At 34.3% G+C, this 144,179-nt stretch overlaps 9 protein-coding genes, 1 long non-coding RNA gene and 1 pseudogene across 11 annotated transcripts in view; 5 read left to right on the forward strand and 6 right to left on the reverse strand.

The window, feature by feature from the left end:
* LOC117689713 (tripartite motif-containing protein 3-like) overlaps positions 1-1,186 on the reverse strand; it is a 4,759-nt gene extending 3,573 nt beyond the window's left edge. The window contains exon 1 of the mRNA XM_066070329.1: positions 1,053-1,186. The gene's annotated coding sequence lies outside the window, so the exon portion shown is untranslated. The remainder of the gene's footprint in view (positions 1-1,052) is intronic.
* A 12,621-nt stretch (positions 1,187-13,807) lies between these two features.
* LOC136270999 (putative nuclease HARBI1) lies at positions 13,808-14,443 on the forward strand. The gene has a single exon (XM_066070058.1). The coding sequence runs from the start codon at positions 13,808-13,810 to the stop codon at positions 14,441-14,443; it is 636 nt and encodes a 211-aa protein (XP_065926130.1).
* Positions 14,444-17,744: 3,301 nt separating this feature from the next.
* On the forward strand, positions 17,745-19,084 carry LOC136271046 (uncharacterized). The gene is made up of 3 exons (XR_010708840.1): positions 17,745-17,939; positions 18,091-18,140; positions 18,519-19,084. It is a non-coding gene; the product is annotated as an uncharacterized lncRNA (long non-coding RNA).
* Positions 19,085-47,631: 28,547 nt separating this feature from the next.
* Positions 47,632-52,021, forward strand: LOC105327301 (E3 ubiquitin-protein ligase TRIM71-like). Its single transcript, XM_066068711.1, has 3 exons — positions 47,632-47,852; positions 48,128-48,140; positions 49,020-52,021. Exon 3 carries the CDS (start codon positions 49,043-49,045, stop codon positions 50,705-50,707), a length of 1,665 nt encoding a protein of 554 aa, XP_065924783.1. The 5' UTR covers positions 47,632-47,852; positions 48,128-48,140; positions 49,020-49,042; the 3' UTR covers positions 50,708-52,021.
* A 4,008-nt stretch (positions 52,022-56,029) lies between these two features.
* Positions 56,030-56,518, reverse strand: LOC136271000 (uncharacterized). The gene has a single exon (XM_066070059.1). It carries the CDS (start codon positions 56,516-56,518, stop codon positions 56,030-56,032), a length of 489 nt encoding a protein of 162 aa, XP_065926131.1.
* Positions 56,519-64,370: 7,852 nt separating this feature from the next.
* LOC117691707 (uncharacterized) lies at positions 64,371-66,552 on the reverse strand. The gene is made up of 4 exons (XM_066069750.1): positions 65,688-66,552; positions 65,302-65,448; positions 65,023-65,141; positions 64,371-64,789 (listed from the first exon to the last, which is right to left on the reverse strand). Exons 1-4 carry the CDS (start codon positions 66,515-66,517, stop codon positions 64,755-64,757), a joined length of 1,131 nt encoding a protein of 376 aa, XP_065925822.1. The 5' UTR covers positions 66,518-66,552; the 3' UTR covers positions 64,371-64,754.
* Positions 66,553-75,360: 8,808 nt separating this feature from the next.
* Positions 75,361-83,680, reverse strand: LOC105317884 (uncharacterized). The gene is made up of 7 exons (XM_066068866.1): positions 83,572-83,680; positions 82,629-82,814; positions 78,722-78,926; positions 77,988-78,149; positions 77,377-77,477; positions 76,413-76,534; positions 75,361-75,609 (listed from the first exon to the last, which is right to left on the reverse strand). Exons 1-7 carry the CDS (start codon positions 83,678-83,680, stop codon positions 75,499-75,501), a joined length of 996 nt encoding a protein of 331 aa, XP_065924938.1. The 3' UTR covers positions 75,361-75,498.
* On the reverse strand, positions 81,986-90,061 carry LOC117683636 (piggyBac transposable element-derived protein 4). 2 transcript variants are annotated; one of them, XM_066070424.1, is made up of 6 exons: positions 88,756-90,061; positions 88,396-88,513; positions 83,910-84,235; positions 83,572-83,753; positions 82,629-82,792; positions 81,986-82,505 (listed from the first exon to the last, which is right to left on the reverse strand). In XM_066070424.1, exons 1-3 carry the CDS (start codon positions 89,443-89,445, stop codon positions 83,961-83,963), a joined length of 1,083 nt encoding a protein of 360 aa, XP_065926496.1. In that variant the 5' UTR covers positions 89,446-90,061; the 3' UTR covers positions 81,986-82,505; positions 82,629-82,792; positions 83,572-83,753; positions 83,910-83,960. The 2 variants fall into 2 exon arrangements, with proteins under 2 accessions (XP_065926496.1, XP_065926495.1); XM_066070423.1 differs by having other exon boundaries at positions 81,987-82,505; positions 82,629-82,814.
* A 5,261-nt stretch (positions 90,062-95,322) lies between these two features.
* On the forward strand, positions 95,323-98,569 carry LOC136269715 (E3 ubiquitin-protein ligase TRIM71-like). Its single transcript, XM_066070421.1, has 2 exons — positions 95,323-95,765; positions 96,054-98,569. The coding sequence occupies exon 2, from the start codon at positions 96,090-96,092 to the stop codon at positions 97,761-97,763; it is 1,674 nt and encodes a 557-aa protein (XP_065926493.1). The 5' UTR covers positions 95,323-95,765; positions 96,054-96,089; the 3' UTR covers positions 97,764-98,569.
* Positions 98,570-109,095: 10,526 nt separating this feature from the next.
* LOC136271106 (uncharacterized) lies at positions 109,096-118,202 on the reverse strand (annotated as a pseudogene).
* A 6,310-nt stretch (positions 118,203-124,512) lies between these two features.
* LOC105346779 (E3 ubiquitin-protein ligase TRIM71) lies at positions 124,513-127,666 on the forward strand. The gene is made up of 2 exons (XM_066070422.1): positions 124,513-124,714; positions 124,997-127,666. The coding sequence occupies exon 2, from the start codon at positions 125,035-125,037 to the stop codon at positions 126,697-126,699; it is 1,665 nt and encodes a 554-aa protein (XP_065926494.1). The 5' UTR covers positions 124,513-124,714; positions 124,997-125,034; the 3' UTR covers positions 126,700-127,666.
* The last annotated feature ends 16,513 nt before the right edge of the window (positions 127,667-144,179 follow it).

A 144,179-nucleotide genomic window follows, 5' to 3' on the forward strand; every position in this document is an offset into this window, starting at 1 on the left:
AGTGCCACAAAGTTACCTGTTGAGTAAACTACTAAACGATTAAGTATACATCATAACTCAATTTTGAGAGGTTTTTTAAAACCCTGCAACATTGGACAATCCTACATGTACCAACCGCTTTATGGTACTTATTGTACGTTGTTTTACATTGCAGATTACGAGGTAAGTTTAATTTTAGCCACTAGGAGTTAAATCGACTGATACTTGTCCAACGCTACAGTAACATTACCAAGAACAAATAATATTGAGGTCAGAGCTTGTTTTTCAGATTTTGATCAGGAATTTCATTTTTGATCACCGTAAGCGTATTATATTTTAAATGAATAATTGGTTGAAAATGATTTTACTATGAGTTGGCGTGGATTTGAAATAGCTTATATACTCAGCATTTCAGGATAATGATCATATTATCTGGTTGAAAAGTTAAATTAGCACAGTATTTTCATATCCCGATGTAAACGGATTTTATCTTCATATAAAATAAATAGACTGCATCTTGCAAAGCGTAAAACCAAGCGACCTACTCTTTACTGTCTCCTTGCTGCAGCCCAGTTAACAATGTTGCTATGAAAACGTACTATCTGTTTTTTGTAAACGTGAACAAATTAAGATCCATTGCTGATAACTAGAACGGACCAATGTAGAGACTTTTTTATCAGTTTAGAATGATGCAGCTGCCTTATCGGCAATACCTTGCAGAAAATAATCACACTCAAAAATACTTGGTCATCTCTTTTTCATCATTTCAATATAAATTGTTTACATGCAAATATAATGATTACAAAATTGTGCCACAAATCCTTAATTAATATTCATAGATAATTAACAAATCCACTCTATTTGGCAACTATCTAGTAGTTTCGATGCAATACAGCTAAAGTATACTATTTAATTGATTAAATATTTATGATGAACAAAAGTGTATATTATTATAAATGAAAGACTGTAAAATCGTTCTAAATATGAAACTATTTGTCCATAGGTCTGGTTCCCCCTATCATACATCAAGTCTAGGCGACAGAAGTTGGAACATATATTAGGTAAAAACTTACCTCTACAAAAAGGTTCCAATGACAAGATTTGCCTGTTGAGAAATAATTAAATATCAAGTAAAAAGTATATCACTATCTTTCAACAGACTACGCAATTTCGCGATCCAACATGGCGAGTCCAATTTTTTTTCCATTTGAGATCACGTGGTTGTGTTAAATGTCTGGTAATAGAGGGTGACGGTATGCTTTTTATTCAAATGAATGATATCGATATCATCCTGAATGACAAAGCCCTGCTTATCGTCAACTTTCGATACCTGATCATGATAAGTGTTCATTGAACATTCATAATACATTGACTGCAAGTCCATTCTTTGTAGAAACTGTAAAATCTGAGACATTTGATACGTAAACTTTAAATAAACTAGTATGCAGGTTTTTGTGGTATGTTTCGTTAAATCAATAAACGAGGAATGACACGACTGCAACAACTTGCTATACGAATATAAACATTTTCAGTAACTTCGGCTTTTCTGAGTTGAAAAAGTAAACAGTTCCTCAATAACAGGGTTTTTCTAATACAGAGAAAATTCCCGTTTTAGGGACTTGGTTAGAATAGCAGAGTTATTCTTTAACAGATGCTAAGTTTACTAATGATAACACTAAGACGGTCATCAGAGAGATATTTAAAGGTGCACGCTGCGACGTTGAGATTTTTAAACACTATTTTAAACCTTAATCTTTTTTGGTGAGCTTACACCGGGCTGATTATGACAAGACACAGCAAAGAAAGTGACTAACTTTAGCTATTATTCTTGCTGTATTGGCTTAAGATGGTTGGATATTTATGTCAATTTCTGTACTGACGTTCTTGAAAACATAAGAGCTCCATATAAAAAATGAAAATATTTAAATTTTAAAGCAAAAATGTTTTAACCCGTTTTACCAATTTATGATTCATAGTCTTTAAAGTTTAAGATATTTATTTATTATAATCATTTAAAAATCAAACATTGAGTTATAAGCAAGATATAGAGTTTGAAATTTTTTGTTATGTAAACAAAACTCAAGTCTTGCTATTGGTTACATATTTGTTTTATTGGTATAAGTTTTAATCAAATGTGACTTTTTTCTGTTAAAAGTATTAATTATGAACACATTGAATCAGTTTACTTTGTTTGCCATGAGTTATTTGTCAAAGAAATGGTAATTCCACACTTTTATTTATTTGTAAACAAATATAAGACTCGAGCTTTGCTTACAACGAATTCATACCTCTGTATGTCTCTCATAACTTGACTACGAACATTTAAATTTTGATCATCCATTCAAAATGAGCATGTAAACCATTTTAAACATAAAAAATCGAAAAAAAATTTTGTTCTAAAAATTGTGTCTAGGTCCCTTTAATTCCTCGTTTTTTTATGAGTTTCTGTTCGTGTTTTTTTTTAAGCTTAGTTCTCTCTCTCTCTCTCTCTCTCTCTCTCTCTCTCTCTCTCTCTCTCTCTCTCTCTCTCCCAACGTCTGAATAACATTTAATGAAACAAATTAGAAACATTAAAAGATATAGGAATGAACATCACTTATTTACATAATTATATAATGTTTGCAAATTTCGGATAAACGGCTTACAAATTCACAGCGGCAATTTGAAACATACAGGTAGTTATATTTTATGGTTAAAAAATTTATTTCAATGAATTTATTTTCACTTTTATGTAGACAAAATTGATATTAGTTTTGTTTAAATTCCATTTCGCTTCGTTTCGATTTTTGGTTTCGTTTCGATTGGTTTCGTTTCGTTCGATTTCGTATCGTTCCGTTTCGATTTCGTTTCGCACTTTATAGGCGCCCTTATACTGGTATTGCTTCTATAAACCCTTTGGCTAAATTGAGCAAATTTTGCACAAAGCATTAATGATACAAAATTGTTACAATGACAAACAAAACAAGGGTAAAAAGGGCTGATAATCACGTAACAGTGAAAATAGAGTGCGAGTTTTAAATATATTGTTCGGATAATTGCAAAAACTTTTGGTGTAAAAATACACACAGGGCCGTCCTACACAGCGAGATTGTTTACATATGTGCTTGAAAATCAAGCCCAAACTGTGTCATCCTCTCTTTAGAAACATTCATAAAATATCGAATGACTTTGTATTATTACAAAAGTGGGTAAGCCAGACTTCTAATATGCTGTTGTTCATATCATATAACCTCTGTTGCGATCTGTATAAAAATGATATTGTGGAATTTGTTGTTGTTTCAGCCGTCCATATCTGTGAACCGTCGAGAAACATAATTATGACACTGTCAATACAACTCAATTCTTATAACCGCATTTATATATATTGAAAATCATTTTTTCGGTTATGTAACTTATTTAAGAATATTTTATCAAATTTTTGACATTTTAAACAGAAAAATAATATGGATAGAAGTTAGTCTATGTTGTTTTACGAATCAGGGAGACAATAATAAACTTTAATCAACGTAATTGTATTGGGAACAATATGAATTCATTTGTTCATAAGAAAATCGTTTTATTCGTGTTTTAAAATTATAATAATGGCGGATTTTGATTCATTTTTCAATTTTTGTTTCAAGATATTTTGTTTTAAAAGAACGTTAGAATCACAGTTGAAGATAATGATTCTTCTATATTGCTATGAGCTATAAACCTACGCTTCTTATTGTTAATAAGCTTGATTACCCATTAAAACATGTGCATCAATTGTGAATGATATCGTAATGATCATCGTATGACGATTACATGTATATAATTTTGAAAAGTGAAACTATTACACAATTATAAAAAAGTTACAAGTGTTAGCGAATCTATCCACTCTCATAATTCAATGTCTTGCATACATATTTATTTACTCCAAATTAGTTTTTTTTTTCATTTAAGATCATGACAACATGCTTTTATTATAACATGATTTTATCTGGGTTAGATATTATTTATGAGGTTAATTTCAAATTATAAGGAATAAGAATCTTAAATCTGATATGATATATGTCTACATGCAACTTGGTCAATTCAAGAATGTTCCTGTAAATCCTGAGAACATTTTATGGTATATCGTACCGATGTTTAACTCATTTTGAATTTTGACATGGTCTCCTGGTTTGAGCCGAACAATTACTGTCCTGCTAATTTGGATTAGTGGGTTTCCATTGTATCCACTAGAAGACACGTGGAGTTTACCGACTACGTTTTTGTTGACTTTCATATGTACATGTAACCAAATCCCAGGTTGGGATAAAGAGTCGACAACAAACATGTAGGTTCCTGCCACAGGACACGTGAACACTCCCGTTCTGTCGTCATATTCGTTCCCTTCATTTGTGAGTACTTCGTCATATTTCACCGTTTGTCCAGCTCCAAGCTTGAGTTCCTTCGAACTTCAGCTGACAGAAAAGCTGACTCGCCGCAATGTGTTGGAAGAATCTTAAACAAAACACATAATTAGAATCAGCTGAGATTTGATTAACATTTATAGAATGACTTTTTAATTAGATTTAATCTTTGACTTACAGTTATCTGAAGACAGTTGAATCAGTTGTCTTGGGGCTGAAGAATCCAGGGTAACCGTTGCCTTGGCGTTATCGAAAATTAACGACTTCAAAAAAACAACCTTTGTCCGTGTGTCTGTCTTTGACTTGTTTCCGGCGTAAGCTGCACCACGTAAACTGAACGACAACGCTAACAACAAATTCAGCAACATTTTCTTGAATTTCTGAGTAAACAGTAGATACAAGTAAGCTTTCCTCTGTTAATTTATATAAGTACTGATACAACACATGTCACGCCATATTATCATGCAATTACCACATTAACATCTCATACAGTATACCCTAGAACTGAAATAAAAAGGATCACACGCAATTTCAAAGACTTTGAATAGATTTCAAAAAATGACATTTTTAGTTTAATAACAACCATCTCATTTATGTTTAATATCTAATGTATTCAACTAAAATGATCAGATGCACGTCTATCTACAATTTTCATGAGTTTTTATTTGCATGCATCTTATATGGAATTGTTAAATAGATTATATTCAAACTTGTGAAAAAAGTTTTTGAATTATATAGATACAAGTAATATTTCAGTTTCGTTTTGAAGTTAAAATCTTAAACTCTAAGCTATACACGCTATACTTTGCATCAATTATGAATGACGGTGAAAACGCACACGTTTATGTTTACTTATACTCACTTAATGCTGTGAATTACGCTGAATTTGATCGCGTGAACTATTGTTGTAATTAACATTGTCATTTGCTATAATTGTTATAATTTAATAATTTTACACTATTTATTGGCATGTCTTTCTCTTGTAATAAAAATAATATGTCATGTACTTGTCTGTTCTGGACTCTGAATTATAATAAATGATCTGTATCTTTATTATAAGACTGAAATATTGATAAATTTGATAATACTTAATAATAATAATAATAATAATAATATGTTTGTTTTGTTTGAGACAGTTCAATTAGAAAAACATCTCGCCAAAACAAACATCTAATTATTTTAGCCAATTATGGGGCCCTCTAAAGGGGTACAGGTATAGTTTACCTGTGTACACCTGTATTTCTTGATAAATTTTTAAAGCATAAATTCATCAAAATTAAAACATGTTTCTATTAAGTAATTTTTTTCAAAGCACAAACAATTATGCAGTTTTTTTGTTATTTCTTTATTCAAATAACAATGTATAGACATGCATGTCTTCGGGCTTGGGCCGATACCAACCGCTCGGGCTGATACCAGAGCCGAGATCAAAACAACAGTGTGATATTCTATAAGTAACAAAGCACCAATATGTCAATTGTAACAACTTGGTAGCATGCATAATTGATAAATATTTTGAAATTGTATTATTTACACAAAGTACTGCTCTAATTAATAGCACTATCAGTCACCGTCACTAAATCTTTATCCAAAATGTAATAGTTCAGATGTGGTGTCATTAGGTCGATGATGCCGTCTTGATATCTATTTCTAAGCATCTGTAGTTTCCTCTTAAGTGTTGCATATTTCTTGGATAAAGGGCTTACGGTTCCTCCTGCTCTTCTCTAGAATTTTTTGGTGTTCTATGTGTCCTTGAAGATCTTGCTGACTGCGTATATGTTGGGGTGAGCGTGCTGAACCATCCTCTTCCATTTTCCATGCCAACCTTCTAAACTGTTCTTGGTGCGTGGTCCATCGCTGCCAAACTTGTTCTACAAAGGTTTGTCACCATTACCCCACTGCTCTGTCACGTAATATGTGAACGTCTCTGTCAGGTCAGTTTCACCTCCGTCTTCCAGGGCTCAAAACAAGACGTCCTCAATGCTGTCTATGGGAACAAGGGGGAGAACTATAGCTCTTCTTATCAATTTCCTCATGTTATCGTCTTCTTTGAAGAATTCTGCTGTACCTAACTCCATACTGCTTGGGTAAAGTGGAAAAAACATCCTTTGGTTGTGATGCAAGGAAACACTTCTCAGATAGAGTTGTGGACTGTGGTCTCAAAATCTGCTATGGCACTGGACGGTGACAATTGGAGGCTAAGGTCGTTGAATTTGTCGTGTAGGAGTGTGAAGAATCTGATGTAAATCCGTTGACTGTTTCCGGGTATTAGTGCGTATACTACATGTGTCATCGGGTCATCAATCAAAATGAGGACGGTGAAAATCTGATTGAAAAGGCCGGGGATAGAGAGTGCAACATTAACTCTAAATGTAATATTTAACAAAGTAATAAACAAGAAATAATATCAAAACAAATAAAAATGAACAAATAATTTCCATATAAACTCCTTTTCAATTATGGTCTTCTCGCCGCCTTTACTGTAACCTCCTTCAGTCTTGTTTTACAGAAACAATGTGTTGAAATTGTTTCTGTTCTCAAATATAAAAACGTAAACCGTTGCTATACGTTTTATATCTTACCATGTGTTTCTTGCTAAAGCAGCGGTTTATCTGCATTGCCGTTGACATCCAAAATAAGAACATGTTTTGCGGGCGGGTCTCTGCAGTATGCACAAGCTAAATTATCACATTCTTCAAATTCTGTGTAGTCACAAAGAGTACATTTATCATGCTCTCGTCCTTTTCTATCGACCTCCATCAGAGTTGTCTCACTGGATATGAAATATGCAATGTAATTGCGGTTTTTAACGACTATTTTTTTCGGAAATATCTGTGAGTAGCAAAAGCAGTACCCCTAACCTAGATATTGCAACAAAGTTAAACGTACGTATTTTTCTTGCTTTTAGTATAAAAATTTTGAATTCACTTAAAGAAATATTAAACTACAAACTGTTTTCTGACTGCGACTCGAATTTTCTAAGTTGTATGGACATGAAAGAGGCTCACGATGCATCAACAGATTTTGGAGAACCCAAAGAAGAAGAGAAGGATAAAAAATTTAAAACGGACGTTACATTAGAAGAGGTCAATTTAACGGGAGGAAATACGAATTAGGCTTGTTAGAGAACCTGGAAAAAGTTAACCAAAAGAGAAGTACGATATAATGCTTTATCAAAAGTTACACTAACTTAAAAATAAATTTGAATGTTTGCAGTTGAAGGTGAAATGTAATTCCGTGTACCTTTAGATAAGGAAGTCTTCACAGACATGTAGATGATTGACTTCATTCAAAAAGCCATTAAGTTTTCTTAAAATAATTATTTAAAATGTATGAAATTTTCCTTTTTTATTGTTTTTGGGTTTTTTTGATAGAGAGTATGTCAATATGGAAGAATGTCTATCTTATGAGAGAGATAACGTCTGTAGAAAATAATCTCACTTTGTTTCTGATAACTTACAATTATTAAGGCATGTAGCAACAAGGGAGGCGGAACTGAGCACCCATTTTATGCTGATAGGCGACTTTTATTTAAATTCAAATGTTTAAAGATGAATTTGAATGGAACAAACTGAACCCCAACTTTAACCGATAATATCTAGTACTTTGATTTATTGTTACCTCTGTTTATATGGTTATGTAACTCATCCCCAGCATGTGGCCGAGGAGAGCCATCCAGCGTGGATTGGCTACCGAATTGCGGTGATGTAATACACAAGTAGTTATGTCATACAATGTATCGGACTCTAGGAACCACTATGCTTAACTAAACATTTTGTGTTTTATTATGATTTACTTAATATGGTCTTCGATCCGACAGGAACTACAAACGTAGTTAACATTTAACATACAATGGTTACATGTGCAATGATTGGCGGTGGGATTATAAAAGAATTATGGATTCTGTGGTCATTACAAATATAAAAAGTTTAAAAAATAATAAGTTAGTATAATGCTTGTGTAAATGCTATGGCATGATCTTGAACTGAAATATATTTGCATTCGACCGAGTTAAGAGCACATATTGGTTAGTACATGTGTATACCCACCGCATGTTAAAGAAAATTTGCACGTAGACTTTAGACTCAATGAAATCATTGAATGTTTCTGAAGCTTAAAGCAAAATTTATGCATACAGACCCTTGTATCATTATGCAGCGATTATTGGTTTACACATCCAATTTATGGATTTATGCCGAATTTTATTTGTATTTGATAACCCATTCAAAAAACTGAGTGCAGAAAATTGTTCACTACTTTAGTCGCAAATGCAAACCATGCTGATACTTTTGCGAAAAAAATCGGGGAAAAAATCCTAAAATAATTTATGAAATTTATGAAATTCGAATGATAATAAATTTCCGATAGAGATCTTATATATCCTATTAACATTTTTAGATGAACCAAAATAATAATTAGAATCTGACTTAGCTTACTAAAACATGGGTCTTTTAATAACATTTTCTAAACTACATGCAATTTCATAGAACTGATTTACTGCGTATCAGTGTAAAGAATCTGATAGAGCTTGTTTCAGATTAATTAGAGTCGGTTTTTGATGTCAGTCTTGTTTACACTAAACGCTCGTTTAATCAGTCGAACGACGATGCCTTGTCGGCATCAATGTCACTAATACACTTATGCATGCGAATGCACTGAACCATATGCTTAAAGATAAACTTAAAATACTTACGTCCTAAATATTTTAAAAAATATATTATTAATTTGATAAATTTAAACAGGTTAATCCGGTATTGGTCTCTCTTGGCCAAACTATGTACAGTGGTTGTGCAAACATGGCCAATGCAAAAATTTCCATGGAAACTGTATGAAAACCTTTGTCACTTTTACCTGGAAAGATATAACGTCTCCCTCCAAGTCCCCATCTCTCTCTCTCTCTCTCTCTCTCTCTCTCTCTCTCCTAGATTTACTACTTTCAAATACTTTTTCAACAAAAAGACAGAAACCAATACCTCAAAAGTCGGGCACGTGCTCTACTGAAATGGATACGGTGTTTCTAAAATGTAGGATGCTTTAATTAGTTTAATCGGGTATGGGAGGTGAGAGGGGGTACCTGCGAGACCTAATGTATGGCTTAAACTGTTGAAACGTAGCATGAATTTTAATGTTGATAGTTTGCTGATTTAATCATATGAGCTCTTTGATTGTATTAAAATAAACAAACATTTTACACAGATCAAAGTTTGATTAAAAACTGTTAATTAATCATGAACAATTATTAATTGACCTAGTCTATTACCAATTCTCTCTGTCAATTAAAATCTCGTATAATACATAACATTTAAAAAACAGGCATTCGCCAGTCGTTCTTTTTCGCCTCGCAAATGCAACGGAAGACCTTTTCGTTGCTGTGCAACGAGCTTTGCTCTAGTTAATTTTCCAATTCTGTTTTCTTTTTTTTACGTTGAGGCCATGGAAAATAAGATCGGTAAGTTGATACATCTTGGAACTCATAATATATAGAGCTCCAAAAGTATGTTTTACTGATCTATTTATAGATTGCTTATGAATTGTCAAATGTTCGAATGTATGAAATCAATTTTTTTTGGGCGAATTTTATAATATTTTAATAGAGTTTCATATTCTAAATTTTTCAAGGAGAAACATGAATTATTGTTTATGTGTGTTATGTCACCCGTGGTCCTCTTGTCTATACCCTAGTCATAAGCTATACTAAGCAATGTTCAAATCATATATTATAATCAAATCTAAAAGAACAAAGAACCTGTCGGCTGCCCTCAATATAGGACGAAATTTTTGTTTTTTGGTATATTCGCGAGGAAGTTAACATGTCCCCTCTTTATTGTCAACACATGTCAGGCGTAAGAAAAGTTGCGCTTGCGTAAAAAATTTGAGTACTCACTTTACTGCTTCATTGACCATATTTGTATTGGTGTTGATTTTTTATTCACTCAAATCATTCCAGATACAGATGCATAATAAGAACAAATGAAATTATATTTATATATGTATGAAATATATGTGAATTGGTAAAAATAAACTACAGTACATTTGATTATGAAGATTTGATCACAAAATGCATTCAAAACAAGAGGCCCACGGGTTACATCGCTCACCAGAGCAACAATAGGCATGATAAAATCAGCTTATGGAGTCATAATACAAAATATTTGGACAATGTGATATAAAACATATATATCCTATACAAAAAAATATGTTTCCCCCCTGGATATTCTTATATTTATAATTAAGTCCCTTTTCTAACAGGATTTTATAGTCATATCACATTCAGCATTGCAGTTCTCAAAAAGACCCTTAACAATAATTATTGTTATTATACAGGATATAAACCTACATCAAACTCTGAACCCCTTGTGAGGCCAATTAATTGTCCAGGGGCCAAAGTTTAATAAACAATTTTAAAGAATCAGCAATATATAAAAAATTCTTGCATATAAGTAAAAGCATATATAATAATATTTCAGTTTTGTGAATAATTAAAATGTTTTCCTTTGTACAACTGAATCCCCAGTGTGGCCCCATACTACTCCTAAAGATTGTGATTTGAACAGAATTGAATCTACATTATTGGAAGTTGCTTTCACTAAAGTAACATCTTTTGTAGGCAAATTTTTTTTTATTAGAAAAAGATTTAAAGATTTTTAAAAATTTTCTATATTCCTATGTAAAAATTTCCCCCCCCCCCTTGTGACCCCATCCTATCCCCCCCCCCCCCCGAATCATGATTTGAATAAACTTAAAATCTCACTACCTGACTATGCTTCCAAACATGATATTCGACAATGATTCTACACTACCTGAGGATGCTTCTATACACGTTTCAGCTTTCCTGGCCTAATGGTTTTAGGAAAAAGATTTTTTTTTTTAAGATTTTGAGATGTAAAAATTTAAATCCCCCATTGTGGCCCCACTCTACCCCGAAAGGTCATGATTTTCATAACTTTGAATCTACACTACCTGTGGATGCTTCTGTATAAGTTTCAGCTCTCCTGGCCTAATGGTTTTGAGAAAAAGATTTTAAAAGATTAAAAGATTTTAAGATTAAAAAATTTTGAATTTCCCATTGTGGCTTCACCCTACCCTCGGGAGTCATGACTTTCACGACCTTGAATCTACACTACCTGTCAATGCTTCCATATAAGTTTTAGCTTTCCTGGCCAAATGGTTCTTGGGAAGAAGGTCTTTAAATATTCATTCTATATATTCTTATGTAAAAATTTGACCCCCCTATTGTGGCCCCACCCTACCCCCGAGGGTCATGATTTTCACAACCTTGACTTTACGCCAGCTAAGGATGCTTCCACATAAGTTTCAACTTTCCTTGCCAAATGGTTCTTGAGAAGAATATTTTTAAAGATTTACTCTATGTACATTTATTCCTATGTAAAAAGTAACCCCCCCCCCAATGTGGCCCCACCCTATCCCTGAGGGTCGTGATTTTCATAACTTTGAATCTACACTACCTGAGGATGCTTCGACAAAAGTTTCAGATTTCCTAGCCTATAATGGTTCAAGAGAGGAAGATTTTTGAAAATTTCTCAAACATTTTCAATAATTCCTAATTAGCTACCTTTGCAAAAGGGCGTGGCCCTTAATTTTCACAACTGTGAATCCCATTAGCCTAAGGATGCTTTGTGCCAAGTTTGGTTGAAATTGGTTCCGTGGTTCTTGAGAAGATGTTGAAATGTGAAAAGTTTACAGACAGACAGATAGACGGATGACAGACAAAATGTAATCAGAGGCGTGTTCAGCAGAGCGAGCGCTTGCGATTGTTCGCGTGCACCCGCAACTGAACGGTGATGTTCGCCATAGTGCTTGCTAGCGCTCGCGAACTTGCTTGTAACGTAGTTCGCCGAAAATTCCAATATAGACCAATCCACACTTTACAAAATTTATGTCCCTTGGCCGCCATCTTTGGGGAAAAACCCATATATTTCTCACAGTAGCCTTTGTAGTTTAGAGGGTTGTAACTTCGTGATTTGACATTATAAATCGGTTTCCTCTGTGAATTTTGATTGCCCCAAGTTGGGGCAACCCTTACATCGAAGCAATAAATTAAATTCTAAGAGGTTTCTTCACAGGACGCCCATATATTTGGTTGCATAATGAAGGGAAAAGTTTTTTTTTACCTTTTGACCTTTGGGTTAATCTTGCAAAGGGGAACAACTTTTGCAAAGTGTGGATTGGACTATGGCGTCGGGTGTATCGAGATGTACATTTACGATTGTTGGTTTTCTTAAAAAACCTTCTAATGCAAAAACAGTCTATGTTTTATTCCGGAATTTGCACATCCTTTTAGGTTTAGATTTATACATGTTCCTAGGAGTCAGAAAATTTACAAATGGGCATATTTGCTGCAAGGAAATGAGAAGTGACAATTTTTTCTACTTTTTGTGTAATTTTTATAATCATAGATGGGCATAAGTGGTTTGTCTGTCATATCTCTCTCTCTCTCTCTCTCTCTCTCTCTCTCTCTCTCTCTCTCTCTCTCTCTCTCTCTCTCTCTCTCTCTCTCTCTCTCGCCTCCTTCTCTATAAAACAATGGCTTCCAGTGAACACCAAGATCTTGAAGGCTCCAGCTCCAGAATTTCGAAGTAAGATGCAAATGAAAATGAAATGTAAACACTGGTAAACAAAGCAAACAAAAATGAGGATTATACATGTATGTTAAAGAAAAAATATATTTGAAATTGGTTATGTGATGACTATTACAATATTTTAATTTCAATAACACTTCTTTTGCTTGGTGCATGGAGATCCATATAATCCCTATCCATATTTCCTTATCTTAATGCATGTTCCCTTTCATCCTCCTTCCTTTTCCCTATCACAAATCCCTTGTGTGTTGCTTATAACTGTCTTATATGAGAGTCTATGGTTTCAAATCCCATCACTACTTTTGTACATAGATTTTTGCAGTAGTGAATATAATGGACAGATTCACATTTTCTTGCCAACCACCTTACACTCTTGGTTTTTTTCCTCTATGATTTTGTCATTAAACTGGAAGTACCGGTATTTTTTATGTAGGCTATTCCTTGTGAATAGTTGTGTCATTTATATAATATGTAGTACTTTGGGGTGAATATGTATCATTTTTATTTCAAATGCCATAACACAGTACATCTAGTTCTGAATGTATAAGAAAAAGCATTTTGCCAAATTAATTGAACTGGTTTGTTTTTCAGGAGCTCATGAATATCATTGGACCGAAATTTGAATCCATAAGAAGTGTTTCCTTGGAGAGTAGAACTCTAGCTTGTATTTGGTTTCTTGGAAACACGAAAACATTTCGAAGTGTGGCAGACCGCTTTGACATTTTATTTTAGGTCAATTTAAGACTGTATTTAAAGATCATGAGATGCTCAAATCTCTAATATCGTGGCCTACAACTGATGATCAGCGGAACATGTTAGAAGAATCATTTGCAGAGAGGGCAGGGTTCCCTAATGTACCCGGTAGCGGGGGCCATTGATGGGACGTATGTTCCAATCAGCGGACCTTCTGCATTTAGGGAATCCTATATTTGCAGAAAAGGTTTCCAAGCAATGCATTTACAAGCAGTCTGTGGGCCTGATTTAAAGTTTTTGGATGTCTTCTGTGGATACCCTGGATCAGTTCATGATGCCAGGGTATACAGAAACAGTCCTCTTTTTCAAGAGGATCAGGTATTGCCACCTAAATTTCATATTTTAAGTGACTCTGCATACCCCATGTCAATAAACTTGATGACTCCCTATGGTGACAATGATCACCTTACCCTTGAGGAGAAAAAATACAACAGTGCCCACAGCTCCACAAGAGTGGACATAGAGCGGGCCTTTGGTCTTCTTAAGGGTAAGTTTAGGAAGCTCAAGTTTCTTGACATGAGGAATGTAGAGGACATTCCCTGTACAATTGTAACCTGCTGTGCATTACACAACTTTATTTTAATGAATGAGAGTCTCGATGAGAGTGAAGTTGTTTTGGAAGATGTAGATGTAGATGAGAGGATACAGAGTGAAAATGTGCAGTGTGAAAATGAAGCGAGAGTGGTTATTACAGGACAGGAGAAAAGAAGAAGTATCATGCATCTTTTGATGTGAAGTACCTGTAGTTGTTTGTACTTGTAAGTACATGTATAAGTTCAGGAGAATGTTACATGTTATTGTATATTTAATTGAAGAGAAAGACTGGTATGAATAACATACATTAAGTATTTATGTGAAATAATAAAACATCTGAGATGACAAGTTATTTGCATTAATAAAACATGCAGGTGAAAATAATTTATTGACTTGACGGACAATGGATAGTCAAATAAATTACCCATGAAATATGGCATAAGGGACCTCACTACATCAAGGCTTATACTTTTCATGACATTTCATCACAAGATGGTAATCCCCTGCACCATCTGCATGAGCACGTTTTTGAAAAAGTAAGTTTAGCAATAAAATATATTCATTGAGTGGCAGTTTAAACATGTATGTTATAAGAATATAAACCAAAAGATTGCGATCTACTATTATACCAATGGGTTTAACACTGTTTAAGAACCATGCGCGGATCTAGAATTTTATTCCGGGGGGGGGGGGGGGTCGACGGTTATTTGAGTTTGCCAGGGGAAGGGGGTCCGATGCATATTTTTGGTAATTTTTTAAATGTAATTTAAAAAATTTTGAAGGGGAAGGGGGTCTGGACCCCCCCCCCCCCCCCGAGAAACTGCTTAAAATCTGAAAGCAATTGCCAATGTGCTTATATGATATCCATTTATCTTCCCATTAGGTCTGTCCTGGGTTACACAGACCTAAAGAAAACCATGAATAAAGCTGTCACCTTACTGATTAAATGAATGGTGGCACTGGCAACCAAAAAAGAATGATAACGTAATTTGTGTAAGATTATGGAGAGGAACATTTACACAACAGTGCTGAATTCCAATGTGGATATTGTTGTGATATTCTGATAGCTGTTTTTGTGATAGTTTATGTGTGAAATCAGAATGCCCACGAGGCTGTCAAAAAAGGACATTTGGAATGCCTAGGACGAATGCCTTGATGAGTCGTAATACAGCAAGTGGTTGTGCAGGACTTGTGAACTATGTGGTTTGAGCTTTGCTTACGGTAAACAGTGAACTTTTGTCCATATCTGTCTGTGCGCGTTGTGTCAATCCGTCTGTGCGCGTTGTGTCGATCAAACTACAATACATGTTATTCTGAAGCAATAGATTGTCATTGATTGGCTGAGTACTTTTAGTCAAGTTTCATCATGATTTGTTCATCATATTTGTGTTTATTGTATTTAAGTGTTAAATTTAAAGATTATTAATTTTAACTGGTGTCCTTTATAAGCATGTTGAAATTCCAGTTTCAGGTCTCTTATATTATTATTATACATTATATTTTTAATTCAATTTACTTATTTTGTGCATGTTACATTGAATAATATAATTTTTTTTACTTCTGTAATATTGTGTATTCACAAATTGTTTTTTATTTTTGAAAGTACAAATTTAATGTAATGCGAAATGTTAGTCTTGTTTTAACCTTTTTGCATCTTTAAAAAAATAAAACTGTAATGGCATTTAAAGATTTTTTTTTACATTTTGGTTGTAGATTAATATAATATACATGACTGCTTTAATATATACATTTATTATTTATAAATATTGCATATATTGTACCATTGATGCCAGAGCACTAAAAATGCATTGAACCAATATTTCTGCAATGTCATTTTTCTTATGCAAATGTATTGCCAGAAAGGTGTTGCAATATTGCTGCAATCACAAGTATTGCCAGAAAGGTGTTGTCGCAACAATTTGTTGCAGCAAAACTTTTGCGGCAATATCTTTCTGGCAATATTGCCGCAATCTCATTTGCATACGAAAAACGCTACTGCAGCAACATTGCCGCAATGTATTGCCAGAAAGGTGTTGTCGCAACAATATGTTGCAGCAAAACTTTTGCGGCAACATCTTTCTGGCAATATTGCCGCAATCTCATTTGCATACGAAAAACGCTACTGCAGCAACATTGCCGCAATGTATTGCCAGAATGTTGCTGCAGTATTGCTGCAATAATGCCAGAATGTGTTGCCAGAAGGTCAATATTTTGGTAAGGGTGTTTCCTATTAATCATTTTATTCAAATAGAAACCATTTATTATTCTTTTAAATACTCATTTCACTGCTCCTTTTTAATGACTTTTTGGTGAATTGTATTTAAGTACTTCAGGGTCAAAATTTACCCCTAGGGACCATGATTCGAATAAACTTGAATCTACACTACCTGAGGATGCTTCCATTTTAATTTGAGCTTTTCTGGCCTAATAGTTTTTATGAAGAAGACTTTAAATGATTTCCTCTATATATTCCTATGTAAAACCTGATCCCCCTATTGTGGCCCCAACCTACCACCGGGGACAATGATTTGAACAAACTTGAATCTACAGTACCTGAGAATGCTTCCATTTTAATTTGAGCATTTCTGGCCCGATATTTTTTGAGAAGAAGATTTTTAAAGATTTCCTCTATATATTCCTATGTAAAAATTGAACCTCCCTACTTGTGACCCCACCCTACCCCCAGGGACCATGATTTGAAGAAACTTGAATCTACACTACTTGAGGATGCTTCCATTTTGATTTGAGCTTTCCTGGCCTGATAGTTTTTGAGAAGAAGATTTTTAAAGATTTTCACTATATATTCCTATGTTAAACTTCACCTCCCCCCTCTTGTGGCCCCACCATACCCTCAGGGACTATGATTTGAACAAACTTGAATCTACACTACCTGAGGATGCTTCCATTTTAATTTGAGCTTTTCTGGCATATAGTTCTTGAGAAGAAGATTTTTTGAAGATTTTCCCTATATATACCTATGTAAAACTAGATCCCCAAATTGTGGCCCCACCCTACCCCCAGGGACTATGATTTGAACAAACTTGAATCTACACTACTTGAGGATGCTTCCATTTTAATTTGAGCTTTTCGGCCTGATAGTTTTTGAGAAGAAGATTTTTAAAGATTTTCTCTATATATTCCTATGTAAAACTTGATCCCCCTATTGTGGCCCCACCATACCCCCAGGGACCATGATTTGAACAAACTTGAATCTACACTACTTGAGGATACTTCCATTTTAATTTGAGCTTTTCTGGCCCTATCGTTTTTGAGAAGAAGATTTTTAAAGATTGTCTCCATATATTCCTATGTAAAACTTGATCCCCCAATTGCGGCCCCACCCTACATCCGGGGACCATGATTTAAACAAACTTGAATCTACACTACCTGAGGATGCCTCCACACAAGTTTAAGTTTTTCTTGGCAAATAGTTTTTGAGAAGATTTTTGAAAAATACCAACAAATTTGCAATAGTTCTCAATTATCTCCCCTTTAGAGAATGTGTGGCCCTTCATTTGAACAAACTTGAATCCCCTTCACCTAGTGATGCTTTGTGCCAAATTTGGTTGAAATCTGCTCAGTGGTTCTGGAGAAGAAGAAAATGTGAAAAGTTTACAACGACAACACCGCCAACAACGCCAACGACAGACAACGGACAAATTTTGATCAGAAAAGCTCACTTGAGCTTTCAGCTCATGTGAGCTAAAAAGTTGTTTATGGAAATAAATGAATTTACTGGCAATTTCTTTAAAAAATCAGTAGGATAATAATTGTTTTTCATTATGCAGACTAATTATGGTTCTTTCTTTTGACCAACAATTAACGAACTATTACCTTCAACCTCATAGGTTTTGTTTGAGGAGTCGATGGACTCACTGGTACAGGTATCTCTATACAGGTAAATGAATAAAATATCAAAACAATGTTTGACATATATATATGAACATATTTTAGAGAACCCCCCCCCCACCCCCCAATTGAATAAGCAGTATTCCATTGAGTTATAAACAGACAGTGTCCTAGCTGTCTTTTTATTTTTTAAAATTTCAATACATGCATGCATACAGTATATAAGAGTTGGGATAATGATCAATATAAAATATATCAAATGAGTTGCGTTTCCCCAACTCTTAAATGTTTGTAATAAAAACTACATAAACTTTCAATAAACTAAAAGATAGTCCAAAATTATTGATATTTCAAGTACATGTACATTATGTTTAAGAATCATTTATATAAAAGCTTATCAACCTGGTCTCTTCTATGATTTTAACAGACTGTCTCGGATGAGAACCTCTGCAGCTATCTGTATGACTTTGACAGTCAGCAAGGGAGAAGAAAAGACTTTCACAAACTGCACATTGGTACAGAGTTTGATTGCAATACTTAGCCATGGCGTTGGAAGAAGTAGCAGACGATAGTGACTTCGACAAGGAAACCCCTTGTTTGTAGCACTGTATAACTTTTTGAATCACAGTTAATGCAGAGACAAACAATGGCCCAATTGTCGAGGTCCATTTTTTCTTCAAAAGTCCTTTACTTCTTTGCATGTAGTTGTAAGTGCTCTTCCTGAAATTATGAAATATAAAAACCATTGAGACCCCCACCTTAATCCAAAGATATTATTCCTCCTTAGGTCATGGCGCATCAGATCATTATTGCATGTAAGTCATGACCCTAAGGGGTCATCCTGACCCCCTTAGAATCAGAAATTGTCAATTATCTTTATATCATTGATGTTTGATGATCCTGTCTCTATTTAATCTTTATTATATATATATTAAGTCTCCCGAATGAAATTTGGAGACTTATTGTTTTTGTACGGTTCTTAATACATGTATTATTATTAAGGTCTTCCGTTTCCAACGGAAGACCTTCTTGTTATTCTTCGGTTTCTTTTTCCCTATTATTAAGGTCTTCCGTTTTCCAACGGAAGACCTTATTGTTTTCGTTCGGTTTCTTTTTCCCTATTATTAAGGTCTTCCGTTTCCAACGGAAGACCTTATTGTTATTGCTTTGTTTCTTTTTCCCTTTTATTATTTTTTTTTTTTCTTACGCTTTTTTGTACAAGCGATTTTTTGAAAACGACTTGACCGATTTTCGTGAAAATTTCAGATCTTGTAGATATTGATAAAAACCTTATATATAATTTTTTATTTTAATGACGTCATTTCCGTTCGGGAGATATTGACGTTTTAGTGATTTTTAGAGGGTCATTTTGTCTTGCTATCTCCTCCTAAACGAAAAAAGATATTGAATTTAAATTTTCAGGGATTGTAGACAAAAGATTGTAGATGTGTTTAAAGGCATTTGTGGTTTTCTGGCTTCAAAGGCGTCGAAGCTCGCCTGGACCCGAAAATCGAGTTTAAAAAAACGACGTAATTTTTAATGGTTTTCGTTCTTTATCTCCTTTCCTGAAAATATTTTACCATATCATATAGAGCAAATAAAATTTATATTTACAGGATCTTCCGTTTGATAACAAGAAAAAGGGGCTGGTCCCTTAAATAAGGGGCCAAAAGGGCTCTAAAGTCTTTCTCCCATAGCACTTTACTGAGAAATATTTTGTAATATGTTTAAGAAGCAAAAATGTTTATCTTTTACTAATAAAACTATACATTATAAATTTTTTATTATGCGTTACGTAATTAGGGGTTTTAAGGGGCCAAAAATCCAAAACTTCGATCGAATATATCTCAAAAAGGACAAATATTTTGAAAAGCAATATAGAATAAAAGATGCTTAGAATGAAGTTTTAAACAATATTCAATCATAAAATTTTCGTTATCTGGCCCCAATAAGGAGATTAGGGGTCGGCCCCTAAAATGTCCTTTCCCAGATAGCTCAAAAACGGCAAAGAATTTCTAAACACTTGTTGAACAAAATATGTTTAATATCAAAAGAACTTTCGTATGATGCCAAGAAAAAGGGGCTGGCCCTTCAATTTAGGGGTCAAAAGGGCTCTAAAGTCTTTCTCCTATAGCACTTTACTGAGAAATGTTTTGTAATATGTTTAAGAAGCAAAAATGTTCATCTTTTACTAATAAAACTATACATTATAAATTTTTTATTATGCGTTACGTAATAAGGGGTTTTAAGGGGCCAAAATTCCAAAATTTCAATCGAATATATCTCAAAAAGGACAAATATTTTAAAAAGCAATATAGAATAAAAGATGCTTAGAATGATGTTTTAAACAATATTCAATCATAAAATTTTCGTTATCTGGCCCCAATAAGGAGATTAGGGGTCGGCCCCTTAAATATCATATCCCAGATAGCTCAAAAACGGCAAAGAATTTCTAAACACTTGTTGTACAAAATATGTTTAATATCAAAAGAACTTTCGTATGATGCCAAGAAAAAGGGGCTGGCCCTTTAATTTAGGGGCCAAAAGGGCTCTAAAGTCTGTCTTCCATAGCACTTTACTGAAAAATATTTTGTCATATGTTTAGGAAGCAAAAATGTTCATCTTTTACTAATTAAACTATACATTATAAATTTTTTATTATGCGTTACGTAATTAGGGGTTTTAAGGGGCCAAAAGTCCAAAACTTCGATCGAATATATCTCAAAAAGGACAAATATTTTGAAAAGCAATATAGAATAAAAGATGTTTAGAATAATGTTTTAAACAATATTCAATCATAAAATTTTCGTTATCTGGCCCCAATAAGGAGATTAGGGGTCGGCCCCTAAAACGTCATATCCCAGATAGCTCAAAAACGGCAAAGAATTTCTAAACACTTGTTGAACAAAATATGTTTAATATCAAAAGAACTTTCGTATGATGCCAAGAAAAAGGGGCTGGCCCTTCAATTTAGGGACCAAAAGGGCTCTAAAGTCTTTCTTCCATAGCACTTTACTGAAAAATGTTTTGTTATATGTTTAGGAAGCAAAAATGTTCATCTCACATTTATTTAACAACATATTATAATTATTTTATCATGTGTTCCGTATTAAGGGGTTTTAATGGGTTTTAAGGGGCCAGAAGTACCAAACTTTGATAATATACCTCAAGCAGAACAAATATTTTAAAAAACATTGTTTTCAAAATCAATATAGAATAAAATGCTGAGAATGATGTTCCTAATAAAATTCAACCATCAATTTTTTTTTGTTGCCCCAATAAGGAGATAAAGGGTCAAATATCAAAGTCAAGGTCATATAACCTTCAAAAAATCGCACGGAAGACCTCCTCGTTGCTCGCAACGAGATCGTGTCTAGTTATTATTTTTTTTCTTACAAAATTTGTGCAGGCGATTTCTCGAAAATGGCTCAGCCGATTTTCGTGAAACTTTCAGATCTAATAGATATTAATCCGAACTTAATATACATTTTTTTATTTTGATGACGTCATTTCCGTTCTTGAGAAAATGATGTTTTAACGATTTTCAGAGGGTCGGCTTGTCCAGGGATCTCCTCCTAAACGGTAAAAGATATTGAGTTCAAACTTTCAGGGATTGTAGACAAGAGATTGTAGATGTGCTATTTGGCGTTCATATTTGTCATGCTCAAAAGGCGTTTAAGCTCGCCTGGTCCCGAAAATTGAGACTAAAAAAACGTCGTAATTTTTAATGGTTTTCTTAGTTTGTCTCTTTTCTGAAAAATATTTTGTTAACACTTGTAATGCAAAAAAGATTTATATTTTAAGACCTTTCATTTGATATCAAGAAAGAGGGGCTGGCCCCTCAAATTAAGGGACCAAAGGGCTCTAAAGTCTTTCATCTGTAGCCCTTTACTGAGTGATATTTTGTGAACAGTTATAGAAGCAAATAGGTTACTCTTACCGTTATGTATCCAAGCAATGTAATGATTTTATCATGTGTAACGTAATTAGGGGTTTTTAAGGGCCAAAAGTCCAGAATTTTGATCACCCATATCTCAGAAAGGAAAAATATTTTGAAATAAAGTATAGAAGTAAAGATGCTCAAAATGATGTACTTAATAATATGCAATTTTCAAAATTTCGTTAAATGGCCCCTATAAGGAGTTCAGGGATCGGCCCCTGAAACGTTCTTTCCTATATATCTCAAGAACAGTAACAAATTTCTAAACACTTGTTGAACAAAATGTGTTGAGATTTAAATGACCTTTTAGTTGATATCAAGAAAAAGGGGCTGGCCCCTCAAATTAGGGGACCAAAGGGCTCTAAAGTCTTTTATCTGTAGCCCTTTACTGAGGGATATTTTGTGAACGGTTATAGAAGCAAATATGTTTATCTTACAGTTATATATCCAAGCAATGTAATGATTTTATCGTGTGTTACATAATTAGGGGTTTTTAAGGGCCAACAGTCCAGAATTTTGATCACCCATATCTCAAAAAGGAAATATATTTTGAAATGGACTATAGAAGTAAAAGATAGTCAAAATGATGTACTTAATAATATGCAATTTTCAAAATTTCGTTAAAAGGCCCCTATAAGGAGTTCAGGGATCGGCCCCTGAAACGTTCTTCCCTAAATATCTCAAGAACGGTAACAAAATTCTAAAAACTTGTTGAACAAAATGTGTTGAGATTTAAATGACCTTTTATTTGATATCAAGAAAAAGGCGCTGGCCCCTCAAATTAGGGGACCAAAGGGCTCTAAAGTCTTTCATCAGTATCTCTTTACTGAGGGATATTTTGTGAAAGGCTATAGAAGCAAATATGTTTATCTTACAATTATGTATCCAAGCAATGTAATGTCATGTGTTATGTAATGAGGGTTTTTTAGGGGTCAAGAGTCCAAAACTATGACACCTATATCTCAAAAAGAAAATTTTTTTTAAAAATGCAGTATAGAAGAAAAGATGCTAAAAATGATGTACTTAACAACATGCAATCTTCAAAATTTGGTTCAGCGGCTCCAATAAGGATATAAGGGACCGGCCCCTAAAACTTTTTCTTCTAAGATATCTCAAGAACAGTGACAAATTCTAAACACTTGTTGAACAAAGCTCTTTCACCTGTAACAAAATAGTATCTGGCCCCCTAGAATGTAGACCCTGGTTTTTTTTTTTTTAATTCTAAATCATGTTTAGCTGTTAAATAGCAAAATCAAGATAGAACAAATTCTAAAATCAGACGGAAGACCTCCTCGTTGCTCGCAACGAGATCGTGTCTAGTTATTATTATTTTTTTTCTTCCTTTTTTTGTGCACGCGATTTCTCAGAAACGGCTCGGCCGATCTCAATCAAATTTTAGGATGTGATAGATAGTGGTCTGAACTTGATTGGAAATTTTTTGTATTGATGACGTCACATCCGTTTTTGAGATATTTAGATTTTTCTAATTTTTATATGGGTATTTTGTCTTCTGTTGTTCTCCTAAACTATAAGAGATATTTAGCTCAAATTTCTACGGTTGGTAAACGAAAGATTGAAGTTTTGCATGATTGTTGTTTTGTATGTTTAGCACTACTGGCGCCAAAGCTCGCTATGGCTCGAAAATTGACATTAAAAAAGCGTCGTGAATTTTTGTGCTTTTCTCTCTTTATCTCTTTTCTGGAAAATATTTTGTTAAAACATGTAATGTAAAAAAAGTTTATATTTACAAGACCTTTCTGCTGATATCAAGAAAAAGGGGCTGGCCCCTCAAATAAGGGACCTAGAGGGCTCTAAAGTCTTTTACCTATAACTATTTACTGAGGGATATTTTGTAATAAATTATAGAAGCAAATATGTTTATCTCACAGATATGAAGCCAAGCAGTATAACGATTTTCTCATATGTTACGTAATTAGGGATTTTTAGGGGTCAGAAGTCCAAAACTTTGACCACCTATATCTCAAAACGGAAAAATATTTTGAAATGCAGTATAAAAGAAAAGATGCTCAAAATGATGTATTTAACACCATGCAATCTAAAAAATTTGGTTCAGCGGCCCCAATAAGGAGATAAGGGACCGGCCCCTAAAATATTCTTTCTGAGATATCTCAAGAATGGTAACAAATTTCTGAACACTTGTTGAACAAAATGTCTTTATAATCAAATGACCTTTCATTTGATACCATGAAAAAGGGACTGGCCCCTAATATTAGGGACCTAGAGGGCTCTAAAGTCTTTTTCCTATAGTTCTTTACCGAGGGGTATTTCGTAATAGATTATAGAAGCAAATATGTTTATCTAACAGTTGTGTAGCCTAACATAATAATGATTTTTCTCATGTGTTACGTAATTAAGGATTTTTAGGGGTCAAAAGTCAAAAAATGTGATAACCTATATCTCAAAAAGAAAAAATATTTTGAAATGCAGTATAAAAGAAAAGATGCTCAAAATAATGTACCTAATAACATGCAACCTTACCATTTTTGTTCAGCGGCCCCAATAAGGAGATAAGGTCCGGCCCCTAAAATATTCTTTCTGAAATATCTCAAGAACGGTGACGAATTTCTAAACACTTGTTGAACAAAACTCTTACACCTGAAACAAAATAGTATCAGGCACTTAAAATGAAGATCCTCTTTTCCTGTTTTAAATCATGTATAGCTGTTAAATAGCAAAATCAAGATCAAACATAGATCTCAATTTCTAAAATCAGACGGAAGACCTCCTCGTTGCTCGCAACGAGATCGTGTCTAGTTATTATTATTTTTTTTCTTCCTTTTTTTGTGCACGCGATTTCTCAGAAACGGCTCGGCCGATCTCAATCAAATTTTAGGATGTGATAGATAGTGGTCTGAACTTGATTGGAAATTTTTTGTATTGATGACGTCACATCCGTTTTTGAGATATTGAGATTTTTCTAATTTTTATATGGGTATTTTGTCTTCTGTTGTTCTCCTAAACTATAAGAGATATTAAGCTCAAATTTCTACGGTTGGTAAACGAAAGATTGAAGTTTTGCATGATTGTTGTTTTGTATGTTTAGCACTACTGGCGCCAAAGCTCGCTATGGCTCGAAAATTGACATTAAAAAAGCGTCGTGATTTTTTGTGCTTTTCTCTCTTTATCTCTTTTCTGGAAAATATTTTGTTAAAACATGTAATGTAAAAAAAGTTTATATTTACAAGACCTTTCTGCTGATATCAGGAAAAAGGGGCTGGCCCCTAAAATAAGGGACCTAGAGGGCTCTAAAGTCTTTTACCCATAACTCTTTACCGAGGGATATTTTGTAATAAATTATAGAAGCAAATATGTTTATCTTAATGTTATGAAGCCAAGCAGCATAACGATTTTCTCATATGTTACGTAATTAGGGATTTTTAGGGGTCAGAAGTCCAAAACTTTGACCACCTATATCTCAAAACGGAAAAATATTTTGAAATGCAGTATAAAAGAAAAGATGCTCAAAATGATGTACTTAACACCATGCAACCTAAAAAAATTTGGTTCAGCGGCCCCAATAAGGAGATAAGGGACCGGCCCCTAAAACATTCTTTCTCAGATATCTCAAGAATGGTAACGAATTTTTGAACACTTGTTGAACAAAATGTCTTTATAATTAAATGACCTTTCATTTGATACCAAGAAAAAGGGGCTGGCCCCTAATATTAGGGACCTAGAGGGCTCTAAAGTCTTTTTACTATAGTTCTTTACTGAGGGATATTTTGTAATAAATTATAGAAGCAAATATATTTATCTTACAGTTATGAAGCCAAGCAGTATAACGATTTTCTCATATGTTACGTAATTAGGGATTTTTAGGGGTCAGAAGTCCAAAACTTTGACCACCTATATCACAAAACGGAAAAATATTTTGAAATGCTGTATAAAAGAAAAGATGCTCAAAATGATGTCCTTAACAACATGCAGCCTAAAAAATTTGGTTCAGCGGCCCCAATAAGGAGATAAGGGACCGGCCCCTAAAATAATCTTTCTGAGATATCTCAAAAATGGTAACGAATTTCTGAACACTTGTTGAACAAAATGTCTTTATAATTAAATGACCTTTCATTTGATACCACGAAAAAGGGGCTGGCCCCTAATATTAGGTACCTAGGGGGCTCTAACGTCTTTTTCCTATAGTTCTTTACCGAGAGGTATTTCGTAATAGATTATAGAAGCAAATATGTTTATCCAACAGTTGTGTAGCCTAACATTATAATGATTTTTCTCATGTGTTACGTAATTAAGGATTTTTAGGGGTCAAAAGTCCAACAATGTGATAACCTATATCTCAAAAAGAAAAAAATATTTTGAAATGCAGTATAAAAGAAAAGATGCTCAAAATAATGTACCTAATAACATGCAACCTTACAATTTTTGTTCAGCGGCCCCAATAAGGAGATAAGGTCCGGCCCCTAAAATATTCTTTCTGAGATATCTCAAGAACGGTGACGAATTTCTAAACACTTGTTGAACAAAACTTTTACACCTGAAACAAAATAGTATCAGGCACTTAAAATGAAAATCCTCTTTTCCTGTTTTAAATCATGTATAGCTGTTAAATAGCAAAATCAAGATCAAACATAAATCTCAATTTCTAAAATCAGACGGAAGACCTCCTCGTTGCTCGCAACGAGATCGTGTCTAGTTCTTTGTCTTTTTCTTTTCCCGCTCTGAACTTGTTTCTCAGAGATGGCTGAACATAATGGTACAAAACTCTAGGATATGATAGGCCTGCATATCTAGTTGTGCACTAGGGGGTGGGGGTGTCAAAAAGGTGTGGGGTCTAACATTGAACCTTGTAGGAAGAATCGTAGACTCTATTGTAAATAGTAACTTGAAAACGAACAAAGATAATAATATAGGGTTTTCATAATCATATATTGACTGTTACTGGCAATATATAGGGTTTATTAGATCTGACCCCTGGGGTCATCCCCACCCCCCCCCCCCCTCCGGAATTTGAAATTACCATATATCTCAAAAACTGTTATAATCATGACCCCTAAACCATAATATATTATATATTCATGTTTCTGATGTCAAGAGGCATCAAACGGTATGTAGGTCATAGGCCCCGGGGGTGGTCATGACCCCCCTCAAACAGGAAGTGCATGAATATCTCGAAAACAGTTGAGATCCCCACCCTTTAACCATGTATATTCTTGATCCTTAAAGGGCATCAAAAGGTATGTAGGTAATGGGCCTCAGGGTTAAATTTAATTTTTCAAAACTGTTATGCACATCTATGGAACAGTTCCTATCATATCCCAAGATATGATGTGTCTATCCATTAAATCATAAAAGGAGTTCTAGGATCTATGGTTTTTTTAAGTGATAAATGTTAATTTTCTGCTACTTTTTGACTCTCTGGATGAAATTTAAATTTTTAAAACCTTACTGCACATCTATAGAACAGTCCCTATCATATCCCAAGATATGATGTGTCTATCCATTAAATCAAAAGAGGAGCTCTTGGATCTATGGGTTTTTTATACCCGCACTTTCTAAAGAAAGTTCGGGTATATTGTTGTTACCCTGTTCCGTCCGTCCGTCCGTCCGTCTGTCACGTTTTACTTTCTCAAACTGCTCTTACATCTTATAAACCAGCAAACTGAACTCTTGGAGTTTGATTTGGGGTATCATGTTGTTTTGTAAAAAAGTTTCAAAAATTCTCTGTTAGTCCTGGGGGTCAAATAATTGGTAAAAAATGACGTTTTTTCACAAAAAAACCTTCTTCCTCGAACTCCTCCTACATTTTCAAAAGTAGACAAATCATCTTTTGGAATATGTTTTAGGGTATCCTATCGATGCGCAATAAGGTTTCGGAATTTTCAATTTTGTCCTGGGGGTCATTTAATGGCTAAAAAATGACGTTTTTTTACAAAAAAACTGGTTTCAAAAACGTCATTTTTTTTAAGCAGTAGCCAAATGATCTTCTAGAATATGATTGGGGGTGTCATATTGAGGCATGATCAGGTTCCAGAATTTTTTTTTTAATTAAGGGGATCAGTGGGCAACAAAAAATGACGTTTTTTGGCAAAAAAAATATGGTTCCCAGAACTCCTCTTACAACTTTTGGAGTAGCTACATCATCTCTTGGGATATAATTGGGGCTGTCCTATAGATGTGCAATAAGGTTTTAAAAATTTAAATTTCATCCTGGGAGTCAAATAGTAGCAGAAAATTGACGTTTATCACTAAAAAATCAAACATTGATCCAAGAGCTCCTCTTATGATTTAATGGATAGACAATCATATCTTGGGATATGATAGGGACTGTTCTATAGATGTGCAGTAAGGTTTTCAAAATTTAAATTTCATCCAGGGAGTCAAAATGTAGCAGAAAATTGACGTTTATCACATAAAAAAAAACATAGATCCTAGAACTCCTTTTATGATTTAATGGATAGACACATCATATCTTGGGATATGAAAGGAACTGTTCCATAGATGTGCATTACGGTTTTGAAAAATTAAATTTAACCCTGAGGCCCATTATCTACCGGTACATACCTTTTGATGCCCTTTAAGGATCAAGAATATATATGGTTAAGGGATGGGGATCTCAACCGTTTTCGAGATATTCGTGCACTTCCTGTTCAAGGGGGGTCATGACAACCCCCGGGGCCCATGACCTACATACCGTTTGATGCCCCTTGACACAAGGTACAAGAATATATATGGTTTAAGGGTGGGGATCTCAACTGTTTTGAAGATATTAAGGGACTTGCTGTTTGAGGGCGTCAGGACCACCCACAGGGCCCATGACCTACATAACATTTGATGCCCCTTGACATCAGAAACATGAATATATATGGTTTAGGGGTCATGATTATAACAGTTTCTGAGATATATGGTAATTTCAAATTCCTGGGGGGTGGGGATGACCCCAGGGGTCAGATCTAATAAACCCTATATATTGCCAGTAACAGCCAATATATGATTATGAAAACCCTATATTATTATCTTTGTCCGTTTTCAAGTTACCATTTACAATAGAGTCTATGATTCTTTCTACAAGGTTCAATGTTAGACCCCACACCCTTTTGACACCCCCCTCCCCCCCCCCCCCCCCCCCCCTCCCCCGAAAAGTGGTTGTCTAACCCAAAATGAGAAAAATCAAACCAGGGTGCACAACTAGATTTGCAGGCCTATCATATCCTAGAGTTTTGTACAATTATGTTCAGCCATCTCTGAGAAACAAGTTCAGAGCGGGAAAGAAGAAAAAGAAGATGAAGAATATATACATGTATTAAGAACCGTACAAAAACAATAAGTCTCCAAACTTCATTCAGGAGACTTAATAATTAATAAAGATTAAATAGAGATAGGATCATCAAACATCAATAATTTAAAGATAATTGACAATTTCTGATTCTAAGGGGGTCAGGATGACCCCTTAAGGCCATGACTTACATGCCATAATGATCTGATGCGCCTGCATGACCTAAGGAGGAATAATATCTTTGGATTAAGGTGGGGATCTCAATGGTTTTTATGATATTTGATAATTTCAGGAAGAGCACTTGGGATCATGACCTACATACCATCTTAAATGCCTTGAACAAAGAAACAATAATATAATATGTACATGATATATGATTCAATTTAAGAACCCAGATATAGATCAATCATCTGTTTTGTAATACTTCCTATGTATATATACATGTACATGTATTAGTTTGTGTTTTGTTCTATACTATTCATGTTCATGACTGTAGTATGGCTTAGTCTTATTTTAAATTACATTAAAAAATTGTCAAATATATGACTTGGAACCCCCACTCCCAAACAAACTCAAATATAAACTGTTCTCTCTCTCCCCCCCCCCCCCCCCCCCTTCCTTGTCGAATAATCTATTAAAATCAAAATATAATTTGGGTGTCTAAAAACTTTTATAAACTGGTAAAAAATGTTATTCTAAAAAAAATTACATTACACCTTGCATAATTGACAAATGATCTATTGAGATACGATCAGAGGTCATATTTCTACCTTGGGATCAATAAGTAGTATTCATTGACAAGTTAAAATTAATTAATGACAATAAATGATTCAAATTATAAATGTTTATACTCCACATTCATCCCCCCCCCCCAATCTAACTTGCTTATAAAGATTCAGTCTTCTTAATACATTCTTACATGTGTACAGTAGCAAATTTTAAATCATTTCTTGATTGCTTTTTCTCTCGTGATTCACATTAACATTTTGGAAATTGCTTAATTCAATTTTTAAGATTTATAAACAAAATGTTATATGCATCACTGCCATGTGTATTCACCTATTTGGGGCAATTGTAAAGTCTCCTAAACAAAGCAGTGACATCATTAGGCTAGGAATTACCCACATGGATCAAACACTACTGTATAACATATGAATAAGATAAAATACATTATTATTTCTAGTTCTAAAATGTCAGGGTGTCTCCAAGGGGGCATAATCTTACAATACAATTTTACGCGCAATGACACAAAGAGCAAAAATAAATTAAACAGTTTAGGGATGAGGATCTCAGATCTCAGAAGTTAACAAAATATACAGTGTATCATATCATTTCCTATTTCATAAAGGCGGGGGGGGGGGGGGGGGGGGGGGGGGGGGGGGGGGGGGTTAAAGACAACACCTGGGGGTCATTAATGTACTTTACACCAGTTGATGCATCATAATGACTTTAGAAGATATTTTGTATTTTCCTGTTTCGTGGGGTCAGAACAGTCCCATAAGGTCATGACCTACATTGTATTTGATGCATTATAATACATTAAGAAAGAAATACTCCTTCCTTCCTATTATTACTCATATATAAAATATAAGTGTCTACACTTACTTACATATGAAATACACAAATTTAATAAGAAATTGTTTATACAGGGTCAATATGGGGTCAACTCAACAGTGCATGCAGTCTGACAAATGAAAAAAATAACTTTTGCAACTAAAATGACAGAAACTTTACAAATGCGATAGGATAGGTAACGATGATAAGCTTATTTAAATATTAAAAGATGATGATACAGTATGCTGTCAAAGGGAGATTACATTTAGAAAGTGAAAGTAGAACTTATATACATGTGTATGTATGCTGGCAGGAATCCCATGCTGGCATCTTATTATATTGTGCTACTGCTACTACATGTATTATGCTTACCTAAATTGGTCAACATCATAATGATAATCCAATTAAAACACAATAATGAATTCCTTTAGCTGATCTTAACTACCGTAATCCTTTTCTGCATACGGAAAACACAGAGACATGTATGTATGGGTGTTGCTAAAACGCGGAACGGAAAACGGAACGGAATGGAAAATATCATCACGTTTATCCCTTAAAAAGGGTATAGACTGGCCAGAAACGATTTACTTTGTATCTTTTATTTATATCTAATGAATGATTATCAACATGTTGCTATCTTATTAATATTCATATGAATGTCTATCAATTATAGCATTGTATTCATTTGGCTTTAGTTGAGTACGAAACGGAAAAATCAAATGTATACGAATTGTGAAACATTAACATGATTAAACGAGCAAATTAGCTATAACTTTTTACTTATTTCTCTTATATGGTATTGCTGGCATATTAGCGTAACGTACGCAGTTAGTGAAAGCGTTTTATGCGTGTTTTGAGTATTTTTATATTATTTTCAAATATGATGTACATGTATATACTTACATCAAAATTGAATTTTCGGTGTTCTAGACGATCTTTTATCATACAGACGATACAGCATCATTGAGATGGAAGAAAAAAACTGTAGGACTGACGACATTAAAAAATTAAAATACAGTAAACATTAAAATACCCGGTAATTTGTGAAACTAATAATTTGTGAAACTAGTATTTTTAGCAATGCAATTTTGTTTACGTTTGCATTACAAAGCATGCAGTTGTTTATTCCAGCAGCTATATACATATGATCCGAATAGAGAGCTCTAGACGTTGCCTGGTTTGATTTTCCGATTATATATTGGGACTATAGTCTGTCGATCCCAAAATATTCATGCAGCACATTTGGACGATTTATAATGGAAAATGTTGACATCTTTTCTCCATTTGGAAGTCACTCAGAAGACCTTGCACAATTTTTCAACACCATCATCCGGGTCTGTTAAAATGCAAAACCCCGTAGACTTCTTTATTTTTAGCCGTGTATTTATACCAGCTGATAAGCTAGAGAGGACGTTTTAAAGAAAGAATAATGAGAATGTTTAATGCTTCTAAAAGAGAATCGCTTGAACCCTGAGGTATATATAAATATACAGCAAAAAGTGAATCGAGGATATTTTGGGACAGAATATAGTGGTCAATGTATGTACTGTTAATTTTGAGGAAATAAATATTCTTGAATAAATAATCTAATATTGCTAATCTTTCAAAAAAATTAAAAAGGTACATAAAGTATATCGTTTTAGCATACTTAACAAATCTATGAGGTAAATAACATTAGATAAGATTTTCCGTTTTCCTTCCGTTCCGTTTTCCGTTCCGCGTTTTAGCAACACCCATGTATGTATACACGTGAACCCATCTAATCGAAGAGCTGGGTAAAACTAGTACCCTCTAATGAGACATGCAAACCTGTGTTGTGTACGTAACTTCAGACAAAGATCAGTCATTTGTAACATGCACGTATTTTTATGACCTATTCTTCAAATCCACTTGCACTATTTTATTAGGTAAATAACAGCTTTAAGGTGGTGCAGGACACCTGCATATTGTGATGTACATGTATACTTCCTATTGAGATAAACAATAAAGTATGTTGACTATTGATTAAATATTTACCCCCCAAATAATGTTACCTAACATTGAAGCGCAATGGGTTAGAGCGTTTACATGTCTGTAAGAGCATTGGGGTCCAAGGTGTATTTTTGGTAATTTACGAATTTTCATGGGGAGGGGGGGTCTGGACCCCTCACTCCCACCCCTTCTCTAAATCTGTGCACACGATGATGTTCATGTAGGCACACAGAAGCAAATCTAAAACCGGCAACCGCCACGGGGAGGGGGCATAATTTAATTTTTAATTTTGTTTGTAATAATTATATAGACCATTATACTTCCTATGACATAAAATGTTAAGATTATTGATTAACTGAAAATTCACTGCAAACAGTTCTACCCCAAATTGCACATAAAGTGCTGCTCATGTCACGATGTGTATTATCATATGGGCAGGGATCTCATCCTTCAGTTATGAAAATTATAATTTTTAAATGTATTACCGGAGTTTGCATGTAGCCTTCATTTTTAATTAAACTGGTATAAAACAGTGTTATTTAGGGGCAAACACATGGTGCGGGTATTACTGTCTAATGACAGCATCTAGTTTTATATGGATAAACGTCAATTTTCTGCTACTATTTGACTCCCTGGATGAAATTTAAATTTTTAAAACCGTATTGCACATTTATAGGACAGCCCCAATTATATCCCAAGAGATGACGTAACTATTCCAAAAGTTGTAAAAGGAGTTTTAGAAACACACTTTTTTTGCAAAAAAAAACATCATTTTTTGTTGCCAACTGATCCCCTTAATTAAAAAAAAATTCTGGAACCTGATCACACTTCAATATAACACCCCCAATCATATTCTAGAAGATCATTTGGCTAGTGCCCAAAAAAATGACGTTTTTGAAACCAGTTTTTCTGTAAAAATCATCATTTTCAGCCCTAGGACCCCCAGGACAAAATTGAAAATTCCGAAACCTTATTGCGCATCTATAGGATACCCTATAACATATTCCAAGAGATGATTTGTCTACTGTTGAAAATGTAGGAGGAGTTCGAGGAAGAAGGTTTTTTGTGAAAATGAAATTTTACCAATTATTTGACCCCCAGGACTAACAGAGAATTTTTGAAACCTTTTTACAAAACAACATGATGCCCCAAATCAAACTCCAAGAGCAGTTTGAGAAAGTAAAATATGACAGACAGACGGACGGACGGACGGACGGACGGAACATGGTAACAACAATATACCCGAACTTTCTTTAGAAGGTGCGGGTACAATAATGATAGGGTCTTACTACACATTATGCCACGTCAAAGAGGCGTACTCATCTTGACCATTTCTTTTGGTAAAATCTATTTTCCAACATTAGTTTTTCTAAGGAATAGTAATTTTGTAAATATTTCACAATATTCACAAATGCAATATTAGCAGATTTTCTGGATTAACTAAAGATATGTCTCTTAACTAACATGATAATTAGGTTTATAGCCAAGTATTTCTTTTCTGGAAAACCAAAAATAACAGTTTTGGCATCAAATACAATTCTTTCACCAGACTTTCTAAAAATCCAATCAGACATTAATAACCATATCTGAAAAATAGATGGACAATAAAAGAAGAGATGTGTAATTGTTTCTGGTTCTAAAAAACATATTAAACATAGTGGGGAATTTTTAATTTTACACGTGTAGTATTTTTTATGATTTGATTTTGCCATCAAGTGATCATAGATATCCTTTTTTACACAAGCAAAGTATTTTGATAGATTCAGGTTGGTATGGTTTGATTATTACTTGATGTGAAAACTGCTTAACATTTGGCCAAGCACAAATAATTGCACGTTTCAAACCTTCATATGTAGTAAATGGAATCTTAACTGGATAATCATTAGTGATTCTCTCATAACTAATGAATTCATCTTGAGTATCAAATAAATCATGAACAATATGAAATCCTTTCTCATAATGAGCCTTACAAAATTCATATTTATCTTGAATCTTTACTTTATTATTGTACCATAGTGGCTCAAGCATGATATTGATATTATCAGTCTCTATATATTTTCCAAAAAATCACATAAATAAAATTAGGTTTCTTTAGAATTAAATTTTTAGATGAAAGGTATTTACAGCCTCAAAATGGTTTGTTATGATTAATTTGACCGTTATTTTCAATGCAGCTTCATTAAATTTTCCAAAATCGTTTCGGAACGATTCTTTAATTTTCAGCTACATTACGGGTACGGGTATATACATGTAGGAAGTATTTTAAATGTGGCGAAGGCCTGTCCCGAGACACAGTAACTGTTAGGTTATTCTACTAAGCAGAGTGTTGTTAAATGAATACTGTGGAATCATTAGATTTCGTGGTGGCTCAATTTTCGTGGAATTCGTGGGTACCTCTCATCCACGAATTAACATCCTCCACGAATTGATAAATTAAGGTAATAAAGTCATATTTCTTTTGTAGGTTTAAGAGAATACACGAAATTACGTCCCCACGAACCTGTAAAATTTAAGCAATTCAAGAAAATTCGCCCCCACGAAAATTAATGATTCCACAGTAGTGTTTTTGTAAGCTTGAGCTTGCTTATGTAAATGTAAATAATACGGTGTATTGATGTATCTCCTATGTCAAAGTGAAAGGCAGTTTTTAAGCAGTTCCTTAGCAGTACCAGTTTTGTTATCTAAGCAGTTTTTAGCAGTTCCTTAGCCTTCCATACTTTTCTAAGCAGTTGGATTCCCCTATATGTCTCATAATGAATATAAGCAGTTCCAGGCAGTAATTTTAAGCCTTCCAGTTATCTAGCAGTTTTAAGGCAGTTATTTTGGCCTTTTTAATGAGTTGATGTAAACTGGTAAAAACTGTTTGAAACTGCCAGAAACTGCTTGCTCGCTTCCTAATATTGTTTTCATAAATGAATATGCATGAAATATAATCAAGTTAAAACTGCTGATATCATCTATAGGTTATATGAATAAGTTTTAACATTTTCAGGTAAAGACATACATGTACAATATTGTACCATATAAGCCAACTTGAATCTACACTGCATGTGGATACTGCATTTAGCTAGCTTTTAGCATAGTAAATATAAATACATGTGTATATTATTGTAAGACTTCAAATTACAATCATGACTTTATAAGCTTCTCCCCAAGTTGTTCTTGAGAAGTTGTTATGTAAAATGTTTTCATGTTGGATACTCTCAGACCTTTGATTGTCCATTGTAGTCTCAGCCTTCCCTAAGGGTCAATTCCCATGCATATAAACTTGAGCAGCTATATCTGATCTTATATACCGGTAAATTAAGTGATCTAACCAGACCATTATTAAAAACTGTTCAATGCAAATTTATTTGAAATATTTTATTTACCTTCAGAGAAATATATGTAATATCCTTGGAACATATTAAAATCCATAAATTTATTTGAGTTTGCCCATACACAACATTTTCTGTGGTGAATATCACATGCACTCTTAACTGCCCCTCATGGCACTAATACATTCAAAATTTTCAACCAAACTTCCTGTTATCTCTGATCTTGATTCTGAGTGGTCAGTTTATCTGACAGCAGCCAGTGACCAAGATTTGTAACTGGTTGGAAATGAATTCTAGAATGATGCAAATCCCGTGTGAGGTGTGTATTTACCTATAACTGCTTATACTGCAAAGACTGCTAAAAAAAACTGCTTAGAATAACTGCTTATACTTTTACCTAGACAGTTTTGACATGCATCTAAAACCCTTACTGCTTGGAACTGCTTGAAAACTGCCAAAAAATTTGAAAACTGCTTAAGAACTGTCTAACTACTGCTAAAATAGGCAGTTCATTTTGCCATAGGTCGATCTATTTCTTAAATGTCCAATATTAAATGCAATGTCAACCCATGCATGTGTGACGGTCAGACCGGTTCGAATACCGGCGCCAGATAGATCAGTTGGTAGAGCACCTGACTAGAGATTCAGGGGGCCCAGTTTCGAAACCCGGTCTGGTCCGTCATTATTTCTCCAATCCCGTTACATTTGGTGCCGTGACCAACCCCTGGAACTGACAGGTGAACTCCTGCCAGGGGAAGAGCCTGGGGTGATCTTCGGGGACGAAGATCATTTAAGGGGGAGAAATGTGACGGTCAGACCGGTTCGAATACCGGCGCCAGATAGCTCAGTTGGTAGAGCACCTGACTAAAGATTCAGGGGGCCCGGTTTCGAATCCCGGACTGGTCCGTCATTATTTCTCCAATCCCGTTACATTTGGTGCCGTGACCAACCCCTGGAACTGACAGGTTAACTCCTGCCAGGGGAAGAGCCTGGGGTGATCTTCGAGGGCGAAGATCATTAAAGGGGGGAGGAATGTGACGGTCAGACCGGTTCGAATACCGGAGCCAGATAGCTCAGTTGGTAGAGCACCTGACTAGAGATTCAGGGGGCCCGGGTTCGAATCCCGGTCGAATCCCGGTCTGGTCCGTCATTATTTCTCCCATCCCGTTACATTTGGTGCCGTGACCAGAATTCGAACCTGGGTTGTCGCGGCCACAACGCGAAGTACTAACCACTATACGATCATTGATTTGATTTTTCAAAGTCATAAAAACATTTTAGGTAAAATACTGGCAACTGAACCTGTGTCAACTAAAAACTTATATACAACATTTTCAACAGAACAATTGGCCAATAAGCAAGATTTTCTCAACACATTGATCCTAATATTTTTGCCCTCTTTCACATCACAAGGCTGGGCCACACTATGGGCATCTAGAGCAACCCCTAAATGTTTTCCTGGTTTGTCTGTTTGTCTGTCTTTTCTAGAATTACTTGAACCCCTTTGACATGGTTGAGGACAATCTTTAGCTATGTGTCCAAACTGATGACAATTGTAACATTCTACAGATGACATTTTTCCAGAATGTCTCCTTCCTCCTCTATTTACTCTGTTAATTTATTTGGAAAATTTATCTACACAAGATTCCAATGTCTTAAACAGTTCACTCAAACTCTTCGACTCTGAAGGAGAGTCTTGTTGGTGTTCAACATGTAAGGACTCAGCATTTTTTGAACCACACTCTGACTTAGATTGAACCAAATATACATCTTCCACTCTAACAGGTTTTGACACATGTAACTGAGAACCCTTAACTGCCTCAAATTCAGTAGCTAATGATATAGCAGCTTCTAATGATTGTGGATGTTGGAAAATAACATGGTCATGAATAGCAGAGTTGCCTATCCCATTGATAAACTGTTCAAGGACATTGATCTCTCTAGCCTTATATGTCATGTCTGGAAATGCCAAACACCCTAGTCTCCTTAAAGAATAGCCTTCCTTCTACGTGACCTGAATTCACACCTATGAGCTATCACCAACTCTTGTGGATTGAACCTTTTTGTCAGAATTGATTTAAGTCAGTCATAATCAGATCTCTGCTCAATGGCAAGATCACCTAACAACTTCTGAGCCTCTCCTCTCAAACACATAACCAGTTGTTGACCTTGTTCATCATAAGTCCACCTATTCCATGAAGAGACTTGTTCAAAATGTACTATAAAATCTTTCCACTCTACAGATCTTCCATCGAACTTATCTGGTTCTTTTTCTTTTCTGATAGGGTGACTATTGTTTGAACTATTTACCCGAGATGTGTCTATTGATCTATCAGACCTTTCAGATCGAAGAGCATTTTGTGTACCTAACTGTGTAGGAATGGTCATAGCAGTCTGTGATGTACCTATTTGAGTAGGTGTATTGGTCAAGTGCTTGTATGTGTCTAACTGTGATCTTTGTAGTGCTATTGACAACTCCAATTCTTGTTTCTCTAACTCCTTTATCTGTTTCTGTAACTCCTCTAAATCAGATTCCCTCTCACGTGGGAATACACCTACACCTACAGGAGAACTTTGAGTTGAGTCCATAAAACTGACCTTCTTGTCAACCTTAGCACCTTGATCAACAGAAACATCAACTGAATTAGCACACTTTTTCTGACTTGCTAACTTTCTCTTTTCATATTCACTCTTCACTCTCTCAAAACATGCAGTTAGATCTTGAAACTCTCTGTCAATTTCTCTTTCATTCACACTATCTTCCTCTTTCTTAAGGGGAACAAAATTAGAGTGAACACTGTCATCTACTGTTTGCTTATGGTCACCTTTGACATTAGTTTTCGGCCTAGCACCACTATCTATGGGTGTAGAGGCATAAAAGAAAGGTAATGGTGAAGACATGGTTTCTGTCTGGAAATCCTGGTCACGGCACCAAAAATGTAACCGGCAACAGAGGATTATGGGACTGTAAAAGAACTCTATAATCTCTTAAGTTCAAATTTTACCAACTGATTCAGTTTTCAATAATTCTTATATAAAGAAATAATAATAACGCCCAAAATTCTACTGTTTAAAGGTTGTCCCAGGTTCTGTATTGATTTCCAGATTATGTTCAACACCTCATTATATAAATTAAAAGATTTGAAAAGTTTCAATAATTTATTATAACAAAAGTAAATGTGACTTGAATAATTGATAACAAATAACAAGTATATTTTCCACAAATATAACAGGAGGAGTGGAAATATTCTCAAAATAAATTACTAGAAACATGAAAATAAATTGTATTGCAAAAATTTAATAATAGAGATAATCTATGAGGGAGGAATGAAAATATGTATTTATTGCAATAGTGGGTGGCCATACTTTTTAGAGAAGGACAAAGGTCAATAATGAGCACGGGGATTACCAAGTATAAAAATAGTAACACGTACTGAACTATACGACAGACAACATTGGATCAGATTATCTACATGTATATGTAAGGGATATCTAATTCGACCCTGAATCAACCAAGTGACTCTGCTAGGGTCAAGAACTTAGGTTCGTTTCCTTTTCTCTCTCTTCACAAGAACTTCGTGTTCGTTTCCTATAGTATAGAGTATTCTTTAACAATGTAATTATTTGATAATGTAGCCTTAGTAGAGTCACGTATATTAACATACTCGTCCAATTCATAGGTGGAGAGGAGAAGACAATTCCAAACTAATGTACAGACTAGATCATATAGGTATAAAAAAAGCCAGAGAAAATTTGAAAATTGAACCTGCAATAAATGTAGTAGGCGAAGAATAGATTAGATGCCTTAAATTTTTTACGAATGTTTTTATTCATAATTACGCCTAAATTTGTGAATGCTTTCCAATTATTGATTAAAGGTATGGTAAGAATCCCTTCACAATAATTATGACATCCCCTGTGTGTATTGTTGTTAGTATACACACGCCAACAGTAGCTCCCGTATACACGACCAGTTAAATGACAGCAGGTGTAATAAAGCCTCCCAATATGTATTAGAGTATCCCAAATTAAAGAAGGGACGGGATATACGATACACCTTGTTGTTATTTGGGGATCTCTCTCTCTCTCTCTCTCTCTCTCTCTCTCTCTCTCTCTCTCTCTCAAATTACAGTTTATATACACACATATAGACACACATTGCTGACATTTGAAACTTGAAAAATACAGCAGATATTTTTTTTTTTTCCGTTTTTAGATGGATAGTATGTATAGCCATATCTGTGAGGTATTCCTATAGCTTGAATGTGTTGTCCTTATATTAAAGAAACTTTTAAAAAATACTCGTCATCTCTATATAAGGAAACACTCAATAGCTTGTTAGTCAGATATCTACTGAATTTTGTCATCCACTGCGTTCTTTAATGTAACCATCCGACCCACCTCCTTCCTCCCAATAATAAACATGCGTCATTGGAGAGGTGCAGGAAATTTTTCTGTCTTGAAAACTTGAAGAAAAATGTGATATTTACAAAGACAAATGTGAAAGGTTTTGTTATATCATTACTCAACAATAGAGGGTAAGGTTTTTGCTAGAGATGTCCCTATAATTTTTACGTGAAAACTTTAAATTGTAATGTCCAAGCGTGTACTGGTCATTCAGTGAGCTGTCCTCACACCGGCCATTGTCATATTAGTAACATTCTACCGAGTGTATTGTATTACATACAGTATTGATCCGTGATCCGTGACTGTGCTTATGTTAAAAACTACTGAACTCTCTAAACGTAAACGTTCCCAAGGATCTACAGATACAGAACTTTCTCCCTCCTCTGTACAACTCAAAAAAATTGGCCACACCGAACTCCATCATGAACTCAGTGGTCATCCTAATGTCCCTCTAACACCCACTAGACATTTGACACATAGTCCAACACATTACCAAGTTCCGTATCCACAAATGGCACTCCCTGGGTCTTACCCTATGGTATCTCCGGGGGCTGGCACTGGGCCCCAGCAGGCCTTTATTTCGGACTTAGACATCCAACGTATCGCCGAGGCCGTCAGGGGCATCGTTGTTAACGACGTCCAAACTCTCATTACCCCCCTAAAGGATCAGATCTCTACTTTACAGAAGGAGAACTTGGAACTTCGACGGGAAATAGACGAACTCGAAATGTATCGTCGTAACTGTGTACGCGTTGCCGGGGTTTCAGAGGATAGGACCGATACGGACGACGTCATACTGGACATCGCCAGCAAGCTTGACATCCCTATTAAAAGAGAAGAAATTACTGTCTCACACAGGGTGGGTCCCAAAAACAATGATAGACCTAGACTTGACAAATAATTGCCAGGATCACCAACTACGAGTTGCGACATCGTTTGCTGAAACCTAGTAAACAACTTAGGAAAATCGCTGGGATGGAAAACATAGCAGTAAACCAGGACCTGACTAAGACTCGAAACAAACTTGCTTACGAGGCAAGGAAATTAGTAAAGGCTGGTAGAGCTAAGTCGTCTTTTGTATGGGACGGTAAAATCTTTGTCATTGACCACGGAGACAAAAAACACAAAATCCTCTGTCCAGCGGACATGGTTAAAGTCCTCACTCACCTTGGTGTTCAACTTGAAACATTCGGTTACTCGACCGACATGGACACCTGAATCGGGTTAATGTTTTGATTACAAACAATCCACGTGTATAAACAATCCACGTGTATAAACAATCTGCGTTAAAATCACGCTTGGTAATATTTATTTATTTACTGTCTATAACATGTATTGGTCAAACTCACACCTGACTAGGATTAGACTTAGTCAATGTCCGATCCCGACCTATTTAAAACCAACCCTTGTTGGTTCAAGATTTATACATGTACATGCAATTTATTTGTCTACTTCATATAAATATACATTTTTCAAAACTATTGTTATTACAATGATTACATGTATATTTGTTATTTTTTCGCTCCAAATCACATCTCTATAGACCCTCTTACAATCTACCGGTATATTATTTATACAATGATAAATGTTCTTAGATATATATAAGGTAATATTAAGTATTTAATCCTCACATTTCCTTTCACTAAACAAAGTTCAAACATTTTTTCAATGATTGTTAGAATTGTATATACGTTACTTTTTTTTTAAAAAGTTGGTTGTATTCGGTTTTCTTGCTGGAATTGAGTCCCTTCTAAGAGAGGGGGTGTGTTACTTAGTTGACTTTGTTTTATTATGTGTGCCTCTGTACCTGATCCTTGTTGTATTTGCCCGGTCGTATGTCTGTTTTCATAGACCAATTACATAATGCCTGTAAGTAACATCCTACACAGGATCAGGACAGGTCTATGCTACGACAAGTCACAAACCATAAAACATTGTTCTCTGGATCTATTGACAATATTGATGGTAAATTTATATACTTATAACATATGGAACAAATGCCTTAACCATTATTGTCTTAATCTTCATTTGTTTCAAAGAAAGTTAATCAACTCGCCTCTTTGTACTTGCGGCGAAGTTGAAAGTATACTGACCATTTTTTACTACACTGTAATACATATTCCAGAGTTAGGATCAATACAATCCTGACACTTCCATATTTTCTTAATGTTGAATTGTTGTTATATGGTAACGCTAATTTATCTGAAAGTGAAAACAACAATATTTTTTACCTTGTCCAGAAATTTCTTGTTGAAAGTAAAAGGTTCTGAGTTAACCTGTTGTTTTACTATAACTACTGTAGTACATTAAATACCATAGTTGTATGTACCTGTATGTTCACAGATATATAACGCTTATTTAGAGCTACTAAGCAACATTATGGTTCATTCTACTACAGTTATTGCCGAGATCAAAGAGATGCCGCGGACATTATTCTCCAATATACCACGAACGTCATCAGTAAATTATCAGATCAGAAATACCTATTTGTCTCGCACTGATCATGGAAGTACAACTTCAAACCGTAAAAAGTTTTAAAACCATGTCATTTTCACGTGTTAGTTCCAGTCAAAACAATGTGTATTGCCTCAAATCTTTATTTTTAAGAGATCAATGCGGCTGTTCCTAGGACCTCCCTAGCACATTTTCACTGCGTGTTTTTTTTTACATAAAATATATAACGTGTAGTAGTAATAATCGTATTAAATTGCCCTTAAAATATTAGGAATGTGATTCAAAGATATTTTATAAATAAGTGAAGAGTATTAAAATCCTAAGAAAAAGTCTGTCGTCTGCATGTGATTCCTTTGATCGATACACATGTAAACATTACCAACAAAACCGTTGGGGTTACACGGAACAGCCGTCAAAATGACCTAGATCGTCTCTCTATAGAAGAAACGATCTGTAGAAATACTGGGCTGTTAGTAGAATAGAAATAAAGTTCTTGTTTTCGTGAATGTTGCATGATAACCTCCTCGGTCTCGAAATGTTGTTTGAAATATAAAAGCCTCGGCTAACGCCTCGGCTTTTATATTTCAAAACAACATTTCTCGACCTCGGAGGTTATTCTGCAACATTCACGAAAACTCGTACTTTATTTCTTAAATATTAATACATGTTTAAGTAACCTTAGTCTATTAGTATAGACATTATCTATTGGTTTGATACAATTGTCCCAATACTCAATTCCAGCTATTCTTTTCTCCCCATTCATTTTCTTTTTTCTTTCTCCTACATTTTTCCTAATCAATGTTTATGTGCAATGTTATAGTAGTTGAAAATTTTACCCACCTCTCATTTGTAAAATGACGAGAGCGAGATTAACATAAGCCTTTTGGCTTGTTTCTCAATCTTCTGTGTACTGTTATTATAATACATGTATGATGAAATTCACTAAATAAATATTGTTTAAACTAAAAACTAATAATAAACATCACATCATATATGGCTTGGGAGATGGTTAACTGCTTTTCGGTGAACATGATGGGCAAATACAGAAGGAACTTCAGAAAACTTGCCCCTTTGCCAACTATAGCCCCCATCCAATATACGTATATCCCTCCCCATCCCAAACAACATCGCCTTCTCTACATTTTTAAATACATGCATCAAGTACCGGAAAATAATGTCAATTGGTCACAATCAAAATGTACCTATTTATCGATCATAATCAAACTTTATTTCTAGAAATATTTGTTCGATTATAACCTGATATCAAGATTTAAAGTTACATTTTCAAAGATACTAATCTGTATTCAAGGATTTCATGTATAAACTGGTTGATAGAGAAATATTTACAGAGAGGTGCTGGACTACTGCAATTTTTGTGTGATAAATAGCATCATATCATAGAGTGTAGATTTTTTTTTCAAACTGAAGAAACAGGTTCCTATTCAAAACCTCTCTCATTCATGAAATAAATGAGATGATCATATGCACCGGCAGCGAAGATCATTATATACTTCAGCAAAAATAATTAGAAATGGGTTGATATTTGTCTGTATTCGGATTTTTGCACGTTTACAACTATTTTGAATGTAATATTTGCGGAATTTTCATGCTATGATATTTGCGGAATAGTTAAAATATTTGCGAAACAGCACCACATTTTTTTTCAAAAACGTTTAAATTCTATGTTGATATACGTGGTGCGCTGGTTAAGGTAGAAATGCTAAAACGTTTTAATTCAAGAACGTCTGCTTTTCCTGAGCCATTAACAACTAATGTACGAGCGTTTATCTATAAATACGAATTCTCTACATTTAGCTATAATTTCTGTAACTCACAATTAGAAAATCAGTTCAATAATCAGACGATCATAAACAACGACAATTGCACATGTTAGATTGAAGATAACCAAAACTATATATAGACTTTTTATATACATATAAGATCTCTCATGATATTTGTGATAGAATACATATTTTATCTAACAACCTCTAATCCCATCTTTAATTTTATTTTAATGGATTAAAAAAGACATATTAGCTCGTATGTCAGTCGTACTTTTAAAGAAGAACAAAAAATGACTTTAGATTGCTAAAAGTCGTTAAGTCAAGTCACTTTCGACTCTGGTTTGAAATCAATTTGTATACCACATGGTCTCGTGACATTTAAAAAAATCAGTTATTTTATTCAAAATAACAAGTACAATCGTCATTAAATCATGTTTGCTAGCAAATTGAATAATGAATTAAATAAATTAAGAATAATAAAATTTATATTTATCTATGAGTGTAAAATGGCAGCTTTGAATTTGCAAACACTGTGAATCAAATGCATGTAAAACATATTAATTTCACGCAAAAAATTCCCCTAGAGCCCCACTCCACCCCCTCCTCCACCCCCGGCTAGCATGTGATAAAATAGTCTGTCTTTGAAGGGACTGCTACATGGGTAAACCTTATGACACCACAACTTTATAGTATATTGCAATCCTCTTCCGGGTATATCGAAGCAGAAACTTTTTTAATTGTGGCAAAATAGGCACTGCGAAAAAAAATGATCTTATTAACTGATTAGTTCATAATATCCCCTTCTAGTCTTCAGAAAGTAAAAGTAAATCATTATTTGAATCCATAATATATATTCACCCTATGCAATGCCTGCGTACGCTCTCTGTAGAAACATGGAGGGAAACGTTTATAAACCAGTAATAATCAACACAAACAAATTGCGAATTTAATATCTATGTAGCGTTGTAATACCGTTGCATTGCATAAACAAAAACAATTTAACAAAAAAAATATTAAACGCATTTTTATACAGAAGCAGTCAAAGTATTCACACGTGATTCGAAATTCCCCATTCTGAAGGGGGGGGGGATTACAAAATGCAGCCATATTGTCCACATTTTATATATGCTGTAAAATTTACCTTTTTTTCATCAGGTGATCAAATAATCTAGAGTTTATGGGAAACAACTGATTACTTTAAAATTAAACAGATAATCCATTACGAGAGCCGATCTAATCATATATATAAGCTCGGAATAACAATAAGGTCATGATTATATTAAATATCAAAATTTACCTTGTATTCATTAATTTTTTTCTTTTAAACATCTATCTACATGTGTATAAAAGTTGTTTTGTACAATTGAATGAGATAAATAAAATATTGAGGCATAAGGTCTGTGCATGTGCCAAATAAAGAATACAATTTTTTACAGCATTTTAAAATTCTTTGACATATAATCTGCCGTCAAATAGGTAGAATCAAAATTGATAGGAATTATTTACCTTTCAAAGACTAATTCTCACCACAGTTAAGTTAATTTAGGTTCATTGTGGTTTCATTGTGGTTCATTGTGGTTCAATGTGGTTCATCGCGGTTCATTGTGGTTCATTGTGGTTAAAAGACGCGCCCCTACATTTGTATGCTGATGATGGGATTTGAACCCACTCTTCATTCCCAAAGGAATGTGTGCACCATTACACCACACCAGCTTTTATAGAGAAATAGGGGAATTCTAGTCATAAAAAACAAAATCTATTTCTTTAAAACTAAAAATAGCCTACATTTTAAAGCTGAATTGAATATGTTCAGCACACAGGCTTCCGGGTATATCGAAGCAGTAACTTTTTTTAAAAGTGGCAAAACAGGCACTGCGAAAAAAAAATGATCTTATTAAGGAAGGAGTCTTTTCACGTTTTCGACTTGTCAAACGTAAATTTGATTAATTGTTCATTAAATCAAGATGAAAGGAAATTAAAGTAGTATATTTTTCTTTCTTTTTTACTATCATACAACTTGGCATACAAAAATGTAATCAATGTTTAGAATGGAACAAGGACTATATTTTTGGCGTAATATTGGCGTAGGAAAATATCACATGTTGCGCAATTCAGAATTGCTGCAGATTATATATATATAATGAGTCTGTTTTAGCATTTTAAAAACAATAACAATAATGTTGGATTTTTTTTACTAATGTGAACTAATAATATGATACTTGGGTTTCAGAATATGTTTTTAAAATATGATTTGCCTATCAAATAACATTTTTATTAGCTTTTTAAAGCGCCAATTCTATACATTGATTTTTGTGAAAAAATCACTAAAATCAGTTTTTCTCTCTTATGAAACGGTCAATATATTAGCTTTTCTGTCAATATATATCTTTGTATAAAGTCTTCATACTACATACAAATTAGAAATATTTTATTATTGGAAGCATAAAAAAATAATCAAAATTTCTTCAAAATTTAAGAAAATTAGAGGAAATGCGGGCTAAGCAATATCAATTTTAGTATAAATATTTATTCCAATTTAGTAGTATAAGCTGATAGACACTCTCATGGTCTATGCTTTCATTGAAGATTTGAATCTTCAAATCTTAAACAAATGTCTACAGAACTATAAAGAGCTACACTTATTTTTATCACTCTTTACGTTGAGGAAAAAGGTAGTGACCTTGACCTGACCTTTATCCGAAAACAAAAAGGTCAAATTTAATTAAACTGATAGAATCATTAAGTAATATGATCCGTTTGACTGTGTCAAAATTTCATGCATTTCTTATTATAAGAAGTATGTTTGATAATAAAAAGACTCCTTCCTTAACTGATTAGTTCATATTTTTCTAATAATAATAATATAAACCCTGTACCTTATAGTGATAAAAATGTCAGATCTATTTAAACCTCCCAACAATGGGTGACCCCAATTCTGAACCAACACATACACAAGCACAAGTTACTACCTGGCATTAAATTCATTCACGTGATCTTGCACAGGTAGCAACCGACCAGGAAAAATAAACACCTGACGCCCGCCATGTTTGATCAAGAAGACCGTTTACCAATGGGGTAACGTTAGGTAAGTTTTATAATCCACTAGCTTTCTTATTGTGTTTTCTTAATAGTCGAAAATTGTTTGGACAAATATTTTCTTATCTTTAAATTTATCCTTTTTTGTAATCAGTCATTAAAAATAAAAAATCTTATACTTGTACATGTATGATCGACTCTATACACAAATGTAAATTTTATCCATGAAATAGAATATATCTGAATCTTACATATAAGTACATGTTAATCAAAGCAAGATAATACATGCATACATCATAAATACATACTGAATTTGCTTTCCAGGTTAAGTTCCCCTATAGTCAGGTCTAGGCAACCTCCGTTTTTGGAGGATAGATTTTATCCTCCAGAATTGGAGGATAGATGCTTGCGCCCCCTGGTGGATCTTTTCGGATGAAGGGCAATTAACCCTGTTTTTACAAAGGGACATAAACTATAATAAGTAGACAATTAAAAAACCACCTTATTTAGCTGTCAATAATTATATATTTCATAAATATTAAAGTTTGAATTATTGCAGGGCTGATTTTAAAGAAAAATATTTTATGTGAAGACTCTTACATTTTTTTTTTAAATTCAGTTTAATTCCTATTTATAAATGGTATCATTTTGATTAATAAAATTTGACAGTGTCTTTTTGTGTGAACGGATTAATTTTACATTAATATACTAAATAACCTGTGTATTAATAAGAATAAGAGTTACAAAGCTCCTAAGGTATGCAAACATTTACTGTGTACATGTACAATATAGTAGATCAAGATATCCATTATGTGTCTCTAAACGTGAATTAATTCAATTATGTTTGAATCAGGAATAAACATCACCATTTTGTGATTTTTATCAAATGAAAAAGTTGTAAATAGTCTATGTCATTTGTAAAACTGAGCACAGGAAGTACATACTTTCAAAGCATATTTTGAAAATACTATACATAGAATTTCAAATCGCCGCATACAATCATTAGTTTATTTCCTTTACTTCAATTTCCATGTGGTCTGGTGCTTGCATTTTCCCATTAAAGATATGCACGAAGCCAATGAAATATACCCATGCTATCCTCCAAAAATGGAGGATAATTTCACCCACAATTCAAAGCAACTTTCCATATATGGTAAAAATTGGCAGCCATCTTGAAATTGAGCTATCCTCCAAAAACGGAGGTTGCCTAGACCTGATAGTTACAAGGGATCCCTAACCATGGACCCCAGGAGGAGTGCCCAGGATGTTGTACGCTGCACCCTGTGTCAGGACTCTGTGGCCCCCATGTACTGTGAAGTTTGTCATATACATCTGTGTAAAGACTGTGTAGAGACACATTTATCCGATTCCTCTAAAGTTCATAAAGTGGTGTCACTAAAACAATATTTAACCACTTTGAACAATCCTAAATGTAGAAAACACCATGAAAAACAATGTGAACTACATTGTGAACAATGTGACATTCCTATTTGTGCAAAGTGTATTTCCTCTGTAAAACATTCAGGACATAAAAAAATTGACATTTTCCAAAGTTTTGAAATAAAAACAGGAATTTTAGAAAAAGATTTGCAAGAATTAGAAAAATTCATTTATCCTAAATACAAAGAGATTGCATCCAACATCACAGTGCAGAGAGCTGATCTGAGTAAAAACTCCCGGAAATTGACAACAGCAATTGACAAACAAGGAGAAATCTGGCACAGAGAAATAGACACCATTATCACAAACCTGAAATCTAACGTGGAGGAAATGGAATCCAAACACCTGCCCATCCTAAATAAACAGGAAAATGAAATCACACACACAATTTCTGAAATAACACAGACCATTGCTGAACTTAAGAAGCTACTGAACTCCAAAGATGTCTGCCTTGTCTCTGAGTACAAATCCAGGAACACTAGAAGATTGCCTCCTAAACTCAAAGTGTCCTTACCAAACTTTAGGCCTCAGGAACTCCACACAAATCAGCTGATTGAACAGTTTGGTTCTCTGTCAGCATTATCTTTTACAACAGAGGAACAAGACTACAGCATGCTGCCCCAGGGAGCCGAGTCCTCTCCCCCAGACCGGTCACTGATGGATGTACCCCGGGTCATCACAGCTATAAACACAGGGTATAAATATCTACACGGTGTGACGTGTCTGAATGATACAGAAGTATGGACGTTTGGTAATTATGACAACGTGATGAAACTCTACAACCTCCGGGGGGAAATAGTGAAGTCCATCCGAACCAAGTCAGGGAACTTGCCACAGGACATAGCAGTGACAAGGAGTGGGGATCTAGTTTATACTGATGAAGATGATAGAACTGTGAACATAGTGAAGAATACACAGATACAGACAGTGATCAGACTACAGGGGTGGATACCTCGTCGTGTCTGTAGTACATGTACCTCCTCTGGTGACCTCCTGGTTGTCATGGACAGTGATGATAGAAAACAAACAAAAGTTGTGCGTTACTCTGGCTCCACAGAGAAACAAAGTATTCAGTACGACGACAAAGGACAACCTCTCTATTTATCTGGTGGATACATCAGTGAGAACAGGAACCTAGATATCTGTGTGTCAGACAATGGAGCCCATGCAGTAGTGGTGGTCAATCAGGCCGGGAAACTCCGGTTTACCTACACTGGTCCTCCCTCTACTACCGAGGGATTATTTGATCCAGTCGGCATCACAACAGACAGCCAGGGTCGGATCCTGACAGCAGACCTTAACAACCACCGTATCCACATCCTGGATCAGGACGGACAGTTCCTCCGCTACATTGACAACTGTCATTTACAGTTTCCATGGGGTTTATGTGTGGACACCAGAGACAACCTCTTTGTGGCTGAGTGGGACACAGGTAAAGTGAAGAAAATCCAATATTACATGTAAATCAATGAACTGTATAAATCAGATGTAAACAAAGCGTATAAGTATATATTACATACTGTGTGTAGATACATGTATAATATAAACAAACTGTACACATTACATGTCATCACATGGTGTGTATCAGATGTAAACACGCTGTGTGTGGATAATTTAATGTATCACACATAAACTGACCGTGTCTACAAGATGTAAACAGATTGTCTAACTGTATCTATGTTAGGTTTTTATGAGTTAATCATTCCATTTCTTCAATCTTTATTTGTTTATATATCATATGTTTGTATGTAAACAAATTGTTCTTTAATATTGCATATTACAAGTCAACAAAACAGACCTTGTTTATATATTGTATGTAAACAAACTGTGTTTATGTATCACAATATAAATCAAGTGATTCTATGTACATGTATATATTACATATAAACAAACTCCTTTTTCTATTAGATGTATATATTAAGTGACTGTTTTGACTGTGTCTATAATCTGTGTTTGTTACATTAGAATGAATGGACTGTATTTGTTACATGTGGTTATCATCAAACTTTTTGTGACATGTATTAATTACACATAATGGGTTAACAGACAGGTAGCACTCAATTCTTTACCAGCAATGGAGCGAGGCCACAAAGGGACTGAGGCCCATTACTTATATAGAGGAGTGATACCAGTATATTAAGGTGCCTCACTACACCTTCAAATATTTTCTCAAATCAGCAGAAAATTACTTGACTATAATAGAAAGCAAGATGGATAAGATGTATATATGTCAAATAGGCGAAAAAAATGTGCAATTTTGGATAAAAAATGATATTTTCAAAAATTTCATTTAGTAAACGTAAACAAAAGCCCAGGCGGATTCGAACTCATGATCTGCGGTTCACTAGCCTGATACTTTAACCACTGAGCTATGACAATATACATCTTAGTCGATTGATACAAAGAGTTTAACAAAACATTTACATCGCCATCTTGTGACGTAGTGTCTTAAAAAGTATAAGTCTTGGTGTAGTGAAGTACCTTAACACAATCAGAATTCATATCCAATGAGACAACTGTTTTGACTTACCTTTAAACCTTTAGAATTAGAGTAGATGTTTGATTTACTGCTAATCTTGTATATTCTGTTCTAACTTAATAGAATCCTTGTGTGGAATATTCCTTCCTTTGGTGTTTTTATCTAGGAGTTTTTGCAGAACTGATTTAAAGATTCTGAAAATGTATTTAGACAATGAGTAGATTGACATATATCAACATGATACTGCTTATGAATGCTTTATGATAATTTGTTTTTTAATAAAACTTTAAGCAAAGAAATCAATGTATTGTTCATCAGCAACTAGCCTTTTAAATTTGAAAACAACCACACGATGGCGTCAGAACAGTGGCGCCTGCAGGGTCAGCAATTGTCCAATTGCCATGCTAACTTATATATATAGTTTTATTTAAAAGAGAAGGGGAATTATATTATATAAAATAAAAGTACAAAGTTTGTACATATAAGTACTGGTACCAATTTGTCTTCGTTGAAGTGGCAATAATAACGCCTAATTGTGGTCAGTGGAGCAGTGAGGTATGAGGCTCTCGATGACAATGACAATGACAATTTCTTTATTCTCTGAACTGCATAAATTACAGTGTTGAGAAAAATCACAAAAAAATTTTGAACAATAATACATATAGTATATACATTGCATGCATTGGAGTGACAATACAAAAGTGAAAAAAAAAATGAAAAAGGGAAAAAAGTATGATAAACAATTAACCTAGAGAGCTAACTCTCTCAATTATAACTTTAATGAATTTACACAGATTAATCAACAATTTTTTATTACTAGTATTAAAGAGTTGTTGAAATTTGTAAACATTTGGTTGTGTGTAGAAGTATGAAGGTATGTATAAAAATCTCTTATCTTTAATTGTTACATCTGTACAATGAAATAAATAATGAAATTCATCTCCTATCTCAATACAGTTACATATGGTACATATACGGTTTTCACGAGGTATATCATACCATCTACCTTGTTCTATAGGCAATTTAGCATTACTTGTTCTAAACATACAAAAAGATTTCTGATATTTGTATGGCAGATCTAATAAGTATTTTTCCAAAGATAATGTAGTTTTAAAAATTCTATAGTTAATACCTTTTGATGAATTATACATTTCACTATTCCATGACTGCTTGAATTGGTCTAGAAGTATATGAAAAACTGTTTTCTTAAGCCACTGGATATTTACATTTTGTTGATACAAAATAATAGATAGACCACAATCATTCAATATTTTAACAATAAATTTAAACCAGGGTCTGTTCATTTTACCCATTGCATATTGTAGTTTTGACGCAACTTTATTATTTTGTGAAAAGACAAGTTTACTCCAAAATGCTATCATGCGGACTTTAACATTAATTATTAGTGGGTATCGTCCAAGTTCCCCATAAACCATATAATTTGGTGTTGAAGACTTTAGATTTAAGATATGTTTACAAAATTTCAGATGTAACTTTTCAACAAGTGCTATATTACCAAATCCCCAAACTTCACATCCATATAGAAAAATAGGTTTCACAATTTTGTCAAACATATCTAATTTACAATCGATTGACATATTGTGTTTTCTACATTTGGCTATTACACTATACATAGCTCTAGTAGCTTTTTCACAAAGGTCTTTCACATTGAGATTAAATGATCCATTTTTACAAAAATGTACTCCAAGGTATTTAAAATTATCTACAATTTCTAAACTAATGTCTCCATACTTAAATGAATAATCTACACGTGATCTACCTTTATTAAAAATGACAATTTTTGTTTTATCACTATTAACTTTGAGATGCCAGTTTTTACAATATCTTTGAAAAACATCAAGTTGATGTTGAAGATCATCAGGAGATTCAGATAATAGTATTGTATCATCTGCATATAATAATACAAAAAGTCTAAGATATAAATTACATTTGTTTTCTAATTGGTATGATAGTGATGTCAAACCCTCTACATCATATGTTGATAAAAATTCTTCTAAATCGTTAAGATAGAGTGCAAATAAAAAAGGTGACAAATTTTCACCTTGTCTAACACCCACTGTACATGGAAACATATCAGAGGTTAAACCCTTGGCAGTTACACAAGATTTAATTCCCTTATACATATTTGTAATAACATTAAAACACTTGCCATCAATATTGTTCAACAAAATTTTGTTCCATAGACCAACTCGCCAAACAGAATCAAAAGCCTTTTCAAAATCTATAAAAGCACAAAATAATTTTATTTTAAATGTCTTTGATAATTCTATCAGAGAATATAATGAAAAAATGTGATCAATAGTCGAGTAATCTTTACGAAACCCAGCTTGATTTTCTAAAATAAGTTCTACTCTATTTGCATACTCAGTCAATCTTTCATTGATGATAGAAGTAAATAATTTCCCAAGACAGCTTATAAGTGTGATTGGTCTATAGTTTGATGGATCAGTATTGTTACCTTTATTTTTATAAATTGGGATAATATTTCCATGTATCCACTGTGAAGGTATAATTCCAGTTTCAAAAATCTTGTTAAATAACTTCACATAAAGATTTAACATAATGTCACATGTATTTTTAATATATTCATTAAAAATCCTGTCAATTCCACATGACTTATTATTTTTCAGTGATTTAATACATTTTATAATTTCATTACTTGTAATTGGCTGATTAATAAAATTATTAAATTCCCCATCAGATAACAATTTCAATTCATCTTCAGATAATACATGTTCACAAGGTCCATCATTTTCAGTATTACAGCATTTGTTATAAAAATCAAAAAGATCCTTCAAGTCAGCATTACATGTTGACTTATTACCACAATTGGTATTGAGAATTTTCCAATATTCCTTCGGGTCTGTTGTTCGCAAATACTTTAATCTATCTTTCATAATTGCTCTATGGTGACCGACTGCATGTTTTAGTTTCTTCTTGTATAATCTTTCTTTTTCATACAAATTATTTCTAAATATTTCCCCACCATATTTTTTATATAATCTTTTTGCTTTTCTAAAATTTTGTCTTGCAGATTTGCATTCTCTTGTAAACCATGGTTTCTTAAAAGCCTTGGGTTTTTTAACGCATGAATATGGTTTTTGTGTACCAAAAACTTCTTTTGCACTTTGTACAAGTATATTACCAGTTTCTTCTACAATACTATTAATATAATCTAAAGATACATGTTCAGTTGTGCAACATATAAGACTATCCTCCAGACTATTGATAAGAGATATTTTACTATCTACAACATTGTGGTAAGTAACTTTGTCATCAATAACCCATCTTTTTGAAACATCTATATTCATACATTTGTTTGACAATTCATAATCGTTTGTTGAAGTGCATAAACCTGTGTTTATACTTTTTATGGAAGACATTATAACTTGAATTGGATTGTGCACATCTGACAATAGCTGTGAAAAAGGAAGTACCCTCATTTCTGATACATGCTTGATAAAACTTACACTTGCAATACAATAGTCTACTACACTGGAAGATTTACAGGTGTATGCACCATTTTTATCATGTTTGGATCGACCATTCAGAATAAAAATATTACAGTTTTTACATATGTTGATAAGCTTCTTTCCATATTGATTAATGGTTTTATCATTTGATTCTCTGTCTACAAAAAATCCATATTTTTGTAGTTCCATAAAATCATTAGAACTACATGCATTTCGTAAAATGTTGTCATCTAATACCGGATTTTCAAAATCTACGAGATCGAAATAGTCTTTCTCACACGCTACTCTACTGTTAAAATCACCAATTAGACATATACATTCAGTAACAGTTGAAAATGTTACAATTTCTCTTTCAAGTTCGTCAAAAATTTCTAGAGATGAATAACGAGAGTTTACAGGTGGTATATAAATAGTTCCTATAATCAAGTCTTCATATAAATGAACTACATCTTTTTTAACTCTAATCCATAAAACATGGTCACATTCATTGGTAATTAAAGAGACAAACTTACTTAAAGTGTTACGTACATAAACAACAATTCCACCCGATTTATGAGATGATAGGTTTGACCTGTGTTTACTGATGACGGTGTAATTTTCCACGTCTATAACATCAGCGCAATCGGTTTTGGTTTCCGTTAAACACACAATGTCATGTTCGTTGATAAATTCTAGAAAATCTGGAGTTCGTAATTTAGAACATAAGCCGCAAACATTTAAACTTACGATTTTAATATCGGACACATGGAGAGAGTTACGTTGGTTGTTTACATTTATCACATGAACTTCCGGTGCAGGCCCTCCTAGGTAATCCTAGCGTTGTGCTGTCGCATTTCTGGATTTCTGCTCTCTGGCGCGAGGCTGCGCGGCGTTCGGATCGTGTCTTCTTGTTTCAGGTGCCTTTGGTTCCGTAAATTGTACATGAACTTGTCTCCCATCGACGAATAATTTATCCGCCACCATTGATGCCCTTTTCCCTTGCTGTTTGGCCGTTTTAAAGTGCGGATATAGTTGCTTTCTTCTTTCGTTGATCTCTCGCGGAAACTGCTCATTCACTCCGTAAGGTTTGTTTCTTAAAGTCGATGGTGCCGCTCGTCGTACTTTTTCTCGATCCTTGAAGAGGACAAACTTGGCAACTATAGGTCTATGCTTCCCTGGAATCCTTTTCCCCATACGGTGGACCCTGTGGAATGGTAAATCATCACTTATATTCATCTCCTTTTGAATGAAGGTTTTCAGAACTTCCTCCGTTACTTCCTCTGTTTGCTCCTGAATTCCGTCGAAAATGAGATTATCCCTCATCGATCTTGTTTGGAGGTCTATGTGGCGCTCTTTTAGTTCCTTTAGCTCCCCGTCGATATCTCTCTCTCTCAGCAAGTGCAGTTATGAGTGTGGGCTGACAGCAATATCTGAGATGATTTGATGACTGTAACAAGTAAAATACACGTGAAATATGCAAATATGAAAAAATTGTTTGTTTTAAAATACTTAAGCTTTCCAAAAAAAGGCTGGATTCTACCCAGATTTCAAGTAAAGGCACTGAAATGACTGATCATGAAATGTCAATTTAAGATGCAAAATTATTAATTCTCGATTGAGTACATTAGCAAGACTATATATTCTAATTAATTTGAATATGGAATGATGTTGATTAAACAAATAATTTATTATTCCATTTCTCTTAACCCCTGCAGTTGATATAATTGTGAGATAATTTGCTCTATTTGAATCATGCAAATATTTGAGAAAGGGCATTCCTATTGCTTTAAACCAAATACGCTGCTGCACAATAAGGCTGCATTAAAGCAAGCTTTTTGAATTATACCTTGTGCATACAAAATCTTGTCTCCTCAAATGACGGAAATCAGGTCAACAATCCACCGTCAGCATCAGAGAGGAAGAAATAGTCTAAAGACTGGGGGCACCATTATCTTCATGGTAAGGGAACCTTAAAGTGAAACAAAACATCAGGAAGACCAAAAGTCAATTTTTGTAAATTGACATTAATAAAAAAAAATAATTTATGCTCAACTTTTGCAAAATTGAGATCATTCATTAATAACTACAATTAATTCACTACATGTAATCCGGGATTGTGAAACATATATTAAAATCCATGCACCTAACTTGTGTCAAGATAATTAGAACTAAGCCAGTACTATATGTATGTAAAATTAAAAAATTACATCATTATTAAAAAATCTACTAAATGTTCATCTAGTCAAAGGGAGGCAACTTCATCATTTAAACAACACCCTATGCTATGTGAACAATTCTTACATACTGTAGAGCAGACTGAGAGAAAGCTTCCAACAGACTACTTGAATTTTGCAAAACAGCTGAAATGTCTTTAGATCGGAGTCATCAGGAGCAGAGGCCGCACTGGATCGCTGACCTGCATGGAAAGAACGGGACTCAAGAGTGCTGTGTGTACCTTCACATTCGACCATTACAACCCCTTCAAGGAAGTAGAAACAAATGCATATCATCTTTGCATACTAAGAAAAAATTACCACCAGCATCATCCAGACGACTGGTCTCTGTATTACGAACCCGACTTGAAATGTACACCCCCCCCCCCTCCACTCGCAAGGTTGTCGGAACAGGGAGGCGGTCCCTCACCCTTAAACCCCTTAATTAATTATACCGTGACTAGGCTACGTTCAGGAGAATAATATGTTTTACGGTGCGACCGTTAGGGCGAGCGCAGCAGGTGATCAAAAATGAATTATGATAAATCAATAAAAATAAAAGTATTGACGTAAAGTAAATGAATTTGAATGCAAAATAGAATAAATATACATATTTTTCACTAAATTTTCATTATTCATAATTCATAAGATTTTTAATTTATTTATATACCAATCTGATTTTAATCAGATCTTTGTAACGCTCCGAAATTCTGATAGTTGCTGAACAAAGTGTAGCGACATCAGAATTTGTCGGAGCGGATCAAAGATCTGATTTTAATCAGATTGTATATTTATACTGGTCGCACGCCAGTATAGAATTTATCTCAGATAAAATGTTGTTGAATAATAAAGCTTTTAACATAATGTACATTGCAGTTTATTTCCTCTTTTCTTGCAGCAGACATTTTTCTTAAACTTACAAATAAAAATTGACTTATCACAGAATCCCCCCTCCCCCATTTAAAAAAAATCAAATTTACGTATAAAAAAAATTTGTTGATCACATAAGGAAAATGGATCCCCTGGGAGCATTACCGTAAAGAGTAGTGAAAATAAAGACACTTTTGAGCAGTTAAAAAGCTAAAGGCATACCACGCACTCCCCATTCCTCACCCGATTAGAATTTTCCTGATTTTGAGAATTTTATTTTTCTTTTTGCTTGTAAAGATTTTTTGAATGATGTTGCCACGCCCCATTTAAAATACGTTCCTGGAAATTACCGTAAATATAGTGAATAAAATAATGTGAGCATTCATCCAAATGAGAGCAAGTTACAGCTGTTTCCTATCTCTGAAGAAATGTCCCGATTCGTTAGCTCTGCAAGATTTTGAGAAGATTTTGGTATTTATATTTCAGCAGATTTACAATAACTACTTAGAGTAGTATCCCCTTATTGTGACGTCAAAGTTCACGTCGGTCAAGTGTCGTCTGCCTCTTTTAAACACACTAGAAAAAACTACGCGAAAAATATTGTTTTGTTTACTTAAAAAGCATGATGTTCTGGAAATTACACAATTTATCTCATCTGTTTCTCAAAAGTTTTACTTTGATTCTCGCGAGATGATATCCAGTCTAGTGAGATCGGCCGACATTGAGGAATTGCATTGTGGGTCGAAATTTACTGACTCCGAAAAATTCGAATGTGTCACAGGGGCAGATGAACAGAAGCTGTGATCTCGCGAGATTTACATGTAACGCGGAAAACGTTTCCGATTACGTTATATTTTTCCGGATTAGTTATACTTATAAATATATATAAATTTACCAGTTAAAAATCCCAATTTATTCATAAATATAACTGAAAAAAATAAAATGATTTATTGTATAAGAAAAGAAATTGTTACGATTTAATAATCGCTCGAAAACTAATGTAAACAATTTAAATTCAAAGTAGTACATAAACAATAAGTTTAAAAAAAAATATATTATCGTTCATTCACTGAGAACATAATATATATTTTAATCATTCAAACATACCCAATCCACAATTCAATTTCTTATATAACTTTAGTCATACAGAGGAATAAATCTTGTAGAATAAATGTTGTAGTTCATGATATTGGGGTCAGGGCTTGCATGTTTATCATCAGCTGAAGGTCAGCATGGTTTTGTCTGTTAAACAAATATATTCTGCGTGCATCATATTAGTCTACAAATTTATATTTTAGCACTTAATTATTAATACATAATTTTTTTAAAATGATTCATTTAAGCCTACGTGTCGGTGAAATAATAATACATGTATAGAGATACCGCGTGTTTCACATTTGTGTTTCATAGCCAAGAGTTTATACGAATTTCTCTTTATAAATGCGATGTCAGTTTACAACAAATACATAAAAATATTTTTTAACCTTGTTAAATCCTCTTATGAAATTTATATTTACTCCAAGTCAAACTATTAACGCACAATATAAAATAATTTGCTCATGAAAGTGATTCCCTTCAACATAATTCTGCGTTGCATACATGTAATAATCTATTTTTAAAGTATTCCGTACATTGTGTGATACTTTCATAGGTACAGAATGTTTTACAATCTTTAATTTATAGAGGAAACACTAAACTTTGCTCATTATTTAAGGAATGAAATCAAAATTTATTTGTTTTATACGATATAAAATGGTTTGGGGCAGTTTACGCTTTATAAACCGCGAAGCGGTTTATAAAAAAGCGTAAACTGTTACAAACCATTTTATATCGTATAAAACTAATAAATTTTGAGTTCATTGCTTATAATTTAATTTTTTTATTCTTCATTGTATATATAAACGGTCATTTTACCTTTAAAATGACGTAAATTGTACAAAATTCAAACGTAACGTCAGGCGTATTGATACATTTTAGACGTTAGTCTTACTATGACGTAGGCATCATTCTTTATACGATATAAAATAATTTTTTAGCCAATCAGAAAGCGCTTTACAACCAGAATTAAATTATTTCTGCAAAATATATTTAAAGAAACACAAATACATATCAGCTGATCGGAAAGGGACGCAACTCCTTGTCTAGTGTGTTAACGCCATAACTGCCTTCTCAGACGTCCGCTCTTCGGCTATATAAACGTGACACTCGGGCAGTGTAGTCATATAGAGAAGCTGCCACTATGAGAGCACTTGTTCTTGGGCACAGCTTTATCAGGCGACTGAGAGACTGGATGAGGGTGAACGGCAGAGTGATGAGGCATGGCAACCTTGATGTCCATCTGCATGGTGTTGGAGGCAGAACTGTCCCACAGGTGTACCACCTTGACATGCAGTTGGTAGAGAGGATCAGTCCTGACGTTATTTTGCTTCAGCTGGGGGGAAATGACATCAACGACACGACCTCCGCCTCTGATGTCCTGGTGAAGCTGAAGAGGCTGATTACCGTGCTGAGGGAGAAACACACGGATTCCATCATCATTGTGGCCTCGATCTTTTGTCGAAGGCGACCCAGGGGTCTTTCTTCACGGTCTTATGACCGTAAGAAGAAACGGGTCAATAAATAAATTTCTTCTTAAAGAATTTGGTGCTTTCGAGCAGGGGAAGAAAGTCTTTTTCTTTTCCCACAAATTCTTTAAGGAGAAACACTTTGACAGGGATGGAGTTCACCTCAATGATGATGGAAACAGGTGTTTCTATCACAGCATTTTTTCAGCCCTTCGGCTGGTCCTGTGATGCACAGCTGCCTCCTTCCTGTTCAGATTGGTACAGATAGGTTACCTGTTAGCTGACCTTTGCTGTTGACCCTACCATCCAGTCAAAACGGCCTTTTTCAAGGCCACCAAATGATTAGAAAAGATGCCTCTATTACAATGCAGAAACTTTTTACATGAAGAAAAAAAATTTACACAATAATGCCTAGTTTAATTACCTGGGACGGTAAATTATACTAGTGCTTACTCAGTTGATCACAAGCAATTGTTTCATGTTTGTTGTGAGCCCTATAATAAATGACAATATAATTATTTTGGTATCCTATAGATAAGACATTTTCATTAATAAGGTGGCTGTTCTAATCCATCAATAAATCAAGTTAATGTCATTTGTTGCTTATTCACTTTGTGCTACAATAAATTTAGTAGGGAATTGCTTTAGATAGCCAAAATACATATGTATATGTAAAATAGCTACATGAATAACAGAAAATGCCCTGAATGTATACATGTAAAACAAACTTAAGTTATCACCTTTAAGCAATGCTTAGAAACTCAATAGGAAGTTCATATTTATGGGTATATCTATGTGCTTCATTGTTATGATAAATAATACAGGTACATGTAGTTTTAACTTCACACATATGCAGGTACACCTTGTACAAAGGTCTTGACATCTCTCATTATACCATTAGCCTTACCATGATATATTTTTCCAGTATTACATACTGTACATGTAACAGAGCTAATTGAGTGTGTGTTATCTGAATTAAAAATAATCTGGGTTTTCAAAGAAAACTACACCCACGTATCATTTGATATCAAATATACACAAATAAAAATTAACTATAATGCTCTCTATGGTGAATTATGTGGGTTAGGAAGGTGGTGATCATTGCCGAAAAATAAACAGCCTATGCAATATCTGCATGGGTAACAGATGTAAATGATGGACACATTCGTTGTTGAATATTTTATTCCCTTTTATTGTTGTGATTTAATTCAATCTGTAAATATACATGTACATCAATATTATTCAGTAACATAATAAATTCATATAATATAATTATTTTAACAGGCATAAAATATACATTATATTTTAATGCTACATTTGTACAATATGAAAGAGTTATTCCCCTTGTCACAGCATTTTACATGTAAAAATATTTAACATGATATAAAGAAATCTATATATGCTCAGATTTATCATTATAATAATTTCTGATCATTTAAATACTCAATTACATATTATCCAGAAAAAAATTATTATATATATTAGTTAATGTAACAGAGACACTTATTGCCTCTGCTGGGGTTTGAACCCGGGTCCTCTGGCACGCCAGTCCAGCACTCTACCAATTGAGCAAAAGCCAGAGCTAGTAGGAATGCCATATGTCTGACTCTACCACATTAAGACAAATACGGTAAGTAGTACCTGTTTATGGAAGAGAGTATGGTACAAGCTCTGATACATCACTCACATTTTTAAATGAGTCTGGGTATCTCATGAAAAAAAAAGACAGTCAAGTTCACAATTTATAATAATCTGTTTTTTCCATCCTAATTTTATAGAAAAAATATTTGCAAATGAGGGTGCGATATTATGATGGTATAAATTAACCTTCATGTCAACTAGGAATCCCCAAGACCTACATGGCATGACAGATAGTATTTTCTATAATCATACCTATTAATATACATGTATATAGTTTACGTTTTTAAAATCAATTTCAAAATTATCATATTTAAAATGAAAGATAAACATCAAAATCTATCTTATTTGCCATGTAAGTTTCTGCCCTTTTATTGGCACTGATTACACCTGTAGCCATAAATAAAATAACTATTCATATAATTTAAGCTGGAGATGAAACAATTTGGTTTGTTTTCAACTACAAGGTGTATCTGTACCAAATACATGATAACCATATCTAGACTCTAAATTTTTTATAAATGTTTTATTGTATTCTTAAATTGATTGATCCAAAATTAGATATGTGCGCTGTTATGGTCATCATGTGGTTAAACTGTTTATCCTGCAGTACTGGTACTTGATTTTGTACATATATTGTACATGCATCCCTTCGTCAAACTGAACAAAATGTAATGCAGGATAAACTATTACAAAATGCTGAAGTTTTGTTGTTGTTTTTTTCTTAAATAACAGTACTAAATTTTTAAATAAGTACCAATACACGTTCAGCATTCCATAATTTTTATATCTAATTAACTGTCCGGGCTTCTTCAGTTGGGAAACAGTTAATTATGCTACAAAAATCAAACAAACAGACAAACAAAAAACCAAAAACACCAACATAAACCTACATGTATGTAGTCCACATTGCTCATGCACCTAATACAATCTTCCTTCAGAAACATTGCAACAATATTTACTTTCCATATGAATTTTGTTTGTAAAAAGTGTGTGGAGAGCTTTGACATACACAGATGGGGAAGTGAATGGTTATGAAGTTTTAACTTAATGTGAGCTTAATGTGAGAATAATACAAGGATTTTAAGACATTGTGGAGCACGTAGCTCAATGGTAATGGGCGTTAGGCCAGTAACTGATAAGGTGGCTGGTTCAAACCTTGCTGTGGTCACTTGGTGTTGTGTGTTGTGCACTAAACAGACAAGGCACTTTATCTACTGTTTCAGTCCACTAAGCTGAAATTGGGTACTGCTTACTACTTGTATGTGGTCTGCGATGGACTGGTGTCCCATCCAGGGGGAGTCAATGACTATCATCAGCTTAGCACCATGGAAAACCGCGGATAAGCCCCGGCCCTATGTGCCTTTATGGCATGGAGAAGGATTTAACCTTTTTTTAACTTTAAGAAATTAATAACTGCAGATAGTAATAGTATACAGCAAGGCAGATATTATCAATAAATAAAAATAAACTTAAGCATTTAATAATACATGTGTATTTATTTTAAAGATGTAGTCTCCTAACTGCAATGGTTTGTGTATCTATAGATAGTCATAAAATGCAGAACTCAATCTGTGATTACACACACACACAGTGTAGTTTTGAGACTACATAATTCAATAAAACAAATAACTCATTGCACAGACAAAATCAACAATTCTTGATCAGAAAAACTCACTTTAATTAGTATTAATCTAAGCGGGCCTAAACAAAAGACATACCTTATATTCCCTTAATTTCTTTACCATGGTAATCCATGCAGAGATCTCTCTATGTTCTTTTGACCCCATCAAACTCCTTTCTCTCCCTCTGCTCTCTCTGTCTCTCTCTCTCTCTCTCTGTCTTGTCTGTGTGTGTGTGTCTCTCTCTCTCTCTCTCTCTCTCTCTCTCTCTCTCTCTCTCTCTCTCTCTCTCTCTCTCAGAATCTCTCTCTCTTAAAATTTCTTTTTAAAAATTTAAAATTAACATGTGAATATGAATGTTAAATTATATTAACTTCTGAAACAAAGTAAGAAATAGCTTAACCAGAACGAATAAGTTACTTGCCTGCTACTGGACTGACTTAATGTCAAAGCCACATACCTGCCTCTACCCTCCACAGCCCACCATTTAAAACTAGATGTTGCATTTAGGTGCATTTGCTGTCCCAAATCTCCGGCAAGTTCAAGTAGAGAATATGTAGCTGATGACACTGGCCTAAGGAAATACCTTTTTGCCATTGCCAGTCTACTACAGGACTGACTTAATGCCACAGCCACATATCTGCCTCTACCCTCACTCTCCATCAGGATCTGGATTTCCCTGGTCACCTATTAAATACAACTTTTATTAAGTCTACACACTAGCTAGTATATTATTACATTTACATGGTTGTATATTTCATTAACAGCAGTATAATTATATTTTCATAATTTTTCTCACTTAATTATTTTTCAGCACAAGTTTTTAAACATATGTATGAAAATGTATCACATGCACTTTTCCTACAAGATTTCTCTATTGCATTTTTTAAAATTTCATAGTATAACAATTAATCATGTACCATTAATTGAAAATATGATCTGTTGAGGCTTTCCATCTTTGACAACAGTTATCCTTTTGCCTAACATAGATGGTGGTATTCTCATCCAAGATGGTTGACCCAGTCCACCTTGGCCAATACTTTGTAATAAAATCAATAAACATACATAAGCACAAAAACATCAATAAATTCAACATATTTATTGCACTTGACAGGAGTAGTTTCAATGTGCTTGTAAGTGATTACAAATAATACTTTAAAAAATTACATGTTACAAATCAAATTAACGAAGTAACTTACGAAAACACATTTTGTTCATCACTCCGAGACACTTGCAGTGGTTGTCCTTGGGGATGAACCAACCTGAGTGGAGGGTAGGGAGCAACAGAGCCATGAGATGGTCCTGCTGCTGCCCCCTCAGTCTGTGTAGGAGTCTCCCCTTCATTCCTGTCATAATGAGATTCAATGGAAGTTAGCATTTGTTAATCAATTTCTAGTATTGCATTTTTATACAAGTCACATTTTGATCAAGTTTTACAATACATGTAGGGTATATATTCTCTTATATATTTCTCCATAGTTAACATATATTTCAAGTATTTATAAGTGAATCTTCTGTGATCATTTAACCAAAGCAAATTCATCCCTATTATTGATTAGTATATTAAGAAATAATATTCATAAACCTTAGAAGTTTTTTCATATCCTCTTCTGTTGGTCTCTTCAGTGGTGTTTTCCTCGGCCGCCCCCTTTTCTTTTCAGTTTTGTGAAACCTTGGTTGCAGTATATTATTTGCGTTTCCTGCAATTCTTTCGGTGGGATTTAGCTTCATGGGATTTTCATCTTGGATGGTCATGCAAGCTTTATTACCTGAAATTAAACTTTCTAAAGACTTAATTATTGTAGATAATCTATATTTTATGACTTGTGGATTTTTAACCTGATGACCAAGTTCGTCGAGAAGGTTATCAATTCGCTGCAGTTGTATTTTGGATGTCTTTTCTTTAGGGTTTGCAGCTGTTGGTTCAGGATGACAAAGTTGCACTTCATTTTCATCTGAATCTCTTACAATAGTATCTGAAACACTGGAAAGAGAATGAATTTTATGAATATGTTTACATATATGACCATTGTGGTAATCACTGCAAGAACATTGATACATGTGATAGCAAAGATTTATGCATGGTAAATTTTTACATTTGCTATAACAATGTTCCTGTGAGCAATCATCCAGCATGGCCTCTATAATATAATTATCTGTTTCAGAATCTAATGAAAAGATACTGCTGGTAATTTGCTTAACCCTGGAATTATCAATATCCAAACCTCTGTCATGCCTATCCTTAATATGCACATCACTATCAGAAGGGTTGTTATAAGAAACACGTTGTAGGTGTCTGATAAAATGGTCATTCTCTATCTTTAACAAAGTGTCTAAAAGCACATCTATGCGCCTATTGCGCTTCCCTGAGAAGTATATAGTTTTCAGCTGGTTATGAAAACTTTCTACAAACATATTGGTATTAACATTGCCATATTCTATTCCTTTCCTAAAACACAATGACCATTTTTCAGGACGATTAAAGTAATTATCCATCAAATATTTTAAGAACCCAGGATTCATAGTAAGAAGTTTTGAGATCAATGATTCTTTATACCTATTGAAATCATTCTCTGATCTTGCTTGCAGCATGGCACAAAGATAACAGTATATTTCTGTTTTCTGAGCATCATTCCTAAAATGATTGTGGATATTTTTTATCCATGACCTTTGAATATGCCAGGTACAAAGGAACTGCTGAAGATCAGAACCAAAGACCGACTTTGCTGCATTCCACCCTGCATTGTCATCATCTGTCATTATAACCTTGACCTTTGTTTCAGGGGAGAGAGCCTTAACTGATGACAGAAATAAAGATATTGCTAATTCATCTTCCCTATTAGAAATACAAAATGCAACAGGATAACCTTTACGAAACTCATCAGCTACCATGAGAGTAATTAACTTGAATGAATAACTATTTGTTTTATGTGTGGAATCCATGCAGAAAATCCGGCCTGCAAATTTTTGGTACATGTCCAGCTGTTGTTTGGTCATGATGGCTAAAATAAAGTCCTCCTTGGCTATATCCGTGACTTCCTCGTCTGTTCATCTGCCCCTGTGACACATTCGAAAAATTCTGTCGGATCAATGTGCAAGAAATCCATTGTGACGTCACTCGAAAGGACGATAACTCCGTTAGTCTTAAAAATAATGGAAATTGGCGTTAATGCATGTACATAGTCTTTTATCTTGTTCTCGTGAGAGTGTGAAATGGGAAACCATAATTACAGGGAACTACTGGGACGATTAAAACAAGGCATTACTGGTCCGATTTACTGACGCAAAAAAAAATCCGTTGAATGAATGTGCAACTATAGTCCGAATTTTCTATTCACACACGCTTTGCCGGTAGAGCTCGCTTCGCGCCGGCGCTGCGCGCCGGCGAGCTGCGCTCGCTATTACAATGTATGATCATATCAATTTTAGTACAAAGAGCTGAAACTATTTAAGTATTTATCTACTACAATTATCACTAATATATGTAAACGGTGTGACCGTTGGACCGAGCGCAGATTTAACACAGTGCAGTTTGATTTTTGTATAATAAAATCTATTTAAAACGCACACAGTAGGATCCGCCAGCATGATTGCCTTCTCAAATCATTCGTCAGAGTTAAACTAAATGTCGCGTGCTCAGTCTACATTATGACGTCATATTTCAGACGTAAAACGTCTTCGGAAATAGCCGAAGAGACTTACGTGATTCGAAATTTATTCTTCTTTCATTGTTCATCAATTTAATTCATATGAATGCCAATGTAATAAAATTGAATACTTTATTCAGAATCTTAAAGATCAGTTCCTTGGCGTTAATGTTTTCATTTTCCATCTGATAATTTGATAAGACATACATAGAACAAGTCGTGTTTCTTGATTGAAGCACTATTAAAACTTATTTGTTTTCTTTTTTAATTTCTTTTAATTCAAATTACCTTCTATTGAAACATTGGAACTTATTAAATCGAGTTTAGGGGCAATAAACCTCGATAAGTACCAGTCAACCAGTGATCGAATTAACTTTTTGAAAACAAAATGGCTGCCAATATGGCGGCGCCCAGGGCTGGAAGAAAATTTTTTTGGCCTTAGTACCCCTGATTCAACTTTCATTTTTCACTGATTTTCTTTTATATACGTGTTACCATTAATCCTCGCTTCGCGAGGCGGGCTTCGCCCGCCTCTCGCTGCGCTCGGTATAACATAATATGTTAATTATATTATAATTTCATTTAAGGTACATATCGTTGGATATCTTCATTTCAAGTAAAATCCGGTTCACTCCCCGCCCCACCTTATTTTCTATCAAATATTCGCCGCCCCATGCAATATGAAATGCCTTCCGACGCCCCTGGAATGAGAATCCTGTCATGTGCGGGTTCAGATAATTTAATTTCGCAGGGCGGGGGGGGGGTACTTTGTTTGGAGAAGGATCCTAGGCCTGGTTTCGTCGATATTTTACTTTGTGAATTTAATGAGGTTGAATTCTTCGAGGGGTGGGGGGGGGGGGGGGGGCTTCGACTCTCATCTAGATCCGCGCATGTCCATGACTACTAAAAGGTACATTTATAAAAAACAATTAAAGTGATTTTAGACGTTGTTTGTTTTTGGTAATTTGTAAGGTACAATGGAAATATTTAATTTGGGGTGATTAAAAAAAACCCAAAAGTCCCGAACATCAATGTTACACAGAGGAGGGTTGGGGTGTTCTGCCCAGGTGATTAACTCGGTTGTAACTGGGTTAGATGAAAACAAAACAGAACCACTGTGGCAAAACATTTTGAAAAAAAAATTCAAAGTGCGTTAAAAACTCAAAAATTAAGTCCGTTGAAAACCCTCTTAAAAAATACCAATGAATGTGATTTACCGCCTTTGTTGACAAAGGGGTTAAAGATATACAGTTCAATTACCAGTACATCATTGAAATTGATTACAGGAGGATTTTTGAAGGTCCCCCATCATTTATCTTTCTTTCCAAAAATATAAAGTACAAAGTAAGCTATACGCGTATAGAGTAAACGTTACAGAACGGGAAAAGACCTAGAAATAAGATTTGCCGTAGACGAGGTACAATGATATTGAAAAAAAAACCAAACTGCCCCCCCCCCCCCCAAAAAAAGTTTCTCCCGTGGAATATATGAAGACCGTAATTGAATATAACTACATTTGTATAAGAACTATTTTATCAATGTAAAGTACTCCCCTTCAATATACGGTGTTTATTTTACTGAGTTAACATGTGGAAAATGAAAAAATACATAAACTTAAGCAGTATCGCTAAAAAAAAAGAACAGGTTTGATTTATATATTTTTTTTTTACATCTCCCAAGTATTATTCCCTCTATTTCTTACGGAAACTTGTCGTTAATTCATAGCTCTAAAGAAACAGCCAGACACGCCCCATTTATCGATTGGTCGACATCTACAGCGGCTGAAACTGACAAGAAAATGACAGGATAGATATCGACACGCCCTGTTTATCGATTGGTCCAAACCTATAGCGACCTAGGAAAAATCACGGACTGCACGAAATAATCATGACGATGTCAGACTCAAAGTCACAGGAGACGATTTGGCTGTTTCTTTTAGCTAACTTACTTACGTACATCAACAGTAATTTAATGAATTTTACTTGCTTTTCCTAATCAATTTATCGATTAGTTTAAAGAAATATGTTAAATATAAACAATAACATGTTTTCTTTGATGATTCATTCGGGTTATAAAGGTAGTGATCATTGCATAAAAATTTACATAATCCGCTAACGCGGGTTATGTATTTTTTCTGCAATGTCCCTACCTTCATATTCCGAATGAATCACCAAAGAAAGCACTTTATTGTTTAATAAAATTCACTAGTATTTTCTGCTCTATTTCTTATGAAAATCGATTAAAGTTATTAGGACTCTTTAGGTTTTTATATGGAAATTTAAAAAAAAATAATGAAAAATAAAGTCTTAAATTTTTGCTTTTATGACAATAGAATTAACTTTCTTGTTGCATAATTGTAAAAGAAGTTGTTTTAAAAATACGTATGAAATATATTTTCAAACTAAAAACATATAGAAATCAATGGAATTACTTATGTAAATTACATGTAATATGAAAAGTATAATTTATAGTCTTATAAACAAAAAGAATCCAATTATGAAAATTGGTTCTTTCATAACACTTGACAATTTTTACAAATATAAATTGCAAATTTTCAATTAATTCGATGGTTTCAATTTTTTACACTATATCTTCATCCTTGTTTTAATTTTTGTTCTTAAAAATAATATTTTATATGGTTTTACTTTGAAATAACTTTCTCGACCATATCTTGAATAAACATGTACATTAAGTTCTGTATCTGAAGAATTTGGCATTGCTTAATATTTTTAAAAAGCGTTTCACAGATAAGATAGCGCCTTTGATACGGCGCGCAATGCCGACGCCGGCGCCATTTGTCGCGGTACTTCAAACCGCTCGTTGGGGGAAGCCTTATCAAAGGAACCCCGACAAAATCCTTATAAAAACCGTATCGACTCAAAAAATCATATTATTCCCCAAAGAGTTGACAACAATAGCAGAATATCCTCCGCCAACGTGATGCAGTTAGCCAAGAGATTGGACCACTCCGAGATTTACTTTAAGAAAACCTGCCTCCAGATTGTGATGCTCAACGAGAAACTTTCCTCCGCCAGCAGACGATACCGAATGGCGCACACTTCCGGTCAGCGTTCTTTCCGGTACTCTCTACGTCTGCGCCTGGCGGCAATCGAAGGTCTACGCAACGTTTACTACGAATACGCCATGATCAAAGCTCAGGAGATGCAACAAGTCAGGCGTGACTCAGAAGAAGAGGAGGAAGGACATGTCATGGTCCAATGATTTCACAGTTACCGTCCTATCAACATTTGCCATAAATAAGAAACGGCTCTTTTCAGAGCCACTAAAATTATTCGAAAAGAATGTCTCTATTACACACTCTGTACAAGGTAAAAGTGTACACATTCACTAAAGAGCCACCTGACGTTATAAAAGTTTTCCCCAATTAAATAAATACCCCATATCTATAGCCTTTCCCAAGTTATTGCTTCAATCACTTTTTGATGATATTTAATAAAAATACACATACCTGTGAAAGAAGTACAGTTGAAATCAATGAAATGGAAAATATCCAAGATATCTTCATTGACAAATTATCCCTTTTCACTCATAAAATTTCAGAGAAACGAAAACAATTTTTTTACGGAGATTTAATATTGGAAATGTTTACATCTTTTCTACATTCGGAAGTACTCGGGACACCTCACACAATTTTTCAACGTTATCATCCGGGCTTATTAATGGCTGATACAATGCAAAATCCCCGTAGACTTTCTATTTTGGGGTGTGTATTGAAACTTGAAGCGAAAGAGTGGGCGTTTCAAAACAGATAATCTGGACATTTTTCATATAAATGGATGAACATAGTTTGAGCACAACGTTAATGTATTTATAATTATTGAAATATCAAGCGAAAAGTGGTGGAAGCAAAAACTCGGGACAGAGTATAATAATACACTTGTTTATTATCAGATATAGGGTTTTTTTATTAGGAGAAAATTTTATAACGGCAGGTGCTTGCATGTTGTGTATCATAATTTAAAGAAGATGGGTGAAGAAGGCTTGCAAAATGCCCATACGAGGCAAACTAGTAGATATTGCAAGATTAAAATATCATTTAATCTGATACTTTTAAAAAAAATAATTAATATTTAACGTAACATCGGTTTGTAACCCTTAAATATTTTAAATACTTGGAATAGGTTGCTTTAAATTGGCGCATGCGTGTCAAACCTCCAAATAGTGTCATTTTTATAACTTCAATGCCTTTTTTATAGAGTGGGTCTACGCGTAAATTAAGCTCCATATTTTTGTCATTAGTCTATATGCGGTTTAATGGAATTTCAACCAATTTTAATCAACAAATATGTGGAGAGATGATTCACTATACTTTAAAAATGTCATTTTGTAACCATACAATTGAACATTTTAGAAAATTAAATAATACAAGTCCGTAAATTTGTGACTTACGTCTCATACAGCATTTAAACAACGCACTCCGTTGTGAATGAAATGGCTCAGTGGTTAGAGCTTTATAGAACTTGTATTTTTAGGTTGTGTGTTCGATACCACCAAAACTTACGGATTTATTATTTTTTCTTATCGTTTTTTTAAATATTTCAAATTAAATATAGTTAGAAATGACCCTTTTGTAAACTTGTATTAAAACATATCACATATATTTAATTTTAAAAATGTTAAATTTGAAATTGTATTTTACGATTAAACCAAATGGACAATTTCGCCATCTTATTCCCCAATATTCTTTGAGGTTACATTTGCAGGTCCGAATGAAAAAATGAATTGTATTGATAAAAATAATATCAACGCATTTTGATTATATAACTACATGTATATAATTATTAAGTTGCTAAAATTCCAAGAAAGGACACCAAATTAAAAACTTGAAATGCAAAGCATTGATGCCATTTGGAAAAAAAAACCATAGCATTAAAATGCCAAGTTTATTAGAACCCAAACTGTGCTGAAAAAAAAATATACAAATAGTTACCTCATGATAGTCTGTGTTATCAATGTTCTATTTTACCGGCCAGGTTTGAAATAAAAGTGTGTATTTTTTTATTGAAAAGTATTTCAAATCAAGTTCAAACACTATGCACATGCATGTTTATTATTTACTATTATGTGTTACATAGGCAACGGAACCGGGGGGGGGGGGGTGGGGGGGGGGGGGGGGCTCGCCCCCCTTTTTTTTTGCAAAGTTAAACCTAACCACAAGGCACATAGCATCGAGAATGGCTCAGCCCCGACATTTCCGAATTGAAATGAAAATAAGGAAATATTAAAAGTGATATTGAAAATCCCCCTTCCCATTACGGATTAGGAATTTTATGATTTTGGTAATATTAAGTTTTTGGTAGGTGTATAAGATACTTTTTTTGAGTAATAGGTATAGTACGCTTACCCCCAGTACTATACTTACATTCAGTATAATAAAATGAATTTATATTTTTATTTCAATTTATATCGATGAGTTGTCGTCATCCACGAGATGTCTTTCGTTGACCTGTCGCGTCGGTGAGTTTTACTTTCGAATAGTTGACATTCGATGAGTTGTCGCATTCGGCGAGTTGTCTTTCGATGAGATGTCCGGCACCGCTAAAACCCATTGTCAACCGCTTCACGTGGCTTGACAATGGTTATTGAGGGGTGTCAATTTCAACTGTTACCCTCCCAAACAGGCACTATGTAATTTATTAAGTGAACTTAATTACCCCCCCCCCCCCCCCCCCCCCCGTCTATTTTATGAACAATATCACTTTGGAAATAGATATTATGTTAATTTATAATATCAGGATTTTTTTTATTGTGTTCAATACTTTTAGAAATATATGCACATGATTCTACCTACCGCTAATATTTTGTAAACAATATTCCAAAATCTTTAATCCTTAAATCAACAGTTAGCTGGTTGTGGTGACAGTCATTGAAGCCATTGTCCAAGTTTAAGTATTTATAACGGCACATTGTCAAAACATCAAATGCGTATTTTGGTTTCCATTTGAAAGTGCCGAACACAGAGAGAGAGAGAGAGAGAGAGAGAGAGAGATATTTTACAGTCAATTTAAAGTTATTAATTTTGATAAACTCTTGATGCTAATCAAAGTAACACGTACAGGTGTTAATTTGTTAGTTTGATAAAACCAAGATATTGCGAGATACATGTAACTTCCAACGTATGGGTCAACTATCACTTATCTACACAAGCAAGTTATTTCTTTAGCCCAATTATAAATGAACGGACATGTCATTCGATCATATGTGTGTTATAAAAGCAATGCTCATTTTAATAGTCTAATTCGAATTCATAGAACGCCATAGCTCTAGAAACTGAGACTGGGCAAATGTACGTAAAACAAGGGCCTTTCAAATTAGATTTGCTATTCTTTTAAGGGCTAGTATTTTATTTCCGTTTTGGTACATTTGAATAAATAAATCTTTAGCTAGCTACACAATCTGACAAAAAAGACAGTTTCTATTTTCAACCTAAATCAAGAATTTAGACCCAAGAAGGAATGGAAATAAATGCTATGTCCATATAGGTACGCCCCCCCCCCCCCTACTCAGAATCAAATGGTCGTCATCTTAGTTATATACACCGTTTAATAACAGGATAGTAAGTTCTAACTCTTTATCATAAATCATTTATATAATCAGACAAAATTGGAGAGGGAGGATTCCTGAAACTTACATGTATACTTGGGATCTTTTGTCAACAGCTTAAAAATGGTATTTATTTGAAACTATTTTAGTGAAACTATTGTTGAGATAATTTGTGAATTAGGAAGAAGACATTAACCTGAAAAGACAGGCCCACAAAAAAAAAAATAGGAGCAAGTAGAACAATTTTAACAAGACCTTGGAATTTCAGTACGGCGTACATGTAGCTATTTATTCCTTGCGTATTACAAGTTAAAAATGATGCAGTTTCAAGTAAAGCGAAATATACATCGATTGCGTAGTCAGATACTTTTATTACATGGTCACATAAAAGTGGGGAGGGGGGCAACTCCATGTTAATTCAATTTCTTGTATTTAAATTTAAGAAAATTCTTTGCTGCGCAAAAAATGTGGAGCAGACCCCTCCCCGATGCTACGTGCCTGCAAAGTTCAATCTCTTGTTAAAATGGTTCTAACATCAGAAAAAAGGCATGCATATTTGTGTGTTCCTCTTTTACAAAATAAACCAACAACTATAATTGTATAAATACAACATTAATTTTTCAAATAATTAAAAATCTTGAAATGACGTTTTTTTTACAAAATACATAACACTCAAACACAATTACAAGTACATGTACTATATACATTTACATGAACATTCTACATGTTAAAATACATAAAACATAATGCAATACATATACATTAAAATAATGAACAATACTGATTTCATGCAGTAATAACAAACTCTGAATGAAAAACAACACAAGAGTTTCAACATGTATAAATATTGGCACTTTCTTGAATGTATTCTTTAATGTATAAGCACTTTTTGTGGAATTTCAGTTTTTTTCTGGAGTGTATGCCGATGTCGGAGCATATTTCTGGATTGGGTGAAACACTTTCCACACTCTGGGCATGCGTAGGGCTTCTCCCCGCTGTGGGTTCGTTCATGCTTCATGCTGGTGAAGTAGTCCCCAAACGCACGAGTGCAGGTCCTGCACTTGTACGGTTTCTCACCTGTGTGAATCCGGAAGTGTGTGCGCAGAGTGGACTTCTGGGTAAAGGCCTTGCCGCAGATGGAACATTTGTGAGGCCGGATGCCGGTGTGGGTAGCCATATGATAGTTCAACTTGGTGTTTCCTCCGTAGGTCTTCCCACACACAGGACACTGGTGTTTGGTGGGTTTAAAGTTGATGGCAGACGACACAATTTCAGCAGACGACATGGTCTTGGCCTCTAAAATGTCAAAGAGTTTTAAACAACAATCCACGATGGACTCGAACACACATAGATCATCGAAGTACCGGTAAGAACACTTGTTTATCATGGAGGCATTGTCACTGAAGCTGTGGTATCCACTGTAAAACTCCTTATCCATGAAATCAGAAGCCAGGTAGTCAAGAGTAATTTCATCAAAAAGTTTTGGTAATTTAGGCGAAATACAGTCAGTCTGAAATGTTGCATGTGGCCTTCTTGAACTTCTAAGCTACATCATGGCAATTACATGTATATTTACTTGTCTTTACTACGTCTAAGAGTTATTTGTATAATGCAGAAAATATTCAAAATTCAAAACCACTTTGCTATGATATTCTAATAAATTTCAATATCATTTTAACTCGTGTACCAATAGAACATCCATCCCCTGGACCTTAAGTAGGTTAGATTTAATTACCAAACAAAAAGTTATTACAATTTTATTATACATTATGATTTCATATTACATTAAGTAACAATATCATTTAAATACTATGATCGAAGGAATTTAAGGTTATCATACCTTTTCTTATCTTTTAGAGAATGTTGTAAATAGTAATTGCAATTAAATGAAAAGATAATGACTAAATGATCAATTTATTATCTTTTTTGTAGCTTTGAAGAAATAATAAATCAAGAATACATGCATACGAATTGTTCCACATCTTTCCATTGTGTTCACTGCAATAAATAAGGAATAAGGAATCATTTTTTGAGTATTATGTCTCTTCTTTCCATCATTCACAGACATCGAACACATTTTAGTTAAAGAGAATGCATACTTCCTCTTTGAATTGCCTCCCCTTATCACTGGCTTTCTGACAGTAGAACTCAGCAGGTGCCCTCAGTCCTAGGTTGGCCAGTAGACGGGCGTATTCCAGGTAAACGGCCTCCACCAGTGACACTGTAAACACACACAGATAGAAATAGACCACAGTGTAGGCATGCTTTCTATGAAACTAACTATCAATAAACTATTAAAAGACAATTGCTATTATCTATAAGCCTCTCTCTCTCTCTCTCTCTCTCTTTCTCTCTCTCTCTCTCTCTCTCCATGACAGATATACCTTAGCCAACCTGACGGCCTCAGGTCCCACTTCCCATAGGTCTGAAGATATCAACAGGTGCCCGGTCCTTTGTCAATCAGGCAGAGCAGCTGAACTACATTGTACCTGTATGGTCACGTGTGGCACTAAAGGGTCTAGATCTTACTCTGACTCCCAGCAAGATCTACAAAAAATGTGTACATTCTTTTCAATATCAAGACTTGTTACAATATCTATGTATCAATAGAAAGAGAAAATGATAATTTTTTTTAGAAAGTAAAGAATAATGCAGCCATCAATTAAGACTGTATTAGAGTGTATATGGCACTTAAAATAAGAGAAATGATATAAAGGGGATTTTGACTCTAATTGCAATACACCTATGCATTTTGAGCCTTTCTCTATGCATTAGCATACATGTTCAAGTCAGGAATTTGTATAAATATTTCAACAGAAGAAGGGCTGATAGACCCAGCTGATAACTAGTAATCATTATTGCAGATATCAGAATGTTATTTGGGTTTTTTAAACTTTCATAAAAGACGAAGTACATGTATTCATGATGTTAATTGATAAATACTACTACCGGTACATGTATGGATTTACATTTTTTTTTACACTGATATGACTTACTCAAGCACATAAAATGGCGTTACACATAAACATACCACACATATAGCATCTACTAAAACATTCTTACCTGAGTCGACCTCTGCTATGTCTATAATCAGATCTTCTGATGCTGAGGCCAGCATTTTACCGTCATGGCTGAAGCTCAGAGTTCTGACTGGCCACTCTAACCTGAAATCAACACATTAAATGTCCATGTCTCTGTTTTTTCAGTGATTGCAATAAAACAGAAATATCATTCGACCAAAAATAAGAGATCTTTAATAAGTAGAGTTTATATGATAAAAAGATGGTTGCAATTCTTATAAATTCTTCTAAAGAAACAGAGACCAAATTTCATTGCTTACGGTATATATATGATTTCTTGGGCATATTGAACAATGTCATATAAAATGCATGAACTACATATTAAACTTGACATCAGTAAATCTTTATTAAGCTTTAGAATTCAAAAAGCTATAAATTTTCTACCATACATAAATATATACATTGATATACAGAGACATTTTTCTGGGAGTAGATCTAAAATAGCACCATTTTTAAAACAAGAAAAAATATTATCTGGTAAGTTTTTGAGACCATTATGAGTGTACATGTGTAGTTTCTATGCAACAAAATGTACAGTACTTGTGAAGTGAATCTTAAATGTAATACATGTATATTGTGTACAACTATCAATACCTGGAGAGGGTCCTAATACAGGCTAGCTCTGCTACGTCCCAAATACTGACCAAGGCGTCCGCACTACCGGTGGCAAAGTACTTTCCCTTGGGGTCAAACTCGATACAGATACAGTTAGCAGGGTGAGCATTCAGGGTGTGCTGGAGTTTTAAATCTGGGTAGCTGTTGATAACAATGTGTTTAATTTGCATACAATTCAATTTTTTCAAAATTACCAAAATGCTGCACTAGGTATTGAGTTAATAAAGTATGCACAGTTATGAAAAACTGTGCACTTCATTGAGCTGTCGTATCCATCATTACCTAACCATTTGTTCTGTAACGGGATGGGAAAAATAATGACAGACCAGACCGGGATTCGAATCTGGGTCCCCTGAATCTTCAGTCAGGTGCTCGACCAACTCAGCTATCTGGCGCCGGTATTTGAACCAGTCTGACCGTCACATTCCTCCCCCTTAAATGATCTTCGCCCTCGAAGATCACCCCAGGCTCTTCCCCTGGCAGGAGTTAACCTGTCAGTTCCAGGGGTTAGTCATGGCACCAAAAGTAACGGCATGGGAGAAATAATGACGGACCAGACCGGGATTCGAACCCAAGTCACTAGGCACATGTCCACGACTCTAACGACTGAGCTACTCGGATGTCCGTATTCGATCGGTCTGACTGTCACAGTTCATTAATGCTTCATCATACTGCAATGTTTCATACTTCATCTATCTATAAACTACATGTACCTCAGTATGTTTATGCTGCCTTGCCCACTCGTCAAGAAGAATAGGTCCCCGTCATGGTTCCACGAGATCTCATTGACCTCAAACTTAAACTGTTCCTCGGCCTTTGACCTGTGACTTCTGACATCAATAAACGTAATTAGGTCGTCCTTGTTGCCTACAGCTATAATGCTGCCATCTGGTGACCAGCAGATGTTTATGTTTTCACCTTAAACATTGATTTACAGTTAATGTATAACAATAGTATAACAAGAAGCACATGGGCCACATCGCTCACCTGAGGAACAATAGGTATGATAAAATCAGCTTAATGGAGTCATAATACAAACTATTTGGACAATGTACAATAATACATGTAGATCCTGTATAAATAAAATCCATTTTTCCCCCTGGATATTCTTATGTTTATAATCATTAGTCCCTTTTCTAACAGGATGATTTTATAGTCATATCACATGTTGAGTATTGCAGTGCTCAAAAAGATCCTTACCGATTGTTTATACATGTATATGGGATATAAAGCTACACCAAACTCTGAACCTTCTTGTGTGGCCAAAAAATTGTCCTGGGACCAAAGTCTTAACTATTATAAAGAATCATCTGGCTGATTAGTTTCTGAGAAGGAGATTTTTAAAGATTTACTCTATATATTCCTTTGTTAAACTTTGACCCCACCCACCCCCCCCCCCCCCCCCCGCCCATTGTGGCCCCAACATACCCCCGGGGGTCATGATTTTCACAACTTTTCTACACTAACTGAGGATACTTCCACACAAGTTTCAGCTTTCCTGGCTGATTAGTTTCTGAGAAGAAGATTTTTAAAGATTTACTCTATACATTCCTATGTAAAACTTCAACCCCCCCCCATTGTGGGCCCAACCTACCCACGAGAGTCATTATTTTCACAACTTTGAATCTACACTAGCTGAGGATACTTCCACACAAGTTTCAGCATTCCTGGCTGATTAGTTTCTGAGAAGATTTTTAAAGATTTACTCTGTATATTCCTATGTAAAACTTCGACCCCCCCCCCATTGTGGCCCCACCTTACCCCCGGGGTCATGATTTTCACAACTTTGAATTAACGCTACCTGAGGATGTGTCCACACAAGGTTCAGCTTTCCTGGCTGCTTAGTTTTTGAGATGAAGACTTTTAAAGATTTACTCTGTATATTCCTATGTAAAACTTCGACCCCCCATTGTGGCCCCACCCTACCCTCGGGGTCATGATTTTCACAATTTCAAATTTACACTACCTAAGGATACTTCCACACAAGTTTCACCTTTCCTGACTGATTAGTTTCTTAGAAGAAGATTTTTAAAGATTTACGCGGGTAGGTTAAGGCAACTCCGAGTTTAATGACTGTCAAAATTATGATCAATTTAAAAACTGTTCATTTTTATGAAAACAGTGCTGAATATGAATACCAAGTGAATGTGATTCCAAAGATATCATTTTTCTACTTCGGAATCGACTCGATCTTTGAAGCTGCCTAGCCATGGTATCACGTGACAGTTAAAAATAGATCACTTTTTTACCTTAGTTAACAAAAAATGAAAAAGTGTAACACTACCCCGAAGTTTATTTGTATGTTTGCTACTATAATTCGATCGGCAATTAGTTCATGTTTATTGGTATTGCTTCTAGAATCCTATTGTTAATCGCATAAAAAAGATATTGTAAATATTTATCGGAAACCCTCTCAACTTCTTTTCATTTGAAAATACAACGTATTTTTCATTTAAAACAACGAAGCACAGGATTCTAGCAGCACTTTTCAAGTAGTTTAGGTCATATACCGTTGGTATTTACCAAAGTCATCTTTCATAATATCCGGGGTAGTGTTACACTTTTGCCTTTCTTTGTACACATTGACAGAGGAAAGGATGGTCAAGCCATATAAATGTCGATCTGCTTACCTTAAAACACTCGCTGATAAAACAAAATATCCATGCCTTATTATATCCTAACTGACACTTATCTAAATCTTAGGTATCTGTATAAAATAAGTCTTATTTCGGCATTGTTTACACTGCATTCCGATGATTTGTCTCCCGACATGATCTTCTCTATTAAACATGCTTGTGACGTCATCAATGATAATTATACGTAATAGAGAGAAATCGAAGCTATATTCAGTTAGAAGAGTTTCTAGTGATATTTTATGCCTGTAGTTTTTATAATTTAAACCAGAGATGAAGTAAAAATCGACATGTTTCTGAGTAAAATACCGTATAACGGGTATTTTTTACGTGCTGCTAATTTTTACTAATTTTTACGAGTTTTATAAATCCGTAAAAATTAAACGCGTAAATTTTCACAGAAGGAAAAAACACCGCATGTAAATTTCTACGTCGTACGTATGAGAGTAATGTTCATGACCTTTAGCTCAGTCCCTGACGGCTGTACATGTAGGTATATTTGAGCGTTTTTGGTCACGTGGTGATAACAGTTCAGATCTTTCATTCAGTCTTGAGTATTTTTTTTTAAACTAAGTATAATGCCACGTTAGTAGATAGATGTCTTTTTTGGTTGGGAGAGAAAGAAAGAGAGAGAGAGAACAAAATTTTGAAATTGAGTTGTCTTTCTTTTTTTCCCGGTAAATAGAACTGAGACGAGCACATGGTGTACATCAATGATGATACCCAGATAAATAGGAATAAGTAAAGTGTATTTCACATATGTAATAAAGTTAAATGTGTAAAGTAAGGATGTCAACAAGTACCCGGTTAACCGGGTACTCGATCGAACGTCCGAGTATCTAATATTAAAATCGGTACTCAGTTACTCGGATGTATATTTTTTAATATTTCTAAGTTTATTTAATAATGCATTAAAACATCGGTTTTAAAACTTAAAATGTCCATTGCACTTGTACATAGAGTAATTAGGATTTCCTACGCCTCTAAATATGCTAAATGACCGTTATCGCCTGTGGCAGTGTTTATATAGTAATTATCGTGACCAAGCACCTGTAACCTAGCTTTTCCCACCTTTGGCTGTCTTCTACCCTTATTTTTGGCTTACTTTAATGATTTGTTTTCACTGAACACCGTTTATATAGTCTATTATATAAATTAGATAGCACACAGTAGAGAAATTGAACAGACCTAAAATGCCGCCGGTCTGGAAATATTTTAAAAGAACTGAAGATTCAAAAATCGTAAAATGTCAGCTGTGCGAAGTAAACTTATCCTATACGGGGGGAACCACAAACATGTTAAATCACACTCGTCTTAAACCCTCTGGCTGCTACGTAAGCGTGCAAATATACTAACGTCACTGCGACAATTAAACGACGTCATAAAATTTTTGACGTTATTCGGCGGAAATAATTTTGCGCTCGATTGTATTACATAAAGTGCCCGTTCCAGTCATATCTTATCTTTTATTTTATAATTTCATTTATTTTAACGCTTTGTACTTTTTCTAACTATAGTTAGTATTTTGTGGCCCTAGCCACTTGAGAAATTTTAAGCATCAGAACTGAAATAATGAAATCAATTTTTAAATAATTCCTTTTGTTTCTTACTAATTAATTTTACGATATATAGAGACGGAAATCTGACGATCGTTAAGCATAAAGAAATTGCTACATCAAGTCGGTATATTCTAAAATTAAAAAAAAAGAAGAAAAAAGATAACAGATTGATGTTTTTATTTATTCCTCAAATTGTCTAGTTGTATGAAATGTGACAAAACATTTCAAACACAGGCCGATGCCGCAGGATGCGCACCACGTTCTAATTTTGCTTTTGCAGATGACGCATACTTTTCTTTTTCTGCCTAGAAATCAGATGACAAAATGTTGTTATTATTAAGTTTGTCGTTATTTAGTTGCTGCATGAACATAATTATACCAGAGTATTATAATTAATTATTTTCGATATCGATTCTAAGGGTGTTTACCATCAAGTTGTTCTATGAAGTTCCTCTCTGTCAGTCTTGCTTGAGCGGACAGACTTGGCCTTCCAGCAAGGCGCCTGGGTTGCCGAAAATTTCCAACAAGTCCCAAGCAAACTCCCATTTGAAAGTCCATCCTGTTCATTTTAGTCCGTAGACCTCTATTTTGCCTGTATATGATGTACGCATTGGCTGAAAAAAATCAGCAAGCTTTATTGTATTGTGATTATTAAAGAAAATGGCCGGGCTGGCAAATTTTTGTCAATGTTTTACTACAATAGATCTTAAATTTATCTGTATACATATAACATTGCATGTGCGCCAACCATAGCATTATTTGTAATCTGTATAGCGAGTTTTTAAATCAATTTTTGTTTCCGTTAAATTTCTGTTAAATACTACCGTTTAATCGCATGCAATTAGAGACATAAATAACATGTCTCTGATGTAATATTTAAGTATACACAATATATTAAAAGGATATTATAATAATATAAGGACGGTTATTGCAAAATTGAAAATCAGTAAATCGAAGTGAGTTTTGATCAATTATCTGGTTTGTCGCATCAATACGAAGATGTGCATTAAAAATGTGTTTGCTTTGTTCATATTTAGTCTGCAATGTTTAAGTACTGAGTCCATGCACATGTCGCCTGATGACTTTTGACCCCCGTATTAGTACATGTAGGTAATTAATGCCTTCAAAATTCTCTTAGATTCACGGATTTTACGCCCCTACAACTGTTTGGTTGACACGTACAATTTACCACATTCTAAAAATCTTTATCACTAAACTGTTCTTATAATAGCAGTTTGAGAACATGGGATTATGTTTAACTTATAATGGATATAGATACAGTGTATAGACTGTTGCGGGCTTTTAACTCAGGTGTAAGTCCAGTGCTTCTTTATTTTGCTTTAAAAAGTTGATTTGTAGTATGAAACCTACAAATGACTCTCAAAAGGAGGTTGAACAGGATCCGTTTCCACATTTTGTTGGACCTTATGTCAGGATCATAGAGCTCCAAACTTTTATCGGACAGGTCGACACCACCCATCTTTTGGTTGTACACGCAGTTGACTGCCGGTATTTGGATTTCAACTCCCCGGGCATTGTGTGTCGCAATAACGCTGTAATATATGCTCACATAAATTTCCTTTATTGGAACAGTTTTATTTATGAATGGAATGCGTATGAAGCTGTTTTATTATGAATTATAAATTTGATAAATTATTTTACTCTTTAAAATCGCCATAATCATCTAATGATTTATAGTATAAATTTACTTGGGCTGGGATAGCGTGGACATAAATGTTAAGGTTTTCCTGTCACCATAATTAACAGAGTGCCATAATGGGTCCGCTTTGCTTTACTAGTGACTCTCCACGCTGCAACTTTAAATTCTTTAAAGACTTGGGCATTCCTTTTCTGTAGACCCTGACAGTGCCAGTCATGTAGGTGTCTTTATCAAAGAGGGAAGAGCAGAGAGCCGGGCTCGTGAAATAGTTGTCACACACGAGGTGGTGATATCTGTACAAATATGGTTCCATCAGTTGCATCACCACCTCATACCCTTCACCGTGGACACTCCTAGCTGCACCACCCTGTCTACCTATTGACAAATTATTTACAGTAAATACATTAAGAGTTTATGTCGGGGGGGGGGGGGTCATAAATTTTGCGATTGGACAACAAACTCTGTTAGTTGGTTTCATAAGCATTGTATGATATAAACAATTTAGCGAATGTAAAGTATGCCAGTGTTCCGTAGCATTTAACGAGGCCGGGTCTAATTAGTTCTGCCCTAGATTTTTTAATGAAATTTTTTACCTGAATTTCTACTGATGTAATTATTATTTTAAGATTAAAAAATAAGACATTTACCACACCGTTTGTTTAGGGGGTCATCTCAAAGTTTGTTAATCTTTAACATAGGACCCTATGGGATTTCGCTTGAAATGTATCAATTTTGCACATTTTTTTAAACTTCTGCCCTAGGGATTTCTTTTTCTGTTCTACATATTAAAGTTATTGCTAAAAGGCATCACATGGTCAAATAAAAAAACCCTTTTACCTCCTGGTTTGTTCCAGGGGTCTTATCAAAGTTGATTTTTGTATGCCCAATTTCCGAGTTTTGTCAGATAATGGCTATTTTTTATTTGATAAAGGTGGAAAAGGTGATCTTTATAGTATTATTAAAGCATTCAGACATATCTAAGTAATAAAAAAATATATAACATCACATATTAAGGGTCATTAATATAAAATACATGGTTACTGTCTTGAAATATATGAATTAAGCGATATTTAGGCGTGTTAAGAAAACGTGACAGAGGGTTTGGCCTGCTGAACCCTCTTTACTTTTTCGACCCGAGCCCAAATATAGCTTCTACTTCGAGACAGTTATGTTTATTCCACAATATAACATTAATTTTACGCATTAAACGAGCCATTTTCAACACATTTCGCTGAATGTCTGCAGTTGAAACTATCACGCCATGGCGTCAACCAAGCAAAAAGATGACGTCACAATACAAATGAAACGCTGCGCGAAAGCGTGCGTACTCGTTCTGTACTCGGCCTCGTTAAAGAGGTTCGATCCTCTGATTTTTGTTAGCCATTTTGGGTCACCTCTAGTCTGGAAATTCGGTGTCATATATGAATTCTACTTGTAAATTCCTTTTTTACAATGCCAAATAAACTATATTGAATAAAATAGTGAAGGAAAAATTCCATATTTAGAGAGCGTAGTAAGGGACTATATTTTGTGGCGGAGGGTTTTTAAGAAGAAAATGAACATTTTTCATAACTCGGTTGTTTAAGAGTACTGTAATTTTAGCTTTCTTATTTTCCGTGCAGACCAAATTTTCAGATAGTTTTTGCATTTGGATATCTTCGTGTTGTTTCAAAAAACATATTTCAACAATATTTCAATATTTTTATCGACATATATTGGCATGTTTAAGTGATATTTCATAAAAGTAAAGAAAAAACCAACTCCAATTTCCCCTAAAATTAACTTATTTCATGCCATATCTCAAAATTTACATCATAGACACATACTTTTGGTTTTATTTTCTGAATATTTAAGTTTCTTTTGACAAATCTGTCATAATTGGAGAAAAAGTTTGAGACTTTTAAATTATTTAATTGCATGTTGAATCGTTCATGAATAAAAATAGTATTTTTTCAGTGCAAAAAGGTCAAAATATCAATAAGGAGAAGAAATTGCAAACTTTTTCATTATGATAATTTTAATTTTATTAATTCTAAATAATGTTAATTTGTATTTGATACCATGGTTCATTTCGATAAAAAATTATAGAGGGAAAAGCGATTTATGTGCAATTTGCACGTTCAGTGCAGAAAGGTCATAATAAATACACCGTAGCACAGAAAGGAGCATATAGACCCCAACATTTTATTTTGAATTTTGGTTTAGACATGTGTGTAGATGTTAAAAATATACTTTAGAAAAAAACTTAGAGACTTTTGATCGCAGGATCCAACGTCCTTAAGGTAATTATCCATACGTCACAAAACAACGTCTGACGTAATTCACGCGTTATTACGTTTTTTCCGTGCCCGATCTAATCGAAACCTAACGCTACGGTGTACATGTGTTTCAAAACAAAAAAATCAAGCTGATCTAGAAATTAATTCAAAACAAATCTATTAAAAATCCTGAAAACTGCAATCAATTAGCCTATTACTCAGCGAAATGAAAATTTGACTGGGTTGTGTCGATTGAGTACTCGTTTTGAAAATATAGACCGCTTACTTTTGTCCTGCATAAACATCAATTCATTACAAGGCTGAACTTAATCCAATTCTTTGAACATTAATCCCTGAAAGTCCATAAACATCCAAAATGAAATCCTGACCGACCGAGATCTATATATATTCCAGTGCATAGATAAGGGAGATAAATACACAAGGGGAAATAATTTGACTTATTTCATCTTTATCCTATATTCGCTTAGCAACGAGCATAGATATATTTTCAACAACAAAAAATGTTTTTAGAATTAAAATCATGCGCTGAAGAAAAGTTATTTCATTTTAAGAACAGTCTTTAAAACCATTAAAAAAAGGTTGAATAGAGGTTCTGTCTTAAAGGCATATCAGGTAGTTAGCATTATCCACGCGTGTGACTGCAATTTCTAAATACCGATCTCGATACTTACCGATATCCAAAGATACAATCTTTTGCGGTTTAAATAATACAGATTAATCAACAGTTTGTTTAAATCATATTTTCTAATTAACAATAATTTTAACATATTTTTTTAGAATGATGAAATAATAAACCTATGCACATTTTAAATTTTACGGATCTTTTTTCAAAATATATATTTTAATGATTTTTACCCAAAATACGCCCATTGTGATCCTGAAAAGGCCGGTCCCTTGGGTAAATTTATTTCCAGTTGATTAAGGGCGTTAAGGTTTAAATAATATCAAAATTTTAGAGAATTCTGTACGTAAATAAAATTATAAGAGCTTAAATTCTCTTTGAAAATTTATTTCATTTTATCTCATTTGTATATGGATTTATCTTTTTTTGATAAATAAGCAAGTGTAACATAAAAATTTTTGATTTAAAATAATAATTCCTTTATTTTACATAGGATATAAGTCAAAAAATGATTTTGTGAAATTCAAATTTCAGGCTTAGGCTTATATTCTCTATGTATGAAAAAGCGCCATTTTCTGCAATCGGTTCTATTTTTAGCAACGACCCTAGCTCTTATAATACCGATGGACCACCCAACAGGGTAAAATTTGATGAGAAGATATCCTCAGATACATGTTTGAAAAATATGAAAAAATTTTGTACGCATTTTATTTATCTAGTGGGGTATGGACCATTACAGACAGGAAAGCAAGCTAAACGCGACTATATCTCTAACGTATATAAAAGATCCAAGTTGATAACCAGTTTTGTTGAGATGAGTTTTGTTAAAACAAGAGGGGGAAAACGCAAATTTTCTTAACTTTTGAGAATTGAAAGAGGTGAAACGTTAAATTAAAGCATCCATAAAAGGAATCAACACATAAAATTATAATCGCCGAATTTGTACAATAATCGGTATTTTCCTTATCGAGAGATTACGAGATTTCTTGGGAATTAGCGCAACATTCGCTGTATTTTCCACATTCAGTTCAGTTAATAGCATAACAATATCATTTATTATTCTCCCCTCTAAATCTTTAGCATGCATACTTTCTCCAATCAGAACATATTTCTATATTCCTAAACTGACCACCGCTGAAGTAAACTCTCATTTATTCCCATGCGCTTATCTGTTTATTGTGAAGTAATTATATTATCTCTATTATTCACCAGTATGCATGTAAATGGACGCCATTGGTCTTCAATCATCACTTTCGATTATTTTAAGAATAATTTCCTACAGCTTCAATCTTATTAAAATCAGATGTTAGATCCGCCCGCTTACTCGCTAGTATGCAATATGATTTAACATCTAATAATAATTATATTGCTAAAGCTACATTTGATTACTTTGATGTTCTATTTCTTTGTTACAGTTAAGAGGTTCGATATAAACATTAATTTACAGTCGATCACATCAAAGTCAGGAGGAATTCCACAAGAAACAAGAAGAGTCAATTTACCAACAAGTTAAAGCTATAAAAAATATTCTCAACATGTAAAATATACTTTTTACATGGTGATAAATTCGTTAAAAATGGAATTAGAGATGTTTTTAATAGATTGTTGATTGAATTCTTTGAATATTCAGTAACCTGCATATAACTGCATTGCAGCATTGTAGCCTGTGTCCGACTCTGCTAAAACAAACAACTTCGCACCCCACTGATGTGATTTTTTCGCCGGCACATACTGCACAATGTCGTTTCTACCCTTTATATATTCAAAAACATTTCGTGTGTTTATTGTTGAATCGTAATTCGTTTGACTATATATGTTAATGAAGTGTTTCATTATATTACTGAATTTTATAACCTTTAAAGATTAATATAGAAACATTTACATTACATCTATATCATGTAGATAGAATATCTAATTCAAATAGTATACTTTGTAAATTTTACATGTATATTTTGCCATTGATATACCGGTATGGTGTTAATGTGTGTGTATACCTTAAATCCGACCATGCTTTCATCAATGGTTAAATCCCGAGCTAAGTCATAGGCCTTTGGAAAGGTTTCATTTAAAAGATCAAGAATTGGTCGAAATTTGTGTGATGGATCGTAATTCTCATCTCCACGTGGCATTTGTGTTAAATTATTATTGCAGTGAAGAAATTTGGATAGAATTTGAAATCTGTCCCGCGTCATGACTTCTGCAAATCCAGGAGTGCGAAAAAGATATGATTGCTCAGATCCCTGCCAATATGCCTCAATGCTAGGTTTTCGTACAATTCCCATTGATAGATACAAGCCTAGGTAGGCGGACATCTCTTCAACATCTGTGTCGTGCCATTTTAGAGTTCTTGAAAATGGCTTAGGGTTGTACTGCGGATTTGACAAAAACTGATTTGCATATCTATTTGTTTCCTCAACAAGAATTTCAATAAGATTCCTGCCTTCGTCTGGAACTGTAAGTTTGTGGAAATAATCCACAGGGGGAGCATCATTCACTGGAGGGTTCACAGGACCCATATGGCGAGAGAATGGATTAATTTCATGTGGGTATTCAAAGTTTTCAACATACCGTACATTTGTCCATAATCGGTCAACAACTGGAACGTCATCATCATCATCATCATCAGTTTCAGATTCGTCAAAAACTACTTCAAAATCGGATTCGTTTTCCGAAGCGGAATCCATGTTTCTCAAAAAACGCCGTTGAAATGACGTAATTTATTGAAATGACGTAAAATTTGAATTTTACGGGAAATTCTGAGTAAATCTTAATGCCTCTTTTGTTCGTTAAAATCAATTTAATAACATTCAAAAGAAATGTTTTTATTACGTTAAATTAATGCATGCATTGAAGTTTTGATGTTTTCATTTAATTTAAAAATCATTTTATTCGTCATATTAAATTGTTTTAAATGTGTTTGCTATATAATTCGATTAAATAATTGATATGTCGGCTTTGTTTTCCTTTTAATATACAAATATATCACAAAAAGAACAACTTCGTTTTTCGTTATTGAAGTCCAGCGGCGATGTATTTATTTTTTATTTTTGGATTTATTTTATATTACGAATAAACACACATGTACCTTAAACACTCAACACTTTTACATATAAAATATATTGAGAACATTTAAAAAAAAATATTTCAGAGCCAGACATTGCTATTATTTCAAAATTGCACAAAATTACGCCATATAACGCCCATATAACACCATAAACAAATTGACGTTAAAAAGGACATATATGTCCCTGCCGCAGCCAGCGGTAAAAGGACATATATGTCCCTCCCGCAGCCAGAGGGTTAAACATAAGGAGGAATTTCTACAAAAGTGACCAATGTTTTACAGTTATCAATCTATACGCCTGCCGTTTATCTGATATATGATTATTTTTTTCTTGGATATTTTATGTTTCCTAACTAAATACATGATCAAAGAAATAAAAGGTTATTTTGCATTCGCTGTTTAATAAAAATATTTATAAAAATGTTCAAAGTCTGTAAAGAAGACAAAGAGTTCTTACCCTGCTTACGCCTGCCGAGACACTGAGTTGTAATAAGCCTGCTGATTTAATCATTTATCCATGTCTTTTATTTTTATTTCTTGAAAAACTTCAGCTTTTTACATAGTTATAGTTTATTAGTGTTTTCATAACCTTATTTTTTGTTGCAATTAATTAAAGATATATTACAAACTCGAATCAGGGACATACATGTACTGTTAATTACATGTATATACATGTACATGACTTTTGAATGTCTCTGCTCGAATTTTAAGATTAAAGTTTTCGAAGAACCCTTAAAATATGCATGTATTTTACGTATAATCAAAATATTTCATGTTATATATTCATACGATCTAGCCTAAAAGTGGTGTCTGAAATAAGAAGGAAAGTATACTGATGTGAATATATATATAATTAATGCACTGTTATACTAAGTTCAGAAATACGTATGGAGTCAAACTGTAAATACTGTGTTGGGTGAACATGTAAATACAAAATTCAATACATGTAATGGAAATTAATATTTACACCAACTCAATCAATTCAAAAGATGCAATTCGATAATTTCATTTCTTTAGAGAAGTGGACTGGCATAACCTTTATCCGTGTATGAAGGCTATATAATGTATTTCTTAAACAAACAGGCTAGCGTACTTAAATTGTGTATGCATTCCAGATTTTATAAATATTTATGCTCCTAAATTATTAATTCTAGTAAATGTATATGGGGAAAGGTTAGACTTTTTAAGCAAAGTGCATTTACATTTTCGTACACAATTAGTTCTGTACAATGTTTGTAACTGTTTACATCTTGAAAAACTTTTTCATCTCAAGACTTTCACTGCCTAGTTCACCAAACTATATCTAAATCACTAGATTCTGATTCTGTTTCGCTGCGTTTTTAAAATCAAATATTACACAGGACATTCATAAGCCTGTAGCAAAATTTTACATTGCATGATATCAGTGTAGCGGATAATTATTCCATTCAAGGGAAAGAGGGGTAGGGGGTATCAGTTTGAATATTTAAAAAAAACCCGTCTTTTTCTAACAAGAAAATCTAACAGACTCAATCATACCCCACTATAGACTTTTGAAATCCAATACACGCTTAACCTTCCAGTGATGACTTATTCTGTTCGTAGAAGAAATAAAGCAGACTTATAGAGCATGCAATTACCAAATCAAAGCAGAACTCTGTAGGTTGTTTCAATATTCAACACAATCAATATACCGGTATAATTATTGCAGCTACATGTTCAGTATATGCTTTATTTTGAGGTTATCATTCAGTATTAAGTTCATTCAATTTTTCCAAGCTGATGAAAATGTGACCGGGTTAAAATTTTACAATTTATGGTCTCAGTTTTAAATGGAGAAAAAAAAGAACCCTGGTTTAATGATTAACGTTGTAAAGTGATTCAAATCGTGTCAATATTCTTGGTTATAAGCCATAAGCCTGGACTGTCTCGTAAATGATAATGAATGATAGTTTCCCCATACAAAATAAGTTTTGTTTTCTTTATATTTTATAAGCTTCACGAAGATATATAGTAACACAAATGTTTCAATGTTTACGGTTATGAATGGACTATACATGTTTTATGAAGAGGCGTAGGTCTGACCAATTAAAAACTGATGGCTTATTAATCAGAAATATTTTTTTTTAAGTGCTTGTACATGATATATACATATACATGTATAAGGATAAAATGGTATTTAATCTTCAATTTCATATCGATACATAAAAAATACAAATATAAGAGTCAGAAACCATGATATGGCGACCTTGCTCTATCAATTGGAATAATTAAAGTGGACTGCAAGGTTTTAATAATACTTTTGGGTTAATAATTAGGTGTAAGTTCAAAGGCTATACATAGTATCTTAAGACATACTTAGGTAGATCGACTCGTTCATAACTATTTTTCTCAGTCACTTAAAACACATGAGAGAGAGAGAGAGAGAGAGAGAGAGAGAGAGAGAGAGAGAGAGAGAGAGAGGGGGGGGGTTGTGTACAAGGTGCGTGCTTCACGGTCGTCTTCCAATATACAGGTAGGTAAGGTCTATTGTTTCTTAAGAGACAAAAAACCGTTCAATTCACACAGAATACACAAGAAACTAACACGTGTATGTATACACGTGTATCAGTAGAGCAACGATCACTAGTTATCTTTGGACATGTAGCCCCAACCCCGATTCGCCCAAAATATCATAGCAAAGAACATAATGAGTAAATTATTTTGTTATTATTACATGATTTGTAATATAATGAGATAAAAATACATTAATCTGTATGTGCATGTTCAGATTGTGGTCCCGTTTTTCTATTTATTACAAAACTGTGAGTGTAACCGTTTGAGGGATAGTGAAGTGAGTGATATTGTAAGCCGTATGGTATGATTATATACATTGAAGAATCAATAATTACGAATGCATCCATTATTCTTCTTTTTTTTTTATCAATAAACATATCAACCTCCACGACGTACGATTAATTATAGTCAGTATGGTTGATTAATATAAAAATTGTCGGGAAGATAGTTTACGTTCATTAAGTTCAAAGACAACCGATCTGCATATAATATTGCGTTTATTTTTGACTCAGAAAATTTTTACTCATGAAATAAATTAAAACCGAAAAAACCACCACGTTCAGATGTCGAACATTTTGAATGTGAATGTCTTACGCTTACCGACTCGCTGCAGTTTTCTCCATATTTTTATTGAATTTCTTTTTTATTGAAAAATACATGTAGTAGAACAGTTGATCGCAGGTGCAACTACATTTATAAGTATTTCTTTCTCTTGATATTTGAATTGTTTCCATTATTGAAGAGAGAAAGAAAGTGAGGGCAGTGGATGGAAAAGACGGAGAGAGAGGAAGTGAAAGAAGGAGAGGAGACAAAGAAAGAGAAAGAGAGAAAGAGATTTATTATACATATGACTCCAACATCTCCATATTTCAATATTTCCATCTTTTCATTGGAAATGTGTGTGTGTGGGGGGGGGGGGGGGGGGGGGCTGAACCCTCTATGATGTTATGTGCCCATTGCTTATGTCTAACTTTGCAAAAAAGTGTGTGTGGGGGGGGGGGGGGGGCTCAGCTCCCCTAGCCCCCCCCCCCCCCGGTTCCGGTTCCGACGCTTATGTAAAGGAAACCACTGGTATCACGATTTCTGTTGGTTTACATTTTTTTTTAAAACACGATTTGTTATCCAGTATTTCGAAAAACTTTAAAACAGGATTGGTCTATAGGCCATAAGATCGTGGAACAATATTATAGATCGACCCTTGTGATCAGTAAGCTGTCGTAGATTAGGATATTTCAATATCAATGTTCTTGCTAACAATAACAATGTTAGTATAACTCATTAACCCCCCCCCCCCCCCCCCCCCCGGTAAAACTCGAATTTTTTTACTGAAGTGGGGGTGATGGAGTCCCCATCTCCCTTGGAAAATAATTTTTTTTTTAAGTAAAATCACCAAAAATCTTGCCCCGACACCCCAACCCGGGACAAGCCTAAATACTACCCCCCCCCCCCCTGAAAAAAATATACTGGATGCACACGTTTCGTGTTACGTTTTAATATCATTGAAATCTAATTATTATGTCTTTATTTGTTTACTTGGTAAAGTTAAATGAAATATGAAATATTGTTTGAAAATACAAGAATATCAATTTTTGCGTTAGGCGAAAAGTTATGATATTGATTATAAGTATCCCTCTTTACAACACACAAAGTTTTATTTCATTCTTATTCTATGATCATGTACACAGTTGACGGAAGAAGAAAATGAATGAAAAAAATCATGTCATGCAATAATATAGGTATTCGACAAGCGTAAAAGCGTACACATGTATATTCCTTGGGCGTTTCGTATCTATAGACGTGTTGATAAATCTTACCCTGTATTTCTATCATAAAAAGCTTCAGCGACAGGCTTAATCAAAATATTAAATTCTGATAGAAAACAAAACTTTTGTCAAACTTAAAAGGGATGACATACATATTATATCATTCCGTATCACCCGACTTCATATAATATGATTAATCAATAGCAGCAATAAGTAAAGTTATGAACATAATTATAAGGCAAAATGTTAAGTCTATATATTTAGCAATCTTTAAGTAATTTATAAATTAGTTTATACAAATAAAAATGACATAAATAAAATGGCAAGCGTGCATATTAAATCGACAGTCGTAAGATTTCTACATAAGAGTTTTCCCTTTATTTTTAGCCCTTCGCAATTTTTTTCCTTTTTATCTATGCTTGCTATTTAGTACAGTAAAATAAAATACTAACATAAGAAAAATATTAATTCATCTTCAGGTAAACGACAGGCGTGTGGTTTTTTCTCATGTTGTGTTGATTAAAAAATGTGGTAAATTTTTAATTAATCTGATCATTTATCAAGTTAGAAAACATGAAATATAAATAAAAAATTTAAAATCATCCACCAGGTAAGCGGCAGGCGTGTTCTCTTGTCGGCGGGCGTATGCATTCTGCGTAAGAGTTCTCTATTTTACCGATTTTTACTAATTTTGTGTTAATTAACGAATTTAAAGTCAACTTTTTATTTCCGTTGTCGTTTATTAAGCCAAGTAAACTAAAATATCAAAGAAATAATTAAAATAATCCATCAACTAAACGGCAGGCGTATACATTTTCTTGGCAGGCGTATGATTTCTTCGTAAGAGCTATCAGCTTACCCGATTTTTACTTATTTTGTGTTAATTAATTAATATAAAATCAATTTTTGATTTCTATTATCATCTATTTAGTTAAAAGAAATAAAATATCAAAGAAAAAAGTAAAATTAGACAAAATTGCAACTGTATTCAGGGACGTATATACTAACATATACGTCCCTGCTGTATTTAATTTAAAAAATAATCTGTTTTCTATAATTAAATAATCATGATTTTATAAAATCCTTTTTTTTTAAATATGGGTAATGCAAATTTGCATAATGTTGATATTTTTTTCCATTTTTGTTGCAAAGTTTAACATAACTATATATATGGTTTCTAGATTTCAGATAAATCTCTACATTTGTATGCTGATGATGGGATTTGAACCCACTCTTCATTCCCAAAGGAATGTGTGCACCATTACACCACACCAGCTTTTATAGAGAGGATCTCTAGTCATAATAAACAAAATCTACTTCTTTAAAACTAAAAATAGCCTACATTTTAAAGCTGAATTGAATATGTTAAGCACACAGGCACCAGACGTTAAATATTTTTCTCATAATAAAAATATTAACCCTGTACCTTAAAATAGTGATAAAAATGTCAGATCTATTTAAACCTCCCAACAATGGGTGACCCCGATTTTGAACCAACACATACACAAGCACACGTTACTACCTGGCATTAAATTCATTCACGTGATCTTGCACAGGTAGCAACCGACCAGGAAGAATAAACACCTGACGCCTGCCATGTTGGATCAAGAAGACCCGAAGTTTACCAATGGGGTAACGTTAGGTAAGTTTTATAATCCACTTAATTATAAGCTTTCGATCTTATTGTGTTTTCTTAATAGTCGAAAATTGTTTGGTCAAATATTTTCTTATCTTTAAATTTATTCTTTTTTTGTAATCAGTCATAATAAATAAAAAATCTTATACTTGTACATGTATGATCGACTCTATACACAAATATAAATTTTATCCATGAAATAGACTATATCTGAATCTTACATATAAGTTCATGCTAATCAAAGCAAGATAATACATGTATACATCATAAATACATACTGAATTTGCTTTCCAGGTTAAGTTCCCCTATAGTAACAAGGGTTCCCTGACCATGGACCCCAGGAACAGCGCCCAGGATGTTGTACGCTGTACCCTGTGTCAGTACTCTGTGGCCCCCATGTACTGTGAAGTTTGTCATATACATCTGTGTAAAGACTGTGTAGAGACACATTTATCTGATTCCTCTAAAGTTCATAAAGTGGTGTCACTAAAACAATATTTAACCACTTTGAACAATCTTAAATGTATAAAACACCATGAAAAACAATGTGAACTCCATTGTGAACAATGTGACATTCCTATTTGTGCAAAGTGTATTTCCTCTGGAAAACATTCAGGACATAAAAAAATTGACATTTTCCAAAGTTTTGAAATAAAAACAGAAATTTTAGAAAAAGATTTGCAAGAATTAGAAAAATTCATTTATCCTAAATACAAAGAGATTGCATCTAACATCTCAGTACAGAAAGCTGATCTGAGTAAAAACTCCCGGAAATTGACAACAGCAATTGACAAACAAGGAGAAATCTGGCACAGAGAAATAGACACCATTATCACAAACCTGAAATCTAACGTGGAGGAAATGGAATCCAAACACCTGCCAATCCTGAATAAACAGGAAAATGAAATCACACACACCATTTCTGAAATAACACAGACCATTGCTGAACTTAAGAAGCTACTGAACTCCAAAGATGTCTGCCTTGTCTCTGAGTACAAATCCAGGAACGCTGCATTCAGAAGATTGCCTCCTAAACTCAAAGTGTCCTTACCAAACTTTAGGCCTCAGGAAATCCACACAGATCAGCTGATTAAACAGTTTGGTTCTCTGTCAGCATTATCTTTTACAACAGAGGAACAAGACTACAGCATGCCGCCCCAGGGAGCCGAGTCCTCTCCCCCAGACCGGTCACTGATGGATGTACCTCGGATCATCACAGATATAGACACAGAGTATGTAGATCTATACGGTGTGACATGTCTGAATGATACAGAAGTATGGACGCGTGGTGAGGACAACATGATGAAACTCTACAACCTCCAAAGGGAACTAGTGGAGTCCATCCAAACCAAGTCAGGGAAGTATCCAGAGGACATAGCAGTGACAAGGAGTGGGGATCTAGTTTATACTGATTCCAAAGATAGAACTGTGAACATAGTGAAGAATACACAGATACAGACAGTGATCAGACTACGGGGGTGGATACCTCGCGGTGTCTGTAGTACCTCCTCTGGTGACCTCCTGGTTGTCATGGACAGTGTTGATAATAAACAAACAAAAGTTGTGTGTTACTCTGGCTCCACAGAGAAACAAAGTATTCAGTACGATGACAAAGGACAACCTCTCTATTCATCTGGTGAATATAACACTAAATACATCAGTGAGAACAGGAACCTAGATATCTGTGTGTCAGACCGTGACGCCCGTGCAGTAGTGGTGGTCAATCAGGCCGGGAAACTCCGGTTTACCTACACTGGTCCTCCCTCTACTACCAAGGGATCATTTAGTCCACGCGGCATCACAACAGACAGCCAGGGTCGGATCCTGACAGCAGACTTTAACAACGACCGTATCCACATCCTGGATCAGGACGGACAGTTCCTCCGCTACATTGACAACTGTGATTTAGAGTATCCATATGGTTTATGTGTGGACACCAGAGACAACCTCTTTGTGGCTGAGTGGGACACAGGTAAAGTGAAGAAAATCCAATATTACATGTAAATCAATGAACTGTATAAACTATATGTAAACAAAGCGTATAAGTATATATTACAGACTGTATGTAGATATAATGTTAACAAACTATACACATTACATGTCATCATACGGTGTGTATCAGATGTAAACACGCTGTGTGTGGATAATTAAATGTATCACACATAAACTGACCGTGTCTACAAGATGTAAACAGACTGTCTAACTGTATCTGTGTTAGGTTTCCGTGAGTCAATCATTCCATTTCTTCAATCTTTATTTGTTTATATATCATATGTTTGTATGTAAACAAATTGTTCTTTAATATTGCATATTACAAGTCAACAAAACAGACCTTGTTTATATATTGTATGTAAACAAACTGTGTTTATGTATCACATGTATATAACAAGTGATTCTATGTACATGTATATTACATATAAACAAACTCCTTTTTCTATTAGATGTATATATACAGTGACTGTTTTGACTGTGTCTATAATCTGTGTTTGTTACATTAGAATGAATGGACTGTATTTGTTACATGTGGTTATCAGCAAACTCTGTGTGACATGTTTTAATTACACATAATGGGTTAACAGACAGGTAGCACTCAATTCTTTACCAGCAATGGAGCGAGGCCACAAAGGGACTGAGGCCCATTACTTATATAGAGGAGTGATACCAGTATATTAACCCAATCAGAATTCATATCCAATGAGACAACTGTTTTGACTTACCTTTAAACCTTTAGAATTAGAGTAGATGTTTGATTTCCTGCTAATCTTGTATATTCTGTTCTAACTTCATAGAATCCTTGTGTGGAATATTCCCTCCTTTAGTGTTTTTATCTAGGAGTTTTTGCAGAACTGATTTAAAGATTCTGAAAATGTATTTAGACAATGAGTAGATTGACTACATAAACATGATACTGCTTATGAATGCTTTTTTTGTTTTTTAATAAAACTTTAGAAGAAAGAAATCAATGTATTGTTCATCAGCAACTAGCCTTTTAAATTTGACATCAACCACACGATATTGGCGTCAGAACAGTGGCGCCTGCAGGGTCAGCAATTGTCCAATTGTGATGCTAACTTATAGTTTTATTTAAAAGAGAAGGGGGACTATATCATATAAAAAAAAAAAGTTACAAAGTTTGTACATTTAAGTACTGGTACCAATTTGTCTTCGTTGAAGCGGCAATAATAACGCCTATTTGTGGTCAGTGGAGCAGTGAGGTATGAGGCTCTCTCTCTCTCAGTGAGTGCAGTTATGAGTGGGGGCTGACAGCGATATCTGAGATGATTTGACTGCTATATGATGACTGTAACAAGTAAAATACATGTGAAATATGCAAATATGAAAAAAGTGTTTGTTTTAAAATACTTAAGCTTTCCAAAAAAAGGCTGGATTCTACCCAGATTTCAAGTAAAGGCGCTGAAATGACTGATCATGAAATGTCAATTTAAGATGCAAAATTATTAATTCTCGATTGAGTACATTAGCAAGAATATATATTCTAGTTAATTTGAATATGGAAAGATGTTGATTAAACAAATAATTTATTATTCCATTTCTCTTAACCCCTGCAGTTGATATAATTGTGAGATAATTTGCTCTATTTGAATCATGCAAATATTTGAGAAAGGGCATTCCTATGGCTTTAAACCAAATACTCTGCTGCACAATAAGGCTGCATTAAAGCAAGCTTTTTGAATTATACCTTGTGCATACAAAATCTTGTCTCCTGAAATGACGGAAATCAGGTCAACAATCCACCTTCAGCATCAGAGAGGAAGAAATGGTCTAAAGACTGGGGGCACCATTATCTTCATGGTAAGGGAACCTTAAAGTGAAACAAAACATCAGGAAGACCAAAAGTCAATTTTTGTAAATTGACATTAATAAAAAAAAATAATTTATGCTCAACTTTTGCAAAATTGAGACTATTCATTAATAACTACAATTAATTCACTACATGTAATCCGGGATTGTGAAACATATATTAAAATCCATGCACCTAACTTGTGTCAAGATAATTGGAATTAAGCCAGTATATGCACAGGTGCTTGTGGACTGGACCGTGCACTACCCCCCCCCCCCCCCTTTTTTCTATATTTTTTTTCAAAATTTTTTTTTTTATTTCTTTTATTAATTATCATTAACAACCCCTTATATCTGTCTCCAGTCGAAAAATAAAAGAAATATCACGACTTGGTAGCATTTTATAATCACACTCGTTTCCCCTATATATATAAAGAGAGAAGGTAAGCAACTCCCGTTTGTTTACATTGAGGTACCACCTGGGAAATTCAAACGATTACTACATCAAAAATCGCTATACCTTTGGTGTCATCTATTTTTCTCACTTCCACACATATCCTTCTATCTGAAAACTTATATAAATTAGCACTCTGAACCGTAATCTATCCAATTAATAAACATTTGTCACTCGCGACCACGATATTTTGAAACGTTCCAAGTAGAAGCTACGGAAGTTAGCTGCACAGCGACATCTATGCTAAGAACGATAACTCATCCCGTGTTCCGAATGTCATTGACTTAACGGTAACGCACGAGAGGCCCGAAAAAAAGTTCGGGAAAAGTTTTAGATTAAATGCAAAATTTCAGCATTTGAATATCTGACGTCTTCTATGCCAGCCCACCTATGAAGTGCATCACACTCGTTTCCCCTATATATATAAAGAGAGAAGGTAAGCAACTCCCGTTTGTTTACATTGAGGTACCACCTGGGAAATTCAAACGATTACTACATCAAAAATCGCTATACCTTTGGTGTCATCTATTTTTCTCACTTCCACACATATCCTTCTATCTGAAAACTTATATAAATTAGCACTCTGAACCGTAATCTATCCAATTAATAAACATTTGTCACTCGCGACCACGATATTTTGAAACGTTCCAAGTAGAAGCTACGGAAGTTAGCTGCACAGCGACATCTATGCTAAGAACGATAACTCATCCCGTGTTCCGAATGTCATTGACTTAACGGTAACGCACGAGAGGCCCGAAAAAAAGTTCGGGAAAAGTTTTAGATTAAATGCAAAATTTCAGCATTTGAATATCTGACGTCTTCTATGCCAGCCCACCTATGAAGTGTCTGGGCTTTCAAATCCTGGTAATGTGTTGCTGCAATGCCTGTAGAGCAAACTATTGATACTTCTTTTTTTTTAGTAAACCTAATGTGTTTTGCAATTTTTTTGTTATGTATGTTTTGCCTGTCCCAGCTTGGCCAGTGATGACCAAGTTATGGCCATTAATTGCTGCTTGAAAGGTAAACAATTGATCTACATCCATTTTCTTAAATATTGCACTAAAACTTTTCCCGAACTTTTTTTCGGGCCTCTCGTGCGTTACCGTTAAGTCAATGACATTCGGAACACGGGATGAGTTATCGTTCTTAGCATAGATGTCGCTGTGCAGCTAACTTCCGTAGCTTCTACTTGGAACGTTTCAAAATATCGTGGTCGCGAGTGACAAATGTTTATTAATTGGATAGATTACGGTTCAGAGTGCTAATTTATATAAGTTTTCAGATAGAAGGATATGTGTGGAAGTGAGAAAAATAGATGACACCAAAGGTATAGCGATTTTTGATGTAGTAATCGTTTGAATTTCCCAGGTGGTACCTCAATGTAAACAAACGGGAGTTGCTTACCTTCTCTCTTTATATATATAGGGGAAACGAGTGTGATTATAAAATGCTACCAAGTCGTGATATTTCTTTTATTTTTCGACTGGAGACATATATAAGGGGTTGTTAATGATAATTAATAAAAGAAATAAAAAAAAATTTTTTGAAAAAAAATATAGAAAAAAGGGGGGGTGGGTAGTGCACGGTCCAGTCCACAAGCACCTGTGAGTATATGTAGGTAAAATTTAAAAATTACATCATTATTAAAAAATCTACTAAATGTTCATCTATAATAGTCAAAGGGAGGCAACTTTATCATTTAAACAACATCCTATGCTATGTGAACAATTCTTACATACTGTAGAGCAGACTGAGAGAAAGCTTCCCACGGACTACTTGAATTTTGCAAAACAGCTGAAATGTCTTTAGATCGGAGTCATCAGGAGCAGAGGCTGCACTGGATCGCTGACCTGCATGGTCCATGCAAAGGCGGAGGCTTCCAACAAGAACGGGATTCAAGAGTGCTGTGTGTACCTTCACATTCGACCATTACAACCCCTTCAAGGAAGTAGAAACAAATGCATATCATCTTTGCATTCTAAGAAAAAATTACCACCAGCATCCAGACGACTGGTCTCTGTATTACGAACCCGACTTGAAATGTACACCCCCCCCCCCCCCTCCACTCGCAAGGTTGTCGGAACAGGGAGGCGGTCCCTCACCCTTAAACCCCTTAATTAATTATACCGTGACTAAGCTACGTTCAGGAGAATATTACAATGTATGAGCATATTAATTTTAGTACAAAGTGCTGAAACTATTTAAGTATTTATCTACTACAATTATCACTCTAACATAATATGTTAATTATATTATAATTTCATTTAAGGTACATATCGTTGGATATCTTCATTTCAAGTCAAATCCGGTTCACTCCCCGCCCCACCTTATTTTCTTTCAAATATTCGCCGCCCCATGCAATATGAAATGCCTTCCGACGCCCCTGGAATGAGAATCCTGTCATGTGCGGGTTCAGATAATTTAATTTCGCAGGGCGGGGGGGGGGGGGGGGGGGGGTACTTTGTTTGGAGAAGGATCCTAGGCCTGGTTTCGTCGATATTTTACTTTGTGAATTTAATGAGGTTGAATTCTTCGAGGGGTGGGGGGGGGGGGGGCTTCGACTCTCATCTAGATCCGCGTATGCCCATGACTACTAAAAGGTACATTTATAAAAAACAATTAAAGTGATTTTAGACGTTGTTTGTTTTTGGTAATTTGTAAGGTACAATGGAAATATTTAATTTGGGGTGATTAAAAAAAAAACCAAAAGTCCCGAACATCAATGTTACACAGAGGAGGGTTGGGGTGTTCTGCCCAGGTGATTAACTCGGTTGTAACTGGGTTAGATGAAAACAAAACAGAACCACTGTGGCAAAACATTTTGAAAAAAAAATTCAAAGTGCGTTAAAAACTCAAAAATTAAGTCCGTTGAAAACCCTCTTAAAAAATACCAATGAATGTGATTTACCGCCTTTGTTGACAAAGGGGTTAAAGATATACAGTTCAATTACCAGTACATCATTGAAATTGATTACAGGAGGATTTTTGAAGGTCCCCCATCATTTATCTTTCTTTCCAAAAATATAAAGTACAAAGTAAGCTATACGCGTATAGCGTAAATGTTACAGAACGGGAAAAGACCTAGAAATAAGATTTGCCGTAGACGAGGTACAATGATATTGAAAAAAAAACCAAACTGCCCCCCCCCCCCCCAAAAAAAAGTTTCTCCCGTGGAATATATGAAGACCGTAATTGAATATAACTACATTTGTATAAGAACTATTTTATCAATGTAAAGTACTCCCCTTCAATATACGGTGTTTATTTTACTGAGTTAACATGTGGAAAATGAAAAAATACATAAACTTAAGCAGTATCGCTAAAAAAAAAAGGGTTTGATTTATATATATTTTTTTACATCTCCCAAGTATTATTCCCTCTATTTCTTAGGGAAACTTGTCGTTAATTCATAGCTCTAAAGAAACAGCCAGACACGCCCCATTTATCGATTGGTCGACATCTACAGCGGCTGAAACTGACAAGAAAATGACAGGATAGATATCGACACGCCCTGTTTATCGATTGGTCCAAACCTATAGCGACCTAGGAAAAATCACGGACTGCACGAAATAATCATGACGATGTCAGACTCAAAGTCACAGGAGACGATTTGGCTGTTTCTTTTAGCTAACTTACTTACGTACATCAACAGTAATTTAATGAATTTTACTTGCTTTTCCTAATCAATTTATCGATTAGTTTAAAGAAATATGTTAAATATAAACAATAACATGTTTTCTTTGATGATTCATTCGGGTTATAAAGGTAGTGATCATTGCATAAAAATTTACATAATCCGCTAACGCGGGTTATGTATTTTTTCTGCAATGTCCCTACCTTCATATTCCGAATGTATCACCAAAGAAAGCACTTTATTGTTTAATAAAATTCACTAGTATTTTCTGCTCTATTTCTTATGAAAATCGATTAAAGTTATTAGGACTCTTTAGGTTTTTATATGGAAATTTAAAAAAAAATAATGAAAAATAAAGTCTTAAATTTTTGCTTTTATGACAATAGAATTAACTTTCTTGTTGCATAATTGTAAAAGAAGTTGTTTTAAAAATACGTATGAAATATATTTTCAAACTAAAAACATATAGAAATCAATGGAATTACTTATGTAAATTACATGTAATATGAAAAGTATAATTTATAGTCTTATAAACAAAAAGAATCCAATTATGAAAATTGGTTCTTTCATAACACTTGACAATTTTTACAAATATGAATTGCAAATTTTCAATTAATTCGATGGTTTCAATTTTTTACACTATATCTTCATCCTTGTTTTAATTTTTGTTCTTAAAAATAATATTTTATATGGTTTTACTTTGAAATAACTTTCTCGACCATATCTTGAATAAACATGTACATTAAGTTCTGTATCTGAAGAATTTGGCATTGCTTAAAATTTTTAAAAAGCGTTTCACAGATAAGATAGCGCCTTTGATACGGCGCGCAATGCCGACGCTGGCGCCATTTGTTGCGGTACTTCAAACCGCTCGTTGGGGGAAGCCTTATCAAAGGAACCCCGACAAAATACTTATAAAAACCGTATCGACTCAAAAAATCATATTATTCCCCAAAGAGTTGACAACAATAGCAGAATATCCTCCGCCAACGTGATGCAGTTAGCCAAGAGATTGGACCACTCCGAGATTTACTTTAAGAAAACCTGCCTCCAGATTGTGATGCTCAACGAGAAACTTTCCTCCGCCAGCAGACGATACCGAATGGCGCACACTTCCGGTCAGCGTTCTTTCCGGTACTCTCTACGTCTGCGCCTGGCGGCAATCGAAGGTCTACGCAACATTTACTACGAATACGCCATGATCAAAGCTCAGGAGATGCAACAAGTCAGGCGTGACTCAGAAGAAGAGGAGGAAGGACATGTCATGGTCCAATGATTTCACAGTTACCGTCCTATCAACATTTGCCATAAATAAGAAACGGCTCTTTTCAGAGCCACTAAAATTATTCGAAAAGAATGTCTCTATTACACACTCTGTACAAGGTAAAAGTGTACACATTCACTAAAGAGCCACCTGACGTTATAAAAGTTTTCCCCAAATAAATACCCCATATCTATAGCCTTTCCCAAGTTATTGCTTCAATCACTTTTTGATGATATTTAATAAAAATACACATACCTGTGAAAGAAGTACAGTTGAAATCAATGAAATGGAAAATATCCAAGATATCTTCATTGACAAATTATCCCTTTTCACTCATAAAATTTCAGAGAAACGAAAACAATTTTTTTACGGAGATTTAATATTGGAAATGTTTACATCTTTTCTACATTCGGAAGTACTCGGGACACCTCACACAATTTTTCAACGTTATCATCCGGGCTTATTAATGGCTGATACAATGCAAAATCCCCGTAGACTTTCTATTTTGGGGTGTGTATTGAAACTTGAAGCGAAAGAGTGGGCGTTTCAAAACAGATAATCTGGACATTTTTCATATAAATGGATGAACATAGTTTGAGCACAACTTTAAGGTATTTATAATTATTGAAATATCAAGCGAAAAGTGGTGGAAGCAAAAACTCGGGACAGAGTATAATAATACACTTGTTTATTATCAGATATAGGGTTTTTTTATTAGGAGAAAATTTTATAACGGCAGGTGCTTGCATGTTGTGTATCATAATTTAAAGAAGATGGGTGAAGAAGGCTTGCAAAATGCCCATACGAGGCAAACTAGTAGATATTGCAAGATTAAAATATCATTTAATCTGATACTTTTAAAAAACATAATTAATATTTAAAGTAACATCGGTTTGTAACCCTTAAATATTTTAAATACTTGGAATAGGTTGCTTTAAATTGGCGCATGCGTGTCAAACCTCCAAATAGTGTCATTTTTATAACTTCAATGCCTTTTTTTATAGAGTGGGTCTATGCGTAAATTAAGCTCCATATTTTTGTCATTAGTCTATATGCGGTTTAATGGAATTTCAACCAATTTTAATCAACAAATATGTGGAGAGATGATTCACTATACTTTAAAAATGTCATTTTGTAACCATACAATTGAACATTTTAGAAAATTAAATAATACAAGTCCGTAAATTTGTGACTTACGTCTCATACAGCATTTAAACAACGCACTCCGTTGTGAATGAAATGGCTCAGTGGTTAGAGCTTTACAGAACTTGTATTTTTGGGTTGTGTGTTCGATACCACCAAAACTTACGGATTTATTATTTTTTTCTTATCGTTTTTTTAAATATTTCAAATTAAATGTAGTTAGAAATGACCCTTTTGTAAACTTGTATTAAAACATATCACATATATTTAATTTTAAAAATGTTAAATTTGAAATTGTATTTTACGATTAAACCAAATGGACAATTTCGCCATCTTATTCCCCAATATTCTTTGAGGTTACATTTGCAGGTCCGAATGAAAAAATGAATTGTATTGATAAAAATAATATCAACGCATTTTGATTATATAACTACATGTATATAATTATTAAGTTGCTAAAATTCCAAGAAAGGACACCAAATTAAAAACTTGAAATGCAAAGCATTGATGCCATTTGGAAAAAAAAACCATAGCATTAAAATGCCAAGTTTATTAGAACCCAAACTGTGCTGAAAAAAAAATATACAAATAGTTACCTCATGATAGTCTGTGTTATCAATGTTCTATTTTACCGGTAGGTTTGAAATAAAAGTGTGTATTTTTTTATTGAAAAGTATTTCAAATCAAGTTCAAACACTATGCACATGCATGTTTATTATTTACTATTACGTGTTACAAAGGCGTCGGAACCGGGGGGGGGGGGGGGGGGGGGGGGCTCGCCCCCCCCTTTTTTTTTTTGCAAAGTTAAACCTAACCACAAGGCACATAGCATCGAGAATGGCTCAGCCCCGACATTTCCGAATTGAAATGAAAATAAGGAAATATTAAAAGTGATATTGAAAATCCCCCTTCCCATTACGGATTAGGAATTTTATGATTTTGGTAATATTAAGTTTTTGGTAGGTGTATAAGATATGTTTTTGGAGTAATAGGTATAGTACGCTTACCCCCCCCCCCCCCACGGATTGGGAATTTTATTATTTAGGGAATCAGCCCCTTTTTTTTGGCTTGTCAAGATTTCTGATGATTAGTCAAGCCCCCCCCCCCCCTTCAATTTTCTTCTGACGCCACTGTGTTAAAACAAAACTATATTGCAATATATTTTTACATCCACCACGTATGATTCCCTATATTTCTTACGGAAATTGATTGTAATTCATAGCTCTGTAAAAAAAAGACAGGACTACCCGTCCCGTTTATCGATCGGTTGAAACCTTAAACGAAATAGTCAAGGTGATGTCAGACCCAAACTTCATTTCAAGAAGATTCGGTTCTTGGGCCTCTTTTGTTTAACTCACGTACTGATGTACATGTACATTAACAATAATTAGGTTGACTCTACTTAATTTATACGATCATACATAGTCAAGCTTTTACCTTGTGACACCACATGATTCTCATATGTTACTGAATTGCTCCAAATGTGAATGTTTTGATTGATGTGGATGTCAATGACAGTAGGAGGTTTAGCTCGTCGTGCGGGGTTGGTAGGGGTGAACCATCTTTTTTTATTTATTATACTTTCATTTTTTTTAAAATACTCAATCTGATTGGTTAAGACGAAGTTAATAATCCGTTCTATTATATACCCTCAGCAACTTACTTGGCAACGGGTAACATATAAAGAATTGTTACATGCGCGGAAATTAAGCGCGTAAGGTTCGCCGTAAAATTCAAGTCATTCCTATAAAAAATATATTTTTTTTTAAATCAAGACATTCAGTATAATAAAATGAATTTATATTTTTATTTCAATTTATATCGATGAGTTGTCGTCATCCACGAGATGTCTTTCGTTGACATGTCGCGTCGGTGAGTTTTACTTTCGAATAGTTGACTTTCGATGAGTTGTCGCATTCGGCGAGTTGTCTTTCGATGAGATGTCCGGCACCGCTAAAACCCATTGTCAACCGCTTCACGTGGCTTGACAATGGTTATTGAGGGGTGTCAATTTCAACTGTTACCCTCCCAAACAGGCACTATGTAATTTATTAAGTGAACTTAATTACCCCCCCCCCCCCCCCGTCTATTTTATGAACAATATCACTTTGGAAATAGATATTATGTTAATTTATAATATCAGGATTTTTTTTATTGTGTTCAATACTTTTAGAAATATATGCACATGATTCTACCTACCGTTAATATTTTGTATTCAATATTCCAAAATCTTTAATCCTTAAATCAACAGTTAGCTGGTTGTGGTGACAGTCATTGAAGCCATTGTCCAAGTTTAAGTATTTATAACGGCACATTGTCAAAACATCAAATGCGTATTTTGGTTTCCATTTGAAAGTGCCGAACACACACACAGAGAGAGAGAGAGAGAGAGAGAGAGAGAGAGAGATTTTACAATCAATTTAAAGTTATTAATTTTAATAAACTCTTGATGCTAATCAAAGTAACACGTACAGGTGTTTATTTGTTAGTTTGATAAAACCAAGATATTGTGAGATACATGTAACTTTCAACGTATGGGCCAACTATCACTTATCTACACAAGCAAGTTATTTCTATAGTCCAATTTTAAATGAACGGACATGTTATTCAATCATATGTGTGTTATAAAAGCAATGCTCATTTTAACAGTCTAATTCGAATTCATAGAACGCCATAGCTCTAGAAACTGAGACTGGGCAGATGTACGTAAAACAAGGGCCTTTCAAATTAGATTTGCTATTCTTTTAAGGGCTAGTATTTTATTTCCGTTTTGGTACACTTGAATAAATAAATCTTTAGCTAGCAACAAAATATGACAAAAAAGACACTGAAGATTATCTGTTAGTGTCTATTCTCAACTTAAAATAAGAATTTAGACCCATGAAGGAATGGAAATAAATGCTATGTCCATATAGGTAACCCCCCCCCCCCCCTCCCACTCAGAATCAAATGGTCGTCATCTTAGTTATATACACCGTTTAATAACAGGATAGTAAGTTCTAACTCTTTATCATAAATCATTGATATAATCAGACAAAATTGGAGAGGGAGGATTCCTGAAACTTACATGTATACTTGGGATCTTTTGTCAACAGCTTAAAAATGGAATTTATTTGAAACTATTTTAGTGAAACTATTGTTGAGATAATTTGTGAATTAGGAAGAAGACATTAACCTGAAAAGACAGGCCCACAAAAAAAAATAGGAGCAAGTAGAACAATTTTAACAAGACCTTGGAATTTCAGTACGGCGTACATGTAGCTATTTATTCCTTGCGTATAACAAGTTAAAAATGATGCAGTTTCAAGTAAAGCGAAATATGCATCGATTGCGTAGTCAGATACTTTTATTACATGGTCACATAAAAGTGGGGAGGGGGGGGGGCAACTCCATGTTAATTCAATTTCTTGTATTTAAATTTAAGAAAATTCTTTGCTGCGCAAAAAATGTGGGGCAGACCCCTCCCCGATGCTACATGCCTGCAAAGTCCAATCTTTTGTTAAAATGGTTCTAACATCAGAAAAAAGGCATGCATTTTTGTGTGTTCCTCTTTTACAAAATAAACCAACAACTATTATTGTATAAATACAACATTAATTTTTCAAATAATTAAAAATCTTGAAATGACGTTTTTTACAAAATACATAACACTCAAACACAATTACAAGTACATGTACTATATACATTTACATGAACATTATACATGTTAAAATACATAAAACATAATGCAATACATATACATTAAAATAATGAACAATACTGATTTCATGCAGTAATAACAAACTCTGAATGAAAAACAACACAAGAGTTTCAACATGTATAAATATTGGCACTTTCTTGAATGTATTCTATAATGTTTAAGCACGTTTTGTGGAATTTCAGTTTTTTTCTGGAGTGTATGCCGATGTCGGAGCATATTTCTGGATTGGGTGAAACACTTTCCACACTCTGGGGATGCGTAGGGCTTCTCCCCGCTGTGGGTTCGTTCATGCTTCATGCTGGTGAAGTAGTCCCCAAACGCACGAGTGCAGGTCCTGCACTTGTACGGTTTCTCACCTTTGTGAATCCGGAAGTGTGTGCGCAGAGTGGACTTCTGGGTAAAGGCCTTGCCGCAGATGGAACATTTGTGAGGCCGGATGCCGGTGTGGGTAGCCATGTGATAGTTCAACTTGGTGTTTCCTCCGTAGGTCTTCCCACACACAGGACACTGGTGTTTGGTGGGTTTAAAGTTGATGGCAGACGACACAATTTCAGCAGACGACATGGTCTTGGCCTCTAAAATGTCAAAGAGTTTTAAACAACAATCCACAATCGACTCGAACACACATAGATCATCGAAGTACCGGTAAGAACACTCGTTTATCATGGAGGCATTGTCACTGAAGCTGTGGTATCCACTGTCAAACTCCTTATCCATGAAATCAGAAGCCAGGTAATCAAGAGTAATTTCATCAGAAAGTTTTGGTAATTTAGGCAAAATACAGTCAGTTTGAAATGTTGCATGTGGCCTTCTTGAACTTCTAAGCTACATCATGGCAATTACATGTATATTTACTTGTCTTTACTACGTCTAAGAGTTTTTTGTATAATGCAGAAAATATTCAAAATTCAAAACCACTTTGCTATGATATTCTAATAAATTTCAATATCATTTTAACTCGTGTACCAATAGAACATCCATCCCCTGGACCTTAAGTAGGTTAGATTTAATTACCAAACAAAAAGTTATTACAATTTTATAACATTATGATTTCATATTACATTAAGTAACAATATCATTTAAATACTATGATCGAAGGAATTTAAGGTTATCATACCTTTTCTTATCTTTTAGAGAATGTTGTAAATAGTAATTGCAATTAAATGAAAAGATAATGACTAAATGATCAATTTATTATCTTTTTTGTAGCTTTGAAGAAATAATAAATCAAGAATACATGCATACGAATTGTTCCACGTCTTTCCATTGTGTTCACTGCAATAAATAAGGAATAAGGAATCATTTTTTGAGTATTATGTCTCTTCTTTCCATCATTCACAGACATCGAACACATTTTAGTTAAAGAGAATGCATACTTCCTCTTTGAATTGCCTCCCCTTATCACTGGCTTTCTGACAGTAGAACTCGGCAGGTGCCCTCAGTCCTAGGTTGGCCAGTAGACGGGCGTATTCCAGGTAAACGGCCTCCACCAGTGACACTGTAAACACACACAGATAGAAATAGACCACAGTGTAGGCATGCTTTCTATGAAACTAACTATCAATAAACTATTAAAAGACAATTGCTATTATCTATAAGCCTCTCTCTCTCTCTCTCTCTCTCTCTCTCTTTCTCTCTCTCTCTCTCTCTCTCCATGACAGATATACCTTAGCCAACCTGACGGCCTCAGGTCCCACTTCCCATAGGTCTGAAGATATCAACAGGTGCCCGGTCCTTTGTCAATCAGGCAGAGCAGCTGAACTACATTGTACCTGTATGGTCACGTGTGGCACTAAAGGGTCTAGATCTTACTCTGACTCCCAGCAAGATCTACAAAAAATGTGTACATTCTTTTCAATATCAAGACTTGTTACAATATCTATGTATCAATAGAAAGAGAAAATGATAATTTTTTTTAGAAAGTAAAGAATAATGCAGCCATCAATTAAGACTGTATTAGAGTGTATATGGCACTTAAAATAAGAGAAATGAAAAATGATATAAAGGGGATTTTGACTCTAATTGCAATACACCTATGCATTTTGAGCCTTTCTCTATGCATTAGCATACATGTTCAAGTCAGGAATTTGTATAAATATTTCAACAGAAGAAGGGCTGATAGACCCAGCTGATAACTAGTAATCATTATTGCAGATATCAGAATGTTATTTGGGTTTTTTAAACTTTCATAAAAGACGAAGTACATGTATTCATGATGTTAATTGATAAATACTACTACCGGTACATGTATGGATTTACATTTTTTTTTACACTGATATGACTTACTCAAGCACATAAAATGGCGTTACACATAAACATACCACACATATAGCATCTACTAAAACATTCTTACCTGAGTCGACCTCTGCTATGTCTATAATCAGATCTTCTGATGCTGAGGCCAGCATTTTACCGTCATGGCTGAAGCTCAGAGTTCTGACTGGCCACTCTAACCTGAAATCAACACATTAAATGTCCATGTTTCTGTTTTTTCAGTGATTGCAATAAAACAGAAATATCATTCGACCAAAAATAAGAGATCTTTAATAAGTAGAGTTTATATGATAAAAAGATGGTTGCAATTCTTATAAATTCTTCTAAAGAAACAGAGACCAAATTTCATTGCTTACGGTATATATATGATTTCTTGGGCATATTGAACAATGTCATATAAAATGCATGAACTACATATTAAACTTGACATCAGTAAATCTTTATTAAGCTTTAGAATTCAAAAAGCTATAAATTTTCTACCATACATAAATATATACATTGATATACAGAGACATTTTTCTGGTAGTAGATCTAAAATAGCACCATTTTTAAAACAAGAATCAAAGGCCGGAACGGCCACAAAGGCGTCGAACTTACTTTTTCTTTTATATAGAATGATATCAATGAATTTCTGTTAATTTAATAGTCGTATATCAAATAATTTTAGACATATAATAGAGAAGTATATGAATTATGTTTTGTGCTGCTTTAAAAACAAAAATAAGTTTATTTTCATATAAAATAGGTATTGGTGCTTTTACAATTCAATAACTCATTATGTTTACAAAATTCGAAGAAATTTCAAAGTTTAAAAATAAATTATTTTCTTTAAACAATTTTCACAGGTTCATGATTTGAATACATTAACAGTATGTCCCTAATTATAATAATAAAACATACTTTTATTTATTTCAATTCCCGTTTGAAACAAGATTCCCTATGGTACTATACTGTTGTTTACAAACAAATCCACAACACGTGCTATCTAAAATGCTCGACCAGCGTGTTTATTTTTAGCAACAAAATCACTAGATACGTTTATCGCTTACATTTATTTTGGAGACCGTGCCCGATAACAAATAAATTTACATCGCAAATTTTATTTCTATCGGGCACGCTCTCCAATTAAAATGTAAGCGATAAACTAAAATAATATTTAGTGAATGTTTACACCTGATTGTATTCATCCGCCATTTCTTGATTATACACATTTATACTTATGCAATGAGTTGTCAATAACCAGGTAGGCAAAGTTGGTTTTTTTGTACACAATTTAGTTTGATAAATGGAATAAAAATCTTGAAATACGTTTAATACTTTAAAGAACTTATTTCTTATGCGCATTTAAAAGGCGGTGCAGCGCGTGAATTTGGACGATTGCCAATCCAGACGATCGCTAGAAGGCTGTTGAGCATTAGCTCGACGCCTTAAAAAATATTATCTGGTAAGTTTTTGAGACCATTATGAGTGTACATGTGTAGTTTCTATGCAACAAAATGTACAGTACTTGTGAAGTGAATCTTAAATGTAATACATGTATATTGTGTACAACTATCAATACCTGGAGAGGGTCCTAATACAGGCTAGCTCTGCTACGTCCCAAATACTGACCAAGGCGTCCGCACTACCGGTGGCAAAGTACTTTCCCTTGGGGTCAAACTCGATACAGATACAGTTAGCAGGGTGAGCATTCAGTGTGTGCTGGAGTTTTAAATCTGGGTAGCTGTTGATAACAATGTGTTTAATTTGCATACAATTCAATTTTTTCAAAATTACCAAAATGCTGCACTAGGTATTGAGTTAATAAAGTATGCACAGTTATGAAAAACTGTGCACTTCATTGAGCTGTCGTATCCATCATTACCTAACCATTTGTTCTGTAACGGGATGGGAAAAATAATGACAGACCAGACCGGGATTCGAATCTGGGTCCCCTGAATCTTCAGTCAGGTGCTCGACCAACTCAGCTATCTGGCGCCGGTATTTGAACCAGTCTGACCGTCACATTCCTCCCCCCTTAAATGATCTTCGCCCTCGAAGATCACCCCAGGCTCTTCCCCTGGCAGGAGTTAACCTGTCAGTTCCAGGGGTTAGTCATGGCACCAAAAGTAACGGCATGGGAGAAATAATGACGGACCAGACCGGGATTCGAACCCAAGTCACTAGGCACATGTCCACGACTCTAACGACTGAGCTACTCGGATGTCCGTATTCGATCGGTCTGACTGTCACAGTTCATTAATGCTTCATCATACTGCAATGTTTCATACTTCATCTATCTATAAACTACATGTACCTCAGTATGTTTATGCTGCCTTGCCCACTCGTCAAGAAGAATAGGTCCCCGTCATGGTTCCACGAGATCTCATTGACCTCAAACTTAAACTGTTCCTCGGCCTTTGACCTGTGACTTCTGACATCAATAAACGTAATTAGGTCGTCCTTGTTGCCTACAGCTATAATGCTGCCATCTGGTGACCAGCAGATGTTTATGTTTTCACCTTAAACATTGATTTACAGTTAATGTATAACAATAGTATAACAAGAAGCACATGGGCCACATCGCTCACCTGAGGAACAATAGGTATGATAAAATCAGCTTAATGGAGTCATAATACAAACTATTTGGACAATGTACAATAATACATGTAGATCCTGTATAAATAAAATCCATTTTTACCCCTGGATATTCTTATGTTTATAATCATTAGTCCCTTTTCTAACAGGATGATTTTATAGTCATATCACATGTTGAGTATTGCAGTGCTCAAAAAGATCCTTACCGATTGTTTATACATGTATATGGGATATAAAGCTACACCAAACTCTGAACCTTCTTGTGTGGCCAAAAAATTGTCCTGGGGCCAAAGTCTTAACAATTATAAAGAATCATCTGGCTGATTAGTTTCTGAGAAGAAGACTTTTAAAGATTTACTCTATTTATTCCTTTGTTAAACTTTGACCCCCCCCCATTGTGGCCCCACCCAACCCCCGGGGGTCATGATTTTCACAACTTTTCTACACTACCTGAGGATACTTCCACACAAGTTTCAGCTTTCCTGGCTGATTAGTTTCTGAGAAGAAGATTTTTAAAGATTTACTCTATATATTCCTACGTAAAACTTCGACCCCCCATTGTGGCCACTACCTACCCACGAGAGTCATGATTTTCACAACTTTGAATCTACACTACCTGAGGATGCTTCCACACAAGTTTCAGCTTTCCTGGCTGCTTAGTTTTTGAGAAGAAGACTTTTAAAGATTTACTCTATATCTTCCTTTGTTAAACTTTGACCCCTCATTGTGGCCTCACCTTACCCCCGGGGGTCATGATTTTCACAACTTTGAATTCACACTACCTGAGGATGCTTTCACACAAGATTAAGCTTTCCTGGTTATATGGTTCGTGAGAGGAAGATTTTTGAAAATTTCTCAAAAATTTTCATAAATTCCTAATTATCTCCCTTTGCAAAAGAGTGTGGTCCTTAATTTTCACAACTTTGAATCCCCTTAGGCTAAGGTTGCTTTGTGCTAAGTTTGGTTGAAATTGGCCAGTGGTTCTTGAGAAGACGTTGAAAATGTGAAAAGTTTACAGACAGACGGACGGACGGACGGACAGACAGACAGATGACAGACAAAATGTGATCAAAATAGCTCACTTGAGCTTTCAGCTCAGGTGAGCTAAAAATTCAATGGAATTTCACATACATTTATTGAAGTGTCCAAAAGTCCCTGTACATTTGTATTAACCATGTTGACAGCTGTTTTATCTCAAAGTAAGTATTGTCAATGTCTATAGATCAATTATTCCTGGGTCATGGAATCAACCGTTGTTTTACCTTTAGTATTGACAGTGGCCACAGAACGATTGGTCCGGGCGTCCCAGATTCGTATTGTCTTGTCTCCACTAGCTGTCACCAACTGATCCGGATTCTTTGGATGCCAACACAGCTGGTCAACACTGTCGCTATGTCCACGAAATGTGCAATCTTTGACCTAAAGAGTTTGTAGACAGATCCAAAACTTAATTGTCAGACTAATCAATGTTTGATTGAAAAAATATTAAATTAAGGTGGTATGGGTCATCTGTTGATATGAATGTGGATTAAAGTACATTATAATTAGAGAACTTTCACCGGTTTAGAATTTTCAAATTTTACAATATTAAACCAAAAAATAGCTTTTGAAAATATTTGGAGAGGTAAAAAATGTACATCCCCAGCAGAATTCAAACTCATGACCAACAGATTTGTAGTAAACCCTCTTACCCACTGAGCTACCCTGTAAGCTAGTTACAATATTGAGAAAGAAATTACTTATATTATTGCACTTTATATGTCATAACATGGAAGTGTCCCATACAACCTTAATTTTATTAATAAATAGTTTAGATGCATAAACAGATCTTTAAGTTGTTTTCCAACATTAAATTTGAGCATGATATCTACATAAATGACACCATGCTAAAACGACATAGCTTTAGAAATTACGTTTTCAAGGATGAAGATAAAAAGGCAGTAGGCCTATATTTGTAAAACAGTTATATTCGAGTTTTTGTGACCTTACTATCTCAAAATTGACAAAAATTATTTGGTTGATTTTTGGGTTATACTGTTTAACAAACATGTCGGAAAAAAACAAAACATCCTCATTTAAAAAGAATAGGCCCATAGGTGTTACTACAGTATTGATATATTCTTACCAAAACTGCACAACTTGAGATATAGATTAAAAATTCAAAACGACAAATCCTCTCGACATCTTTTTAAACAACACTTCATTTACAATTTTCAAGCAAAATACACACTTGCATCCAGCAAGGCGTGAGGCTTTGTTTACTTCGAAGTTATACATGTACTTGAAAATCAAGCCCGGGTCATGTCATGTCATGTTAAAAAAGTGTATTCAATGTACATTACTTTTTTTTAATGTACATTGAATACACTTTTTTAACATGACTGAAACGGGGGTTTTCATTGTATTTATTTAATGTAATACACATAAATCCATCTAAGATTACCAATCTTAATCAATTTTTTCTTCGGGAACAAATAACTTCACTATCCAACAACCAAGCCCCTGTGGTTTTGACACCTATAAATGCGGTACCCCTATAAATGTCTGTTTTACAAGTGCAACCACAGGGGCTTGTGTAGAAAAAAAAAACATCGTTAAAAAAGTGGGTACCTCGGAGGAAAAATAACAAGGGGGGACGCCATCTTGGATACCGCCTCACTTCATCAGCTAATTTCTCATTTAAATTGTTAAACTAGACATATGCGCCCATTCGTATTCCTTCGTAAATGATTTTTCTTTGAGATATAACCTTCACTTTAGTTCTTTTTTACACCAACATTGACAAACTTGTTGATTTCTCCCGTAAACATTCAAAATCGACAACTCCCTGGCTTCTGCAAAAGCGAAAGTATGGCACGTGAGATCTCTGTCATACGATTGGTTATGGAAAAAGCCAGGGAGTTGTCGATTTCGGATGTTTACACGAGAAAAAGATAAAATTTGTTGATGTAGATGTAAACAGGCACGTAGCATCAGGGGGGGCCAGGGGGGGCCTGCCCCCCCCCCCCCCACTTTTTCTCGCAGCAACAAATTTTTTAAAATTTACATATAAAAAATTGAATTATCATGGAGTTGCCCCCCCCCCCCCCCCCCACTTTTTTGGGAGTATGGAACAAATTGATATGAAAATAAGGAAATAAGGAGTGAAATGGAAGTTATACTATATACTGCCCCCCCCCCCCCCCCCCCCCCCCCCCCGATTTAAGATTTTGAGAAACTTTAAATTTTCCTTTTTTTTTTTTTTTTTTTGCTTGTCAAGATTTTTTGGATGAGTCTGCCCCCCCCCCCACTTTCAAAAACGATGCTACGTGCCTGGTAAATAGAATTTAACTGGAGGTGAGATCTTATAGAAGAATCATTTATGAAGGAATACGAATCGGCGTTTCTTTATCTACACAAGGGAAGCCCCTGTGTTGCAACACTCCAGCAGCCTACCTTTCGGTCTCTGTCATTGTCTAGCTGGAAAACGCTGATAGTTTTGTCAAAGGACCCCGAGGCCATGCGCCGCTCGTCACAGCTCCACGCCACGGAGTGAACTTTGGAGTCGTTCGCCTGTGCTCTCGTATTCTCTTGTTTTGCTGAAAATGTTCTCGCATGTTTTCAATGACCGTAAGTGGGTCATACTAAAACACGCCTTTTTTTATTTAAGTTAACTAAATCAAGTATCATAATAACAAAAAGTTGACTTTATATTGATTATTTAGCACAAAATTAGCAAAAATGTACAATGTTGGTAAAGATAGATAACTCTTACGTAGAATTCATACGCCTGCCGAGGAAATCTGGACGCCTGCCGTTTATTTGATGGATTATTTTACCTTTTTCTTTGATATTTTATTTCTTTTAACTAATTAGATGATAATAGAAATCAAAAGTTGACTTTATATTAATTAATTAACACAAAATAAGGAAAAATCGGGTAAGCTGATAGCTCTTACGAAGAAATCATACGCCTGCCGAGAAAATGTATACCATGGTATACGCCTGTCGTTTATTTGATGGATTATCTTATTTATTTCTTTGATATTTTAGTTAACTTAGCTTAATAATTGATAACAGAAATAAAAAGTTGACTTTAAATTCGTTAATTAACACAAAATTAGTGAAAATCGGGAAAGTAGATAACTCTTACGCAGTCAATGCATACGCCTGCCGAGAAAATCTATACGCCTGCCCTTTATCTAATTTTTTTTCTTGGATACTTTATGTTTCCTAACTTAATGCATGATCAAAGAAATTAAAGGTTATTTTGTTTATGCTGTTTAATGAAAAATATTATTAAAAATGTTCAAAGTCTGTAAAGAAGACAAGAGTTCTTACCCTGCTTACGCCTGCCGAGACACTGAGTTGTAAGCCTGCTGATTTAATCATTTATCCATGTCTTTTATTTTTATTTCTTGAAAAACTTCAGCTTTTTACATAGTTATCGTTATACTGTATTAGTGTTTTTATACCCTTATTCTTTTGTTGCAATTAATTAAAGATATATTACAAATGTTGTGAAGTGATGTTAGTAATTGGATTTATTTATTCGTTAGTAATATGTAAACGGTGTGACCGTTGGACCGAGCGCAGATTTAACACAGTGTAGTGTAGTATAAATAAACAAGACGGAAATGTCTTTCAACATCAACCCAGGTTCATTCTTTTCAGTTTGCCTCTGAATTACAAAATAACAAAGATAACGAAGATTTACAAATTTATTAAGCAAAATCAAATATTGAACATAAATAACATTGTTTGATTCCGGTTATAACCTAAGAAGGAGAAATGAAAATTTACCTTAATGAATGCCGAAAAAGGGGAGAGGGGGAGAGCTTGGTCCGTAGACCAACAAGAGAGTCTCTCGACAGTCCTCTGACGGCTGTATTTATATACTTACAGACAATAGAATTTAAATAACACAAGACAGGGCATCAATAGTCTTAAACAAAATATAAACGGAGTATAAATTTCCGGAATCAAATATATACAAATACATATAGATATACCACAGTAGTTTGATTTTTGTATAATAAAATCTATTTAAAACGCATAAAGTAGGATCCGCCAGTATAGTTGCCTACTCAAATCATTCGTCAAAGTTAAACTAAACGTCGCGTGCTCAGTCTACATTATGACGTCATATTTCAGACGTAAACGTTCAAGTTTTGTCTTCGGAAATAGCCGAAGAGAGTTACGTGATTCCGAAATTTTTTTTATTTCTTCTTTCATTGTTCATTAATTTAATTCATATGAATGTCAATGTAATAAAATTGAATACTTTATTCAGAATCTAAAAGATCAGTTCCTTGACGTTTATGTTTTTATTTTCCATCTGATAATTGATAAGACATACATAGAACAAGTCGTGTTTCTTGATTGAAGCACTATTGAAACTTATCTGGTTTCTTTTTTAATTTCTTTTAATTCAAATTACCTTCTATTGAAACACTGGAACTTATTTGATCGAGTTTAGGGGCAATAAACATCGATAGGTACCAGTCAATCAATGATCGAACTAACTTTTTAAAAACAAAATGGCTGCCAATATGGCGGCGCCCAGGGCTGGAAGAAAATTTTTTTGGCCTTAGTACCCCTGATTCAACTTTCATTTTTCACTGATTTTCTTATATATACGTGTTACCATTAATCCTCGCTTCGCGAGGCGGGCTTCGCCCGCCTCTCGCTGCGCTCGGTATTAAACGTGACAAGTGGTGAGGGGTAACTTAAAGTTACTACCCACCTGAGTTGTGTCTTGAATAGCCTAGCCGACCGGGGGACGTCTTTACTATTTCAGGTTCTGTTCACAACTGAGGAATAGGACACAGACCACAATTATTTTTCCCTCTTATTCCTTTATACAAAAATAAATCATATAAAAAATTCCACCGGCTCAAATGAGTTCAAATACAGCATACCTATAGAATGACACTAGTCCAACAACATATCCAAACTACAGGAAAATCAATCGAGAGGGGACTGAGATATGGCCCCTAAAATAACCCCTACCATGAAAAATTCACTTTCACTTAGGAATTTGTGTAAACATTGGCCTCTTTACACCCTTTCTATTGCGCCTGTAAAGATAATTTTTCTAAAATTTTTCCTGCCTGTATTTTTTTTCAAACCTTCTTCTTTCCATCCATGCCATAAAAGGAACCAAATTCGACCATTTAGTACCCCTAGGAATTTTTGAAATAATGAGCACGGGGTAAAAATAGTGGTATGTGACCTAATAATTACACAATTCTTCTTTGATTTTGATGAAACTTGGTAGGTAGACACTTATACCCATAATACACCTCCCTGTGAAATTTGGCGGGAATTGTGTATTTTGCATCAGAGTTATAGGCCTTTGAAATCTGGTCCAGGATGGCTGAAATAACATGCAAAATCTAGCACGTTACACACAATATTCAAATTTCAAGAGCTACATTTAACATTAATTACTTGTCAAAAGTTTCATGAATCTATTACATTCATTAACCTAACATGTCTACATGATGATGCTAATGATGATTTAATTCTTTTACACCTGGAACTATTTTTTGGAATTTTTTGAAAAAAATACCCCAAATATGGCTAAATTTTCCAGAAAATGCCAAAAATGAAACATTTAATCACATGCTATGAGCTTGAAAAAATATTTAAAAAATTCTGCATTAAGTTTGCTATAGAAATCAGGTATTTTGATAAATATACAGTGGCTAATCCGTTTACAATAAGCAGATAATCACATAGAACCATTCACACATTTTCAGGAAATGGCACTTGCTGACCAAAGTAGATTAACTCAGAGTACACAGGGCTGATATGGATAGGCATAAAATGCCTTTTGAAACAAAACTAACAATTTAGAAGAATTTAGAATGAATTCTATTTGTCCATTCATTACATATACACTGAATAAATTACTTAAATGTACCCTAATTCATAAGGAGCCTTGGTTCATGAAAACTGTACTCTTAAAACAAAGGGAGATAACTCTACACATTAAAATCCAAAGTAGGGATTTTTTACAAACATTAACGAGAAACTATTTTAGAAATTACAAGTCCATCACCTTCTTTCAGCATTATCTGGTGTGATTAATCTTGAGGAGATCATACCTTTTGTAGCGAGGATTCACCATTCAAAGTCATGGGTTTCTACATACATTGTGCATTTAGAGGTGAAAATGTCTGGTATGTTACCATGAACAATGATGACCAAGACTCAAATTAATGATGAGAGTGCCAAAAAGATATTACTACAGTATTACAAATAGTAAAGCTTCTAGCAGACTTCATATATCTTGGGCAATCACTGTTCAATGCCAGCAACCAAACTCATACACATGCTACATTTGTTGGTAGTTACATTTCTAGGACACAAAGAGGGGAAAAAACTGACATAATAAGACTTTAAAGCAGTAATTTAAATAAAAGTTTGCAAGGCATTGATAATTTAGAATGCTAAAATGACTATTTCTAACCAGTAAAATGTATATGTCTCATATAAATATCTATACATGAAGGTTTACATATTCTAAAGTACTGAGGAAAATGTTGTGATGCCTACTCACCATCAGATATTTCAAGTGTTAAATTGTAAGAAAAATATGAATAAATGAATAAAATCAACTTACCATTTGTTGTTTTCTTCATTATTTCTCTGTCAAAATGGTGTTAACTGGGCGAGGGGGGGGGGGGGGGGGGGGGCAGCAGGTGCCCCTTTACCAGCTTGTATATCCTGTCATGCAATATGCTAGGCAGTGAAATATGTCATCATTCATAGGAATCATAAAGTAACACAAGCCCTACTTTCCTCCTTATAATTTAATCAAAAAATATTAAAGGAAATATATATATACTTTTACATGTTCTATGATTAATATGAGAGAGAGAGAGAGAGAGAGAGAGAGAGAGAAAGAGAGAGAGAGAGAGGGGTATATTTATAAGGCTTTATAACTTAATGACAAATCGACCAATTCTTTTATGATTTGGGTGATAAGTAAAGTTAACATTAGAAAGTGTTTTTAGACATTTTGCAAGTACTTACGTCCCCTGTTTGACTCATTGATGACACCATGCTGTTCACACCCCGTTCAAATCCATTTCACACAATTTTTACCGTTATTTTTTCATATTATCTGCCAAAATTGAAAAAGAACCCCACAAAATGTCATTATTCATCCTAATTGTTTGAAAAATAACGAAAAATTAGACTTAAGTTGATAAATGTGGATTTTGACCTTTGACCTGATAGGACACAGACCACAATTATTTTTCCCTCTTATTCCTTTATACAAAAATAAATCATATAAAAAATTCCACCGGCTCAAATGAGTTCAAATACAGCATACCTATAGAATGACACTAGTCCAACAACATATCCAAACTACAGGAAAATCAATCGAGAGGGGACTGAGATATGGCCCCTAAAATAACCCCTACCATGAAAAATTCACTTTCACTTTGGAATTTGTGTAAACATTGGCCTCTTTACACCCTTTCTATTGCGCCTGTAAAGATAATTTTTCTAAAATTTTTCCTGCCTGTATTTTTTTTCAAACCTTCTTCTTTCCATCCATGCCATAAAAGGAACCAAATTCGACCATTTAGTACCCTTAGGAATTTTTGAAATAATACATACATTTTTAGAATGGAACTACTTGCGTGGTCAATGAGCACGGGGTAAAAATAGTGGTATGTGACCAATAATCAATCAGCTGATCGGAATGCCGAACCCGATCTTAATTACATATACTACATTCCTCCCCATTTTAATAAAATCACACCGTATGGCACAAATCAGAATTTCCGACTTAATGCCAAAATCTTAAAATCAAATGTTGTATATTACACATTTATTTACCACTAAAAATCACTATACACAATTATGAAATCAACACAATCTTCCTAGACATTCCTTAAAGTCCTCTAATAAAATGTCATTTCCCTTGTCGGACAAATGAATTCCATCTCCCCTAAACAGTGATTTATTTTTCCAATAAATTTTATTGTGTACTACTACTTTCCCTCCCTTTTCTTCAACGAATGATCCTACTTCTTTATTAATATAAATTTTCTTCTTTTCTCCCTCCCAGCCATCAATTCTACCCCAAAATCTCCTGGATAAAACTTGATTTTGTGTCAGTGCTTGGAATGAACTTTCAGAATTTACCAAGGATATGTCTGTAAGTAATATAGCAAAGTAGCTAGGGGTGTTTAGGTTAACATTGAGTTCTATGGGAAATTAATTGGTACTCTTTTTCCATAAATACCTACCGAGTGGATTGAAAAGTTCCGGAAATAGAGGCCCACGTGCCAGATCGCTGACATAACAATTTCTAATGAAAGTCTTGCTGAAGTCTCACTGTTGTTTCAATTTCTTTATAATTACTGTGTTTCACAATCTAAATTTCAGCTCTCTACCATACCTAAAGTAATGTCATCAAGTTTGACATTATTGAAAATTAATTTTAGTATTACTGGAACAGATAATTAGACAAAATTGCAACTGTATTTAATTTAAAAAATAATCTGTTTTCTATAATTAAATAATCATGATTTTATAAAATCCTTTTTTTAATATGGTTAATGCAAATTTGCATAATGTTGATAATTTTTTTCCATTTTTGTTGCAAATTGAGTTAAACATAACTATATGGTTTCTAGCTGATTTCTGATAAATCTCTACATTTGTATGCTGATGATGGGATTTGAACCCACTCTTCACTCCCAAAGGAATGTGTGCACCATTACACCACACCAGCTTTTATAGAGAAATAGGGGAATTCTAGTCATAAGAAACAAAATCTATTTCTTTAAAACTAAAAATAGCCTACATTTTAAAGCTGAATTGAATATGTTAAAGCACACAGGCACCAGACGTTAAATATTTTTCTCATAATAAAAATATAAACCCTGTACCTTATAGTGTAAAAATGTCAGATCTATTTAAACCTCCCAACAATGGATGACCCCGATTTTGAACCAACACATACACAAGCACAAGTTACTACCTGGCATTAAATTCATTCACGTGATCTTGCACAGGTAGCAACCGACCAGGAAGAATAAACACCTGACGCCCGCCATGTTTGATCAAGAAGACCTGAAGTTTACCAATGGGGTAACATTAGGTAAGTTTTATAATCCACTAGCTTTCTTGTTGTGTTTTCTTAATAGTCGAAAATTGTTTGGACAAATATTTTCTTATCTTTAAATTTATTCTTTTTTTGTAATCGGTCATAAAAAATAAAAAATCTTATACTTGTACATGCATGATCAACTCTATACACAAATGTAAATTTTATCCATGAAATAGAATATATCTGAATCTATATCTTACATATAAGTACATGTTAATCAAAGCAAGATAATACATGTATACATCATAAATACATACTGAATTTGCTTTCCAGGTTTATAGTTCCCCTATAGTTACAAGGGTTCCCTGACCATGGACCCCTGGAACAGTGCCCAGGATGTTGTACGCTGCACCCTGTGTCAGGACTCTGTTGCCCCCATGTACTGTGAAGTTTGTCATATACATCTGTGTAAAGACTGTGTAGAGAAACATTTCTCTGATTCCTCTAAAGTCCATAATGTGGTGCCACTTAAACAATACTTAACCACTCTGAACTATCCCAAATGTAAGAAACACCCCACCAAACAATGTGAACTCCACTGTGAACAATGTGACATTCCTATTTGTGCAAAGTGTATTTCCTCTGGAAAACATTCAGGACATAAAAAAATTGACATTTTCCAAAGTTTTGAAATAAAAACAGAAATTTTAGAAAAAGATTTGCAAGAATTAGAAAAATTAATTTATCCTAAATACAAAGAGATTGCATCCAACATCCCAGTGCAGAAAGCTGATCTGAGTAAAAACTCCCAGAAATTGACAACAGCAATTGACAAACAAGGAGAAGTCTGGCACAGAGAAATAGACACCATTATCACAAACCTGAAATCTAACGTGGAGGAAATGGAATCCAAACACCTGGTTGTCCTGAATAAACAGGAAGATGAAATCACACACACCATTTCTGAAATCACACAGACCATTGCTGAACTGAAGAAGTTACTGAACTCCAAAGATGTCAGCCTTGTCTCTGAGTACAAATCCAGAAACGCTGAATTCAGAAGATTGCCTCCTAAACTCAAAGTGTCCTTACCAAACTTTAGACCTCAGGAAATCCACACAGATCAGCTGATTAAACAGTTTGGTTCTCTGTCAGCATTATCTTTTACAACAGAGGAACAAGACTACAGCATGCCGCCCCAGGGAGCCGGGTCCTCTCCCCCAGACCGGTCACTGGTGGATGTACCCCAGGTCATCACAGCTATAGACACAGGGTATAGAGATCTATACGGTGTGACCTGTGTGAATGATACAGAAGTATGGACGTGTGGTGATTACAACATGATGAAACTCTACAACCTCCAAAGGAAACTAGTGGAGTCCATCCAAACCAAGTCAGGGAACGTTCCAACAGACATAGCAGTGACAAGGAGTGGGGATCTAGTTTATACTGATTACAAAGATAGAACTGTGAACATAGTGAAGAATAGACAGATACAGACAGTGATCAGACTACGGGGGTGGGGACCTCTCGGTGTCTGTAGTACCTCCTCTGGTGACCTCCTGGTTGTCATGAACAGTGATGATAAACAAACAAAAGTTGTGTGTTACTCTGGCTCCACAGAGAAACAAAGTATTCAGTACAATGACAAAGGACAACCTCTCTATTCATCTGGTGGCACTAAATACATCAGTGAGAACAGGAACCTAGATATCTGTGTGTCAGACAATGACGCCCATGCAGTAGTGGTGGTCAATCAGGCCGGGAAAGTTCGCTTTACCTACACTGGTCCTCCCTCTACTACCAAGGGACCATTCTATCCATACGGCATCACAACAGACAGCCAGGGTCGGATCCTGACAGCAGACTGGAACAACTACCGTATCCACATCCTGGATCAGGACGGACAGTTCCTCCGCTACATTGACAACTGTCATTTACAGTTTCCATGGGGTTTATGTGTGGACACCAGAGACAACCTCTTTGTGGCTGAGTGGGACACAGGTAAAGTGAAGAAAATCCAATATTACATGTAAATCAATGAACTGTATAAATTATATGTAAACAAAGCGTATAAGTATATATTACATACTGTGTGTAGGTATAATGTAAACAAACTATACACATTACATGTCATCATACGGTGTGTATCAGATGTAAACACGCTGTGTGTGGATAATTTAATGTTTCACACATACACTGACCGTGTCTACAAGATGTAAACAGACTCTCTAACTGTATCTATGTTAGGTTGTCATGAGTTAATCATTCCATTTCTTCAATCTTAATTTATTTGTTTATATATCATATGTTTGTATGTAAACAAATTGTTCTTTTATATTGATATTACATCTCAAGGAAACTGACTATGTTTATATATTGTATGTAAACAAACTGTGTTTATGTATCGCATGTATATATCAAGTGACTCTATGTACATGTATATTACATATAGACAAACTCCTTTTTCTATTTATAGATGTATATATAAAGTGACTGTTTTGACTGTGTCTATAATCTGTGTTTGTTACATTAGAATGAATGGACTGTATTTGTTACATGTGGTTATCAACAAACTCTGTGTGACATGTTTTAATTACACATAATGGGTTAACAGACAGGTAGCACTCAATTCTTTACCAGCAATGGAGCGAGGTCACAAAGGGACTGAGGCCCATTACTTATATAGAGGAGTGATACCTGTATATTAACCCAGTCAGAATTCATATCCAATGAGACAACTGTTTTGACTTACCTTGAAACCTTTAGAATTAGAGTAGATGTTTGATTTCCTGCTAATCTTGTATCTTCTGTTCTAACTTAATAGAATCCTTGTGTGGAATATTCCTTCCTTTGGTGTTTTTATCTAGGAGTTTTTGCAGAACTGATTTAAAGATTCTGAAAATGTATTTAGACAATGAGTAGATTGACATATATAAACATGACACTGCTTATGAATGCTTTATGATAATTTGTTTTTTAATAAAACTTTAAACAAAGAAATCAATGTATTGTTCATCAGCAACTAGCCTTTTAAATTTGACATCAACCACACGATGGCGTCAGAACAGTGCCGCCTGCAGGGTCAGGAATTGTCAAATTGTCATGCTAACTTATAGTTTTAATTTAAAAGAGAAGGGGTACTATATTATATAAAAAAGGTACAAAGTTTGTACATATATTAAGTACTGGTACCAATTTGTCTTCGTTGAAGCGGCAATAATAACGCCTATTTGTGGTCAGTGGAGCAGTGAGGTATGAGGCTCTCTCTCTCTCAGCGAGTGCAGTTATGAGTGTGGGCTGACATCGATATCTGAGATGATTTGACTGCTATATGATGACTGTAACAAGTAAAATACATGTGAAATATGCAAATATGAAAAAAGTGTTTGTTTTAAAATACTTAAGCTTTCCAAAAAAAGGCTGGATTCTACGTAGATTTCAAGTAAAGGCGCTGAAATGACTGATCATGAAATGTCAATTTAAGATGCAAAATTATTGATTCTCGATTGAGTACATTAGCAAGAATATATATTCTAATTAATTTGAATATGGAAAGATGTTGATTAAACAAATAATTTATTTTTCCTTTTCTCTTAACCCAGTGAAGTTGATATAATTGTGAGATAATTTGCTCTATATTTGAATCATGCAAATATTTGAGAAAGGGCATTTTTATGGCTTTAAACCAAATACTCTGCTGCACAATAAAGCTGCATTAAAGCAAGCTTTTTGAATTATACCTTGTGCATACAAAATCTATTGTCTCCTGAAATGACGAACATCAGGTCAACAATCCACCGTCAGCATCAGAGAGGAAGAAATAGTCTAAAGACTGGGGGCACCATTATCTTCATGGTAAGGGAACCTTAAAGTGAAACAAAACATCAGGAAGACCAAAAGTCAATTTTTGTAAATTGACATTAATAAAAAAAAAAATAATTCATGCTCAACTTTTGCAAAATTGAGACCATTCATTAATAACTACAATTAATTCACTACATGTAATCTGGGATTGTGAAACATATATTAAAATCCATGCACCTAACTTGTGTCAAGATAATTGGAATTAAGCCAGTATAAGTATGTAAAATTTAAAAATTACATCATTATTAAAAAATCTACTAAATGTTCATCTAGTCAAAGGGAGGCAACTTCATCATTTAAACAACATCCTATGCTATGTGAATAATTCTTACAGACTGTAGAGCAGACTGAGAAAAATCTTCCCACAGACTACTTGAATTTTGCAAAACAGCTGAAATGTCTTTAGATCGGAATCATCAGGAGCAGAGGCTGCACTGGATCGCTGACCTGCATGGTCCAAAGGCAGAGGCTTCCAACAAGAACGGGACTCAAGAGTGCTGTGTGTACAGTACCTTCACATTCGACCATTACAACCCCTTCAAGGAAGTAGAAACAAATGCATATCATCTTTGCACACTAAGAAAAAATTACCACCAGCATCATCCAGACGACTGGTCTCTGTATTACGAACCCGACTTGAAATGTACACCCCCCCCCCCCCTCCACTCGCAAGGTTGTCGGAACAGGGAGGCGGTCCCTCACCCTTAAACCCCTTAATTAATTATACCGTGACTAGGCTACGTTCAGGAGAATATTACAATGTACATGTATGAGCATATTAATTTTAGTACAAAGTGCTGGAACTATTTAAGTATTTATCTACTACAATTATCACTATAACATAATATGTTAATTATATTATAATTTCATTTAAGGTACATTTCGTTGCATACCTTCATTTCAAGTCAAATCCGGTTCACTCCCCGCCCCACCTTATTTTCTATCAAATATTCGCCGCCCCATGCAATGTGAAATGCCTTCCGACGCCCCTGGAATGAGAATCCTGTCATGTGCGGGTTCAGATCATTATTTCGCAGGGCGGACCGGGGGGGGGGGGGGGGGGGGGAAGGAGGGGGTACTTTGTTTGGAGAAGGATCCTAGGCCTGGTTTCGTCGATATTTAACTTTGTGAATTTAATAAGGTTGAATTCTTCGGGGGGTGGGGGAGGGGGGGGGGGGAGGGGGGGGCTTCGACTCTCATCTAGATCCACGCATGTCCATGACTACTAAAAGGTACATTTATAAAGAACAATTAAAATGATTTTAGACGTTGTTTGTTTTTGGTAATTTGTAAGGTACAATGGAAATATTTAATTTGGGGTGATTAAAAAAAACCAAAAGTCCCGAACATCAATGTTACACAGAGGAGGGTTGGGGTGTTCTGCCCAGGTGATTAACTCGGTTGTAACTGGGTTATATGAAAACAAAACAGAACCACTGTGGCAAAGCATTTTGAAAAAAAAATTCAAAGTGCGTTAAAAACTCAAAAATTAAGTCCGTTGAAAAACCCTCTTAAAAAATACCAATGAATGTGATTTACCGCCTTTGTTGACAAAGGGGCTCAAGATATACAGTTCAATTACCAGTACATCATTGAAATTGATTACAGGAGGATTTTTGACGGTCCCCCATCATTTATCTTTCTTTCCAAAAATATAAAGTACAAAGTAAGCTATACGCGTATAGCGTAAACGTTACAGAACGGGAAAGACCTAGAAATAAGATTTCCCGTATACGAGGTACAATGATATTGAAAAAAAAAACCAAACTGCCCCCCCCCCCCCAGATAAAACTATCGATATTTTATCAATGTAAAGTACCCTTCAATATACGGTGTTTATTTTACTGAGTTAACATGTGGAAAATGAAAAAATACATAAACTTAAGCAGTATCGCTAAAAAAAAAAACAGGTTTGATTTATATATATTTTTTTTACATCTCCCAAGTATTATTCCCTCTATTTCTTACGGAAACTTGTCGTTAATTCATAGCTCTAAAGAAACAGCCAGACACGCCCCATTTATCGATTGGTCAAAATCTACAGCGGCTGAAACTGACAAGAAAATGACAGGACAGATATCGACACGCCCTCTTTATCGATTGGTCCAAACCTATAGCGACCTAGGAAAAATCACGGACTGCACGAAATAATCATGACGATGTCAGACTCAAAGTCACAGGAGACGATTTGGCTGTTTCTTTTAGCTAACTTACTTACGTACATCAACAGTAATTTAATGAATTTTACTTGCTTTTCCTCATCAATTTATCGATTAGTTTAAAGAAATATGTTAAATATAAACAATAAAATGTTTTCTTTGATGATTCATTCGGGTTATAAAGGTAGTGATCATTGCATAAAAATTTACATAATCCGCTAACGCGGGTTATGTATTTTTAAAGCGCTAAGCATAGCTCAGCGCTTTATTATCGTTAGACTTCTACTTCCGGTGCAAGGAATAACCGCCCCCTATGAACAGAAGTTTACATCATTTAAACTGGTTAGGGAACCAGTTTCAGGAGCTGCACGGGCTAGTACGGGCTACTGTGAATTTGATGTACAGGGCTTACATACATCATTGCAGGGGCTGCCACGCAGTGATGAGGAAATGTATCGCGTATACAGAAACTAAAATGTTATATACATACATGTATATCTTTTACAAACAGAAGCTGGGTTAGCGCTTTTCCGTACTATGAGTACTTTGATTTCTGCAATGTCCCTACCTTTATATTCCGAATGAATCACCAAAGAAAGCATTTTATTGTTTAATAAAATTCACTAGTATTTTCTGCTCTATTTCTTATGAAAATCGATTAAAGTTATTAGGACTCTTTAGGTTTTTCTATGGAAATATAAAAAAATAATGAAAAATAAAGTCTTAAATTTTTGCTTTTATGACAATAGAATTAACTTTCTTGTTGCATAATTGTAAAAGAAGTTGTTTTAAAATTACGTATGAAATATATTTGCAAACTAAAAACATATAGAAATCAATGGAATTACTTAATATGTAAATTACATGTAATATGAAAAGTATAAACTATAGTCTTATAAACAAAAAGAATCCAATTATGAAAATTTCATAACACTTGACCATTTTTACAAATATAAATTGCAAATTTTCAATTAATTCGATGGTTTCAATTTTTTAGACTATATCTTCATCCTTGTTTTAATTTTTGTTCTTAAAAATATTATTTTATATGGTTTTACTTTGAAATAACTTTCTCGACCATATCTTGAATAAACATGTACATTAAGTTCTGTATCTGAAGAATTTGGCATTGCTTAAAATTTTTAAAAAGCGTTTCACAGATAAGATAGCGCCTTTGATACGGCGCGCAATGCCGACACCGGCGCCATTTGTCGCGGTACTTCAAACCGCTCGTTGGGGGAAGCCTTATCAAAGGAACCCCGACAAAATCCTTATAAAAACCGTATCGACTCAAAAAATCATATTATTCCCCAAAGAGTTGACAACAATAGCAGAATGTCTTCCGCCAACGTGATGCAGTTAGCCAAGAGATTGGACCACTCCGAGATTTACTTTAAGAAAGCCTGCCTCCAGATTGTGATGCTCAACGAGAAACTTTCCTCCGCCAGTAGACGATACCGAATGGCGCACACTTCCGGTCGGCGTTCTTTCCGGTACTCTCTACGTCTGCGCCTGGTGGCAATCGAAGGTCTACGCAACGTTTACTACGAATACGCCATGATCAAAGCTCAGGAGATACAACAAGTCAGGCGTGACTCAGAAGAAGAGGAGGAAGAAAGACATGTCATGGTCCAATGATTTCACAGTTACCGTCCTATCAACATTTGCCATAAATAAGAAACGGCTCTTTTCAGAGCCACTAAAATTATACGAAAAGAATGTCTCTATTACACACTCTGTAGAAGGTAAAAGTGTACACATTCACTAAAGAGCCACCTGACGTTATAAAAGTTTTCCCCAAATAAATACCCCATATCTATAGCCTTTACCAAGTTATTGCTTCCATCACTTTTTGATGATATTTAATAAAAATACACATACCTGTGAAAGATTTGTGTTATATAGGTGGGTCTACGCGTAAGCTCCATATTTTTGTCATAGTCTAAATGCGGTTTAATGGAATTTCAACCAATTTTAATCAACATAAATGTGGAGAGATGATCCACTATACTTTAAAAATGTCATTTTGTAACCATACAATTGAACATTTTAGAAAATTAAATAATACAAGTCCGTAAATGTGTGGCTTACGTCTCATACAGCATTTAAACAACGCACTTTGTTGTGAATGAAATGGCTCAGTGGTTAGAGCTTTATACAACTTGTATTTTTAGGTTGTGGGTTCGATATCTACAAAACTTAGGGATTTATTATTTTTTTCTTATCGTTTTTTTTAATATTTCAAATTGAATATAGTTAGAAATGACCCTTTTGTAAACTTGTATTAAAACATATCACATATATTTAATTTTAAAAATGTTAAATTTGAAATTGTATTATTAAACCAAATGGACAATTTCGCCATCTTATTCCCCAATATTCTTTGAGGTTACATTTGCAGGTCCGAATGAAAAAATGAATTGTATTGATAAAAATAATATCAACGCATTTTGATTATATAACTACATGTATATAATTATTAAGTTGCTAAAATTCCAAGAAAGGACACCAAATTAAAAACTTGAAATGCAAAGCATTAATGCCATTTGGAAAAAAAAACCATAGCATTAAAATGCCAAGTTTATTAGCTCGCCCCCCCCCTTTTTTTTTTTTTTTGCAAAGTTAAACCTAACCACAAGGCACATAGCATCGAGAATGGCTCAGCCCCGACATTTCCGAATTGAAATGAAAATAAGGAAATATATTAAAAGTGATATTGAAAATCCCCCCTCCCATTACGGATTAGGAATTTTATGATTTTGGTAATATTAAGTTTTTGGTATGTGCATAAGATTTTTTTTTAGAGTAATATAGTATATATATTATAGTACGCTTACCCCCCCCCCCCCCCACCACCACCACCACCACCACGGATTAGGAATTTTATGATTTAGAGAATCAGCCCTTTTTTTTGGCTTGTCAAGATTTCTGATGATTAGTCAAGCCCCCCCCCCCCTTCAATTTTCTTCTGACGCCACTGTGTTAAAGCTAGTATACACGCTATAATTTGCGTCAATTTTGAATGACAGTGAAAACGCATGTGTTTGTCTACTTATAAAAGTTATCCTTAATCTGTAAATTACAAGGGTGAATTCCATCTCGTTACAAAGATATAGATTTTTAATTGTTTATTTTCCTGCCAGGAAAATATACCTTTTCATGAATATTGATGAAGGAAGAGCAACCCGACCTGATTGCGCATGTCCGCGGAGAACTAGGTGGTCGTTATTGTTTGCCTAATTAAATATCCAACTTGATTTTTAATATGGTTAACAGTTGTTAAATTGAAATACATACATGTACATGTATAATGAGTAAAATACGCTTGTCATTAACGATACCCTTACTTCTGCATTAACACTTATAGGATCTATAAATAGCACATAAGGGAAAAACACAGGTCTACGTCATTTTTTTAAAGGAAGTATTCATATCTACTCACAGGCTTGTATTTTTTTCTTTTGTTTGTACTCGTATATCGGACAAATTTATGCTTTACTGAAAATATCATTTCCTTTGTGAAACTATCACAATTATGAAGATGTTGACCCTTCACCAGTTTTGGTATGATAGACTAAATTTAGCTGTCGATATCACGTGATAGATTGATATTCACGAGGAGGCATTACTTTCCTGGCAGGAAAATAAATATTTTTTATTGTTTAATATTTGATATATTTGTTACGTGATCGAATTGAGCATTATAATTAACAGAATAAAGGTAACTTTTATTAGTAATCAAACACATACATTTTCCCCTTTATTCAAAATTGACGCAAATTATAGCGTGTATAGCTTTAAAACAAAACTATATTGCAATATATTTTTACATCCACCACGTATGATTCCCTATATTTCTTACGGAAATTGATTGTAATTCATAGCTCTGTAAAAACAGACAGGACTACACGTCCCGTTTATCGATCGGTTGAAACCTTAAACGAAATAGTCATCATGATGTCAGACCCAAACTTCATTTCAAGAAGATTCGGTTCTTGAGCCTCTTTCGTTTATCTCACGTACTGATGTACATGTACATTAACAATAATTTGGTTGACTTTTCTTAATTTATACGATCATACATAGTCAAGCTTTTACCTTGTGCCACCACATGATTCTCATATGTTACTGAATTGCCCCAAATGTGAATGTTTTGATTGATGTGGATGTCAATGACAGTAGGAGGTTTAGCTTGTCGTGCGGGTTGGTAGGGGTGAACCATCTATATTCATTTATTATACTTTCATTTTTTTAAAAAAACTGAATCTGATTGGTTAAGACGAAGTTAATAATCCGTTCTATTACCTTCAGCAACTTACTTGGCAACGGGAAACATATAACGAATTGTTACATGCGCGTAAATTAAGCGCGTAAGGTTCGCCGTAAAATTCAAGTCATTCCTATCAAAAATATTTTTTTTTTAAAATTAAGACATTCAGTATAATAAAATGAATAGTGCCTGTTTGGGAGAGTAACAGTTGAAATTGAAACGCCTAAAACCCATTGTCAACCTCCGCTTCGTGTGGCTTGACAATGGTTATTGAAGGGTGTCAATTTCAACTGTTACCCTCCCAGACGACTTATTATGCGGCGTTGTTTACATACCGCCTGAAGGTAGTAGATATGCATCACCCGACTGTTTTATAGAAATAGAACAAGAGTTAATTAATATTACAAATGAATCTAAATGTTTTTGTCTTATGGGCGACTTTAATGCCAGAGTTGGTCATTTGAATGATTTCTTTATTTCTGATGATTTTCTAGCGCATCTAAATGGATGTACAGATATTTTTCAACCCGATATTGTTGAACGGGCATTGGTCTTTGAAAGCTATAATATACCGCTTAAGAGAATTGTTCAAGATACCATTGTGAATAATTATGGATATAAGTTAATTGAATTTTGTAAAAATAATGAAGTCTACATTGTTAATGGCCGATTTGGCAGCGATAAAAATATAGGCGGGACAACTTGTAAAAACAGTAGTACTGTGGACTATGTTCTAGCTACTACGAATGTATTTAGAATTTTACAGAACTTTGATGTCACTGATTTTTGCAATTTTTATTCAGATGTACACAATCCTATATCGTTTTCTTTTTCATATTGTAATAAGGAACCAACCCACAGTTGTATAGGTGAAAATCACTCAAGTGTAAAATTATGGTGTCCAGGTAAAGCGGACGACTTTTGTAACAATATCGATAGATCAGCTGTAATATCTATTGATAACAAATTACACGATTTGTCAATGCTTGGCGAGAACATTAGCCGAAGCCATATTACCAATATTACCAGAGAATTATGTACGTTTTTTCCGGAGCAGCTAGAATAACATTTGGCTTAAAATATAATAAAAACTTTTCGTCGGATAATACAAATACAATGAACAAGAAACCATGGTTCAATGGAGAATGTAGAGCAGCAAGGAAGAACTTTCATTTGGCTAAACGTATTCATAAAAAATGTCAGTCATCTGAAAACAAAGACAACCTTAAAGAAATGAGTAAAAAATACAAGCACACAATAGATAAATGCATCAAAGGTTACAAAACGGATTTAACTAGAAAACTTAAGAACTTGCGCTCTACAAACTCCAAGGAATATTGGAAAATCTTAAATACATCAAAATCATCGAATAAGTGTGCTGTTGATATTAATAATATGTTTGATTACTTAAGAGGTATTAATGATTGTGAAAATGACGATGAACCCAATATAGAATATAGTGATTTTTTATCGAATGCTGAAATCGAAATGTCTGATGCTATTCTTAACAGTACCATAGGAGATGAAGAAATATTAGAAGCCGTAAAGAAACTCAAAAATAATAAAGCCGCTGGGTATGATGAGGTGCTTAATGAACACATTTCGGCAACAGTTTCTTTATTTCTACCTTTATATAACAAGTTGTTTAATATTATTTTTGACAATGGTTTTATTCCTGATGAATGGCTTGTAGGTATTGTGAAACCCATATATAAAAACAAAGGCGACCCAACACATCCTGAGAACTATAGACCGATTACATTATTAAGTTGCCTAGGAAAACTTTTTACTTGTATATTAAGCAATAGATTAGAGATATATGCATCAGAGATTGACGTTATCAGCGAAAGCCAGGCAGGTTTTAGAAAAAACTATTCAACTCTAGACCATATAATAACACTACAGTTTTTATCCCATACTCTTATGTCCATGAAGAAAAAACTTTTTTGTGCTTTTGTTGATTTTAAACAGGCATTCGACACTGTCTGGAGAAATGGTCTTTGGAGTAAGTTAATCAAAAATGGAATAAATGGGAAATGTTTTAATTATATCAAAAACATGTACATGGAAGTTAAGTCAAAAATTAGTATGAATGGCTTATCTTCCGAATTTTTCAGCTGTAATGTTGGAGTACGCCAAGGTGCGCCATTTTTATTTTCGTTATATATTAATGACTTAGAAAAGTTCATAATTGATAAAAATATAATTGGGTTACAGAGTGTTACCAAACCTTTAGAGGATGAACTGTTTATGTATTTTAAACTATGTATTCTTTTTTATGCTGACGACACTGTAATTCTTGCTGAAACGCCTGATGATTTACAAAATGCTCTGAACGAGTTTCATTTATACTGTGAGCAATGGAAGTTAACGGTTAATATAAATAAGACAAAAATATTGGTATTTTCTAAAGGTCCAATGATAAAAAGGGAATTTTACTTTAGAAATGAAATAATTGAAAATGTGAAAGAGTTTAAATACCTTTGAATTGTTTTTTCACGTTCAGGGTCTTTCAGAAAAGCAAAAACACATCTCTGTGAACAGGCACAGAAGGCTATGTATGGGGTCATTAGGAAAATAAGGCAATTTAATTTACCTGTCGAGTGTCAGTTAGACCTTTTCGATAAAGTAGTAATGCCGGTATTATTATACGGATGTGAAGTATGGGGCTTTGAAAATATAGAAACTATAGAACGTATTCATTTGAAATTTTTGAAACATATACTGAATTTAAAAAGCCGTACCCCATCATACATGGTTTATGGAGAAACCGGAAGGTTTCCGTTATCTGTTAATATATATACTAGAATGGTTTCATACTGGGCAAAATTGTTCACCGGGCCAGAAAATAAAATTGTTCATATACTTTACAAATACTTATTGAATCAATATAATAATGACTTTTCTAAAAACCCATGGATTGATTGTATACATTCAATTTTTAATAAGTGTGGTTTTTCAAACATTTGGAATAAACAATGTACTGTAAATGTTAATTGGATTACAAATGCTGTCAAGCAAAGGCTTAAAGACCAGTTTGTGCAGAAATGGTCGGCTGATATTGCAAATTCTTCAAAAGGGCATATATATAGAACTTTCAAATTTATTTTTGGATATGAAAAATATTTGAGTATTCTGCCATCAAAACTTCGAAAAATTCTTGTTAAATTCCGTACGTCGAATCACCGACTTCCTGTAGAAACTGGTAGATGGTTAGGCATTCCTCTTAATGAAAGATGTTGCACATTATGTAATAAAAACCAAATAGCCGATGAAATGCACTTTATATTAGAATGTAATGCTCTTTCATGTATTAGACAAAAATACTTGGAACCTAGATTTTGTGTAAGACCAAACACTTTTAAATTTTGTGAGTTATTGTCTACTTTAAAACTTAAAAAACTCAAAAAACTCTGGTTATTTATAAATGAAATTTTTGAATCAGTCTGTCCTCCTTGAACATTTGTACTTTTTTCTCATATTTTTTTTTCTCTCTAATTTGTACTGTACATGTACCTCTGACTCTATACATACATTTGTAAATATTTATATATATATATATGTGTACCTCATGTACCGTCATGTTGACGGTTTGAGTGAAAATAAATTGAATTGAATTGAATCAAACAGGCACTATTTATATAGTGTTGTATGTTCTATCTGATAAAGTTGACTCATAAATGTTATGCAATAACAATTGTCTTACAACAACTATAAGCACTAGGATTATTGTGATTAAACGTAATTTATTAAGTGAACTTAATTACCCCCCCCCCCCCACTATTGTATGAACAATATCACTTTGGAAATAGATATTATGTTAATTTATAATTATAGGATTCTTTTATTCTGTTCAATACTTTTAGAAATATATGCACATGATTCCACCTACCGCTAATATTTTGTAAACAATATTCCAAAATCTTTAATCCTTAAATCAACAGTTAGCTGGTTGTGGTGACAGTCATTGAAGCCATTGATTGTCCAAGTTTAAGTATTTAAAACGGCACATTGTCAAAACATCAAATGCGTATTATGGTTTCCATTTGAAAGTGCCGAACAGAGAGAGAGAGAGAGAGAGAGAGAGAGAGAGAGAGAGAGAGAGAGAGAGAGAGATTTTACAATCAATTTAAAGTTATTAATTTTGATAAACTCTTGATGCTAATCAAAGTAACACGTACAGGTGTTTATTTGTTAGTTTGATAAAACCAAGATATTGTGAGATACATGTAACTTTCAACGTATGGGCCAACTATCACTTATCTAAACAAGCAAGTTATTTCTATAGCCCAATTTTAAATGAACGGAAATGTTATTCGATCATATGTGTGTTATAAAAGCAATGCTCATTTCAACAGTCTAGAAACTGAGGCTGGCCAAATGTACGTAAAACAAGGGCCTTTCAAATTAGATTTGCTATTCTTTTAAGGGCTAGTATTTTATTTCCGTTTTGGTACACTTGAATAAATAAATCTTTAGCTAGCAACAAAATCTGACAAAAAAGACACTGAAGATTATCTGTTAGTGTCTATTTTCAACTTAAAATAAGAATTTAGACCCAAGAAGGTATGGAAATAAATGCTATGTCCATATAGGTACTACCCCCCCTCCCCCACCCCCGGCCCCCTCCCCCCACTCAGAATCAAATGGTCGCCATCTTAGTTATATACACCGTTTAATAACAGGATAGTAAGTTCTAACTCATTATCATAAATCATTTATATAATCAGACAAAATTGGAGAGGGAGGATTCCTGAAACTTACATGTATACTCGGGATCTTTTGTCAACAGCTTAAAAATTGTATTTACTTGAAACTATTTTAGTGAAACTACTTTTGAGATAATTTGTGAATTAGGAAGAAGACATTAACCTGAAAAGACGGAGCCCACGAAAAGGACCGTTAACATTAATACAAAAAGACCGTTGATATTAATTTGAAAACATATTGGAGCTAGTAGAACAATTTTAACAAAACCTTGGAATTTCAGTAGGGCGTAGCTATCTATGCTTTGCATCATAACAAGTTAATCAAAGTACTGAGAGCACTGAAAGACGGTACTTGAAAGTTTGAATTTGTAATTGTCCTGGATTTCCTCGAATATGCTTCCAAAATTTATGAGTTTGAATTAGTTGTTACAGTCTATGTTAATTCGGATTTTATGCAATTGTCTGATACTTTGTCTAAATTTTACTCAATCCCGGCCTTAATAATTGTAGAAAATTGACACAACGGTATATTATGTAAAATAAGAACCCAAGGAAAATTATTAGAAATTACTACTTACCGGAAAATCAAACAACTATATCAAATAATTTTAATCATTAGATTTATTCAATTTTGTGATCCAAGGGAAAAGTCGGACGGTATCCGTAATAAAAGTTTTATGAAAACCCCGAAAATTCTAAAACTGCTGAATCAACAAACAAAGTGAATATTCGTATACCGATAACAAACACAGACACCTGACGTTAGAAATATTTTTATTACAATAAGATTCCAAGAACTTTGACAATAAAAAGATTTGTCACGATCGCCATTTTGATTTTTAAGACCGACTTATCTGACACAATGTTCTTCATTAGCGATTCATGCAAAATTAATAGGTAAAAATAAATCCTTTCGCCACTTACTACTTTTTTGTGTAAACTCGTGCATCACCTACACGAATTATGATACAACCGTTCCTTTCATAAAAAAATCATACTCCGAAAATCAGAGACATAAATAACAGAGATTGTCAACTCCGCCATTAGCGTGTAAATGTTACGGGACCAACCTTACTTTGAGAACTACAAGTGCAACAGCAATCTTGTATAAGTCTGAACATGAACCTGTAAATATTTTAAGCATGTTTTATTCATGAAATATTTACAACTCTTCATTTAGTTTTTAAACTACTTTTTTAAAACTTATTGACTTTTCACAAGGTAATGGTAATGCATTACTTTACTCATGTAATGGCAATGTAAATTAATGCATTACTTCAAGATAATTAAGTAATGGTAATGATAATTTAATGCCCTAATTCATGAAGTAATGGAAATGTAATGCATTATTTTACAATGTAATTCACCCCAAGCCTGATTCCAACTAAGCCGGAAAATATGAACATTAACATTTTACTTGGTTTTTCAATCGATAAGATTGTATATATTATATGATGTATAAGTCTTCCAAAATGTATAATCTATTATAGATTTTGCTTACAATGCATTGTTTAAAATTTAAATTCAGTTTAATCAACTAAAGAGGCAACGAACAAGAAGGCAAATTCAGACTTGTGTTTATTTCTTTGTACAAAATTCCTTTAGAGACGAACAGCAGTCATACCGCAAATAGACTGGAAGCCAATGAAACACCTATTTAATTTGTAAAACATCTGTGTATATACCGTCCCGATTTTAACTTCCGCTTGCGCATGAAGTTTGGTAGTATTAAGGTGAAATGTGATCAAAATAAAATTCACAACTTTTCAGAAATGGCACATTGCGTTTGGGAACTTTAATTTCGATTCCCCCATCAACCTCTTCTGTCGATTAAACTTAATCGTCAACGGCGCTGTGCATTCAGTTACGTAACTCATTCCACATTTGAACCCGAGCAAGAATATTTTTATCAATAAAACTATTTGTTTATTTTCTAAATAGAATTTTGTTTATACATAGAGGACTTAAAAAGATTTAATGCGTGTTTTTATAATACATATTTACTGAAATGCATGAAAACTTTCTGCACTATTTTCTTACGCGTAGACTCAATTCATGTGTTCTACGCGTGCCTTCCGGTTTGAGACTTCAGCTGACAGTAAATCAATATACGGGGTCACGTGACCCCGTCTAAAAATGACGCGGTTTCAAACGAAATTATGCATCGATTGCGTAGTCTTAGCTCAAGGGCCAGAACAATCTTGTTAATTTCTAAGAACCATGGCTGAGTGGCCAGCAATGAAATAGACAGGCCTACGTCACATTGCTACCCAAAGTCCAAGCTCTCGTGAAAATGGTTCCAACATCAGAAAAAACGGCATGCACTTAAATTTTTGGATGTTGTCGGTCCTAGAACACACCAAGCGGTGCAGAAAATTGAATACCGCATTAGATTTTATTTAAAGATTACTCAGTATTTTCCATTTGTACATGTCAAATTGGTTACGTTAAGTTTGAATATTTCATTTAATTTTACAATAATAAATTTATACACTCAATACACTTGATGACGTTTAAATTTATGCTCATGGCGCACGAATAGGCTATATGTGTATTCACAAGAAATATTGAACGTTGCAGATTTCCAATTCAATCGAATGGGGAAAAATACACTCAATGTAAATATTACGTCATGTAAAGAGTCTTCGAATATTTGCAAACACAACAGAATTGTCATACCCGCTTACATGCAGGTATCTCCTGTAATACACGACAGTCCTTTAGTTTGTGTCCGCTGGCTGACAACGCACTAAAAACGTTATAAACACATATATAACAGACGCGGTAGAAACATCAAGGGAGTACATGTACCATAACTTATTTTAAGATAAATTCAAGTTAATTACTTTTACATGTACATTTTGAAAAACGTACGCGCCGACCCCCCCCCCCCTCCTTCGGGAAACAGAAAGCATTTACCTGTATTGACCCCCCCCCCCCAAAAAAAAATCCTCCCATGGTAACATATACACAGTCATGTATTAAATTTCTTTTTGTCAAAGAACTATATATGATAATACTATTGTTCAAGCAATCGCTCAATGTCTTCAGTAAAACAAAATTGTTTGAAAACAAGCCTTTTTACGCTAAAATGCAAATATAGCTGGAAAAATTGTTTGCTTATGAATCAAAATGAAAATTATGAAAATATTTCAAATGTATATCTGACAGAGGAAGCAAAGATTAACACACTGTAAATTAATAATGTTCATTTTATAGGGCCATGAAAGACCCATATCACATATAGTCCTATAATGTTTTTAAACATTAACCTTGAAGACCGCAAAATTAAATTACTATACACTAATGGGCGGATAACTCGAAGATTGACTGCACAAAAGTACAATGGTATAAGAACCCCTCATGTCAGTGTGCAGTGAACCCGTAGAGGGTCTCGGGATAATCCTTGGCAGAGGGGAGATCTGTATGGGAAAATGTCACATTCAAATGAATTTTTGATTCATTCTAATAATGGATTTTTTTTCTTCTAAATTTCTCATAATTTTTACTTTTAAAATGTTCATTGATATTAAAAATGTACATTTTTTAGGTCTAAATTTCTTTTGTAAAAATAAATATCCGTTTTACTTGAATGTTGTTTCAAAAAAGTGTTTCTGCATGCTTTACAAAATAAACCTACGACTGTTAATGTATTAATTAATAGAACATTTATTTTTTTAATAAATGAAAATCTTGTAATGACGTGTTTTTTTTTTTACAAAATACATAACAGTAAAACACAATTACAAGTACATGTACTTTATACATTTACATTAACATTCCACATGTTAAAATACATAAAACATAAAGCAATATATACACATTGAAATAATGAACAATACTGATTTCATGCAGTAATAACATTCTCTACAAGAGGCCCATGGGGCCACATCGCTCACCTGAGAAACAATGGGTGTTCATCAGATATTGTGCCATATGGTCCTCGGTAGAATAACAAAAAATAAATATTGTAAAGTATTCGAATTTTACACTTATTTTTGCATACACGTAATCTTTGACATTGTACCTTCATGAAATACTATTTTTACCCAGAATAAGAAAATCCTACGCAAGATATAACACTAACCATTTGGTAGGGGCACACTGTTAACTTCCAATTCCCTATTAATATTTTCGTTCTGCCCCCCCCCCCCACCCCCACTTTGTAAAGCGATCAAAACATATGAGCATATAGGTACATTTTTTTTCTAACTACTTACTAGTTATTGTATTTTTTTTTTTACCAAAATATAATAGTTATTGTATTTTATTCAAAAAGTTCTACATGTATAGATGTGAAGAAGAAAATTGTACCCCAATGCGCTCCTCAAACTAAAAACATTCAAAAATTTAATTTTTCTTCTCCATTATAATTAAATGACTGTTATTTACCTCGTGTAAACTCGTGTGACTTTTATAACTTTACTCACACTTGATTGATGAATACACTGGAATGAAAAATGTTGTCACGTGCCATGTAAAAGAGCTATAAAAATAGATGTTACAGTAAT

Source organism: Magallana gigas, chromosome 8 (assembly GCF_963853765.1).
Source record: "Magallana gigas chromosome 8, xbMagGiga1.1, whole genome shotgun sequence".
Lineage (NCBI taxonomy): Eukaryota > Metazoa > Mollusca > Bivalvia > Ostreida > Ostreidae > Magallana > Magallana gigas.

Excerpts from the sequence above, each read along its gene's own strand:
- LOC136269715 (XM_066070421.1), top strand. The coding sequence starts at position 96,090 with ATGGACCCCAGGAACAGCGCCCAGGATGTTGTACGCTGTACCCTGTGT.
- LOC136270999 (XM_066070058.1), top strand. The coding sequence starts at position 13,808 with ATGTACCCGGTAGCGGGGGCCATTGATGGGACGTATGTTCCAATCAGC.
- LOC105346779 (XM_066070422.1), top strand. The coding sequence starts at position 125,035 with ATGGACCCCTGGAACAGTGCCCAGGATGTTGTACGCTGCACCCTGTGT.
- LOC105317884 (XM_066068866.1), bottom strand. The coding sequence starts at position 83,680 with ATGGGTGGTGTCGACCTGTCCGATAAAAGTTTGGAGCTCTATGATCCT. Across the intron at positions 78,150-78,721 it reads GGCAGCATAAACATACTGAG|CTACCCAGATTTAAAACTCC; the intron begins GTACATGTAGTT and ends TGTTATCAACAG. Across the intron at positions 77,478-77,987 it reads TGTATTAGGACCCTCTCCAG|GTTAGAGTGGCCAGTCAGAA; the intron begins GTATTGATAGTT and ends TGTTGATTTCAG.
- LOC117683636 (XM_066070424.1), bottom strand. The coding sequence starts at position 89,445 with ATGGATTCCGCTTCGGAAAACGAATCCGATTTTGAAGTAGTTTTTGAC. Across the intron at positions 88,514-88,755 it reads AAAGCATGGTCGGATTTAAG|GGTAGAAACGACATTGTGCA; the intron begins GTATACACACAC and ends GAATATATAAAG. Across the intron at positions 84,236-88,395 it reads TGCAATGCAGTTATATGCAG|GTAGACAGGGTGGTGCAGCT; the intron begins GTTACTGAATAT and ends ATTTGTCAATAG.
- LOC136271000 (XM_066070059.1), bottom strand. The coding sequence starts at position 56,518 with ATGAGGGATAATCTCATTTTCGACGGAATTCAGGAGCAAACAGAGGAA.
- LOC117691707 (XM_066069750.1), bottom strand. The coding sequence starts at position 66,517 with ATGTTTGTAGAAAGTTTTCATAACCAGCTGAAAACTATATACTTCTCA. Across the intron at positions 65,449-65,687 it reads GATATGAAAAAACTTCTAAG|GAATGAAGGGGAGACTCCTA; the intron begins GTTTATGAATAT and ends TCATTATGACAG. Across the intron at positions 64,790-65,022 it reads GATCATATTTTCAATTAATG|GTGACCAGGGAAATCCAGAT; the intron begins GTACATGATTAA and ends TGTATTTAATAG.
- LOC105327301 (XM_066068711.1), top strand. The coding sequence starts at position 49,043 with ATGGACCCCAGGAGGAGTGCCCAGGATGTTGTACGCTGCACCCTGTGT.